General features: G+C 41.3%; 14 protein-coding genes and 1 long non-coding RNA gene across 22 annotated transcripts; 9 read left to right on the top strand and 6 right to left on the bottom strand.

Annotated features, from left to right (window-relative positions):
- Positions 1 to 22,882: 22,882 nt before the first annotated feature.
- LOC135607454 (uncharacterized) lies at positions 22,883 to 32,831 on the top strand. Its single transcript, XM_065099279.1, has 6 exons — positions 22,883 to 23,181; positions 23,305 to 23,517; positions 25,432 to 25,515; positions 25,595 to 25,723; positions 26,290 to 27,553; positions 32,254 to 32,831. The coding sequence occupies exons 1-5, from the start codon at positions 23,014 to 23,016 to the stop codon at positions 26,335 to 26,337; spliced, it is 642 nt and encodes a 213-aa protein (XP_064955351.1). The 5' UTR covers positions 22,883 to 23,013; the 3' UTR covers positions 26,338 to 27,553; positions 32,254 to 32,831.
- LOC135583485 (tobamovirus multiplication protein 3-like) lies at positions 28,017 to 33,634 on the bottom strand. 2 transcript variants are annotated; one of them, XM_009393942.3, is made up of 12 exons: positions 33,552 to 33,634; positions 33,275 to 33,459; positions 32,983 to 33,073; positions 32,828 to 32,877; positions 32,652 to 32,744; positions 32,496 to 32,567; positions 30,834 to 30,906; positions 30,683 to 30,728; positions 29,574 to 29,637; positions 29,442 to 29,495; positions 29,280 to 29,357; positions 28,017 to 28,489 (listed from the first exon to the last, which is right to left on the bottom strand). In XM_009393942.3, the coding sequence occupies exons 2-12, from the start codon at positions 33,410 to 33,412 to the stop codon at positions 28,397 to 28,399; spliced, it is 852 nt and encodes a 283-aa protein (XP_009392217.2). In that variant the 5' UTR covers positions 33,413 to 33,459; positions 33,552 to 33,634; the 3' UTR covers positions 28,017 to 28,396. The 2 variants fall into 2 exon arrangements, with proteins under 2 accessions (XP_009392217.2, XP_064955350.1); XM_065099278.1 differs by lacking the exon at positions 33,552 to 33,634 and having other exon boundaries at positions 33,275 to 33,501.
- Positions 33,635 to 34,837: 1,203 nt separating this feature from the next.
- On the bottom strand, positions 34,838 to 37,933 carry LOC135607453 (putative 4-hydroxy-4-methyl-2-oxoglutarate aldolase 2). Of its 2 annotated transcripts, none has more exons than XM_065099275.1 (2): positions 37,779 to 37,933; positions 34,838 to 35,586 (listed from the first exon to the last, which is right to left on the bottom strand). In XM_065099275.1, exon 2 carries the CDS (start codon positions 35,564 to 35,566, stop codon positions 35,060 to 35,062), a length of 507 nt encoding a protein of 168 aa, XP_064955347.1. In that variant the 5' UTR covers positions 35,567 to 35,586; positions 37,779 to 37,933; the 3' UTR covers positions 34,838 to 35,059. The 2 variants fall into 2 exon arrangements, with proteins under 2 accessions (XP_064955347.1, XP_064955348.1); XM_065099276.1 differs by lacking the exon at positions 37,779 to 37,933 and adding an exon at positions 37,655 to 37,762.
- A 4,214-nt stretch (positions 37,934 to 42,147) lies between these two features.
- Positions 42,148 to 45,947, top strand: LOC135607452 (inactive leucine-rich repeat receptor-like serine/threonine-protein kinase At1g60630). The gene is made up of 2 exons (XM_065099274.1): positions 42,148 to 43,945; positions 45,081 to 45,947. The coding sequence occupies exons 1-2, from the start codon at positions 42,529 to 42,531 to the stop codon at positions 45,791 to 45,793; spliced, it is 2,130 nt and encodes a 709-aa protein (XP_064955346.1). The 5' UTR covers positions 42,148 to 42,528; the 3' UTR covers positions 45,794 to 45,947.
- Positions 45,948 to 46,144: 197 nt separating this feature from the next.
- Positions 46,145 to 50,712, bottom strand: LOC135607451 (uncharacterized). Its single transcript, XM_065099273.1, has 5 exons — positions 50,325 to 50,712; positions 49,735 to 49,857; positions 48,408 to 48,507; positions 47,869 to 47,981; positions 46,145 to 46,707 (listed from the first exon to the last, which is right to left on the bottom strand). The coding sequence occupies exons 1-5, from the start codon at positions 50,643 to 50,645 to the stop codon at positions 46,486 to 46,488; spliced, it is 879 nt and encodes a 292-aa protein (XP_064955345.1). The 5' UTR covers positions 50,646 to 50,712; the 3' UTR covers positions 46,145 to 46,485.
- A 1,199-nt stretch (positions 50,713 to 51,911) lies between these two features.
- On the top strand, positions 51,912 to 56,519 carry LOC135583496 (uncharacterized protein At2g24330-like). 2 transcript variants are annotated; one of them, XM_065099271.1, is made up of 6 exons: positions 51,912 to 52,065; positions 52,232 to 52,482; positions 53,585 to 53,729; positions 55,171 to 55,280; positions 55,511 to 55,925; positions 55,997 to 56,519. In XM_065099271.1, the coding sequence occupies exons 2-6, from the start codon at positions 52,234 to 52,236 to the stop codon at positions 56,335 to 56,337; spliced, it is 1,260 nt and encodes a 419-aa protein (XP_064955343.1). In that variant the 5' UTR covers positions 51,912 to 52,065; positions 52,232 to 52,233; the 3' UTR covers positions 56,338 to 56,519. The 2 variants fall into 2 exon arrangements, with proteins under 2 accessions (XP_064955343.1, XP_064955344.1); XM_065099272.1 differs by lacking the exon at positions 51,912 to 52,065 and having other exon boundaries at positions 52,085 to 52,482.
- Positions 56,520 to 57,408: 889 nt separating this feature from the next.
- On the top strand, positions 57,409 to 58,614 carry LOC135607450 (ATP-dependent Clp protease adapter protein CLPS2, chloroplastic-like). The gene is made up of 4 exons (XM_065099270.1): positions 57,409 to 57,772; positions 57,850 to 57,948; positions 58,123 to 58,232; positions 58,317 to 58,614. The coding sequence occupies exons 1-4, from the start codon at positions 57,538 to 57,540 to the stop codon at positions 58,398 to 58,400; spliced, it is 528 nt and encodes a 175-aa protein (XP_064955342.1). The 5' UTR covers positions 57,409 to 57,537; the 3' UTR covers positions 58,401 to 58,614.
- Positions 58,615 to 58,623: 9 nt separating this feature from the next.
- LOC135607448 (uracil-DNA glycosylase, mitochondrial-like) lies at positions 58,624 to 63,490 on the bottom strand. 2 transcript variants are annotated; one of them, XR_010485184.1, is made up of 9 exons: positions 63,105 to 63,490; positions 62,531 to 62,933; positions 62,231 to 62,451; positions 61,205 to 61,363; positions 60,421 to 60,451; positions 59,510 to 59,645; positions 59,199 to 59,282; positions 58,870 to 59,009; positions 58,624 to 58,738 (listed from the first exon to the last, which is right to left on the bottom strand). XR_010485184.1 is itself a non-coding variant. In XM_065099268.1 (8 exons), exons 2-8 carry the CDS (start codon positions 62,829 to 62,831, stop codon positions 58,943 to 58,945), a joined length of 999 nt encoding a protein of 332 aa, XP_064955340.1. In that variant the 5' UTR covers positions 62,832 to 62,933; positions 63,105 to 63,490; the 3' UTR covers positions 58,799 to 58,942. The 2 variants fall into 2 exon arrangements, 1 of the variants encoding a protein (XP_064955340.1); XM_065099268.1 differs by lacking the exon at positions 58,624 to 58,738 and having other exon boundaries at positions 58,799 to 59,009.
- Positions 63,491 to 81,064: 17,574 nt separating this feature from the next.
- Positions 81,065 to 82,157, bottom strand: LOC135606484 (uncharacterized). The gene is made up of 2 exons (XM_065097515.1): positions 81,454 to 82,157; positions 81,065 to 81,355 (listed from the first exon to the last, which is right to left on the bottom strand). Exons 1-2 carry the CDS (start codon positions 82,141 to 82,143, stop codon positions 81,263 to 81,265), a joined length of 783 nt encoding a protein of 260 aa, XP_064953587.1. The 5' UTR covers positions 82,144 to 82,157; the 3' UTR covers positions 81,065 to 81,262.
- A 13,692-nt stretch (positions 82,158 to 95,849) lies between these two features.
- Positions 95,850 to 100,660, top strand: LOC103978235 (uncharacterized). Of its 3 annotated transcripts, XM_065099267.1 has the most exons (7): positions 95,851 to 96,148; positions 96,517 to 96,578; positions 97,745 to 98,020; positions 98,195 to 98,329; positions 98,844 to 98,900; positions 99,043 to 99,177; positions 100,300 to 100,660. In XM_065099267.1, the coding sequence occupies exons 3-7, from the start codon at positions 97,748 to 97,750 to the stop codon at positions 100,363 to 100,365; spliced, it is 666 nt and encodes a 221-aa protein (XP_064955339.1). In that variant the 5' UTR covers positions 95,851 to 96,148; positions 96,517 to 96,578; positions 97,745 to 97,747; the 3' UTR covers positions 100,366 to 100,660. The 3 variants fall into 3 exon arrangements, with proteins under 3 accessions (XP_009392228.2, XP_064955339.1, XP_009392227.2); XM_009393953.3 differs by lacking the exon at positions 96,517 to 96,578 and having other exon boundaries at positions 95,850 to 96,148; positions 97,734 to 98,020; XM_009393952.3 differs by lacking the exon at positions 96,517 to 96,578 and having other exon boundaries at positions 95,856 to 96,148.
- A 2,164-nt stretch (positions 100,661 to 102,824) lies between these two features.
- LOC135607447 (uncharacterized) lies at positions 102,825 to 104,494 on the bottom strand. Its single transcript, XR_010485183.1, has 2 exons — positions 104,358 to 104,494; positions 102,825 to 104,258 (listed from the first exon to the last, which is right to left on the bottom strand). It is a non-coding gene; the product is annotated as an uncharacterized LOC135607447 (long non-coding RNA).
- Positions 103,093 to 105,501, top strand: LOC135607446 (BTB/POZ domain-containing protein At3g19850-like). The gene is made up of 3 exons (XM_065099266.1): positions 103,093 to 103,223; positions 103,308 to 104,483; positions 104,957 to 105,501. Exons 1-3 carry the CDS (start codon positions 103,161 to 103,163, stop codon positions 105,326 to 105,328), a joined length of 1,611 nt encoding a protein of 536 aa, XP_064955338.1. The 5' UTR covers positions 103,093 to 103,160; the 3' UTR covers positions 105,329 to 105,501.
- A 14,159-nt stretch (positions 105,502 to 119,660) lies between these two features.
- Positions 119,661 to 126,341, top strand: LOC103978238 (calcium-dependent lipid-binding protein). Of its 2 annotated transcripts, none has more exons than XM_009393958.3 (9): positions 119,661 to 120,731; positions 121,636 to 121,877; positions 122,808 to 122,826; positions 124,014 to 124,219; positions 124,563 to 124,672; positions 124,772 to 124,870; positions 125,240 to 125,690; positions 125,767 to 125,878; positions 126,087 to 126,341. In XM_009393958.3, the coding sequence occupies exons 1-8, from the start codon at positions 119,926 to 119,928 to the stop codon at positions 125,853 to 125,855; spliced, it is 2,022 nt and encodes a 673-aa protein (XP_009392233.2). In that variant the 5' UTR covers positions 119,661 to 119,925; the 3' UTR covers positions 125,856 to 125,878; positions 126,087 to 126,341. The 2 variants fall into 2 exon arrangements, with proteins under 2 accessions (XP_009392233.2, XP_009392232.2); XM_009393957.3 differs by having other exon boundaries at positions 119,662 to 120,731; positions 125,767 to 125,865.
- Positions 126,342 to 126,470: 129 nt separating this feature from the next.
- On the top strand, positions 126,471 to 128,046 carry LOC103978271 (UDP-glycosyltransferase 73D1-like). Its single transcript, XM_018824098.2, has one exon. It carries the CDS (start codon positions 126,476 to 126,478, stop codon positions 128,033 to 128,035), a length of 1,560 nt encoding a protein of 519 aa, XP_018679643.2. The 5' UTR covers positions 126,471 to 126,475; the 3' UTR covers positions 128,036 to 128,046.
- Positions 128,047 to 129,668: 1,622 nt separating this feature from the next.
- On the top strand, positions 129,669 to 131,081 carry LOC135607543 (uncharacterized). Its single transcript, XM_065099482.1, has one exon. It carries the CDS (start codon positions 129,669 to 129,671, stop codon positions 131,079 to 131,081), a length of 1,413 nt encoding a protein of 470 aa, XP_064955554.1.
- The last annotated feature ends 2,608 nt before the right edge of the window (positions 131,082 to 133,689 follow it).

Raw genomic sequence — 133,689 nt, 5'->3', positions numbered from 1 at the left:
CAGAGAACAAAGGAAGGTCAAAGTCTAGAAGCAGTTCACGTATGGGTAGGAGCAAGTCAAGATCAAGAAAAGATATTGTTTGCTATAACTGTAGTGAGAAAGGATATTACAAGAACCAATGTAAGCAACCTAAGAAGAACAAGAAAAAGGGAAAAGAAGTGGAGTCTACAGAGTCAAAGGATAATACTACAGCTACGGTGCAGGGTGGTGATTATTTGATTTTGTCTCCTTCTGATGATATTTTTTCTTGTGTGTGTCAGGATCTTGAGTGGGTGATTGACACAGGTGCTTCTTATCATGCTACACCACGGAGAGAGTTTTTTGCTACATACAGGTCTGGAAACTTTGGTGTTGTCAAGATGGGCAATTATGGCACAGCAGACATCATTGGCATGGGTGATATCCATTTAAAGACCAACCTTGGCTGCAAGTTGGTGCTTAAGGATGTGAGGCATGTGATTAACTTGAGGCTGAATTTAATTTCAGTTGGAAGACTAGATGATGAAGACTATGAAAGTAGATTTCACAGAGGACAATGGAAGCTCAGTAAGGGTTCTCTTGTTATAGCTAGTGGAAAGAAATGTCATACTTTGTACAGGTTGCAGGCTAAAGCTTATGGTGAGCAGTTAAATGCTACAGAGAAAGACTTCAGTATGGAGTTGTGGCATAGGCAATTGGGACACATGAGCGAGAAGGGGCTGCAAGCTCTTTCCAAGAGAGAGGTATTGCCAGATCTCAGATGTATATATCTGAACCCTTGTATTGATTGTTTGGCTGGTAAACAACATAGAGTTTCATTTGCTAGTGCTGCTTTGTCTAGAAAAATGCATGTCTTAGACCGTGTTTATACAGATGTATGTGGTCCTTTGAGGACAAAAACTCTTGGTGGATCTGTTGATGTTCTTGGTATAAGTGGTGCACTTTATTTTATCACTTTATAGATGATTTTTCCAGGAAAGTTTGAGCCTATGCTTTGAAGACCAAAGATTAGGTTATTAAGGTCTTCAAAGAGTTTCATGCCAGGGTTGAAAGGGAGACAGAAAGAAAATTGAAATGCATAAGATCAGATAATGGTGGTGAGTATATAGGATTGTTTAATGACTATTGCAGGTCACATGGGATCCAACATGAGATGACAGTTCCTGGTACACCTCAGCATAATGCAATTGCAGAGAGGATGAACCGCACCATCATGGAAAAAATTAGATGCATGCTTTCATAGGCCAAGCTACCCAAAAGGTTTTGGGATGAGGCTTTGAGGACTGCAGTTGATTGATCAACTTATCACCATGTACAACCCTAGATGGTGATGTTGCAGAGCATGTATGGTCAGAGAAAGATGTTTCCTACAGGCATTTGAGAGTATTTGGTTGTCGCGCATTTGCACATATTCCAGACAATGAGAGGTCCAAGCTGGATGGTAAGTCTAAAGAATGTATTTTTCTTGGTTACTCACATGATCATTTTGGTTACAGGCTTTGGGATCCAGAAAAGCAGAAGGTATTCAGAAGCAGAGATGTAGTCTTCTTTGATGATCAAACCTTTAAAGATTTGAAGAAGAAGACACAAGCCAAGACTTCTGTAGAAGGATTAGCAGATTGTGACCCAGTTATTCCTCCAGTATATCATGGTGATGGGGGGGATGTGCAGGAAGATAGTGTAAAGCCTGATGTTGATCTACCTGTAGGACATGTTGAGCAAGAAGAAGTAGGAGAGCAAGTTCCAACAGAATCTCAGTTGAGAAGATCTTCTAGACAACGTCAACCTTCCAGAAGATACTCTACAGATGAGTATGTGATGCTTACTGATGCAAGTGAACCAGAGTGTTACCAGGAAGCAGTTGAAAGTGAGCAGAAAGAGAAGTGGTTAGTTGCTATGCAGGAAGAGATGGATGCTCTTCAGAAGAACCACACTTATAATTTGGTGCTGCTACCAAATGGAATGAAGGCCTTGAAGAACAAGTGGGTTTTTAGGTTGAAGACTCAATAATATTGTTCTCAACCAAAGTATAAAGCTAGATTGGTTGTGAAAGGCTTTGGTCAAAAGAAATGTATTGACTTTGAAGAGATTTTCTCTCCTGTTGTTAAAATGTCTTCTATTCGTGTTGCTCTTGGTATTACTACTAGCCAGGACTTGGAGGTTGAGCAGTTAGATGTGAAGACAACTTTCCTTCATGGTGATTTGGAGGAGGAAATTTATATGGAGCAACCAGAAGGCTTCAAAGTCAAAGGTAAAGATAATTTTGTTTGCAAGTTGAAGAAGAGTTGTATGGGCTAAAGCAAGCTCCAAGATAGTGGTACAGAAAGTTTAATTCATTTATGATAGAAAATGGATACAAAAGAACGACTTCAGATCATTATGTGTACATCAAATGGTTTGGTGAGGATTTTATTATTCTCTTACTTTATGTTGATGACATGCTTATTCTTGGGAAAGATATGTCTAAAATTGACAGGTTGAAGAAGGAACTGAGTGAGTCTTTTGCAATAAAGGACATGGGGCCAGCAAAGCAAATACTAGGCATGCAGATTTCCCGTGACAGAAAAACAAAAAGATTTAGTTGTCACGGGAGAAATACATCGAGAAGGTATTGGAAAGATTCAGTATGAGCAACGCAAAACCAGTTGGTTCTCCTCTTGCAGGTCACTTCAAGTTGTGCTCAGAATAGAGTCCGTCAAGTGATGAGGAGAATGAGAAAATGCAAAAGGTTCCTTATGCTTCAGCAGTTGGAAGTTTAATATATGCAATGGTATGTACGAGGCCGGACATCGCATATGCAGTGGGTGTTACTAGTAGATTTCTTGCAAATCCAAGCAAAGAGCAATGGGCAGCAGTGAAGTGAATTTTTAGATATCTCAAAGGGAGCTCTAAGGTTTGTTTAAGCTTTGGAGGTGGACCACATGTCTTGACAGGTTACACAGATGCAGATATGGCAAGAGATATAGATACGAGAAAGTCTACTTCAGGTTATGTACTTACTTTTGCAGGGGGAGCTGTGTCATGGCAATCCAGGTTGCAAAGGCGTATTGCTCTCTCTACCACAGAAGCAGAATATATTGCTGCTACAGAGGTATGCAAAGAAATGTTATGGATGAAAGAATTCTTACAAGAATTGGGGCTGAAATAGGAAAATTATGTGTGCATTGTGACAGCCAGAGTGCCATCCATTTGTGTAAGAACCCAATGTTTCATTCCAAATCAAAGCATATAGATGTCAGATACCACTGGATTCGAAATGTATTTGAAGAGAAGCAGTTGCAGCTTCAGAAAATTCATACAGATGACAACAGAGCAGACATGTTGACGAAGACCTTACCAAAAGAAAGACAGGAGATATACCGACAGCTGGTCGGCATAGCTTCACATTGAGGAGTCATGGGACAACCTCCCTTATGGGCTGAAGGGGGAGGTTGTTGGGCTGATAGCCCATATTCAGCCCATGTGGGCTAGGGCAGCCCACAGCCCACACCCCATCTTAACCTAACCCTAATTAAGATTAGGGGGGTGTGGTGGCTGCGTTTTAGAAGCAGAAAAAGGCTATAAAAAGGCAACAATGAGGCAGATCTTGAGAGCCACGAGATTCCAAAGAGAAGAAGGAGAACAAGGCAGAAAAGAAAGGGAAGAAGACAATGACAATGCAGAGAGACTGTTCTCAATCATCTAGTAGTGTTCTCATCTCATGTTAGATCAAATCTACAATAGACTCTTGTTGTGATTACTTGGGGAGGTTTTAGATATTGTGGGCAGTGACGTGATCCTTGTATCCCAGTTATTCTCTTGTGGTTGTTGCTAGGGTTCAAGGCAAGAGATTGAGATTTGTATATTCATTATTCTCATAGTGGATTATCTCTAGTTTGCCCCGTGGTTTTTACCCTTCACATTGAAGGGGTTTTCCACGTATATCTTGGTGTTCTGTTTGATTGTGTTTCTATTTAATTCCGCTGCGTATTATGGTCTTCTAGTATTTGTTCATATACAAAGGTTATTCCTCTTTATATCCCCATCAGTGGTTTTATTTTAAAATTGGAAAGGACCTTTTATGTACCAAGTTTCATACGAAACATAATTTCTGTTTCGAGACTCATACCATTTGAGTATTCCTTTAATTTTAAAGACACATCATTTTGTTTATTATATAAATCTGATTGTGTTGGGAATGGTATTTTGTCTGATGGTCTTTACCATATTTTTATTACAAAATGATAATACTCAAAGTCCAATGCATGTTCACGTTGACATTAAGAGGTGTAATATTAATGAGGACTCCTCTATATTATTGTATCGGAGATTAGGACATATCTCCATAGAGAGAATTAAAAGATTAGTTAAAGATGGGATACTTAGTACTCTTGATTTTACTAATTTTAAGACTTGTGTGGACTGTATTAAGGGAAAACAAACCAATAAGTCCAAAAAGGGTGCTAATAGGAGTTCAGACTTATTAGAGATAATTTATACTGATATATGTTGTCCAGACATGGACATACATAGTCAGAAATACTTCATCTCCTTTATAGATGATTACTCACGATATACGTATATATATTTGCTTCATAACAAAATTGAAGCATTGGATGCCTTCAAAGTCTTTAAGGCTGAAGTTGAGAACCAATGTGGTAAGTAAATTAAAATTATGAGATCAGATAGGGGTGGAGAATATTATGGTAGATATACTGAAAATCGAAGTACCTAGTCCTTTTGCTAAGTTTCTTCAAGAACATGGGATTGTTGCCCAATACACTATGTCTAGTTCTCCAGACCAGAATGGTGTTGCAGAAAGAAGAAACCGAACATTATTAGACATGGTGCGGAGTATGCTTAGCAACTCCAATCTTCCTAAGTTCTTGTGGACTGAAACACTAAAGACGACTATGTATATATTAAACCGAGTTCCAACCAAAGCTATCCAAAAGACATAATTTGAATTATAAAAAGGTTGAAAACCGAGTTTGCGACATATGTGCATTTAGGGATGTCCGTCTGAAGTCAGGATATATAATCCATAAGAGAATAAACTGGATCCGAGGACTATTAGTGGGTATTTCATTACATATGCTGAAAAGTCCAAAGGTTATATGTTTTATTGTCCATCTCACACAACTAGGATTATGGAATCAAGAAACGCTAAATTTCTTGATGATGATATGATTAGTGGGAGCGATCATTTCAAGAACATAGTTTTCGCATATGATCATATAGAATCTCAACCTTCCATATCAAATGATAGATTGATTATAGTTCATAGCACTCCTCAAGTACAAATGAATAACCAATCATTGAAATTCCATAAGTTGTTGATAGTATTCTAATAGATCAAGCAGTTCAGGAATTACAACAAACTCATGAACAACTAGTTGAACCACAAGTTCCATAGGGAAACATTGGTACAACATTAAGAAGATCTACTAGAAATAAAAAATCAACAATTCCTAGTGATTATGTTGTATATCTACTGCTAGTCATAAGTGCCCAGCAAGCCAATCACGTGAGTGATGGCACGTGTGACTTGATACAGAATCTTTTTGCTTATTATATTTTGGCGTATATCACTTTATAACTATTGCATAAATGCATATGTATTGTGATGTCCTTGGATTTGTGCAATGGGAATCGGATCGTGATGAGATCACGATAATGAGATCGATTCACCTTTAAACACATATCCTAAATAATCCCGGTCATAGGTTACTCGAGAGGGACATCGTGATAACCGGATAGACTGGTGTGCTGTATACCCGTCCATATGATGGATGCAGCTGGTCTCATAGCTGCTCGTGTAGGGACACTAGGGATACAGTACAGGTGCTCATTGGAGAATGAGTTCACTGATTGATCCGCTTACGGAATGCTGGATGGTTGATGATGCCTTATTGTCAGACAACAATTCCGTAGTCCTAGTGGTGTATCTGGTTCTTAGACTTGAGACACCAAGGATGTCCTGTATGAGTGCTCCACTCTTTGATACCAGACTTATAGGTTTGGCTGTTCCCAGATCTAGTACAGCTGGTCATTGGGAGTGGTAGTCGACCTTACGAGGGCTATTGAGTGTCGATAGAGGATCATCCACTCTCGGTATCATGAGAGGAATATCCCATGTGTTCTTGCTCAGACAAATCCCTGGCCAGGGTCATTCGGGTTGAGAGAGAAAGAGTTCTCCGGGAGAATCCGATTAGAGCGAGACTCGAGTAGAAACCGTATGGGTCTGACAGCACCATGCTCGATATACGGTCTCTGGGATATTAGATGGATGAGGGACTATAGGTACATGGTAACTGAGGACAGACAGGTCCAATGGATTGGATTCCCCTGTATCGTCTGGGGACTACGGCGTAGTGGCCTAGTACTTCCGTAGTCGATGAGTCGAGTGAATTATTACAGAGATAATAATTCACTTAGTTAGAAGGAGTTCTGACAGGTATGACTCACGGCCAGCTCGATATTGGGCCTAGAGGGTCACACACATATGGTAGGCATTGCGATGAGTAGAGGTTCGGATATGAGATATCCGACGGAGCCCTTGTCTTATTGGATGCAGATCCAATACCCACTAGGGAAAGGACCCATTAGGGTTTTGACACGGGATCTCTATAAATAGGAGGGATTCACAGCCACATAGGCTAGAGTCTTTGCTTGCCCTTCCTATTCTCCTCTCCCTCTCCACCTCAGAGTAGGCCTGGAGTTTTGAGGAGCGTCGTCGCAACCCTGCTGTGTGGATCACCGCTAGAGAGGAGGACGCTTGACCTCCTTCACCCTCTCCTAAGGATTTGCAAGGAAACAGGGATATACGATCTCCCTAGGTAACACAATCTCTATATGCAGTTTTGTGTTTTTGCGGATTTTGCGCACCAATCTTCGCACGACGATGAACATCATTTTGGGAATCGGGGATTTTTGTTTTCTTGTTCTTCCGCTGCGCATATGATGTCGCCCCCCCCCTATGATTTCCCAACAGTGGTATCAGAGCCAGGTTGTTCGTGCGAATGATTGGTTTTTGAACTGCGTGTGTTGTGTTTAGGAAGAATATTGACGTCAAAATCGTTGACGCAAAAGCAAGGAAGGGCAGCAACAGTTGCTGCCCTCGATCTGCATGCCTGCAGCCAGCCGCAGCTGCAACCAGGCAGCACAGCGCCGGCGCATGCGCAAGCGCTGTGCCTGCAGCAGCCGGCCGGCGGTCTGCTTGCAGCAGGCTTGCGGCCGGCGGGGCTGGGAGCCCGCTCGGTAGAAGCGCCTGCGGCCACTGAGCCCGCGGGCAGAGGCGCCGCGGGGCAACAGCGCGGGCTGAGGCACCGCAGGGCAGCGGCGCCTGTGGCCGCTGCTCCCACGGGCAAAAACCCCGCAGGGGCGGCCGCCAGCGAGACAGCACCACCTGCGGGCGCTGACTCGCGGGCAGAACCGCCCGCGAAGGCGGCGGCGCCCGCGGGGGCGCCCACCTGCAGCGGCAGCGACCCCAGCGGGCGTGCCACCTGCAGGCGAGGGCAGTGCCCTCGCCCTCGCCGCACAGGCCGCCGCCAGCAGGGTGGCGGCGGTGGCGGCGCAGCAGCGAAAAGGGGAAAGGGTATTAGGGTTTTCTACGCAAAAGACAGTTTTGCCCCTCGGAATTTGAGAAATTCCAGTTTCTGTTTTTTGTCCAAATTACGAAAATACCCTTAGGAATTGAGAAATTCCCTATATATCCCTGATTTCAGAAAATATTAATTAATTAAAAGGTTTAGTTGATTATTATTTTTATTATTATCTAGTAGTCCTACATGATGATGATTATTTATACATGTGATGTATGATGAGTGGACGGATGATCATGGACCGTGTGATGTGTGTACTTGTGATTATTATTATTGAGGTCTGCGAATCTCCATTATATTTCTCGTTTATTGTCGGGCCTGCGTGCCTATGATTAAGTTGTAATCACATGAGGAGGCGCAGCGGGAGCGTGGAAGCCATAGCGGGACCCACGAGACGGACGATCGTGATGCATGAAGATGTATCAAGATGTCGACGGAACCAACGAGGACGAGATGGACGATCACAAGGCATGGAGATGCACCGTTGCACACATAGATCTTGATGTGAGTGATTAGGCCTACTGGCTCGGGCCTAATCATATTAGGTTGTGGTCCATGATCATCTGGTGTGATTGCTTATACACATACTAGATATGTATATATATTTGCATGCGATGTAGATATATATTAAATATGTATATGTGTGACATGTCATATTAGGAGACCAAATCATAGAAACATCTCTCGATAATATTAAGTCGGTAAACGTGAGGCAATTAGATTGACCCACGTGGCCTTCCATCGTTATGAGTAGGAACCGAATCCCGGTGTAGGTTGAGTTGGTCGAGTCCCTCGAGACTCACCTATATCGCGATTCGCTATCTTGCTTACGACATAGAGATGTCACCGGTGACCTGAGGGCATGATATGCTTGGTCGAGTCCCTCGAGGGTATATCATCAAATCAGACTCATCTTATAACGAAGGTGTTGACTTAACCGAGCATCATGGTTGGTCGAGTCCCTCGAGGCCATGGTGATTCGGAGGCCGAACAGGACGGGAATCACAAGGAGTTGTGATCGGCAAGAGTTGTCTACCTTCTAGGCTTAGTGTGATTGGTCGAGTCCCTCGAGGTTACACTAAGACGCTGATTGGATCCTGATCCCCACTAGAAGTCTGCCGGAGACTTCCGTTTCACGTGCTGAGGGTGTCGCGTGACTCGTTAGTAAAATAGTGGGAGCATATTAAGATAGAAGTCCATATCTTGATAGTTTATTTCTTGCAAAATCTGCATGTTATTCATTTTTGCTACATCTTTATTTTCAGAAAATGTCGCTTTCAAATCCCTTACGTGGCATACTTGATGTCAACCGCCTCACTGGTCCAAATTATACGGATTGGCTCCGTAACTTGAGAATTGTTCTCACAGCGGAGAAAATCGTGTACGTCCTTGATACAGTGATGCCTACGCCCGAAGAAGGGGCAAGCGAGGATGAGATCGCTCGCTACGTGAAGTACATTGATGACTCCACTCTTGCTCAGTGCTATATGTTGGGCTCTATGACTCCAGAGTTACAGAGACAACATGAAAAGATGGATGCCAGATCCATTCTCCTACATGTCCGTAAATTGTTTGAGGAACAGGGAAGGACTCAACGATATGAGATATCCAAGAGCCTTTTCCGCGCTAGGATGACTGAGGGGACACCGGTTCAGAACCATGTCCTAAAGATGATTGAGTGGATAGAGAAACTCACAGGTCTAGGAATGGTCCTAGAGGATAACTTGTGTGTGGACATTGTGCTTCAGTCCCTACCAGATTCCTTTTCACAGTTCATAATGAACTTTAATATGAACAAGCTTGAGGTGACTCTCCCAAAGCTCCTCAATATGTTGAGGGAGGCAGAGAGTACTATTAAGAAAGAGAAGCCAGTTCTCTACACTGGTGAGACCAGAAAGAAAAGGAAAGCAGAAAGGTCCCTTAAGAAGGGAAAGGGCAAGGGCAAACAAGGTAAAGCAAAGGTTGCTAAGAAAGACCCAACAAAGGACAAAGGCCAGTGCTTCCACTGTGGTAAAGATGGGCACTGGAAGAGAAACTGCAAAGAGTACCTTGCAGAAAGGGCGAAACAAAAGCTTGATGAAGCTTCAGGTACATTCATGATCAGTCTCCATTTGTCAGACTCTTATGATAACACATGGGTATTAGATACCGGTAGTGCTTATCATATATGTAATTCGTTGCAGGTTCTGGCAAGTCCTAGGAGACTAGAGAGAGGCGAGATGGACCTCAAGATGGGTAATGGAGCAAAAGTTGCTGTATTAGCTGTTGGCGAGGTCGCCCTACATCTGCCTAGTGGAGCTTTTATTGCATTAGATGCATGTTATTTTGTTCCTTCTATTATCAAAAACATTATCTCCATTTCATGTTTAACAGTTAGTGGATATAAATTTGTTTTTGAGAACAATGGTTGTTCAATATTATTAGATGATAAGATCATCACGAAAGGAACATTGCATAATGGTTTATTTATGTTAGACACCACTCCACATATCATGAATATAAATGTGTCCAAAAGGAAACGAGATGAGTTGAACAGTGCATACCTGTGGCATTGTAGGCTAGGTCACATCCATGAAAGAAGGATTCAAAAGTTGCTAAATGATGGATATCTAGATCCATTCGACTATATGTCATATGCAACTTGTGAGCCTTGCATTTGTGGAAAACTGACCAAATCTCCATTTAGTGGAACTGGAGAGAGAGCCACTGAGTTGTTGGAACTCATACATAGTGATGTATGTGGACCCATGTCAACTCATGCCATTGGAGGTTACTCCTACTTCATTACATTTACTGATGATTTCTCAAGGTATGGATATGTGTACTTAATGAAGTACAAGTCCGAGGCCTTTGAGAAATTCAGAGAGTATAAGAATGAGGTGGAGAACCAGACTGGAAAGAGTATCAAATCTCTTCGATCAGATCGAGGATGTGAGTACTTAAGTATAGAGTTTACTCAGTTCCTCAAGGACCATGGGATATTATCCCAATGGACACCTCCTTATACACCACAGCTCAATGGTGTCTCTGAAAGGAGAAATCGTACATTATTAGATATGGTACGGTCCATGATGAGTTTCGCTGACCTACCCATCTCATTCTGGGGATATGCCCTAGAAACCGCAGCTTACCTTCTGAACAGAGTTCCAACTAAGTCGGTGGTGTCTACACCATATGAGATATAGAAAGGGAAGAAGCCTGATCTTAAAGTAGTTAAGATTTGGGGCTGCTCTGCCCATGTTAAAAGACACAACCCCGATAAGTTAGAATCAAGGACAGGGCGATGTAAATTTGTGGGATACCCCAAGGAAACTTGTGGGTATTACTTCTATCATCTCGAGGACCAAAAGGTCTTTGTAGCTAAGAGAGCAGTGTTCCTTGAGAAGGAACACATTCTTGACGGAGACAGTGGGAGAATGATAGAATTGAGCGAGGTTGGAGAACCAAGCTCAAGCACCACTCTACAGCCCGAGTCTGTTCAGGTATCTAATACATAAGTTTCAACTTTACGCAGGTCTGATAGAGTATCCCATCCTCCTGAGAGATATGTGGGACATATTAGAGCAGAGGATGTAGAGGATATTGATCCTCAGACCTACGAGGAGGCTATTATGAGTATAGACTCCGGGAAGTGGAAAGAAGCCATGAATTCTGAGATGGATTCTATGTACTCCAATAAGGTTTGGAACCTAGTTGATGCACCCGAAGGTATTGTACCCATCGGTTGCAAGTGGATCTTTAAGAAAAAGATCGGAGTAGATGGAAAGGTAGAGACCTATAAAGCAAGGCTAGTGGCTAAGGGGTATCGTCAAAGGCAAGGTGTTGACTACGACGAAACTTTCTCACCCGTAGCAATGCTAAAATCCATCAGAATTCTATTGGCTATTGCGGCACACTATGATTATGAGATCTGGCAGATGGATGTGAAAACCGCATTCCTCAATGGGAACCTGGAGGAGGAGGTGTATATGATGCAACCTGAGGGATTCGTGTCCAAGAACTGCCCAGATAAGGTGTGTAGGTTGCTTAGATCCATTTATGGACTAAAGCAAGCTTCCCGAAGTTGGAACATAAGATTTGATGAGGCAATCAGATCTTATGACTTCGTTAAGAACAAAGATGAGCCTTGTGTATACAGAAAGGTAAGTGGGAGCGCTATTAGCTTTTTGGTATTATATGTGGATGACATCCTCATCATTGGGAATGACATAGGAATGCTATCCACAATAAAGGCTTGGTTATCTAGACACTTCTCCATGAAGGACTTAGGAGAAGCATCTTATATCTTGGGGATTAGAATCTATAGAGATAGATCCAAAAGGATGCTTGGCTTGTCCCAGTCCAGGTACACAGAAACTATTGTCAAAAGGTTTGGCATGGAAAATTCCAAAAGAGGTCTCATACCGAAGAGACATGGGATATCGCTTTCTACGAGTATGTCCCCAAAGACTCCAGAAGAAAGGGCGAACATGGATATGATACCTTATGCCTCAGCAATAGGGTCTATTATGTATGTCATGCTATGTACTAGGCCTGATATAGCGCATGCTCTGAGTGTCACGAGCAGGTATCAGGCGGATCCAGGCTTGGAGCACTGGAAAGCAGTAAAGTGTATCCTTAAGTACTTGAGAAGGACTAAGGATCTTTTACTAGTATATGGAGGTAATAGCCTTAAGGTTGAAGGCTACACTGACTCAAGTTTTCAGTCTGATGTCGATGATAGCAAGTCGAATTCAGGGTATGTGTACACCTTGAATGGAGGAGCAGTGTGCTGGAAGAGTTCCAAGCAATATACCACTGCTGACTCGACCACAGAGGCGGAGTACATTGCTGCATCAGATGCAGCAAAGGAGGGAGTCTGGTTGAAGAAGTTCATCACAGATTTGGGAGTCGTGCCGGATAGTGAGGAGCCGATTTCCCTATATTGCGACAACAACGGGGCAATTGCTCAAGCGAAGGAACCTAGGTCTCATCAGAAATCTAAGCATGTTCTGAGGAGGTTCCACCTTATCAGAGAGATCGTGACCCGAGGAGATGTAGCAGTGGAAAGAGTTCCATCCGAAGATAACATTGCAGATCCACTAATAAAGCCATTGTCTCAGATTGTCTTTGAGCGTCACAGGGGTCTGATGGGGATCAGACACATAGGTGATTGGCTTTAGGTCAAGTGGGAGATTGCTAGTCATAAGTGCCCAGCAAGCCAATCACGTGAGTGATGGCACGTGTGACTTGATACAGAATCTTTTTGCTTATTATATTTTGGCGTATATCACTTTATAACTATTGCATAAATGCATATATATTGTGATGTCCTTGGATTTGTGCAATGGGAATCGGATCGTGATGAGATCACGATAATGAGATCGATTCACCTTTAAACACATATCCTAAATAATCCCGGTCATAGGTTACTCGAGAGGGACATCGTGATAACCGGATAGACTGGTGTGCTATATACCCGTCCATATGATGGATGCAGCTGGTCTCATAGCTGCTCGTGTAGGGACACTAGGGATACAGTACAGGTGCTCATTGGAGAATGAGTTCACTGATTGATCCGCTTACGGAATGCTGGATGGTTGATGATGCCTTATTGTCAGACAACAATTCCGTAGTCCTAGTGGTGTATCTGGTTCTTAGACTTGAGACACCAAGGATGTCCTGTATGAGTGCTCCACTCTTTGATACCAGACTTATAGGTTTGGCTGTTCCCAGATCTAGTACAGCTGGTCATTGGGAGTGGTAGTCGACCTTACGAGGGCTATTGAGTGTCGATAGAGGATCATCCACTCTTGGTATCATGAGAGGAATATCCCATGTGTTCTTGCTCAGACAAATCCCTGGCCAGGGTCATTCGGGTTGAGAGAGAAAGAGTTCTCCGGGAGAATCCGATTAGAGCGAGACTCGAGAAGAAACCGTATGGGTCTGACAGCACCATGCTCGATATACGGTCTCTGGGATATTAGATGGATGAGGGACTATAGGTACATGGTAACTGAGGACAGACAGGTCCAATGGATTGGATTCCCCTGTATCGTCTGGGGACTACGGCGTAGTGGCCTAGTACTTCCGTAGTCGATGAGTCGAGTGAATTATTACAGAGATAATAATTCACTTAGTTAGAAGGAGTTCTGACAGGTATGACTCACGGCCAGCTCGATATTGGGCCTAGAGGGTCACACACATATGGTAGGCATTGCGATGAGTAGAGGTTCGGATATGAGATATCCGACGGAGCCCTTGTCTTATTGGATGCAGATCCAATACCCACTAGGGAAAGGACCCATTAGGGTTTTGACACGGGATCTCTATAAATAGGAGGGATTCACAGCCTCATAGGCTAGAGTCTTTGCTTGCCCTTCCTATTCTCCTCTCCCTCTCCACCTCAGAGTAGGCCTGGAGTTTTGAGGAGCGTCGTCGCAACCCTGCTGTGTGGATCACCGCTAGAGAGGAGGACGCTTGACCTCCTTCACCCTCTCCTAAGGATCTGCAAGGAAACAGGGATATACGATCTCCCTAGGTAACACAATCTCTATACGCAGTTTTGTGTTTTTGCGGATTTTGCGCACCAATCTTCGCACGACGATGAACATCTTTTTGGGAATCGGGGATTTTTGTTTTCTTGTTCTTCCGCTGCGCATATGATGTCGCCCCCCCCCTATGATTTCCCAACACATTGTGCTTCAGTCCCTACCAGATTCCTTTTCACAGTTCATAATGAACTTTAATATGAACAAGCTTGAGGTGACTCTCCCAGAGCTCCTCAATATGTTGAGGGAGGCAGAGAGTACTATTAAGAAAGAGAAGCCAGTTCTCTACACTGGTGAGACCAGAAAGAAAAGGAAAGCAGAAAGGTCCCTTAAGAAGGGAAAGGGCAAGGGCAAACAAGGTAAAGCAAAGGTTGCTAAGAAAGACCCAACAAAGGACAAAGGCCAGTGCTTCCACTGTGGTAAAGATGGGCACTGGAAGAGAAACTGCAAAGAGTACCTTGCAGAAAGGGCGAAACAAAAGCTTGATGAAGCTTCAGGTACATTCATGATCAGTCTCCATTTGTCAGACTCTTATGATAACACATGGGTATTAGATACCGGTAGTGCTTATCATATATGTAATTCGTTGCAGGTTCTGGCAAGGCCTAGGAGACTAGAGAGAGGCGAGATGGACCTCAAGATGGGTAATGGAGCAAAAGTTGCTGTATTAGTTGTTGGCGAGGTCGCCCTACATCTGCCTAGTGGAGCTTTTATTGCATTAGATGCATGTTATTTTGTTCCTTCTATTATCAAAAACATTATCTCCATTTCATGTTTAACAGTTAGTGGATATAAATTTGTTTTTGAGAACAATGGTTGTTCGATATTATTAGATGATAAGATCATCACGAAAGGAACATTGCATAATGGTTTATTTATGTTAGACACCACTCCACATATCATGAATATAAATGTGTCCAAAAGGAAACGAGATTAGTTGAACAGTGCATACCTGTGGCATTGTAGGCTAGGTCACATCCATGAAAGAAGGATTCAAAAGTTGCTAAATGATGGATATCTAGATCCATTCGACTATATGTCATATGCAACTTGTGAGCCTTGCATTCGTGGAAAACTGACCAACTCTCCATTTAGTGGAACTGGAGAGAGAGCCACTGAGTTGTTGGAACTCATACATAGTGATGTATGTGGACCCATGTCAACTCATGCCATTGGAGGTTACTCCTACTTCATTACATTTACTGATGATTTCTCAAGGTATGGATATGTATACTTAATGAAGTACAAGTCCGAGGCCTTTGAGAAATTCAGAGAGTATAAGAATGAGGTGGAGAACCAGACTGGAAAGAGTATCAAAACTCTTCGATCAGATCGAGGAGGTGAGTACTTAAGTACAGAGTTTACTCACTTCCTCAAGGACCATGGGATATTATCCCAATGGACACCTCCTTATACACCTCAGCTCAATGGTGTCTCTGAAAGGAGAAATCGTACATTATTAGATATGGTACGGTCCATGATGAGTTTCGCTGACCTACCCATCTCATTCTGGGGATATGCCCTAGAAACCGCAGCTTACCTTCTGAACAGAGTTCCAACTAAGTCGGTGGTGTCTACACCATATGAGATATGGAAAGGGAAGAAGCCTGATCTTAAAGTAGTTAAGATTTGGGGCTGCTCTGCCCATGTTAAAAGACACAACCCCGATAAGTTAGAATCAAGGACAGGGCGATGTAAATTTGTGGGATACCCCAAGGAAACTTGTGGGTATTATTTCTATCATCTCGAGGACCAAAAGGTCTTTGTAGCTAAGAGAGCAGTGTTCCTTGAGAAGGAACACATTCTTGGCGGAGACAGTGGGAGAATGATAGAGTTGAGCGAAGTTAGGGAACCAAGCTCAAGCACCACTCTACAGCCCGAGTCTGTTCAGGTATCTAATACACAAGTTTAAACTTTACGCAGGTCTGATAGAGTATCCCATCCTCCTGAGAGATATGTGGGACATATTAGAGCAGAGGATGTAGAGGATATTGATCCTCAGACCTACGAGGAGGCTATTATGAGTATAGACTCCGGGAAGTGGAAAGAAGCCATGAATTCTGAAATGGATTCTATGTACTCCAATAAGGTTTGGAACCTAGTTGATGCACCCGAAGGTATTGTACCCATCGGTTGCAAGTGGATCTTTAAGAAAAAGATCGGAGTAGATGGAAAGGTAGAGACCTATAAAGCAAGGCTAGTGGCTAAGGGGTATCGTCAAAGGCAAGGTGTTGACTACGACGAAACTTTCTCACCCGTAGCAATGCTAAAATCCATCAGAATTCTATTGGCTATTGCAGCACACTATGATTATGAGATCTGGCAGATGGATGTGAAAACCGCATTCCTCAACGGGAACCTGGAGGAGGAGGTGTATATGATGCAACCTGAGGGATTCGTGTCCAAGAACTGCCCAGATAAGGTGTGTAGGTTGCTTAGATCCATTTATGGACTAAAGCAAGCTTCCCGAAGTTGGAACATAAGATTTGATGAGGCAATCAGATCTTATGACTTCGTTAAGAACGAAGATGAGCCTTGTGTATACAGGAAGGTAAGTGGGAGCGCTATCACCTTTTTGGTGTTATATGTGGATGACATTCTCATCATTGGGAATGATGTAGGAATGCAATCCACAGTAAAGGCTTGGTTATCTAGACATTTCTCCATGAAGGACTTAGGGGAAGCATCCTATATCTTGGGGATTAGAATATATAGAGATAGATCCAAGAGGATGCTTGGCTTGTCCCAGTCCAGGTACATAGAAACCATTGTCAAAAGGTTTGACATCAAAAATTCCAAAGGGCAAACATGGATATGATACCTTATGCCTCAGCAATAGGGTCTATCATGTATGCCATGCTATGTACTAGGCCTGATATAGCGCATGCTCTGAGTGTCACGAGCAGGTATCAGGCGGATCCAGGCTTGGAGCACTGGAAAGCAGTAAAGTGTATCCTTAAGTACTTGAGAAGGACTAAGGATCTTTTACTAGTATATGGAGGTAATAGCCTTAAGGTTGAAGGCTACACTGACTCAAGTTTTCAGTCTGATGTCGATGATAGCAAGTCGAATTCAGGGTATGTGTACACCTTGAATGGAGGAGCAGTGTGCTGGAAGAGTTCCAAGCAAGATACCACTGCTGACTCGACCACAAAGGCGGAGTACATTGCTGCATCAGATGCAGCAAAGGAGGGAGTCTGGTTGAAGAAGTTCATCACAGATTTAGGAGTCGTGCCGGATAGTGAGGAGCCGATTTCCCTATATTGCGACAACAACGGGGCAATTGCTCAAGCGAAGGAACCTAGGTCTCATCAGAAATCTAAGCATGTTCTGAGGAGGTTCCACCTTATCAGAGAGATCGTGACCCGAGGAGATGTAGCAGTGGAAAGAGCTCCATCCGAAGATAACATTGCAGATCCACTAACAAAGCCATTGTCTCAGATTGTCTTTGAGCGTCACAGGGGTCTGATGGGGATCAGACACATAGGTGATTGGCTTTAGGTCAAGTGGGAGATTGCTAGTCATAAGTGCCTAGCAAGCCAATCACGTGAGTGATGGCACGTGTGACTTGATACAGAATCTTTTTGCTTATTATATTTTGGCGTATATCACTTTATAACTATTGCATAAATGCATATGTATTGTGATGTCCTTGGATTTGTGCAATGGGAATCGGATCGTGATGAGATCACGATAATGAGATCGATTCACCTTTAAACACATATCCTAAATAATCCCGGTCATAGGTTACTCGAGAGGGATATCGTGATAACCGGATAGACTGGTGTGCTGTATACCCGTCCATATGATGGATGCAGCTGGTCTCATAGCTGCTCGTGTAGGGACACTAGGGATACAGTACAAGTGCTCATTGGAGAATGAGTTCACTGATTGATCCGCTTACGGAATGCTGGATGGTTGATGATGCCTTATTGTCAGACAACAATTCCGTAGTCCTAGTGGTGTATCTGGTTCTTAGACTTGAGACACCAAGGATGTCCTGTATGAGTGCTCCACTCTTTGATACCAGACTTATAGGTTTGGCTGTTCCCAGATCTAGTACAGCTGGTCATTGGGAGTGGTAGTCGACCTTACGAGGGCTATTGAGTGTCGATAGAGGATCATCCACTCTCGGTATCATGAGAGGAATATCCCATGTGTTCTTGCTCAGACAAATCCCTGGCCAGGGTCATTCGGGTTGAGAGAGAAAGAGTTCTCCGGGAGAATCCGATTAGAGCGAGACTCGAGTAGAAACCGTATGGGTCTGACAGCACCATGCTCGATATACGGTCTCTGGGATATTAGATGGATGAGGGACTATAGGTACATGGTAACTGAGGACAGACAGGTCCAATGGATTGGATTCCCCTGTATCGTCTGGGGACTACGGCGTAGTGGCCTAGTACTTCCGTAGTCGATGAGTCGAGTGAATTATTACAGAGATAATAATTCACTTAGTTAGAAGGAGTTCTGACAGGTATGACTCACGGCCAGCTCGATATTGGGCCTAGAGGGTCACACACATATGGTAGGCATTGCGATGAGTAGAGGTTCGGATATGAGATATCCGACGGAGCCCTTGTCTTATTGGATGCAGATCCAATACCCACTAGGGAAAGGACCCATTAGGGTTTTGACACGGGATCTCTATAAATAGGAGGGATTCACAGCCTCATAGGCTAGAGTCTTTGCTTGCCCTTCCTATTCTCCTCTCCCTCTCCACCTCAGAGTAGGCCTGGAGTTTTGAGGAGCGTCGTCGCAACCCTGCTGTGTGGATCACCGCTAGAGAGGAGGACGCTTGACCTCCTTCACCCTCTCCTAAGGATCTGCAAGGAAACAGGGATATACGATCTCCCTAGGTAACACAATCTCTATACGCAGTTTTGTGTTTTTGCGGATTTTGCGCACCAATCTTCGCACGACGATGAACATCTTTTTGGGAATCGGGGATTTTTGTTTTCTTGTTCTTCCGCTGCGCATATGATGTCGCCCCCCCCTATGATTTCCCAACATCTACAAGAATCTGATTATAATATTGGAGTAAAAAATGATCATGAGACATTTTCACAAGTCATGAGTTGCAAAGAATCTAATTTGTGGCATGATGCTATGAAAGAAGAGATGAATTCCATGATGAGCAATGGAGTCTGGGATCTTATAGAGTTGCCTAATGAAGCAAAAGCTATTAGTTGCAAATGAGTTTTTAAAACTAAGAAAAATTCATTAGGCAACATTGAGAGATACAAGGCAAGACTTGTTGCAAAGAGATTTACTCAAAAAGAGGGAATCGATTATACGAAGATGTTTTCTCCTGTATTTAAGAAAGATTCTCTATGTATTATTTTAGCATTAGTTGCTCATTTTGACCTTGAGTTGTAACAAATGGATGTGAAAACGGTATTTCTTAATGGAGATCTAGAGGAAGAGGTTTATATGAAACAATCTGAAGGTTTCTCCTCTAGTGTTGGTGAACACTTGGTTTGTAAGCTTAGAAAATCTATATACGGCTTAAAACAAGCCTCCCACCAATGATATTTTAAATTCTATGAAGTGATTTCTTCATTTGGATTTGTTGAAAATCCCATGGATCAATGCATATACTAGAAGGTTAGTGGGAGTAAAATATGTTTTCTTATTTTATACGTAGATGATATTTTGCTTACAACCAATGATAAGGGTTTGCTGCTTGAGGTGAAATAATTTCTTTCTAAAAATTTTGACATGAAGGATATGGGTGAAGCATCTTATGTCATTGGCATTAAGATCCGTAGAGATATACCTCGAGGCATTTTAGGTCTATCACAAAAAACCTATATCGATAAACTTTTAGAAAGATTTCGGATTAAGGATTGTTCACCAAGTATTGCTCCCATTATGAAAGGTGATAGGTTCAATTTGAATTAATGCCCAAAGAATAACTTTGAAAGGAAATCAATGAAAAATATCTCATATGCTTCTGCCATATAAAGCCTTGTGTATGCTCAGGTATGTACTAGATCTGATATTACATTTATTGTGGGGATGTTAGGTTGATATCAGAGTAATCCAAGTATGGACAACTGGAGAGCTGCAAAGAAAGTGATGAGGTATCTACAAAGAACTAAAGATTACATGCTTATGTATAGATATACGGACAATCTGGATGTGATTGATTACTCAAATTCAGACTTCGTCAGTTGTGTTGATTCTCGTAAATCAACATTAGGATATATTTTTATGATGGCTGGTGGAGCTATTTCTTAGAGAAGCACTAAGCAGACCTTGATTGCTACTTTTACCATGGAAGTTGAGTTTGTCTCTTGTTTTGAGGCTACTTCACATGGTGTATAGCTTAAGAGTTTTATTTATGGGCTTAGAATCATGGATTCTATTTCTAGGCCATTAAGAATTTTATGTGATAATTCAGTTGTTGCCTTTATGGCTAAAAACAATAAAAGTAAAAGTCGAACTAAACACATCGACATTAAATATTTAGCCATAAGAGAACATGTAAAAGAAAAGAAAATGGTCATTGAGCATATTAGCACTGAATTGATGATTGCTGATCCTTTGACTAAAGGCACGCCACCTCTGAAATTCAAGGATCATGTAGAGAAAATGAGACTTAGTTCCACTTTGTAATGATATTAAAACTCTTATATATCGTGATATTTTCTCATTCATGTACATATTATTTTGAGAAAATATATTATTGCTAGATCAAGAATAAATATAAGGTTTATTCGTTAATATTACTACATTAAGATTAAGAAACTAAATACATCGTGATACATAGATGATAATACTCGCTCTTAGAGGACTTATCGCTATGATTCATGTATTTATTTCTTAAGAAAGTTGTTCGAGAAAGATTAATTTAAATTATTAAGATAAACGTATGTACCAAGTGAGAGAATGTAACCGTTATTATTAAATATCTTATTTAATAATAATATAATCATTCTCATTAAGATTCATAATTTATTATTATAAATTTCTTTATTTATTATGGTTTAAATGATTTTAATTTTTTTATTCATTATATATAAAATCGTTATTATTAAATTAAATATTTAATATCATTAAAGTTCTTCATTATGATCGAAACGTTACAAATTTGAATTAATTCTTGAACGTTATGAGTTGGTGATGATAAATGTTCTTGATGGGAGAACATATATATATATATATATATATATATATATATATATATATATATATATATATATATATATATATATATATATATATATATATATATATATATATATATATATATATATATATATGAGGATTTTGGTCCTTAGGCTCAATCATCTATTTGAAGCAAAAATGTTTCCTACAGTATCTAAAGCGAGAGTTCTGAGCCGAGAAGTGCCAAAATTCAAGAAGAAACATTTACAGAAATTCTTATACAACAATGATTGGAGATACGCTATTTTGTTTCCGCGTTAGTTTTATTATGTTTTTATTATAATAATTTAGAAACATAAATAGGATAAATGATTACTTACAATAACAATACTAATCGTAATATCTAATGATTCAATCTCGTCTTCACTAACTATTATCGCGAATTAATTCTTACTTGCTAAAGTTCACTATAAAAAGATGTCAAATATGCTACTTTACTACTAAGAAGAGATAACCTCGAACTATTCGAATCCCTTAAATATCTGTGACTCATGAATCTCTGAGGAGGCATCTTTGTTGAACACCTCCTCCATGAGGTTTCTTTTGTAAGACGACTCGATCAATTTTTGACACCAAACTTATATTCCAAAATTGAAGTAGACACCTTAATGTAATCAATCGTACATTAGATAACCTCGATTTACGTGACATGATGACGACAACATGTCAACGAAGGAAACATCACATCTAATCTTCCCAATGGGTCTTTTGTTCCAAAACATTATTTATGATAAGAGGGGAGTGGCTCACATAATGTCCAATCAAACATGCTACCTACTCCATCTATCGTCCGAGCTATGGACCCTCGGATCACATCAACATCGGTCCAGCAAAGAAAAGTATGAAGTGGTTGTGCTGTCTCCGTTGTGTGTTGTATTTCTACTAGTTTGTGTCCTCGGAAGCTTTCAGTAAAACAATGGCTAAATCATACAATCTTGTCCTGCACATAAATAATAATAATAATTACATATATATTAATTTTGATTTGTTCATAAGGTTGGATTCGATGATGATTTATAAATGATTTAAAGCAGGTGTAGTGGGAGGAGGTTAACTTGAAAACCAGGAGGAGTCAATTGAAATGTCAAACGTTATGGATGATGAATCGTTACGATTAACTAACGGGTAACATGATTGATATTAGGGAGCAGCACATGATAAACTTCTCTCATATCAAAACATGTTGTTGATTTGTATTTATTGTTTTCTCCCCGTTATTTATTGTTTTCTCCTTATAATAATGGCTTGATTTGTATTTTTCTTCTTTTTTTCTTCTTTTTAATGATTATGTAAGCTACAACCTAATCAAACAGTGGGCTCAAATCCGACCCGAAATCTCCAATGTGGGTTATCATTTCTTGGATCCATAAGCTTATTGGATGTACGTCCGTATTGGTTTCAACCCGATAACGCCTTCCATCGGGACCAAGTGTTCGATACGCCACGTGTACGTCTCTCGCTCCTTTCCCGTTGTTGAGAGCGCCACCTGCGACGGCTAACCGCCCCTTTTCGATTTGAATCCCGTCGTTGCCGTCCCTTCCCGCCCCCTTCTCCTTCACGTTCCCCCGACAAGTCTTTCAGTCTCTCCTCTCTTCACCGCTCGATCGATCGACGGGATTCTGTTCTCCGCCTTCTCCTCTTTGGGGGTTCCTGTTCTTGATCGGTTCTCCGGCCCCAAGTGACCGCTCGCCGGTGTTCCTAGGGTTTGGCGTTCCCTGGGTTTCCTTCCGCTCATTCCGTGGAACACCATGGATCTTTCGCCGGGCACCGAGGTCTCGTTGGGCCTCCCGGTGTCCGTCGAGAGCCTGAGCCCGAAGCTCCTTGTCTCCGAGGACACCCGCCGCCGTCTTCAAGATCAGATCTTTGTTTTGGAGGACCGCCTCAAGGAGTCCAGCAAGAGATTAGAGCAGTCCAGGGTTCGTTACCTACTCTCATCGCGGTCTCTCTCTCTCTCTCTCTCTCTCTCTCTATCTCTCTCTTCGGCTTTTGGTGGCTTTTCCTTTTATCTGATTCATGATGGAAAAGATTGTGATTGATAGGCCGAGTCGAATATGAACGCCCAGGGAGTGAGGAGGTGCGTGGAGGAGAAGGAGGTGATTGTATCGCAGTACGCTGATCTGGTGAATCACTGCCGCAAGTTGGAGGAGGAGTGCTCTCTGTACGAGCGCGACTTGGAGAGGATATTGGAATCTTGTGATGAGTTAGCGAAGGAGAACGAGGAGTTGCGGGCACAGCTGCAGCACATTTCTAGCGTAAGAACCCTAACCCTAATTCGTTTAATTTGTTATTTCCCTTCCCTCTCCACCGTCCTTCCCATCAATATATCAACTAGTATTAGTCTAACTCATACAAGTAAATTTTTATTTTTATTTTCCCTTCTGGATATGAATATTTAGAGCTCAGAATTGACTAAAAGTTATTAATTTGAAATCATATTTGATTGTAAGTTGGCATCTACAATTAAATTAACAGTGCAATACTCAAAAGGAAAAAACCTTCGCCACTAGCAATATCTTTTGTATGTCGCTCTTTTGCTATAAGTAATTTGAGAGATAAATCATGTCTCTCGAGTGCAATATTAATGGTCTTGATGTATGCTTAATTTGCTGGTAGCATTGTCTGATTGGCTGAACAAACTTACAGAGAAATATTCTTACATCCTAGAATATTATGATTATGTTGCCGTTTTAGAAGCACAGCGACAGAAGAAGACTTAAAAGTCAACAAGTTTCAATTCATTAATTTTAGATTTGAATTAAAACTTAAAACTTGAGTTCAAGTAAGTTATGTATATGGAAAAAGAGGATTCTTGAATTGAATATAGTAGAATCATTAGGTGGATAGTAACCTTTAGGATATTCTGCCTCTTAAAGGAATTGTTGGATAGCTACTTGGGATTATGAGTGATTAACCCCATTTCTATTGTTGATCTCTAATTTTGAGCTCTGCACAGTTTTTTTTAATTATTTTTTCAGTATCCTCATCATTTTGCTTGTAGAGTTTCATGTCACTCTTATCCTATAAAGGTGTGACCTGATATTTCCTTTTTTTTATTTTCTTGGTTACACAATATTTATCTGAACATCTTTCATCTCTGCTTCAATTGTTTGATTACCCTCTTTTATGTGGATCATTGCTTTAATTTTGACTTTTTTTTCTCTTCTTTACCTCTCTGAAGTTGCTGTTGTGCATCATCAACCATTTACCTTTTCTCTCATAATTTTGCTAAGAAAAAGTTGCAGCGTTTGGCATTGAAACGAAAACAAATTCATCTTTCTCCTTTTTCCTTTTAAATGCATTTTTGTCTCTCCTGTATTTTGGAGAAAGCTGCAGTTTGTGTCTGTCTTTTTTATAGAATAGTTTGTTTATCCATTCAGCCAGTAGACACCATATGACATGAATTTTTTTTTAAAGGAAAATTTGATTAAATCAAATGATGTACGAGAGATGCTCACACATAAACTCGAATCTAAGATATATCATTTGTGCAACACTGGCACTAACTGCTGGGATGTCTCTACTAAGATATCATATAAATTTTTTTATAATAGTTTTGCTGTTGTAATGACCATAAACTTTTGCCACTCTGTCGTATGAGGTCCTACACCATATAAAATTTAGTGAAACATGTTGGTTTATGAAATCCATGCTTATAAGTTAAATATCCAACCAAATTTCACTCAACGTTGGAGCATATATGGGGTGTCCTTTTAAGATATTTAAAACTGATTTTTTTTTTGAAAAACAATTGTTCATATTTCAATCTAATATGAATATTTCCTTAATTTTATGCTTAATTTCAGCCTACATCTTTGTTATCTATCATCTCTAAAGAATGGTCAGTTTCCTTCAGTCGCTTATACTTTGAATTTTCAACTCTAGAAGTTCACGAGATCATTGTGTTGAGTCAATCCTAATGACTCATTCATAGTCCTTGTCCATGTCTGGCTATTTAGGGTCTGGCAGAGTAGGTTCTATAATATATTATCTCTTTTAGTCTAAAATTTATTGCCTTTTCTCTTTAAGATTTAATGATGTTATTTTCGATTTTTATGCATTTCATATATATATATATATATATATATAGACTGCTGATTTATAGCCCAGTTGTGTGCTTAATCTTTTATGCTGACCTTTTATTGACTTTGTTGAATATTATATTTTAGCTAGAATCATTGGCTGCTGAAGCTGAATCCTTGAAGAAGGACAAGGAACATTTGAGGACAAATCTCCACAGAGCTGAAGAGGAGGTATTCAATCTGATTCAGTTTCTTTTTCCCCTCTTTGTATCATGATAAGGAGTCTTTTGTGCTTTAAAATGCATTCAAGGTCAAGGTTTTCTTTGAAGAAAACAAAATTCTGGATGAAGAGAACAAGAAACTGCTGGAATTACTAAGAAAAGAAAGGCGTCGTCAAGGATCCGACAGCCACCCAGGCTCTGCCACACCTTCTGCTAAGGTGACCAAAACCTAAAACTTAATTCTCAATCTAAACTAAGGATTATCAATCATTTTACGAATTATTAGTACTATCGATGACTCGAGGAGGAGGAAGAAGAAGAGGAAAGGGTGGTGGGAGAAGAAAAGGATGAAGAAGATTGGAGGAAAGAAGAGGGAAGAGGTGATGAAAGTGTATCGGATGATGGTGCATGACGGGGCAACGGACGGTTGCATAAGATAAAATGGAAAAAGGCTCGCGTTCGGGACGAAGAGGACTCACGGCAGCCCCAAAGGTTTGATTATTAAAGTTTTTATTTTTTATGATTCAGATCAAACTGTCTAAAACAGAAGCGGATCGGTTCTCAAATCGATATATGCTGCCCATTTCGTATAGGTTCATGCGAAAACGTCAAACATCGATCTAAAGTCTAAACCATGAACAGTTGTCGGTTCTCATTGCAACACGTTAAGTTGTACTGCGCTTACTTTGGTCGCAACACGATTTGCATGTAAATGTGTGTTTTTTTCTTTTCCCCTCTTTTAACTATTGAGTTCTCTAAACCGAATATTTTGTTTATTTTGCAGGGAAAACGTAAGTCGAGTGGCAAAGATTGTACTAATCCCCGGGGCTGATGATCCATCTTGGTGCAGCTGTTGTCATCTCTTCATCAGAACTCTCCTGATTCTAGATTGCACAAGTAAGTTAAAAAAAAAAAATGCCGAGTAGCCAGCCATTCCTCCCATCCTCGAGCTATGCTACTGCAACCAGCTGCACACAATCCAACAGCTCTCGTTGTTGTATGAAGCTTTTGAACTTGGGATACCGGTTCGAATTGCCCCTTTCTGTTTCTTTCTAATTAGGCCATCTTTTTGCTGACCCTTCAAATTTCTCACATCAACTTCAAACCAGCTTCATATTACAATGACCATTCATCAAATGGTTCTGTTTGTTTCATCCAGTGAAGCTCTTCCTAATATTCCAACCTATATATCATCAACATTCGGCTGTAACCAGACACGAATAAAGGTTCATACTCTGTTTTCGGTGTCTATAATAATACAACCTAGTGATCGGCGTTTTAAGTCACAGAAGTCTCTTCTTTTTATTTATTAGATCAAGAGGAGAAAATTGAGAATGAAGGTGGAAAGACGGCTCTCCGTCTCATTACTCACAAAATTGCCACCACTCTTCGTACCCCACTCGCCCCGCTGCGGCTCCATCGAGTACCACCACAAGAGGAAGCGAGACGGGTCGCCTCCGATTGATCCCCTTCTCCGCCTCGTCGACCTGTCTCTCCGGAGGCGGTGGAGAAGTCGGCCTAGAATGGCAGCGTGGATGTGTGCTCGACCTCCGCGGCACCTCCACACCGTCAAGGCGACATCCGCAGCGGCTGCCGCTCGCATCGCGTGGATCGAGCACCGTGGCGGTCGCAGGAACAGGCTGTGGGGATCTCTTTAAAATTTACGGGAAAGCCACTCTCGTCGTGAGGGAGTGGCATTCCTCAGCCTAACGGGAGATGGGTTACATTGCGGATCCGGATCACAAAATGTGTAACCCGAGTCCGAATGGGCCTGGTCCAGAGTCGGAGGTAATGATTTGGAAACTTGGGTTCGGGGACTCTAGTGGGTAGAGACTGAAACTTTTTAATGGCCCTTTCATCCACCAACCAACCCACCATTCAACTCCAGAAAAGACCGTCGGTTTTTTCTGGAGATGTAGAAGAACCGTCCTGCTAGCTCGACATGAAACATGCGTTCAACCACAGAGGCAACGATGCTCCGCAACTCCAAGGCCGAGCTGTGGGACCGGAGTCCAAACATCTGCAGCAGCAGCAGCAGCAGCAGCAAGGTATGTAAATAGACTATTTAACTTTTCTTCACGTCTTGTGTGTTTTCAAGGATGAATTTGCAGAAACATGAGTTATGTGAAATACTAATTCATCCCCTGATTTGATAAGCCTAAATTATTTTGAGGCATCCATTGAACCAAACATATAATAGAAGAGAAGATAAGAGGGTGGTCTGTGGAACCTGGTCTAACAATCTTTTAGACTGATAAAAAAAAAAAAAAAAGAACAATTCGAAATGCTTAATATCTAATCATAATTTCAAGGCGACAAAATCATGCTGCTGCAAATAACTGCTGAAAGCTAGAATTTGGCTAAACCAACTCAAATAAAGTTATAAAGTGAAAGATAGCATAACTGCATAAACAACTGCATATAACTGATGAAAGCTAGAATTTGGCTAAACCAACCCAAATAAAGATATCAAGTGAAAGACAGTATTAAAGATCACAAACAAATTACATATGTAATTGAAATAATGGCTTATATGATCTAAGCAATAAATACTTAGATTGTGTGTGTATCAAATAAACATCAGCTATACGGACCTTAAAACTATCAAATAAATGTCAAATTAAATATCACCAACAAATTACAGATGCCAGAGTAGAATTACTAAGCAGGATAAACCAAAGAATATTGCTAGCATCTATACGAACCTCAAAACAAATGATTAAATTCCTACAAACTACATAAAAGCAAATCTAATTCTTTGAACAGTTGTACCGCCACCAGAGGATGCCACTTCTGTTGATTTGTTCCCAGAAAACTTCAGCATGAAATGGATATGTAGGCAATTGGTTTATTGTGGGTTCTTTGAAAACAAAAGTCAAATGAGTCCCCATCTAGTGGATTGGATGGTACTGAGTGATCCCACGTTTAGGCGGTAATTTCCTTAAGATGAAGAGTACTAAAGATGAAGGCAGAATTTCTACAAGCTGCAAAAATAAAATCAATGAATAATTGCCACAACCATATCGACAAATGACAAAGAAATAATGACTAAATATTGGTTCAACTGTCAACTGTTGACATTAAAGAGTAAACTGACCTGGCCATCGAAGATTACTAACAGGTAACCAACCCGTAAAGGACCAAAAAATACACATGTAGGTACAAAGCTAATCATACCAATAATAACCAGTTTAAAACCAGACAAAGAATTCTTTGAGAAAAAAGACATTGTAGTGGACTTGCAGCAGCTTCTTCTTGATGCTTAAAGACCATAACAAGCTAAGACTAGAAATGAAAAGTAGCTTGCAGATAACTGACTTGAGAAAGGACATTGCTTATTCTAAAATGATTTTTTTTTATTAGTGAGGCATGGTTACTAAGAAGGTGTAATTTTTTATCCATATAAGCAAATTGCAAACAATAAACTTCACCAAATTATGTTAGATGAATCGGAGAATAACTATACTAGCAGAATATAGAAGAAGTTCAAACTTATTCTACATATTAATCAATTTTTGCTTCTGGGGCTCAGCAATCATATTGCAGAAAAAACACTATTCCAGCCTTCAAAACTAGATTAACGCTTAAACTAATCATCATTCCATCAAGAGATTAAGAGGTCAAGTACAATAAGGCTAGCAGCATTTTCTACTAATATAATCAGATATCAATAGAAGATACCAGATTGTGTACACCGATATAAATATTATCAAGCTTCCTGCACAGAGAAACTGCAGAGGACATGTTGAAGAAGATATAGAATATGGACAGTACCAGGTAGTATAAAAGGTTCAGAATTGGATGGTCCAGTACATCAAGGTCTGCAGCTTTGTCAAAAGCATTGAAGCACACCTGTCAAGCAACGATTAAAATATAGGAGTTAAGAAATCAAGTATTTAGCAAAATAATAAATTTAACCTAACTTCCTATGCTTACCATAATGCATCTCAACAAGAAACATAGGAAACATATAGTGGTAACATAACCAACCTGTACAAGTGAGGAAAATAAAGTAATTAATATAGGCAAACATGCTGACAAGTAAACAGTGCAACTACTCTTAAATACCTCCTGTAACTTCTTGCGTCGCCCTTTTGATTCAACAGGAAAACGTTTCAACATTAAGAAAAGCCTATGAATTACAAAAAATCGCTTAACACACACAAGTAGAGAGAGAGAGAGAGAGGGGGGGGGAGAGAGAGAGAGAGAATTTGACAAGTAACTTATACATTTGTCAAGAATCATGAAGAATTTGAAGAATTTAAAGCTATTAAAATTATTTCGACATTAAACACAATCCATTCATAAGCTTTCCTGATTAAAATAATCTCCTGTAAATTTACCTACAGAGGCAACATCAAGTATGATAATCCACACATGATCCTTATGTTAACAAAACAGAAAAGGACTAGTGAGGCCATCAGGTTTAAGTTTCTTGAGTAGCACATTGTTTGTCTCTAAATATCATGTACAGCAGGCGCCTACAGGTACGGGAGCAATGTGTCAGTCTTCTTTTGTGTCAGGTCAAGCTGTATATACCAGGTAGAACTAGCAACCAAACACAACCAATTCAACATTTTTTTAATATTTTAGGCCCCAACCCTCCAATCATGTAAAATTTGTCATATTGGCAGATCGTGACAATTGTTAAGAAAAGCCACCTTTATGTCCAAAAATAAATGCAAACAAATTTCCGAGCCAAAAGAATGAAGTATTGTGTATTCATCTCAGAAGTTATATACTGTATGAGATAAATTTACTTTCCCAACAAGGAAACAAAGCCAAGGCTTAAGGGTACCGAGAATTATTTTATGAACTGATTGTTTGGCTCTAAACCATATTCAAACTTGCTCTTTCTGTCAGTTTCTTATATTTGGCCACAAACTAGGAACTGGACGAAGACCAAAATGGTAATCTAACTAATAAACAATTAGGTTTTGTCAGGCCGCAAATGCTCAGGTATAAAATCTATCACTTGAGAGGCAATATAACTTCAGAAATATAGATGCAAGGCACCCACCTCTCCTCCTTTTTACTTTTGTTTTTTCCCCTTCTCCTTCCACTCTCCTCTTCCCGTCTCTTTTCATTTTTCAACATGTGATGGCATGGTGTCCAAAAGCATATGAAATGACATGAACTATTCTAGAGGATACATGAGTGCACTAGAGATAACTCACCTCCCTCCATACAGAAGAAAACCAAGGGCAGCAAAGAATGAGACACCTGCCAGAAAATATCTTTGAGGGTTGAAGATTTCCAAATAAATAAAAAATATTATTTCATCTGTGTACGATCATGGAAAATAGATTGCATTATCAGTAACCAAACCTGCAAAGAATATCTTGGATATGATGATCATTGCTTGGATTGGCTTCCACCACAAGACCAACCAAAGAGCAATCTGCAAACGATTAAACATGATACAACCAAAGTAAAAGTAATTAAATCTGATGTGATATTTTACTTAACTTTGTACAGTGTCTGCCAGAACTTATGGACAGAAGGTAACTCATAGTCACACACAAACTTTCTGTTATTTTTCTCTTTTTTGGATATAACCAAAACTTCTATTAGCTAATATCAATACAAACTGTGAAGCAACAGGGTCTGCTGCATGCCAAAAATATGAAAAACTGTGAACTCTACCAAAACTAGCTAGCTTGTGGGCTACATGGTTGGCTTCCCTGGGTATGTGCCAAAAATTTACAGGTATTAACTTCTCCTGTAAGTATCTGGTATTGATCCATCTTGGGAAACAGATAAATTAAAGGCCAGATTAAAATGGCATTAGTATCAAAATAGTTAGTACGGCACTTGGTCTGCCACTCGCTAAAACAAAATACAATGCAAGACACAGCTCCCACCATATGCAGTGTCTTTCTATTAGGATCTAATCCAAATCCATAGATGTCTTTGCATCGCCTCTTCCCTCTTTTTGTACCCCGTGCTCCTTAATATATTATCTTGACTGTTTTCACATCAAACAATAACTTTATTGCATACTGTTGTTGGCTGCAAATGTTTGAATGGTAAAAGTTTGATGTCTTCCTGATCCCTTCTATTCTACAAGGTTGAAATTTGCTTATTGTTTGACTAACAACATATACATTTTTCTAGGCTCAGATAATTAAATTAGATTACTACTTCAGTTTTAGTTTATTACTCACTGGCCTCCCAAGATTGTTCGAACAAATATTGCAAGATGTATGTGCAGAAGATAATTAAGTTAGTGACCAAGGTATGTTACCTATGGTCTTTTCCTCCAAACCATGACCCTCTTCTCCCCCATCTTCTGATAATTATCATCGAAATTTGGTCTTTTTATTTACCCAAATTGAGCAAGGTTTGCAAATGGTAACTCAAAATCACATGGATAGAGTATCTGGACCTTCAATTTGTGTGAAGCAGAAGTCTGTTGGTGATGTCTTAATGGATATAGCCAGAGTGAGGAACAACAGGAACCATGATTACCTTACACCTAGAACTTGTTCAAGTTTTTCGTGCAACAAAAACTACGGAAATTATTGGCAAAGTCAAAAGTGCTCCATAGGAAGGTAGAAACTTATAGCTTTTCTACACAAATTAGCCACAAGTTATGACATCACGTTAACCATTGAATTACTAGAAAGATTTTATGCTTGGGAGACTAAACACTCCTAGTTTGTTGGTTTTTCATCATGTACTTGTTGAACATTTTAAGTTATCCATAAGTTGCAACAAAACTGCTGACTACATGCATTTGGTGCAGCTATAAAAAAACATACAATCCACAATGTATTTGCAGAAGAGACGACTCAACAGAGACCATCAATTCTGCAAGCTTTCAATTTTCAATCAGGCAGGATACCCACAAATTAAAGAGTGTGGACTTGGCCACCAACATGTCTTCGTACAGAAAGACCTAAATTGAACCTTTTCTAGCACCACAAAAGGCAGATAAACCACAGAGAATTACACTGCTCATTGTGGAAAAATACTAACTGCCATTACCTGAATTACATAGGTCACTGCATTAATTGTATAGAACGTTGGTCTAAGCCCATCAGTAGATACAGAACGTGCCTGCAAAATACCATTAAGAAAAAGAAATGAGCACAATTCCCCAACTGGCATTTTGTAAACAAGTCAAATATTTAGATTACCAACCTGATAGTATATTTCCGCCCAAAATAAAACCAGTAGAGCATAGGTAGTGAAGAATGCAAGACCAGGCAAATCCAGAAGAATATGTCGAATTATCTGAAACCCCATCAAATGCCATTAGAATAGTTTAAGAACCATCAAGTATTCTGAAGAACAATAGGATAAATGAAGCACATTACAGGGTTCATTTTCTGGACGCCCCGACGGAATACAAACACCAGTGACCGAACTGCCATTAGCAAGAGACATATTGTCACAGAGCAGCAGATATCAATGAGTGCAACACCGCAAATCCTACTCGAATAACAAAGACGAGCAAAGACAGATCACGGACCGCCATTCACAAGGAAGTTCAAGAGGTGGAAGACCTTCTGCGTCGTCCATCCAAATTCTGGTACTCTACATTCGATCCTAATTAACTGAATCTGCAATTTTATGTACGTGAAATGATGAGTGACAACAATGACGAACGATCATGCATTGTAGAAAACGGGACGAGCTTGTCTAATCCCTTGAATTCGTTAAATCTCTCCATCAGGAAGTCGAAACCCTAACGCCGAAAATCCAATGCAACGATCAAGAGGGATCAACAGAATGGAATAAAAAGATATGGACAAGAAGATTACAAGGGCGACGGCGGAGATGAGTCCGAAGAGAAGGGAGAGGGCGTGGAAGATGCGATCCTGCCACAAACTGGAATCGTTCACCTCATCCCACCAAGCAGAGGCGGTCCGGAGGGCGAGAACAGCCGACGATGAGTCCATCAGGCGGAGACCCTGGCGGGGCAAAAAGTAACCGGCGATCGGACCTTCTTCGCGGCGATCGAGGGGAGACGAGAAACGGTTAGATTAAAAGGCGAAATATATTAGAAGAAAAGAATAGGAAGAGGAGGAAGAGGCTAACACGACTGTTGGCGGTGGATCTGACGGTTGCGGAGATCGCAACGCGTCGCATCACGTCGCATCGCGGGTCGACAGGTCGATATGCGGTCGGCAAAAGTGAGCTGGGGATTCCTTGCGTTCAATATAAGCACTCGATCGATCATAATAATCATTTTTATTTATTTATTTATTTTTGTTTTAATGTATGTTTTGAAGTGACGTTACTTTTAATTTGAAATTTCTAATGCTCCTTTATTTTTTTTAATATTTCTAATAGTCCTTTTTCCAATCAAGATGGCAGGCAATTTAATTATTTAATTATTATTTCTTATGCTCCAACAGGACGATGTAACCCCCGATAGATCTACCGAATAGAATGGTGGAAGCAGATCACATTGGATCCCTGGCAACACGGGGTCGATTAGGATGCGAATTCTATATGTCCTCCGATAAGGACTAAAATATGATCCGATCTGATTCACATTGGATCCGAGCGTATTAATTTACATCAAGCTCAATAATGCTACACCACATTACATTCTGTGGTTGAAGATGTCGTATCTCTTTTCTTTCTTTTTTGAAATTTTATGATAGGATGTTATCTGGAATTGATTGCCACGAGCTGTAGGATCTCACTCCCTATGCCAACATCATGATAAGACAAATGATAAAACTCTTGACGTTGATTGAAGAGGAGGAGGAGGAGCTAAATAAATCAACATGGCTAAAAGTCGTGCGACATGCTTTTTGAGGTCCACCATAAAGGGGGGCAAAACCATACGATGGATAATTCCTTGGAGGAGGAGGAGGAGGAGCCAACGCATTGATTGGTAAATACGTTTAAAAGGAATTAAGGTTTCATAAATGTTCAAGAATTATTATTACATATAGCTTCTACCAGACCATCATTGGCCAAGACACGGTAGTATCTGTGCAAAACATTGTAGCACAACAAAAGGGTAGGTAGTTGGCATGCAAAGTCATATATAAATAATAATAATAATACTATCTATATTCTATGAGTCTCCTTGTAAAAAGTTCAATGCAAGCAGCCATTATTAGCACACAATAATGAGAAAGGCTTCAGCTCCTCATGCACAAGAAAACTATAATCTGCTACTGAGTTTGGCAATAGATTTAAAATTGCCTAGGGCATCCATCATCTAACTAACACTTGTCAATATTTCAAAGAGAATAAAAGAACATTAAATCATGGAACAAAATTTGTCATGTTAAACTGAAATATCCACTTTGCCTGACAAAATAAATATTCCAAACATGTCACTCACTCCATCACACAAAACAAAATTAATCAATCATATGATATCATTACGGGCAGAGAAAACAACAAAAAGAAGCTCACAGTAGTTGATTTTAATGCCAACTAAAACGACGGAACGAGCGTACTAACTACTACAAGTCTTAGCTCTTCGATGCAGGTATTACAGGACTTAGCAAGGTCTTAAGAAAGAAAGGTATATGCTGATACAACAAAGACAAGACTTCATAGTCGTGGTCAGCCCAAGGATTTCAAACCGATATTTCTGTCCTGGAAATTAAAATGCCATCACTATCTGCATAGAGCCACTCACCATCACAAATCCTAGTCCCTGCGATATTCACCGGTACGTGCTTCTCTCCATATCCTTTCTTGTTTGCCTTCATCGGATGAGAACCCAAAGCTCTTACACCGATATCACATCCATTGATCTCATCAACATCCCTAATGCAACCATTAACGATGATACCAGCCCACCCATTGTTTTGAGCCTGTTGAACTGGGTTACCACCCAAAATTGCACAACGCATGCTTCCGCCACCATCGACAACCAAAACTCTACCGTTACCTTTCTCCTCAAGGAACTCACGAACAAGAACATTGTCCTCAAAGACCTTAAGAGTGACAATGGGGCCAGAGAAGACCTGCCTTCGGCCATAAATTTGAAATATTGGTTGAAGTGCACGAAGCTCACCATTAAGGATTAGATGTGGATTCGCATCACATGCTTCAGCAGTTGCTAATGGTAAACCAGCCATTGTTGTTTAATCAAAAGTACCTAGAAGAAAAGGCAACTCATATCAAGAAAAGAACACCTACGGGATGGTTTGTCTCCATAAATAAAATGGCTGAAAGAACCTGCTAAACATTGGAAATATAATAGCCATAAGATCAATCTAATTGGGTATTACAAGTGATCGAGTGCAATGCTGCATTGTTGACTCTCAGCTTTTCTCTGTTGAAACAGAAGCTAATATGTTCATAGCTGAAATTTAAGATTAGGCAATAAAGACAGAAATAAGATTTAATTTAGACCCTGAACAACATGCATTTTGCAATATCCTACTCGCACTTGTTTAAACTGAACCTATTAATCAATTTCCTTGCTGATGGAATTTCTGGAAGAAAAACAACTGTCCTAACACTAACTAGAATTAGCATTGTCTATGCTTGCCCAGGTTTTCCTACCATTGAACTTATTTTTAACAAGATATTGATTATCAGGATCCACGTAAGCCTCGACTCGCATTAGCAGATATATGCTTGCATTTGTATTCCACCAAGTTATGTCAACTTGCATTTCCTGGCATAATGATTTATTATTAAATACAGCAATCATCAGTATCTAAATAAGTATCAAGCTGGAATCAACCGTATTAAGCTTCCTAACGAGCTCATATTTAGAGTCATCTTTTGTTGCTTCTGGTACATAAAATATTTAAGACTGATTTTACTCTAGATTAAAGATCTTCAATTTTAAGTTCAGGCAAAGAAACCATGTTCTTTACAGAACATTAGTGAAAATCCCGACACATTGACACAAGACGTTAAATGTTAACTGTGTCTAAAAATCATGAACACCAATAATATTCAGAAGTAATCTCAGTTTCATGCAGCATAGCGCAGCAATACCTGAATCCTCATTTAAAGTCATCTAAAAGATAGTTTCACCTCCTAGGTAGTAGGTAGCTACCTAAACTAAAGAAGAATTTGTGATATGTCTCCTGAACTGATTGCAACCTAAAAATTACTGCATTTATGTGCTGTCCTCTGTGATAGGACCCCGTTAGCCCACCCTCCCACTGTAGCACATGTCAAATTGATCGTGCATCATTACAGTGTACAAGTTAATTGGTCTTCATGTCCAAGAATTCAACTTCCGATTTGTGAGCTACACTAGGCAGGTTATGCTTCGGTGACTAGCAAAGAATCATAACCATTTTGCATTCATAAATTTAGTTCTATTTAACAATTTAAACGAATTAAATAAACTGTTCAAGTCATTATATGGCAATTTTCAAAAGTAAAGCACCAAAATCGACATAAGGCATATATCAATTGAGTGACAACCTCAAAAGCAACTCGGATCCCACGTGTGAAAAGGATATCATCGTGAGCAAGTTCAATCACTTCTTGATTTCTAGTTAAAGAATCACCGAATTATATATCCATTCAAATTCCATCTTAAATGAGAAACTTAAGATTTTATTTCACAGACAATCCCTGTTAAATATTCGGGAGAAAACTGAGCTGTAATGAGTGTCTTTGAAGCTATTTCAAATGCAGTAACAACATACAAAGTACAAAATCATGCTGCCAGCATGATCCAAGCGGCTTTGACATTATCACTTCTAAAGTTCTTTTTCTTTTCCAAAAATACCACCAAAAGTAAAAGTAATGAGGAAAATCCGTGTAGAAAATCGCCCTAAGAACCTTGATCTAATAAGGACAAGTAAAACTGCCACATGCTTCAAGTTTCTTCAGGTGTGCAGTCAAAATTCACTAAAAAAGGAAATATATTAAGGCCGCCTCTATTATGTTTGTGCACTCCAACTACTAATTAGAATTGCTATACAATTCGAAGCCCCTATCATGCATCAAAAGAATATAATGCGTTTACGCCTCACCATAACACCATACCAACTAACAATAGCGATACGGTGTATTACACGAGCTCAATAAGGCTGATTTCATTAAACCAGATCCAGCAACGAAGCTGCTCATTACCAAGAATATCTGATACTTGTACGATCGTAGTTGATTCCATACGAATCCACGGAAACCCATTGAGCCAACACAAAACCGCGAGAAATTACAAGAGTCAAGAAGAATCTCGCAAAACAAACCCTAATCAGGCAGCGAGAAGGCAAATAATTCCGGATTCGCCGCAAAGATCGTGGGACGGCTAGAAGAAAAGCAATCTGACGGCAAGAACGGCGAGATAAAGGGAGGGATCGTGGTGCTTCTTACCTCTGCGAGATCGACGGTGAAGGGGGTCAGCTCGAAGGATGGGGGAACACGGCGTGAGGTGAGGGATGGGGAATCCGGAGGAGGAGAAGATGACGGGAGTCGTTAAGGCATCCGCCTCCGCTACCCACGTCGTCCGTTAGATTTGGAGTCCGGACTCCAGTACTTTTATTCGCCGAATCGAGATGGCTTTGTGGAGTCCAACGCGTCCACCGGATTCCGTCAAACTGTCAAAGTCGACGTCCGGGCGCCCGCAACGACTCTCTCTCTCTCTCTCATGTTTCGTTGTTGAGTTGCCCCAGAAAAGTTTGCAGGATGATGTGGCCTCCACATCAGATCTGGGAAAGGTCGCATCAGCCTGTAAACTTTCCTTGGGTGATTCAATCGGAAAATAAAAGGTATGAGTTTTTTTTTATTCTTATAAAAATAAGTAACGAATATAACATTCGGAGTTGTGAATTTTGTGATAAGCTGTTCAAATTTTATCAACCAATTCGAGCCGTGGAGTATGTTTTCGTTTTGATGTCTATAAATTCATTTATTTATGTGTATTTATATTTTTTGAAATTTATAATATGGCTAATGATCATAATATTAAATTAGATGACAATAAGAGGAGCAAAATTTATGGGACTGATAATTTCCTCTTTTTTAAAAAAGTGTTTTATGATGATTATTAACTTTGTATACTCTTCATTTTTCATGTTCTATGGTCACATTAATATGAATAATAGATATATTTTGATGCCTAAAATATTATTTTTATAATAATATGATTCGATTAGAAAATAATATTAATTTGTATACCATCGTATTTATGTAAGGATCCGAAACAAAGACATTATTAGCATGGTGATAGTATCAATTATTTTAGTTAATAAAATCTTGATGATTGACATGCTCTTATTATTAAAAATATTATAAGAGTTTTGAAGCCTATGCATTGAGTTAGGCCTCATAATTATATTTCATAATTATTAGGGTTCAATTTTGAAACATATTAGTTTTAATAAGGATGTCAAACCCTAAAATAGGAGAGATTATAATTCATATAAAATTAACTTATAAAATATCATATGGATATATTACTATTAACTTAAAGCTCAAAATGAATAATTCAGATTCAATAAAATTAATAGATCAGTTATCATAAACCGCTAGAAATTAGATTCGATTAAGCCATCAAGTCATCCTACTTCACAGCGTTCACATAACACAGCAGCTCAGCAGATTGGCATCTCCCAGGGGAGCACGCACACACCTTTACTCTCTTCCTTGCAGCAAACGAGTCATCCTTTTGTGGCCAGCAAAAGCAAGCATCTAAAATAGCTGTCAAATGTTACGGAAAGTAAACAAGATTAAACCCACTGACTGACCAGTAGCAAGTAGATGAAGAGTGATCGAGGTCTAGCAGATGCTGAGCAGATTAAGAAATGACACTGCCTTCTGGCTGTAATAAACGAGTGCCGCAAAGAAATCCAAGGCATGCTACTGCTTCCAACAAGCAATTAAAAGCTTTTAGAGCTGAGTTCAGTGGGTAGATCGAATACCAGCAATCACTCGCTACAGTGTTTGCACGCTGCTCAGATGCAGGAGGGAGAGATGGGCACAGGATTATTAAGTTTCATGTGCAAGCAGTGAATTGATGTACGTGATGTGATGTGTTGCGTTTGCTCCTCCACCCAACTCAACCTTCAGAGAAGGCAGATGCATTGGCCAGATGGTGGAGTACCGGAAGTGGTTCCTTATGATTATGATTCTGTACTGCTTTCTTGCAGTACTTGTTTCAAAACATTTTAAATATGTACTTTTTTCATATTGCCTCATCTAATGGAGTTCGGAAGTGATTTCATGCTCTCTAATTGATTCATTAATTTATGAGTTATGTTCTTACATCTTATTATGATCCGATTTAACTCAATAATACAGAAAAATGTGTGTGAAATAGAGAGGAGAGGGAGAGTTCAAATGTTTGCCAACTCCGAGAACGAGGAGACAAGAAAGGAGAGTAACTTTTTTTACATGCATTATCGTCTCTTCCTTCACCGAATCACACCGTAAATCGAGTCCTGGAACACCGTGCAAGACTCCACGGATATCGAAGCACTCGCACATCTCCGAATCTTTCAGAGATCGCTTCGGTCTCTCACTGTCATCATCACATTTCTCCTTCCTTTTCCCCTCGAAATAAATCATACAGAAGAGGTCGGAATCTCGATGCCTGTTCCGGGCACTGAACTGCGAGACGCACTCGAGGAATATAAATCCACGCGCATCTTTTCTCGAGAAGAGAAGCTGAGATGAGCCAGTCTGCGATTCGCACGGCCTGTGCCGGTGTCTCTCGCAGTGCTCGAGCACATGGAGTGGATGATGGAGTTCGAAGCCTCGCAAACATCGTCTCTTGTATACTACAAGAAGATTTGCACCTCATGACGTGACAGCAATGAGGAGTTTGTCCTTTGGCGAAGGGAATGTTAAGGTCTTTGCCCGGGCCTGATCCTTGCGGGGTGGAGAGCACGGCATGCGGTAGGCTTCGAAGTCGAGGGCAGGTGATCTCAAAGCAGTCGCTGATGCATCAAGTAGTTTTGTCGACACATCAACTCTCAATCTTGTGCAGTACTTGGACGACTCTACTGTTAGACCGGGCTCGAGTTCTCTGTGCAGATCCCGGTTTGCCGTCTTCTTCTTCTCTAAGAACTCGAACTGCACCGATCTTGGCTGGCACACGGACTCGGTCCGGTACGTTGGGGAACACCTGAGAAATAACGTGGGTGGGATGATGACCCAAGGAGGATGCTTCCATTGATGACGGCACGGCTCTCTCATCTCGCGCATGTCGGACTGGGACGTGCGCGTGAGAGAGAGAGAGAGAGAGAGAGAGAGAGAGAGTACATCTTGGTGGAGAAGATGGAGATTACCTCCGTGAATGGTACATCTTCTTCATGAAATAGCAGATGAGAGCCTCAAAGTTGCATTGGGATTGATGTTTTCTTACTACTGATTAATGGGATTTTGGTCGACACGTAAAAGGAAGATTTGGGAAGAGAACATAAACAAGAAAACTACAAACAACATGTTGAAGCAAATTAATCAGATTTATCGAGATAAGCATAAAAGAAATCAGAACCATTCTTGGCGATGCAGATCCGAGATTGACAGCTCTCCGGACCAGCGGTTCCGCAGCTAGTCACATCAAACAGCTCGATATGACCCTCAAAAGTTGGAACACACGCGCCCGGTTGGGGCATAGCCTGAGTTGGTTCGGCTAACATACGGATGTGACTCGGCAATCTGATTGCGATCGGGTGGGTCTACTTGCAGCTGGCCCCACCCCTCGTGAAACTTTAACATCTCAAACATTTCGAGTACATACGCCGCGTACGTATACAGTCACGGAATCGGCGTGGACAGGTGGCTGTGGTCGTGTAGTCGTGCGTGTCTCTCTCGCGTACGGGATGCGCCTTTTTTCGGCTAACCGGACAGATGTGTCACGTTGACAGCTCCGTTAGACGATGGGCGAAGCGACCAAGGGGTTTAGGGACCCGTCAAAGGCTGGGAACCCTTTCGCTCAGGTGCGTGGCGCGGGTACAGGTGGGCCGGACAGACATCTCGGTACCGATCGACACCGGACAACTGATCGGCCATGATACTTTCAGGGGTGATGGGGCGGCCACATCATTCTCTGAACGATAGTCTCCTGGGGGGACTACCGCGGCCTGATGGGGCCGAGCACGAACTCTTCCGCGCAACCTCTGCTGTGCGGCTCGCGGCAGCGTTCGGGGGAGCCGCACTCTCACCGTGACGTGCATCATGCTCACTCTCTGGTGGGGACCCACCGGATCCCTGAACCCTGCTGTGCCCAGTTCGGGACACGGGAGTCGCAGCGATTGAGAAAAGGCGAGTTTGTGGTGCCGACGCGTGCCAAGTAGGATTGGCCTTTACCGGAGGTAAAATTTTGGGGGTATAATAGGTTTCGTGTTCTCCAAAAAAGCCGGTGTTATGTTCAGATACACTAAAAGCGACTTTATTCTGGCCGGAAGGGAAGGCAGCTGCCAGTCGAGAGCTCTAACTTCTCTCACTCGTTTCATGAGATGAAACTGAAATGTACTCTCCCTCCCTCTCTCTCCTTTCGAGCTCTTCCCAATCTAACTCGCTTACTGCGGGACTTTATCAGCGTTCGGGAATGTTACGGTGAAGGCATCACTCGTTGCCTTGTTCTTCTCTTCTCCAGCGGTCAACACTGTTGGCCTTTCATTCAGGCTTAGAAGTGCATCCGTCGGTCTTACAATCTTCGAGGAGTGTGGGGGAAGGTCCACCGGATCCCATGCCACTGGGGAATACAGAGAGAGAGAGAGAGAGAGAGAGAGGTAGAGAGATAAATAGAGGTTTTAAGAGGCCCGAGGCCGAGAGTACAAGAGATATAGTAATTATATTGGAGAGCAGCAGTAAAACCAGAGGAAAGCATCCATCCCTCTCCTTTCCTTTGCGCCTCTTCGCCGCCCCTGACTGGCTCACGTGAAGCCACTCCCGTGCTCAGAGTTCGACGGATTCGCTCGCTTCAGCCACCCACCAAGACTCATGCCCTCCTTCTCGAAATCGAAGTCGAGAGACCCGAGCTTTCCTTTTCCAGCGGGAGCAATGTCACTTGCACCTGACTTCCTCCTCCTCTTCCTCGTTCCCGTGGTGGCAGCAGCCTTCGGACGACCGCATTGAACCACCATTTGCACTCCCCAGCCCCTTCTGCTATGCTCTTATGCTACTTTCTCTCTCGATGGAATCGCAGCCCGTTTCTCCAAGGTGCGATTTTTATCTCTCCTTCCTCCTCCTCTGTTTGTCGTTCTCTTTCCTTCGCGCTTCCGCCGCCGGCGACTTTGATGCGCTTCTGGCCTTAAAGTCCTCGATAGATCCTCACGGCTCCCTGCCGTGGCGGCGAGAGTCCGCCTCTGGGCTCTGCGGCGGGTGGAAGGGGGTGAAGGAGTGCTCCCCTGATGGCAGAGTAACCAAGCTGGTGCTCGAATTCCTCAACCTCACCGGGTCATTGAACCGGGAACTCCTCGCTCCTCTCGACCAGCTTCGCGTCCTCAGCTTCAAGTCCAACTCGCTCTCCGGCAACATTCCCGACCTATCCCCGCTTGTCAACCTCAAATCTCTCTTCCTCAACGACAACCAGTTCTCCGGCCGGATCCCCGAAACCGTCGCCGCGCTCCACCGCCTAAAAGTGATCGTACTTTCCGACAACCTTCTCTCCGGCCCCATCCCGACGTCCCTCGCCGGACTCCCACGGCTTTACGCGCTCCTGCTACAAGACAACCGCCTAACGGGGAAGATCCCGGCCTTCAACCAACCCAGTCTCAGCTACCTCAACTTCTCGGGCAACAACCTCTCGGGTGAGATCCCGGCCACCCGCGCCCTCGTCCGCTTTAACCTTTCCTCCTTCCTCGGCAATTCCCACCTCTGCGGAGCTCAAATTGGAGCCCCCTGCACCCAGAAGTTGATCTTTCCGCCGCCGTCCCTCAGCCCAGAGTCGTCCTTTGGCCACGTAAATGCCTTTCCTCCCTTTCTCCCTCCCACCCACAATAAAAGCAGCAGGCGAAGGATCATAGGTATCGTCGCCGGCTCGGTCGCCGGGGCGGTGTTCCTATCGATATGCTTGGCTCTCGCGTTGCTATTGGCATGCAAGAGGAAGCTTAGAAGAGTGGTCGAGAGCCGATCGATCGGAGTCGGATTGGGTGGCCGCAGCAAGCCCGCGGAGGAAGACGGTGGCAGAAGAGGAGAAGGCGGCGGAGAAGGAGGAGGAGGAGCAGGAGGCGAAGGAGCGAAAGGCGGGTTCTCATGGGAGGCGGAGGGGATCGGGAAGCTGGTGTTCTGCGGCGGCGTGGGTGAGATGTACAGCCTGGAGGAGCTACTGCGTGCGTCCGCGGAGACGCTGGGGCGTGGGACGGTGGGGAGCACGTACAAGGCGGTGATGGAGTCCGGGTTCATCGTGACGGTGAAGCGGCTCAAAGAGGCGTCCCGCCCGCCCGCGGACGAATTCCGTCGCCGGATAGAGGACCTCGGCCGGCTTCGTCACCCCAATCTGGTGCCCCTCCGCGCCTACTTCCACGCCAAGGAGGAACGCCTCCTCGTCTACGACTACTTCCCCAATGGCAGCCTCTTCTCCCTCATCCACGGTCAGTTCCCGGTTCTCTGTGTCTTCTGTCTCTCTGCTAATTTGACGTTTAAGTCCCTCGACATATCTTTTATTATACATATCACCACATAGTAACAGTGTCGACAACTCATATAATATGCGTAAGGGTACGCCACGTAAATATGGTACCTTTGGATTGCACATGAGATGGTGAAGACGAAGCATAGGGATACATGATGAGTCAATATGGGAACACAACCAGCATTCAATGCTGGATCAAGTTGGCATCGATCAGATGAATTGACGCATCTACTTAACTGGACCGGTTGGTGGTTGGCTCACTTTATTTTGAGCAGTGCTAGTGCCACTTCGCTGTGACCACCCCATTAAATGGCCACCGATTGGGCGGAGCAAGTGTTGCTCGATCTCCGTTCTCGGTGAAAGCTCTACTTGTACTGCTTTCATGTATGAGAGAGATTCGTGTGCAGAGCAATTTGGAGAATCACAAATGGAATGCTACCGAGAACGGATTTGTGTGCTGCTTTCGACCCAACAAGGGTTGCCCGATTCAAAGTAAAACCTGTGTCAGGAGAGGCGGACGTCCGTGATCTGTGGCGGTGGATCCGCTGGCTGCCGGTGTGAGCTGTGGTAGCTTGGCACCGCTCTACCTCGTGTCTTTATGTCAGTACTTGTCTACCTTGTAGCCTTCCCGTTCAAATTTTAGATCGCGGTCAAAACAGTCTCTGTCCTTGTTCCTGACGACTGTTGTTGCTGCAGCTCTCTCTCATTCCTTGGGGCGGGTGGGGGGGGGGGGAACATTAAATGGCCTGCTCGCATCGAAACAGAGGGTGGTGGGATTTCAACCATGATTTAGGTTGGCCCAGGTGGCCAAGCTTTACGTCTCACTTTTTGTGATTCCTCCTCTTCTTTTCTTTGCCGTGTTTCTCTCTCGATCATGCAGAGCTTGACCTCTCCACCACCGCCCCGCCCCCCCCCCCCTGTACTTGCGGACTCGTGGTGTGTGGTGTGGGGCAGCAAGAGATGGTCACGTGGAGATCTTGTCGCATCTGTTTCGCGGTAGTTAGCACCGCTAGGGTAGTAGGGTACATAAAAAAAGCAAGAATGCTATGATTTGTGTTACCGTGTTAAGGTGCATGGTGGCATCGGTTCTGCAGGGTCGCGTCCATCCGGGAGCGGGAAGCCGCTGCACTGGACGTCGTGCTTGAAGATAGCGGAGGACGTGGCCACCGGCCTCCTGTACCTCCACCAGAGCAACCCGCCGGCCGTGCACGCCAACCTCAAGCCCTCCAACGTCCTGCTTGGCCCAGACTTCGAGTCCTGCCTCGCCGACTATGCTCTAATCCCGTCCCTCCTCCTCCTTCCCCCGGCCTCACCCCACGACCTCGCCGCCCCCTCCTCCTCCGCCGCATCCTCCTCCCTCTTCTACCGCGCGCCCGAGTCCCGCCTTCCCAAGCCGTCCTTCACCCCCCTCTGCGACGTCTACAGCTTCGGCGTCCTCCTCCTGGAGCTCCTCACCGGGAAGACCCCGTTCCAGGACCTGGTGGAGGAGCACGGCGCCGACATCCCCCGGTGGGTCCGCTCCGTGCGGGAGGAGGAGCGGAACGACTCCGGCGAGGACCCCGGGTCGTCCGGGAACGAGGCATCCGAGGAGAAGCTGACGGCGCTGCTGAACATCGCTGTGGCGTGCGTAGCGGTCGAGGCGGAAAAGCGGCCGCCGATGCGGGAGGTGCTGCGGATGATCAGGGAGGCGCGGGCGGAGGTGATGGTCTCGTCCAACAGCAGCGACCACTCGCCGGGGAGGTGGTCGGACACGGTGCAGAGCTTGCCGAGGGAGCATGGATCGGAGGGCTTCGCGGAGAGGGATTAATGACGACGAAGGGAATAATTTGTGTGGGTGCGCGAGCGATTTCCTCGAGGATGGAAGTTGTAGAGCGCTGTAGCGCGAGTGTACCAAAGAATGTGACTATTGTTTTCCCCCGAGACTTGAAAGAAACTACTGGTTTTTGTTCTGGTCTTCTGTTCCACTAGTTTTCCCATCTTTTTGTATCTTTCATTTCAAGTTCATGATGTATTGTTTTCTTTAAACTTTGAAGGGATAAAAATAATGTTTCGTGTTTTATCTACAGCTTATTCCAAAGCAGAAATTTGAGATATATGTCAAAAATAAAATAGAAAACTTATGAGAGATGCTTATTAGATTTCATGAGCACAACCCAAATTGAGGTTTACAAGGGAAAACTTCATATTCCAAAAAACCAGTTCTGAAATGATCTCAATTACATGGAGGCATCCTTCATTTTAAGCCAAAATTCTTGATTAACAAGAAGCATGAACTACAACATCAAATCTGAGAACCATGAATTTACAGGATCTGCACTGAAGAAACTAAAGAGCATCAAACTGCAGCCATCGAACATTTTTTTTTTTTTGCACATATATGATTTCAAATCAAGACTTCACAGCCTCTTGATGTAGGTTGTTTCTGGACCCACAATCATGGTGGAATGATCATTGTGGTTCTCAACTGAGAGATTTGGATTTATTAAAAGGATGAAATATTCAAGATGCTGCTGAACGAGCCCGAGCTGCAGCTCTTTCCAGTGCTCTCAAGCGGTTCGCTTCCATTCGTGCCCTTTGCTCTTCTGTAATCCGACTTTTGCTTGGCGTGGAGACACAACTAGCTGCTTCTTGATTTTGTGACACTGGTTCCTTTGTCGAACATAGCTGACGGTTTACTTCTGAGGCATGCGTCTGTTCCTGCTGCAAGGACTCACATGGTTCCTGCAGTTGCAATTGTAGTTTTGAAGCACAGGTTAACATCTAGGGTGATAAAACCAACAAAACTTTGTTTCCTATTAGACAGTTTCAAAGCATAAACTTTGTTTTAGCATCTAAGTTTTAACCATAGAATTTCGACTAGTGAAAGTTGAGCTGAATGAAAGGTTTGTGTACAACTAAACATGTATGAAGCTGCTGGATGAAAGGTATTAGCATGTAAAGTAAGCTCAAAACTACCAGTACAACGGAGGAAATTATTGTCTAAAGAACTTCCAAACAGTTGACATTGCCACATGCAGACTTGAAACAAAGCTTAAACATCTCTCACGGATCCAATTCTAAAAAGTTATTCATATTAACAAACCATTGATTGCCCCAGAAGTTCTTTACTGCAAATCCTATTTAAGACATTACATGGTTGTGCTTGATCTCTCATTTCCTGCCGCCGGGACATGAACGTAGTATGCAAATGCTCTTGTTAACTTCACCTAATTCCAGAAACAGAAAATGATCCTAAATTCTGCAATCTATCATACAGTTTTAGATCAGCATTTACCATTTGCTTCATAACATTCAAACTAAAGATCAGGGATGGCTTATGTTGGTCAGCTGTGTGTCAAGTTAATACATAAAATGAACATGAAACTCTCATCTGAAGCCTGGCCTTTAATTATTCTCTCAAAATTCTAAAACCAAGTTGACCCGACATGCAAACTCGGTTGTTGGTTCACTAAACTTGATTGCTGTATTTTGGGGTGCCCCTGTGGGTTTCGCAACCCAGAATCAGTTGATGCACGCTCATAACAAGGTGCTAAACCAACGCTCATACCATGTTCTAAATAACAATCATTAAGAAAGAAATAAGAGTGTGCACTCAAAATTGAAAAACATGAATATATTATGATATCAACAGCATTGCTTATTACTCAATGGTCTTGAGGGCAGCTAATGTGAGATGAACCATCAGCGTTCTCAAGCAGTTAAACATCAATTCAAAAGGTTCAGGAAACAAAAATGAAATAGAAGATGACTATGCAGGAAAAATCTTAAATAGTGATTACAACGAAAATTGAGAAAAAAGCCTAACGTAAGTAAAAAGATTCTTGGAAAGAAAATTAGATGGTTAAATGAATTTTCCACAGAAGAAAAGGCAAAATGTGTTACTTCAGTAGCCTTGTGGAAAATCTCATCAAACATCTCTTGAATGTGATCGGCTTCATGACTCTCTAAAAATGGATCTACTGCATCAGCAACTGGATCTTCAACGACAGTATCATCTGCAATGATCAAAGGTAAAAAAGATCAAATGAGATACTCAAAGTCATGCTACAAAAACATTGTCTTTGTCTTCTTTCCATGAAATTTCCTACATATATAAAAGCCATAAATGACATGTGCTGACATCATATAGGTGTAACTTAGCATCAGAATGCTAGATCTGCCTGTGGTTTACTAAAGAGGTATAAAATGATGGATCAACTCATAAATGGGAGCTGATTTCTTACCACAGAAACAAGTTTTTATCATTCCTTTATTTTAGGTGTATTTCGGTCTATACAGGCCAATTAGCCTCTGGTTTGCCTCCTTTTGAGGATGCATGGCAGTTGCAAAAAAAATTGCAAGCATAAACTAAGTTTAAAAGAAATGAGATTGTAAGACAGTTTATGCAACTCAGATGGAAAGTCCAAGCAGGTATCATGTACCTTGTTCTGTTTCTGGAGCAACTTGTTCAACAGGGGGTTCATGCAGCTTTGTGGGGTCTCCTCCTCTGGCAACTCTCTCATTCAATTCTGAGATGCATCTCTTGCGGAAAAAAAACGAGGAATAAAAAGAAACTCAGACATGTATTCACTAGTGAGCTTCAGTTGAGCAATAATATCTTGGAACAATTAGCTAATTATTCTGATATGATCAGAATATTCATCCTGAATGGTTTTCTTTGAACTTAGTTTTTGTGATCAATACAAACAGTAATATTTTCCTAATATTATAGAGAAAGCAATTATCAAGACCTTGTTCATGAGAGGAAGCAGAAGAGAACATTTTAACATCATCATGTGAGACATCTCTGAACTTAAAAATAGAAGTTATGTGTGAGATTTGCTGATGCATCTAGCACAACATAGATGGCCATATTGAAAACCAATCAAATTAAGCAACTGAAAGGATAAAGCTATAATGTTTTGATAGGAGTTTCATAACATGAGCACAAAGCAAGAACAGAAGTTTCAAGTGCACCAAAAGATCATTCCTCTTAAAATACTTCAAAAAAAAGTCACCAATTTCAACATCTTTAGCCCTAGACTCCAGAATCATTGTGAACAGGACATCCAACCACAACATAAGAAACAGATTACAGCATATTTACTCCAGGTAACATCCTCATCGCTAGTAATGCATCAACTTGAGCTTGTTCAAAGGTACAAAATGTGCTTGGTTGACAAATAATTTTTCCATGCTAACAACAGCTCCAGAGTGACTCAAATAAGATCATATGAAGTTAAACTTAGTTAATACTTAATATGCTATTTAAATGAAAACCTGGTCCCTTGGACTATCCCTGCATAATCAATGACAAGGTCTGCACCCTTTGTAAATGAAAAGAAAATGCATAATGGCCGTGGTGCAGAGTTTAAACATGAAATGAAATATCAACCTAAGGTAACAGTTGGAAGTCCTCATATTCGAAACAAAATGGGAACCAAGATCAACATAGAAAGAGGTAATTAAGATCTAGTGTCAACTTCTATCATTACAGAAGGTTACAACCATGTGTATGAAAAGTTAGAAGTTAGATCCCTCTTTTTTACTGTATTCTCATATTCTGGAATAAGTACATGATGCAAAACTAAATCATCCTGTGTTTCTCTTAACTATACAATTCAGACGCCATGTACCTGTATGTAGCTTCCAACAACAAAGGTAAGAGAAACATCAGTGACAGTTTACTCATAGATAAATCAGACAAACAATCTACAGAGATTATTCATTTTTTTATTAAAAACTTTGGATTTGGGAAAATCAGCTTACCCTGACTCGCTTGCTGGCACCAACTTGCTCGACCTTGTGTACAAACTGATCAAAGGAGTAGTAAGGGATCAAATGCGAGTGCCATTGTGCATACAGACCAATCAAGTTACCAAGATCAGCCACCTGGAAGCAAAACACCAATACTAACTGAGGAATCTGATCAAAAGCCAACAACAGCACTTCTGAACTCTTCTTTAGGGAAAAAGCTCCAAACAATTTTCAATCATCGACCGGAATCAAATATTTGCGACAAAGCAACCTTATAATTCCGATTACCAACAGCTGCATAAGGAGGATAAGTAAGCGGATAAAAAACCCTAGAAATTACGACAGGGTCAAATGATCAATATATAGAAAGATTAATGGTTGCCATGGGAACTCTCCAAAAGTGAAGGAAAAGATGCATTATTCAGCATTGAACGGTTAGGATACACTAACGAGATCGGATATGATAGAGAAACTCGAAACCAACAGCAAATGCTACTAATTGGGATGGAAAATCGAGTAGAAAGGGGCTTGCAGGCACAATCGATCTGAAAAAGCACCTAGAGAATACGTGTTGATCTGTACCAAGACAAGAAGAGGATTACCTCATGGCCGCGCCCATGGTACTTGAAGGCACGAGGGAAATGGCGGAGGACGTAGCCGAGGCCATCGTCCGAGAGCAAGAGATCCGGAGTTAGCTTGGGCCTCGTCCTCGGGGCCTTCTTGGCGCTGGTCGCTGCAGCGGCAGAGGGCTTCTGGGGAGGCGGCTGCTGAGAGGATCTGGAGGAGAAGGCAGTAGCCTTGTTGAGGCCAGAGCTAGGGTTAGGGTTCCCCGAGGAGGAAGGGCAGTCGCGAGACCAGTGCCCCGGCCTCCCGCACTTGAAGCACCCGGTCGGCGCCGTCCCTCCCTTCCGGTTCCTCTCCATCCGTCTCTGTCTCTCTCTCTCTCTCTCTCTCCCCCGCTCCAACTCTTCGAAGGTCTCCTTTTCTACTGAGCTCCTTTGGAGGGCGAAAAAGTGGCGGGAAAAAAAAGCGCTGGTTCTTAATGTATTCCGCCTTCTCGCAAGCACGAAATCTAACCTCAAGTCGTAAGAAAGAACCCACGCCGATTAGGTAACGACTCAGGACACCCCTCCTGAATCTGCGCAGCTACCCAAAAGCCACACAAACCCGGAGCTCTCTCTCACACACTTGGTTAATTAACCCAAGGAGGCCCCAGCGGCTCGTGGCTACCTCAAGTGGGTAACTCCGACGTCTCCATCTTTCGGTGAATATGAAACAACCACAAATCCTCGATTTTGAAGCTTCCTATTTACCGTCCACTTTTTATTATTGACCATTTTTGGAAAAAGAAATATTTTATTATTATTATTATTATTATTCACAATTTCAGTATTACCGATTTTATCTTTTATTTTTTTCATCTTCACATCCTCTTATTTTATTCTCGCTGTTGCGATGTTACTCGTTACACCCTCCAATGCCTTTATACTAATGTCATCTACGCTCGTGCTACAACCCCTCGATGCTCGTCAAGATGAGGGAAGAAGAATTGAGAGAAAACGGAACAAGGAAGAAAAATATATTTATATTTATTTTTTTTAAAAAAAATATATATAATGATTTAAAAAATATGATTATAAATTGTAAAAAGATCACAACTAATAATCTACAATGAATTTACGAGAAAAACCTTCCGTTTTAAAAATTTTCATAAAAGATGTCGCTCCTTTATCGATTTCAAAATAACATAACGATCATTTATAAAATACCAAAAAAATTATAGTTCTATTTTTTTAAAAAATATTATAATTGACATAAAGTAATATTTTAATATTTTTATTTCAAACTAATAAAAAGTATATTTATTTTTTAAAAAAATTATAATTATATTAAAAATAATATTTGATCTATTAAAAAATAATAGATCAAATACAAAGGGTGAGTTTTTTTGTTTGTTTGTTTGACTTGTTTAGTTAATCACATTTTGCGATACAAAGAAAGTGGGATAGTAATGGAGAAAGTTAAAAATGAAATATATATATATTTTTTAATTCACCTAATAATAATAATAATATTGTTGTTGTTGTGATCGTTATTGTTATCTGCCCGATTTCGAGGTCAACCATTCAATTAATTTTGACCAGCTTCTCAACTGCCACGACCACCCTCGGCTAACTGCGCTCCTCTTACGCGTGGTCCGTCTCCTTTCCTTGGCCACTAGGAACACGGTTCGCTTTCTTCTCTCCATCCGGACGGTGGCGATACTTTCTTATCGGAACCCCATCGAAAGAAACGAACAAGAAAAGTTCTCTTTTTTCCAATCCAATCAGAGAAGAATCATCGGTGAGTCCTTCGATCTGATCGCGATCGCGATCGCGATTGCCTCTTCTCCTCTTCCTCTTGGATCCTTCAACTCGATATATAATTTTTCGTCTCCCTTTCCGTTCAATTCCATCGGATCCCCTCTTCTCCTCCTCTCCCCCTCCCCCCCGGTCCCCTTCTCTTCTAGAAATGGTGGTGGAAGAAGCTGCTACGGCCGCCGTGGTCGATCCCGCAAACTCGTCCAAGGGAGGAAAGCCGCCACGCAGGGGGGTTGTCTCCCGGCTGTGGAGAGGGATTTTTGGGGCCGACGATGACTTCCAGAAGAAGTTGGAGCACCTCTCCAAGGAGGAGGCATCGGTCCATGCGAGGTTGAAGAGAAGGGCTAAGTCGTCGCGGAAGATGACCAGGAATATCATAGTATCCTCCGTGATTCTCGAGGTGAAATATTGCTCTTTTTTCTTGCCAACTCCTTCGATTGGAATGGATTGATGTGTTTAAAATCAGATTTTTCCTCTCTTTTTCATTGTTCATTGTCTAGTGGCTTTGATAAATTTGGGGGGGGGGGGCAAAAAAAGTCCTGGAGGTTATGTTTAAAACAAGGAAGAAAGTTCTATTCTCTGACGAATTGGAGAATAAGTTTAGAAGAGATGCATTGATTAACTTTGCAACGTGCACAAGTAGCCTAGTTATTAATTATTAAGTGAAATAAATTAGAAAACAAAACCCAAAAAAATTCATAATAATATGGAAGATTTAGTTCCAATTGGAGGGTAATCTTATACATTGTTGAACTTCTTAGTATAACCATCAACTCCAATTTTCTTATACTCGGTCTTAATTCGGTTTGTTGTGGTTGTTGGTTTCCTGACTATGATGTTTCCCTACTTAGGTCACTTTCCCCTCCAATTTTCATGATTAATAAATAGCCATCTTTGGTTGCTGACTAGCTGGTCTCATCAATATATTTCCAAAGTTTCCAGCCTTGTTAATTGCCTGTGTCAACTTTGTGGACAATTTTCTGCAGTATCTGCCTGCTATGCTATGGCATTCATTCTTGATGCAATTCAAAAGTTCCTTTCTCTTATATTTTTCAACCTAAAATTACTTTCTTTTTCATATTTTCGCTCGACATCATATAGAAGATTACCACAGTTTTCTATCTTGATCTTTCACCTTAGGATGTTCCTGTCTGGAGTGACAACACAATCTGCTCCTGTAAACCAGCAACTATTTCTTAGGCAGTAGACTGCTTTACAAACTTATCACATGTTGTCTTGTGGAATAATACAAAGTCAACTCTCATAGTCTGAGAATTTTCATGTTTGACTTGCTGTTGCATTGGGTTATATATACGTTGGAATTTGTTGATGATACATATTGGATTTATTTGTTGATTTAGTTTGGTGCAGGGAATTCCTGTCAACATTGGTAACTCTTGGCATGTATTTTTCTTTTTGACTTAACGAATTACTTGGCTACTGACTTAAGAAAAAAAATTCAAGTCTGATCTTGGTTTCTGAAAGCAGCTACTTCTTACCAGGTGGTAGCCGTGACTTGTGCTATAGTCACTACAAGATCAGTGGACTTGGATTGGAAGATGAGGGCTATTCGTGTATTGCCCATGTTTGTATTACCTGGCTTGTCAACTATTATCTACTCCGCACTTGTAAGCTTCACAAGAATGCGTAAATATCAAACTCTTCACCAGCTATTATTAATTTAATAGTTTATTCCATTTGCTCCATACTTTTGTATGAGTCGCCCGATATTAGATAATCTTATAGTATAATATTTCATTTCTCCATCTTTATGGTTTACATATGTGTTAGTTAGTCCATTCTGTAAAAGTATCTTGGTTTATGCTTTCTAAAATTGTGGGTAATTGATCTCGTTTCCCTTTCAATTATCTTAGTATACAGATATTGCAAATAGTTTGAGTGAACTACTTGCACAAGGAGACTATCTTTTATGAGTAGAATATATTTCCATATGAGACAATCGATTAAAGCTCATTGGCCAAAAAGATATCCATGCAGTCAGCCCCAAGCTGTTGAGACATTATGGTTGTTGTAGTAGTTGTTGGGACACTATGGCTATTGTAGTAATTTCTGTTGTACAATTGATTGAAGCCAAAAGTTGTAGCTATAAGCATCACTCGGTTCCCCATGGAAAAAAGCAATTTAATCTATTCTAAATGATATCATACAGTATGGTTTTTACCAATTATGTTTCATTCACAGTGTCTTGTTTATTTTGAATAGCTTTGTTGCTTAATAATCTCATTCAGAATGGGCCCCACATGTCCATCCTGAAATTCTATTTTTCATAAGACTGGTTAAAATAGTCTACATATGGTTAGCCATTTAGTCCCTGAACAGAAGAGATGATGCACAAATTTTGTACTCTGAGAGTAAGTTGGATATTAAGGGATAGATAACTATTATTTTCTAGGTCATTGTAATAGAGTTTGAATGTCATCATAAGAATAGATTTCCTTGGCAAAAAAAGCAATATGTAACAGTGATTGTAGCTTCTAAATGTTTGAAGCCTTGTGATTGTTTTATGATGTAATTGGTCAGGTCAAGTAAATTAAAAATATTTTATATTCGCATATTAAAATGAGATGTATGGCATTGATTTTCGGAATTTTCATCTGAATTAGTTGATGTGCTGCAAAGTTCATGTGAATTTCTTTTATATGACCTCCTTAGTTTGTACGTAAGGGGAGTTCTGCTTTTTCTTGTGTGGTCTGTCATTACATTTGGAAGGAAGCAGAGTTTGGGTGCTTCATTAACATTTTTTTAGTTTCTGTTTGTAACGGTGGTTGCTAGATTAGTTTAGCATCACAAGTTTGTCTCATTGCTCTGGTTTTCTTCTCTTCAATTTTCATTATCTTCCTTTTCTTTAACAAATTTGCAGGATTGTTACTCCACTCCTACCTAAAAAGGTGTAATATAATTCATGTTGCAGTTGTGGCACCGTCATGCCCAATATCAATTTGCTACTGTCCATGCTTGTGGATGCCTGTTATTACACATTGCTGTTTGTTGAACTGAGTGCAAATATGTAGTAGATTTCTGTTTTTAGATATTTGTGCATCAGGACATTATACTTTCTTTTCTACAGTTGATGATAAGGACCAGAAAACCCTCGAAAGGCTTCGTGCTGAGAGGCAAGCAAAAATTGATGAGCTCAAGGAGAAAACAAATTATTACAACACACAACAACTTATTCAGGTTTGTTCTTGATATCTCTGTTACCCTTGCACGCTTGCTTTCACTCTCTTATATTGCTTGCCTGCTGTCGTGTTAAACATGTTTTGGGGTAAAATCATGGCCCTCTTTTTATGGTGTACTTTGTTCATTTTATCGAACTTATACTCCATGTGTTCCTTAATTGTGCTGCTTGCTGGCATTTGTTAACGGTTGTTTAAGTGTGTATATCACTGACTGAACTTTTGAACCAGAGGTATGATCTTGATCCTGCTGCAAAGGCGGCGGCGGCAACTGTTCTGGCATCTAAGCTTGGGGCAGATTCTGGCTTGAAAGTCCATGTGGGCGATGAATCTACTTCAAGCACACTCGGTAAAAGCAATGATGTTGAGCTGGTGCAGTCTTCTGGGCTGCATAACAGGAAACCGATGCATAGGAGAGGTCATAGCACCGGGAGCAGCACAACATCTCAGATCATCGACAAAACACTTAATGAGTATGTTGCCGATACCCAAGAAAATGGTTCTCCTAATCAGAGGGTTGTTGAACACTTCAGAGGTTCAGCCTTGGACGACGGAGGTTGGCTTGCTCGGGTAGCAGCCCTGCTCGTGGGAGAGGATCCAACTCAGTGCTACGCACTGATATGTGCCCACTGCCATATGCATAACGGTGGGTAGAGCGATGCCCATTACTTTTCCTAACTGGTTTTCTCAAAACTTACGGATGGAGTATATATGCAGGACTAGCTAAAAAAGAGGATTTCGCATACATAACATATTACTGTCCGCACTGCCATGCTTTGAATGGAGGGTCAAGACACTCAGAGGAAGAATTGGGATCCAGTTCAGGGAAGGACACACCTACCTCTTCACTAGATGGTGATGCTATAAGTCGTAGCAAGAACAATGCAAACTCGATTACCAGAAATGCTGTTGTGAGCAGCTTAGCAACTGTAGAAGAGATTCCTGGTGGAGGAACTGATGAGAACGTGCTCGATAAGCATGGTAGTGGCAGTCCTGTTTCAGCACAAGAGATTCCTGAGGAGGTTGATGAGAAGGAGCTTGGTAAACATTCTAGTTGAAGCTTAGGATCGCTGTTCGAATCGGTTGCTGTGTGATGACAAAGTGTAGTCGGCTTTCTTTCATGTGTATATGATTAAGACAGGTGTTTTCACCTGTTAGTAGATGCGTGTACTGTAATAAGACCGATTTGTTGATGCCTATTTGATGAAATTATAATGTTTCATTAACTTTTGGAAACTAATTATCTGTTTCCAATTTTTTTCATCCATATAAAAAAATGCAAATTCTCAAAAACAATCCTAAGTTTTTTTTTTTTTTTTTTTTTTTCTTGTAGAGTGATCCCTATTTAATTTATTTCTACATAGGTTTTTTATTTTTCTAAATGACAAGATTATTCTTGGCTTTCGTCTTATCAGTCTTTGTCTTGTTGTGGTTGTTTTTGTTTCTCATACGTTGTTGTGACATCCTCCTCCATCGCCAAGGCTCTTGTTTGTCGTTGCTCTCACATTTCCTGTGTGTTTGACACAACCTACGTTTTCGTTACAGTGAACCACACAGAGGAGAAGGGAAGAGAAGCCCCAGCCGCCCCACTGTCATCGGTATGATGAAAGGTGATGAGACGAAAGACGACAAAGAACCTGATAATTGACGATAAAGGTAATAAAGACGATACCATGATTATCTTATTGCCCACAATCTTAATATTGTTGGACAACGATAAGATAAAAGATAACGATTGATATGGTAGGTATAAGATGTAATTTATCTTTTAGAAAAAAAAAAGTTTTATCAAAATAAAATGAAAAGATGCTGTGCGGAAAACAAAAAAAACTAAGAAATTTTTTAAATGAATTTATCCTAAAAAAAAAATTGAAGAAGTAGCCAACTTTTGTTTCTCTAGCCTTCCATGGATGCTGCTGATTATAAGGTTGACTCGTACCACTTTCACAGATCAGGAGAAACATATCTGTAGCAGGCAAACGAGCCACGGCCCTCAGACGACGAATAAAAGAGAAACGAACACACGCCCACCATAAAAAAATATTTACACATAATTTAATTTAATTTTCTAACGCATTTTTAGTGGGCTCCTCCTCCCTAAACCCTTCATCAATCCCGGGGGCACTCTCTGTTCTGTTCCGGTCCGTTCTCACGAGTTGCTTATCCTCTTGCGAAAGCCCTCTTCTTCGAACCATCCATATCAGGTCTTCGTCTACGGCGGGCATCTTCTTCTTCTTCTTCTTCTCCTTCTCCTTTTCATGGCTCTTAGCGGCAGAGTTGGAGCATCATGGCCTGCTCTCAACTTCTGCAACCCGGTCCCTTCGGCTCCCCCCGTTTCTACCCTGCCCATGCCGTCTAAGTCGAGGGATGTGATGGCGTTGGTCGCCGCTTCGACCGGCGGCGGGTTGGGGTCGTCGAGAGGAGGAGCCGGGCTGTTGGAGCGCCCCACCTTCGACCAGTCCCAGTTCGACACCCTCCCCGAAGCCCAAGAAGGTAAACTAACTTTCCTCGTCGATTAAACCATTCACTGGGTCTATCTGCCCTAAAACACTGTTCTTTTGTGTCCGCAGGTGGAGACATAGGCAGGCTTGCGTCGAGGAAAGGCCTGGGAAGCGGAGACAGCTACAAAGTTCTGCTCATTGATGATCCACGCCACACGGAGAAGCTAGGTATGCGTACCATCATCTATATCTGGATGCCACTTCTTCCTCTCAAGGGCTAAGACGCCGGGGTGAGACGTTGAGTTGCGCCCAAAATATGATTTTTGACATTGATCTGTAGCCCCAAATTGCCTCCGTTTTGGTTCCTCGAATTCTGAAGCTTCTTCCTCGACAATTTTGCAGTGGAAAATGTTCTGCCACAAGTCGTGCCATCCGTTACAGCCGACGGTGCGAGACAACTATTTCGCGAGTCTCGGCAACTGGGTGTCGCAGTGGTTATTGTTACTGTTAAGGTATCCATCCTTACGTTAAGCATTAAGGAAGAAAGAGATCTTTGCCTTGTGATTCTGACATGCTGATGCCATGTGATGGAGCAGGAGCACGCGGAGTTCTACGCGCAGATGATGGTACGCCGTGGGTTGCGTTCCGCGATAGAACCCGATTCCAACCTGGAAGCATGAGGAACAATAACGCATCTTCGCTGGAGTTCTGTCGAGCATAAGGCGTTCAATTTTGTCAGAGCGGAGTCATTTAATCACTTTATTATTTTTTTACTAGTTTTTGATGCATGACAAACTTCTTTATCGTTGAAATCCGAGAATGCATGTTATGTAATGCTTGAATGGAAGGAGTGGTTCATCCAATAATCGACCTGAAGCACCCTTTTAAGTGCAATCGTCACTGTAGCATCTCTCTCTTAGCTTTGTCGATCGGAGATAACTGATGCGTATGAGAAGACTCGAGCACCTGCTGGTTCTCTCCAGATAAATATCAACACCTAAAACTTGAAGCGTCCATCCTGTTCGATAGGGAACCGTCAACATCACAAGACTGCCGCTAGCTATACACTGCTGTGATATGTTCATGGTTCATAGATTTCCAAATAGTGCTATAATACACTGCTAAGTTAGTTCAAAAGTTGGCCAGAACCTATAACCCAGACGATAACTGGTGGTGATTGAGATCTTGAGCTGAAAACACACATGGAAGCGTTGCATGTGATCTACAGTTTCCAATCGATGGGAGAAAGGCCGAGTTTCTCCAGTGCCCGATTTGTCTCAGAAAAATGCCTGTAACATGAAGAACTTACCATCAGAGAAGAAAATTCAAGTTGTATACCGAGCAGCTACCAACTAAATTCATCCCATATGCATATTAACAGGATAGCCTGAGCTATAATGCTCACACCCGAGACAAGTATCTTTTACTGTATGCATAAAGGAACTTCGTTAACATCGGTCATTAACCTAGGAAACAACCTGCATCCGAAGAACCCTCTGTTAGCAGAAAGGCCAGAAGGATGAGCAGCCCTCAAGATGCGATGTTTTGACCCATCAATCAGTCTGCAACAAGCAACGTAATAACCATAATTCAAATGGAAGTGCAGCATCAACAGCTAATTTTTGCATGTCATATCCAATAATCCAAGACTGTTTCTTTGTTGTTGTTTGGCAATGTTGTCCAATTTTTAATCGTTTTAACCAGAAGGCATAAACCAGGTCAAACCACACTAGACCAAGCAAAATATATACGTATACAAGCCCAGCAAATTGGAATAAAAAGAATATACCTTGATTTTTCTTGAGCAGAATTTCCCCACAGAAGGAAAACAACTCCTGATTTCTTCTGTGATATTGTTCGAATGATAGCATCAGTAAATGGCTCCCACCCCTTTTTGGCATGTGAATTAGCTTGATGATCCCTAACTGATAAGGGAAATATGTTAAATTAATATATACATATATATATATATATACATATATATATATATACACATATATATATATATATACACGTATATATATATATACACGTATATATATATATACACGTATATATATATATACACGTATATATATATATACACATATATATATATATACACACATATATATATATATATATATATATATATAGTTGGACAAGCTAAAGCAACCTCCAAGCATTTTTGTTGGACTAAATAGTACCATTTGCCTAGTTATCAGTAATCTAATAAACTACGGTTCGCTAGTAATGAAATTGAAGCCAAGGATTAGGAAAAAAAAACATAAATGCCTTTTATGGTAACATTTCATTATTGCCTATTAGGAGTCACTGAGTTGCGACCAGTCCAAATTCTTCTACCAACAAACCCTTCGCTTAAAACAGAAAGGCAAAGAGCAGAACCAAAATTGCACTATTAAGCATACTCCAGAACAGCTATTGTTGACATGGTTGAGTTAACCTTTATCCAATCCAACAATTAGCTTATATATATCACAGATAACCTCACCAAAGCAAGTTAATTTCTTTAACCATTTAGGAAGAGATGCTGGATATTTAATAGCCACAACCAGTACCAAATTGCAAGAAGATAATAACTCCATAAAATTTCTACTTCACGTCATCCGTCGCTAGATTAATGTAACATATTCCACAAACTAGCAGCACAGAAAAACAATAAATAATCAGTCAAGATGCTAACAGAGGAAGATAACATACCAGTGAGGACAGCATTGAGCAAAAGAACACCCTACATTAATATCCAACATCAGTTCAAAAGACAAAAACAAGCAAATAAGCAGAATCAGTTAATTTTGGATATCCAATATCAATCATGAAACACGAGATTTCAGATACTAGAATGTTATAATTCAATATTGTGAAAATTAAAATTTTTATGTCAAAAGAAATCACTTGTTACTATTATTTCATGAAACATCAGTTAAGAAAGTTGTTAATCAACAAAATAAATTCCAAAATGATGATAATAATATACTTTTTATACAGAAATTATTGGAAAAAAATTCTTCAGATGATATAATCAGTAGTCCAACTATATTATCAACTCTTTTTCCAACAATACTAGAGGAGATTGAATAAAATTTACAAAAAAGATAGAGAAATATAAGAAAAAGGCAACATAAACCTCTTTAGAGGTACTGAGCGATGCACGTTAAGTTAGTCATGCCATAAAAGATGGTTTATCTTGTCCCTCGAGGCTAGATCTGCATTTAATATCTCCCATCTAACAAAAGCATGATTGGTGATAACTTGGTTGATACCATTAAAAATTATCAATTCAGCATGAGTAAAAAAGACTTAAAAGAAGAAGATTGCTCTGAGTCCTTGAGATGTGTTATTTATGATTCACACTTAAGAAGCAACAGATCATTGACTTAAAATATATTCACATGTGCAAAATGCCTTTCTCAAAATATGAGAACAGCATATTATGCAACAAATGGCATGATATATGTCGAAACAATTCTGTGATATTGTCTACCTGTACAGCCCATCTTTCCAGATTTCCGTGCAATGGCACAGAATGCCCCAGATCTTCTTTAAGTTCCTTAAAAATGTTGACTAGGCTGGAAGGAATCTTGACCCCACCTGGTACCGAGAAAGCAAGACCCATGGCTTGACCATGTCCATGATATGGATCCTGTACGATAAGTATCTATTGTCTTCAATTCGAAAGATATGAAGAAAATGGCAAGATAGATTCATGAATTACCAGATTATATGCATCACAGAAGAGAAATTTTAGATAAGTGGGAAGAGGAATTCAAAGTAACTATGGGATAGACATACTGACATCAAATATGCAGAAGGTAGCATTCAAGTTTATGCTTGGATAAAAGAAAGTATTCTCAATATAGGAGTTGATAAATTTCCTTCATTATTCTTCGCAACTAAAGTCTTGCTGAATTTTGTTATCTGTCAAGCAGGCTTTGAAATCCATTTTTTTCTGCTTGCCCCTGTCCATCTAATATTGGCACAATAATGAGCTAAATTAACATGAGATTTGAGATATCCTGGGATATTTATGGTATTCAGCATGTCTTACTGTAACCATGACAGAAACCGAAAGAGCTTAAGTATAATCTAGTGTTCTATCATTATTCTTATTAAATGGAGATGGCATGGAATGTCCAATCTAGAACACTAGATATATCCAAAAATGTGGCTTCAAGTAGAAAATTAGAAATTACAAGTAAAAGAACAAGATCTAAGTTACACTTTCTAAAAGTGATTGTCTGGAATAGATAAAGAGAAGTTATCATGCAGGAGAATGTAAAGGACTGTAATGTATGGCGAAAGCTTGCACCTAGAAAATCCTAATACCTTTCTCTAGAGCAAACTATGTAAAAATTCTATGACAACAGGACACACTGACATTTCTGAACTAACAAAATGCATCATCGAACCGGCTCCCTTCTCCAAAGGAGCGCACAAAAAACATCCTTTTTAAAGAAAAGTGAGAGAGTCATTGCAAATACCAATGGCGAGATGCAAAGGGGAAATATACCTGTCCGATGATCACAACCTTCACTTGATCAAAGGGTGTCAAATGGAGAGCATTAAATACAAGGTATGGCGGAGGGTAGATCGGAACACTCCCTCGCGTCTCCCGCTCCACAAACCTACAAAGATTTTTAGCGTACGGTTTCTGAAGCTCCCCTGGGAGAGCCTCCAACCAGCTTTCCTCCACCAAAAGTTCCTCCAGCTTCACATAATCCATCCCTTCGGCTGCCAGTGCCCATACAATCAGCCACCACTCGTGGAACAAACCAAAAGGAGCTGTAAACCCTAACAAAGTTCCGAGTACCTTTGGCCTTCTCGACTCTTTCTCTGCAGATCCGGAGGTTTCGCTTCGACCGCGCAAGGGCCTTGTTGATCTCGATCCGCTGCTTCTGCTCTGGGGTGAGGGCGGGGGCAGCAGCGGACTCCGGCGCGGGGTCGCGGCGGGCGGGGGAGGCCTTACGGAGTGGGGAGACAGGGGAATGGGGGATTAGGGCGTCGGGGGGTTCGGATGGAGAGAGAGGGCGGAGCCGCTTCGCGGGATGGAAGAGCTCGTCAAGGTTTTTGGCGGACGAAGCCATTTTTTGCCCTTCTCCATTGTCTCCCATTCTTTCTTTTGGTTGGGTGCGTCGGCGCGGCCAATTATAGACGACGATGCCCGGCGGACGTCGTTTTGGCGGGAGGTGGGCAACGTTGCCTCCCGTGCCGTTCTAGGGATTTGAATTGGAAGTATATATTAATTATAAATCAACTCGATCATTCGCGGAAAATGTAAATCGAGCTCGAGTCCAGATTGAGCGACATTTAATCCACCTCTATATATATATATATATATATATATATATATATATATATATATATATATATATATCACGCTTTACCTGGAACGGCCGCGCTCGAGTTGCCGCTGCCTGCTGCCGTGTTCGTCCCCATGGTCGCGCCGGCAGGCTCGATTCGAGCCTCCTCCTCTAAGATTTCTCGTTTCTCCTTCAAGGTCGTCCGCGAGCTATCGAAGGAAACTTGGATGGTTGTTCTTCTTTTTTCCCCCTTAGACGGAAATTATAGGGTTTCGAGCGATCCGGTAAAGCCGCCGGAGAGAATTGTGGATCGATTGCAGGTGGTCTGGGAGTCTTCAATCAACTGAAGTCCTTCAAGCATTCGCCAGTCCTGCAATCTGTTATCGTGGCTGTCCAGGTTCGATTCATTTGTTTCTTTCGTAGAATGTCGTCGTTCCCTATGTGGCTAGTGTTACCATCGATTGAATTGTCTTGATTTACATGACGAGGAAAGTTGCTATATATTCATCAGGCATGTTATAATGCCCTACTCTCATCTTGTGAAAACTTATTTAGCAAGATTCTCCCTTTTATGTCAGAGGTTGATGTTGAAATTTTTGTTTGAACAGCCACAGAAAGTGAAGTTTCAGCTGAGATTGGGACAAAGTGAGCCCATATATGATGCAATCAAGATTGTTCAAAATTCTTCATCATGGCCAATCATCCTTTATCGTGCCTGTAAACGTACAGTAGAAGGTAATATGTCACATTTGATTACCAAATATAGATTTTTTGAAGTTCTTTCTTGTTCTTTCACGTATGACTTGCATAGGCGTGCTATGTCTTTTATGTTACTTTGCACAGTGAGACAAACTTTGATTCTCCTAAGATGAAAGGAATTGTTTCCTTGAAATCTCATATTCTTATGATATAATCAGTTAGTTAAATTATTTGTTGTTTGTTATATAAGTGCATGGATGCATCAAATTCCATTTCTTTTTAATGAAGTGTTCGTTGTCTTTATTCGTTTAGTTGATTTTGCTGATTTGATGGCGATCTATAAGGATTTTCAAGTTAGACAAATATAGTTTCCAACAGGTTGCTTTTCTTTTTTTATTTTTTCAAGCATTTCTTTTCCTTTTGCGGTTCAGATCATGAATATTGTTCTTATATTATAAGTCAATTCTTAATGATCAATCAGGCCATTGTGTCTAGGATCTTAGAATCCAATGGTATTGATCTTGGGATCTGAATCAAAGTTACCCAAACAATGCCGGGGCACATTGTTGGAATAATACCAGGGTAGCTTCTATAGACCAATGAAATGCGACATTCCCTACATGATAAAACTCCATCCTATCTGTGCCCTGCATGTGGTTCAATTAATATTTTGGGATTTCGTATATTAGAATCACATATCTGTTGCTGATTAACGCTTGTGCACAAAAGCAATCTCTGTTTTTCTGTGGGATCTTTGAGAGTAAAAAAATTTTGGCTTCTGAAGTTGAGTAGATTAACACTTTGGTGAGAAAATTTATATACTGCCGGAACAATAGTTGTACGTGGATTTTGAGATTTAGTCCTTTATTACTGTCCTAGGACATCACTTTTTTTTTACTTCCGTTCATACTTATATTCTTCGTTTGTATCTTCGATATTTGATATTTGTTTATAATATGATGTGATGGGCCAATGAACCGATAGGTTAACTTTCTTGTGTCAGGCCATTGAGGAAACTGGTGACAGGTTACAAGAAATCATTCTCGTACTTAGAGGTGGCATATCTCTGTTCGTGTTGTCATGCACTTAGTTAATTTTGTCTAAACCGTACGACACCCTTGTATGTCTATCCGTAAAAGTTAATCTTCCCGAAACCTCATATGGTCCCTTAGGACCTACAAAAGAGAAAATGGGTTAAAGAAAACGTCTCATTCGGGATCCACAAGCAATCATTTTAGTAAATATTTTATAGCCAATGCAAATTACAAACAAACTTCACAATCTCTGAATGGTCGCACAATAAAGGGTCCAAAATGGTCCACTACAGATCAAGATCTCCTACAAGTATCCACATTGTTAGGAACAAGTCGACATTAAGAGGGGGGGTGAATTAGTGCAGCGATAAAAATTACGTCGATTCGAAATCTCTCATTTGACTAAAATCGATTTCGAAAAGTTACTTAAAATTAAAAGCGTACTGAAGAGCATAGTGGATGTAAAGCAAATACGTTTGTAGTAAAGGTAAATTGTACAAATAGAAATGCAAATCAAGTTTATAGTGGTTCGGTCGTCGTGACCTACATCCACTCCGTCGATTCCTCTTCTGTCGAGGCCACCGGCATCCACTATCGATCTTCCTTCAATAGGCGAAGACCAACCACCTTTTACAGCTTTTTTTCCTTTTACCGGGTTTAGGAGATAGCTCTTACACCCCCACTTACTCATCTCTTAAACTATTCTAACACTTAGATTGTTGAGAGGAGTTCACACAAGATTACAGTAGTGTTTCTTTCTTTTTTGACTCTTAATTCTTGTGTATGTTAACCAAAGATGAGATGGTATTTATAGGCCTCAAGTTGATTCAAACTTGGAGCCTAAAAATGTCTCATCCCGGGTTTCTCGGGTCCTGGTGGTACCACCGCTTGGGAGGTTGTGTTTGGGTAGTACCATCGCCTAGACTGGCGGTACCACATGTTGGGTCACTGTTTGGGTTTTTCATTGGACCCAACATAGTCCATATATAGGCCCAATTGGCCCCTAATTGGGTTGGCCTAATTTCAATCCCAATTATGTACTAATTATAAAATTTAAGACATTTACTAAGCTAAACAAATCCGTAAGTCTAGGTTTCTTCCGGCGAGCTTCTGATGATCTTCCGGCGGACTTCCGACGATCTCTTGGCAATGTTCCAACAGACTTCTAGTAAGCTCCTGGACTTCACGATGATCTTCTTGGCGAGTTCCGACAAGCTTCTTTGGCAAGCTCCTGGACTTTTCGATCAATTCCGATAGAACTTCCGACGAACTCTTGAACCCCAACAAAATCGTGTTTTTGACTCCTGAACTTTATTTTGCTTTATGCCTTGCTATCATAGTTAATCATGCACACATAAAATCTATTTCGATATAGATAATTATTACAAAGCAAATCAAGTGTTGTTTAGCATGTCATTGGTTTATCAGCACTTTGTACGAATCTTCGGCGCATCGTCCTCTCTTGCGGCCTATTGCCCAATCAACCAGTTGACCTCCGCAACTCCGATTTACTTAGCGTAATTTTCACTCTTCTTGGCCCGATACCCGAACTCATGGCTCGAAGCCTTCTGTCGATATGTCGACCGATCCTTTGGCTTGACGTCTAATCTTCTGACATGTTTTTCTCCGACCCAACATGATTCTTCCTGCTTTAATTATCTCTCCCTGATCGAAGCATCCCGCATCACTCAAAACGCAGATCAAATCATAAACACTATCAATTGGTTTTATCATCAAAATCTAATATTTAATAATCTCCTCCTTTTTTATGATGATAACTAATTGATGATGGAGTTTAAACAAACTCCTATCAATATGTCATATTGATAGAACTTTTGGATTAAAAATCCAAATAACATGTTATCATAAAATTATGCATAACATCATACTTCTCTCCCTTTGTCATCAACAAAAAGGAGAAGTGCAACTTTCTAAGTGTTTGATATATAAGTTTTACAACATTGCATAATAATCATAATCTCAAGTTTTATCATCATTACTTGTAAGTTAGCAAATTTAGCAAGTGCTATATCATATTAAAACATGCAAGCTAGCATATTTTATATCACTTTACAACATGTATAACCACCAAATCATCATTAACTTTAAAGATGTGTAAGATTGTAAATTTTGCAAGCTTACATTTTTGCTTCTCTTTTGAGGTGAGCAAGCTAGCAAGTTTTGCTCTCTTTACAATGTGCAAGCTAACAAGTTTTAGCTTCTTCTTCCATATATCATCATGCAAGCTAGCAGATTTTATCTCCCCCTTTGTCATTGTCAAAAAGAAAGGAAGAATACAATTTGTAATTCTTTTTCCCTTTATATCTAATTCTTATGCATGATACTAAGACATTAAATTTTTTAAATATTAATCACTTATTTTCTCTCCCTTTCCATCAATTTTCAAATCATCACATAAAGAATAAAAAAAAATTTAATTTGGGGATGAGTTATACTTCATCGAAAGAAGGGAGTATCAAAATATGGAAGAAAAATCAATTTGTGTATACAATGTTCCAAACATCAAAGCGCATCATCTCAAGTTGTGAGAAAAAAATAATCAAGGAAACATTATGATTTATTTGGACAAATATTTTCTTTAATAAAATGTAAGAAATCATTCGAGAATAAAAAATGAGTGATCTTGATTCACATAAGGAAAATATCAAGTTTTGATCTCGAGAATTCAAGATCATGATTTCAATAATGCTTCCGTTTAATATATAGCAAGTAGAATCATAGGAGATCAAATAGTAAAAGATATTCAAAAAAAAATTTATGTCATGAATTTCATAAGAGATGTTCTCTTTATTAAATGACAAAAAGAGACGTAAGAGATCAAATGATATAATATCTTGATTCATGCAAAAGAAATCTCAAGTTATAATTCTTAAAAAAATGAAGATAAAAGCTCATTCAAATTCAAATTGTCAACGTAAAATCACTTTTAAGAGATTCAAAAAATAACAAACATACATTCATTGATATCTTTTTTTGAAGATCGATAAAGTAGGGATTGAGAAATTCTTTAAGAAAAATATTTTCCTTCCCCCTTTTTTTATTTGATTTATTTCACACAAGAATGCCCAAGTTTTTTGTGTCGAGTCAAAGCATGCATCATCGTTTAAGATCTAAAAATAAATTTTATCATCATGACAAAAAATATAACACATTAAACATAAGGCTTCTTTAAACAAACGATTTGGTTTATCATTTTGTTTCCAATGATTATATATATATATATATATATATATATATATATATATATATATATTTTATGTGTTTCATTTTATGTGATTGATTTCATATTAGGATGTTCAATTTTTTCATATGAAAACCATATATCATAATTTAAAATCGAAAGAGCAAATCTCATCATGAAAATCATCAAGATCAATAAGCCATAAATTATCCAAAAATCATTAATACTTCAAATCATCATGCATAATTAAATATAAAATCGTCAAGTATGATACTTATATTATTTCATATAAGCATGCCTTTTTCATTTATGCCAAATCAAAATATGCATCATTTTTAAAACCAAAAAAATAACTTTCATTATGGTAAAAATCGAGAAGCCATAAATTACAAGAATCATCATGCATAATTTCGAAATATAAACTCATTAAATATGATCATTATGCATTATTAAATCATTAAGCATGATTTCATTAAACATGAAGCATTTTTAATCACAATAAGAAATCATCAATTTAGATACACATTCATGCTTCTTAAATACATACATAAGGTTAATCTTATTAGGTCTACAAGCATTAGATTAATATTTTATTCATTTATCATAAAACATATAATTTTTATGATCATTTTTCTCAAAATAAAATGAAGCATGATATAATCTTTTTATAATTTGTAATTTTTATTTTTTACTAACTAATTTAAAAATAACTCATGAAAAAGATCAAGTAATTTCGAAATAAGGCAAAGGGGTTTTGGTTACCTCATTGACGAAAGCCGTTAAGGCATAGTTTGCCACATCGCCTTTGTTGATTTTCTCCTCGTCTTCGGATGAGCTTGATTCGTCCCAAAGTGCTTCCTTCTTCTTGCATTCATAGCAAGTAGTTGCGTTCTTTTTAAGTTTATTTTTGTTCTTTAATTCTTGTTTCATGAACTTTTAAATTTCATAGTGAGGAGTTCAAGTTCACCATCACTTGAGCTTATGCTCGAGTGGTCTTCAATTGTTCTAAGTCTAAAATCCTTCCTATTCTTTAGAAAGTTATTCTCAAGTTTATTTTGTGCCACATTGATCATTTCGTAGGTCATCAAAGACCCGATAAGTTCTTCGATCGAAAAAGTATTTAAATCTTTGGCCTCATGAATGGCCGTTACTTTAGGATCCCAAGTTTTAGAAAGAGATTGTAAAATTTTGTTCATAAGTTCAAGGTTTGAAAAACTTTTATCAAGAGCTTTTAAACTATTGATGACATCCGTAAAACGAGTGTACATGTCTCCAATAGTCTCGCTTGGTTCCATTCGAAACAACTCAAAATCATGCATCAAAATATTAATCTTCGAATCTTTAACTCTACTAGTGCCTTCGTGTGTGATTTCAAGAGTGTGCCAAATATCGAAAGTCGTTTCGCAAGTAGAAACCCAATTGAATTTATTTTTATCTAAGGCACAAAATAAGACATTAATAGCCTTTGCATTTAAAGAGAAAGTCTTCTTCTCCAACTCATTCCAATCGTTCATCGGAAGAGAAGACTTTTGAAAACCAAATTCGACTATATTCCATAAATCGAGATTCAACGAAAGCAAGAAAACTCTCATTCGAGTTTTCCAATATATGTATTTCATCCCACTGAACATGGGAGGATGAATGAGAGAGTGACCCTCTTGAAAGGCGAAAAGAGCCATTTATCTTGGGTGTTAAACCAAATGAGAAAAACGTGGCTCTGATATCAACGTGGCTCTGAGAGCCATTTACCGACGTTGTAACTCTTCGCCTTTATTGAGTCTTTAATCTTCTGCTCCAGTTGTAATGTGCCTCTTGGCTCTTAGCTGCTATTGTTGAGTAGTCGAACTTTTAATCCGTCATGCTGCTTCAAATCACCAATGATTTTGACTTTGGTGTGAGGTTGGATGAGTTGTGTTGATCATTGTTGTGGTTCCTACGGATCCTTCAAATAAAGGAAAAGACCATCCTTAGTATGTGCCAGTCTCTCAAATACCTCATGCCACTTGAACTGGATGGATGCATGTTGGAGCTTTAATGAGCATCGCCTCGTAAACTTTTTAAGTTTTTGGGTCCTTCATCCACAAAATTTGCCCATCGACTATTCTTTCACTTAGTTATCACTTCCAAATAGGTTCGCATTACTTCCGCTTTCGATTGATATTCTGTTGGAAAATGAAGCAGATAATATACTCTCAGTAGCACTGATCACCATTGGTGAGGATTTGATAAATATTATCTTCCAATAGGTTTTTTCGAAGGGTCTTTGAACTTATATAAAGCTCATCTATTGGATAGATAAGAGAATTGAGGTACTCGATTTTGTCCATTCTCTTAAGAGTTGAGAAGACAAAGGTTACTTGACTTCGCCTGCCTTCTTGAGAGTTGTACTTCATGCATCAAGCTGGTTACTAGTCTTTACTTACTCTTTGCTCACACTTTTGAAGCACTCGAAGTGTTTACACTCTATACTTTAGTTAGCTACTGTGATTCACCTTCTCAATATTATCGAACTTCTAGAATGTAGGAAGTTTTCACCTTAACTTGGAGCAAGTCTCTAGTAGTTTTGGTCATCTCTGGGATTATACTATCTTCTCTATCATCTTTGTCGCCTACTCCTCCGAGTCGCACAGGAACAGCACCGTACTGCCTACTTCGTTCCATAGTTGAGCACTCTTGCATCAACCCGAAGTCCTATACTTTTTGTTGAATCTCATATTTTGATGATGAAACTAATTGATTGTGTTTACAAATAAAAATATGATTGGAAATGAATCAGAAAGTGATAACAATAGGGTCAAGACATTTCGATTTGAAAAGGAAAGTCACCACAAAAGACTCAATCATGTATGAATTACAAGTTAAATTATGAAACAAATTTATGTTTATGGGTGATTAGAGTCTATTTTGTTTATGGAAAGTTGGATCATAAAATAAAAGACTGGCCATTGAATAAGAAGAAAGAGTCACTGGCTCCTAAATCATCAACCCATGTCAGAGTGTATGTTATCATTAAATATGATTCTAAAACTTCTAAATTAGTGGTTGAAGGTATTATTCATGTTTATGAAAGAATGTAAATATTTGTTTGACCATGGGTCCCATCTACGATTTGATTCGTAATATTTTGCTTATCACTTGGGTATTCAACCTAGACCACTGCATTAAGTGCTATATGTAAATATGATCATTGGAAATTCTTTGATAACGAACTTGAATCTGGTCCTCTTGTCTGATTTTTATTGGAGAACTTGAACTTTTTGCTGATTTAGTTCTCCTAGAGATTTGGAGTTTTGATATTATACTTGGTATGGATTGGCTATCTTCCTATCATACCAATATGGATTGGTATATAACAAATGATTACTTTTTGCATATTTGATCAGCCCATCTTTTATTTTGAAAGTATTGGACATGATTTATCTCCTTGTCTAATGTATCCCAGGATGATTTGCCCGAATTACCTCCAAAACGTGACTTTGCTTTTGATTTGGTCTTTGGGACAATCCCAATATCTAAGCCTCTCTACAGAATGACATCATTTGAGTAAGTGGAATTAGAAAAGCAACTACAAGGATTATTAAATAAGGATTTTATTTGGCTTAATATTTCATCATGGGGTGCTTCGGTGTTAGTTAAAAAGATGGATGGAACATTGAGGTTTTGTATTGATTATAGACTGTTGAATCAGGTGACCATCAAAAACAAGTATCCCATACCCAGAATTGATGATTTGTTTGATCAACTATAGGGTGCACAAGTATTCCTAAGATTGACCTGAGGTCAGGTTACTATCAGTTGAAGATCAAGGAGGAGGATATTCTAAAAACAGCTTTCAGAACTCGATATGGTCACTATGAATTTTTGGTGATGCATTTTGGTTTGACTAATGCCCCTGCAGCTTTTATGGAACTAATAAATAGGATATTTCAACCGCTCTTGGATGGCTATGTAATTATATTTATTGATGACATATTGGTGTATTCAAAGAGTAATCAGGAGCTTGAGGAACACTTGAGAAATGTATTGTCTATACTAAGAGAAAAGAAGTTGTATGCAAAGTTCAGCAAATGTGAATTGTGGTTGAATGAAATTGCTTTCTTAGGCCATGTGATTTCAGGGAAGGGTATATATGTTGATCCAAAGAAAATAGAAGCTGTAGTTGAATGGGAAGTACCAACAAATGTAATAGAAATTAGAAGCTTCTTGGGCATGGCAGGTTATTACAGGAGATTTGTGGAGGGATTTTCTCGAATCGCTCAACCTCTCACCAAACTCACTAAAAAGAATGTGAAATTTGTATGGGGTGATGATTGTGAGCAAAGTTTTCAAGAGTTAAAAAGAAGATTGACTAGTGCTCCTATTCTCACTATTCCAAGTGGTAGTGAGGGATTTGTAGTTTATACTGATGCTTCAAGAAAGGGCCTCGGATGTGTTTTAATGCAGGAAGGGAGAGTGATTGCTTATGCTTCTAGACAACTAAAAGATTATGAACTGAATTATCCAACTCATGATTTGGAATTGGCAGCAATTGTTTTTGCTCTAAAGATTTGGAGACATTATTTGTATGGTCGGCAATTTGAAATTTTGACTGATCACAAGAGTTTGAAATATATTTTCACTCAGAAAGACTTAAACATGAGGCAGCGAAGATGGATAGAACTTCTAAAGGATTATGATTGTGCCATCCATTATCACCCGGACAAAGCCAATGTGGTAGCTGATGCTCTTAGTATAAAATCTACATGTTTTATGGCTAGTCTGGTCGTGAAGCAATGAAAGTTATTAGAAGAAAATTTTGATTTGAATGCTATGAGGAAAGAGCAAGACTCAATGATATTGATGGCCTCCATTCAGGTGCAATCTGATCTTATTCAACAAATTAAGGAAGGACAATTACGAGATCCACGTTTAGTCTACTTGAGGAATGAAGTAGAAAAGGAATTGAAGCCAAATTTTCAAGTTTCAAAGGATGGCCTATTGAGATTTGGAGATAGAGTATGTGTACCTAATGAACCAGATATCAAGAACCAAATCCTAAAGGAAAGTTAAGCCCAAGATTGGGTTGGTTCTGTCGCTTACAAGATTGCCTTACCACCATCGTTGTGCCTTATCCATAATATATTTCATGTTTCGATGATTAGAGAGTATATATCTGATCCTTCTCATATCATTAAGTATGAGCTGATGGAGATCGATAAAGATTTATCTTATGTGGAAGAGCCCACTCATATTGTTGATAAGAAAGAAAAGATCCTAAGGAATCGAGTCATCCCTCTAGTTCAAGTAATTTGGAGACATCATTCTGGAGAGGAAACAACCTGGGAGCTAGAGGTATGATAAATTTAGAGGACTAAATTTTTCTTTTAAGGGGGGGAGAGTGTAACATCCCTCATTTCTAAATTTTCGTATAAGTTTCTAGTTGTAATGTAAGTATCTATTTTAAATTTGATAAAAGAGCCAAAGTACGAATCTGAGAACTTATTCATAAGATTTGGGAGATTGTTAAAAAAAAAAAAAAACTGAGGACCTATATGTAAACCCTGAGGACCTAATCGTAAATATAATAATATAAGGACTAAACTGTAAAATACATAAAATTACAAATTCTACCATTTAAGCCTCTCTGCCTTCGTTCATAAGGAACCAGAGAAGGCAGCTGCGTGGAAGAATAGGAGAAAGAAAGAAAGAAGAAGAGAAGAAAAAGGGGGAAGAAGGAGAAGAAAAAAATTTGGGGCTTTGAGGTTTCTTGCTCAAATATTCTCATTTAGGGCCATAATTCTCAAAGACAAGTGTTCTAATCCCATCCTACAGAATTATTAGTCTTTGATCTCATATTTATTCTGAATTATTCGAAAGATTTCAGCCAAAAACCTGATATTTCTCTTGTTAGATACAAAAATCATGGATCTGAAATTTTTCGGTAAACTGACCCCTATATATTGTTTCAGCCATAATTTTTAGCACCAAATATGGATTTAGGCAGGACCTTATTTATTTGAAAGTAGACTCTTATACCTTCCTTTTGACACTGATTTTGAAAATTTTGGACTCCGAATACTTACCCAAGCGTTTGTTTCAATTGAGCCTATGGATGCTGCAAAACAGGGATCAAAATTTCTGACCTTTTGATACTAAAATGCCTATAAGTCCCTGTTGGAAATTCTGATTTGTACCAAACTGATTTCATTTGAAATTAGACTTGTAAACCTTTCTTTTGATATATAGATTGAAATTTTTGAAATTCAAATGCCTATTCTGCTATCTATTGATTCCGCCCTATGGATTCTGCAAAATAGTGATTTAGTTTTTGACCTTCGGTCACTAAATCAATGGTAACTCCTTGTTGGAAACCTTGATTCGTATGAAACTTATTTCATCAGAAAATAGATTGATTTATCTTTCGACAGTAGCTTTCTTAAGGGTATTGGAGCATAATTGATAATCTGAAGTATTTGTTCAATGTGCCTCTTAAATCCTGACAGAAATCGAGCTTTGGTTGATTTCGCGTATTCTGTTTCATTCATTTGGAAATAGATTCCATTCAGTCCCCTTCGCTCAATTGAGGCTTATGTTAGTGCTTGAATTCTGGTTTGCTCTTGCCTATAAATTATTTACATTCTTGAAACATTTTTGTGTAACTATTATGCTATATCGCATTGACACATATAGGCACATGTATATCCCATTGTTCCGTATTTGCTTTCGATATGTGCCTATTCTAGTTTCATTCCTTTGGATATTGAATTCATCTAACCTTCTATTTGAATTGAGCTACATATGATTGCTTGGAATCCTGGTATACTCTTGCTTTCATTTTATTCCAAATCTGAATACATTTGTGAGAGATTGTTGCTTGCATCGTATTGACTCGTAAAGGCACATGTACGTTTTGTTGTTCCGCGTGTGCTTCCGATATATGCTATTCATTGTTCATACTGCCCTTTTGTACTCTGGTGTTGTGGGATAATGTGAACCTTTGCCAGAAATGGTAAAGGGAGTTATGCATAGAGCCTGTGATGCTCTGCCGGCCCCCTCTGACTTCACCCAGACGTGGGTGGATGGAGCTCCCAGACGTGGGAGACTTCTGTCTGGTGGTCATTCAGAAATGGATGAATCACATTCTGTCTGTGGTCCCACTACACCCTCTGTATGTTGATATGATATCCAGAGCTTTGGTTATGTGTTTCTGTACATGCTTTGGATAAGAATGATATGAATGCAACGTCAAAGACGACGTTTGAGCTTCTGTTTGGTATTTGTTACTGATATGCTCCGAAATGTTCCATACACCGTTGAAATGCTCCGGAACATTTCATACGCCACTGATAAGCTCCGACACATTTCATTTGTTATTTATATGCTCCGAAATGTTTCATTCATCGTTGATATACTTCGAAATGTTCCATACGCCGTTGATATGCTCCGGAACATTTCATACGCCATTGATAAGCTCCGAAATGTTTCATTCATTGTTGATATGCTTCGAAATGTTCCATATGCCGTTGATATGCTCCGGAACATTTCATACGCCATTGATAAGCTCCGAAATGTTTCATTCATTGTTGATATGCTTCGAAATGTTCCATACGCCGTTGATATGCTCCGGAACATTTCATACGTCATTGATATGCTCCGGAACATTTCATACGTCATTGATATGCTCCGAAATGTTCCATACACCGTTGATATGCTCCGGAACATTTCATACGCCACTGATAGGCTCCGAAATATTTTATTTGTTATTTATATGCTCCGAAATGTTTCATTCATTGTTGATATGCTTCGAAATGTTCCATACGCCGTTGATATGCTCCGGAACATTTCATATGCCATTGATAAGCTTCGAAATATTTCATTTATTATTGATATGCTCCAAAACGTTTCGTTCGTTGCTGATATGCTCCAATTACTCTATGCCCCATCTGTTATGAACCAAATATATATGATTGAAATGACAATTGTGATTCTGCACCTAATGATATTACGTCTATGGATTCTTATATTCTGCCTTGCATTTTGAAACTTTATCTCTTTGGAAATTATCCTTTTTTGACATGGATATGTTAGTCACTTGTTGAGCTTTATATGCTCACCCCGTTGTTGTATAAATTTTTCAGGATAGCTTGTCGCTTGCTTAAATGTTAAGATTGGGTTGAGGCAGTGGAGAGCTATTCAGAATTATGGGCAAGTCTTGTTGGTTATTATGTTATTGTTGTATAAGCATATTTTGTATGTAATGAAATGTTGTCGATGAATCGAAATGGATATATTGTGTAAAAGTATTAGAAGATCTCTCTTATTTGGAATTTCGGAATGTTAAGTCTAGTTTATGATGATATGAACTTGTGGTAAATGGTTGGAGTTATGATTGTATAAATTACATAGCTTGTGGATTTATAATTGTTGTTCATGTTTGTTAAATTGGCTTGGGTTGCCATAAATGTGAATTATTGAGTGATGTGATATATGATTATAAACTGCATAGGTGTGAATTATTGAGTGATGTGATATATGATTATAAACTGCATAGGTTTTATGTGAATTTGATAGAATGTTTTTCAGTGTCCTCGAATGTGTGTTTGGATCCTGGATAGATTTGTAATGAAAATTATAATATGATGGTTATTTTTTGAGGGGGCGTGACAAGATCGGAGTAGAGTTTTAGCTTGTGTGTGCAGGATTAACTACGATAACGACGAAGACATAAAGCAAAACAAAGTGTCGGAGTCCAGCACGAAGGATTCATTGCGAGTTCGAGAGTTCGACAGAAGTCCGAAGGTTCGTCGGGAATGTTGCTGGAACTAGCCGAGAATGAGTAGGGAGCTTGCCGAAGGGTTTTTCGGAAGCTCGCCGGAAGGTTTGTTGGAAGTTCGCGGAGCTCGCCGAGAAAGATCGGAGCTTGCCGAAGAAGCTCGTTGGAACTCGTCAAGATCAAATCGTGAAGTCTAGGAGCTTGCCGGTAGTCCGCATAATGGTTTTCGAGAGTTTATCGGAAAACCGTCGGAAGTTCGTCGGAAGCTCGTCGGAAGATGTCTTGACTTACGGACTTTGTAATAGCTTAGAAAATATCTTTAAATTCGTAGTTAGCACGTTACTTAGGGTTAGGATTTGGTGTTAATCCTATAAACCAAGTAGGGGCCAATTGAGCTCTAGTTCGGACTGGTTTGGGCCAATTTTGGAGCCCAACTAGTGAGCTGAAATAGTGTAGGCGGTGGCACCGCCAGATTTGGCGGTGGCACCGCCTAGCACCCGAGAGCCAGGCGGTGGCACCGCCCAGCACCCGAGAGTTGGGCGGTGGCACCGCCAACATCGGGAACCAAAGAGAATTCAAATTTTGGAGTCCAAATTTGAATCCTCTTGAGGCCTATAAATATCCCTCAAATTTCAACTGAGATTACAACCTTTTGAAAAGCAATAGTTTGAGTTAAGAGCCTTAGAATAGTCTTTGCAAGCCTTGTTTTTCATATTGCTTAAGTGTTCACCACCTCCCATCTTGTTGAAAAGAATTGTAAGAGTGTGAACCACTTGTGAAGGTTGTAAGAGGGGTATTAGTCCTTCCCCTACAAGAAATTTGCTAGTGGAAGTTGGAAGCCTCTTTGAAGAAGGCTTTGCAAGTGGATGTAGGTCATTTTGACCGAACCACTTTAAAAACTACTGCGTTATCTGGTTTGCATCCTACTCTTGCCATTTACATACTGCAAACTTCTCTACTTAGTTACTACGCTTCCATACGTTTCTAAGTTATCAAGCTTCTAAAATCGGTTACCATTGATATTGCTTTTCATCGTACGAAAGATTTATCAAAACCGAAGTTTTAATCCGCTGCACTAATTCACCCCCCCCCCCCCCCCCTCTTAGTGCTGCTCCGATCCTAACACTTTTTGCTATCTTGATGAGAAGCTCGTTGACACCGGTCTTACGAAGTTCCCTGGCCTCTACCCTTTAGCTATGTCTCAATGCTTAGAGTTTGTCTCTGTATTCTCCACATCCTCGGCCCCTTTCATGACCAAGCGCTCTCCCTTTATGAGAGCAAGGGGTCGATGACTTCGCGGAAGTCCCGCCTCTACGGTACCATAACGTTGTCATGCCTATGACCCTACTATTTGTCGCCTCGTATTTGCGTCCCATTCTTCGCGATCGGTAGATTTACCTCTATGATCACCGGATCGACTGCAGCGGATCCGATGGCGAGCTTCGCTGCGCCATCTAGAGCTTATGCGACATGGATCTTTTTTTTTTTTTTTGATCGGATTGCCTTGAAGTGGATTTTCATATTGTATGTTGGAATATTGATGGATGTGGATCGGAAAATGTTTAACAGGGTGGGCATCGAGGAGGCTTCTACTGATATATGTGGCGTTGAGCAGATCAGGTGGAGGAAGAGGTTGGTGTTCTCTTGATCCTGATTCTGATGCAACTGCTCTGACAAAAAGCTCGGTAATCGAATCAATTCATCGATCATTGACATTACCTCTCTGTTTTGCGGGTTGGGATGGATTATGTGCAGTTCAAATTTATGATTCCTATTTATTGTTTGATTTGTCTCCTTGCAACTGAAGTTGGAGGTTTCTAGGAATTCGTGGTTAATAGAATAAAAAGGAGAAAATCTTGAATAAAATTTTCTTGTCTAATGACGACATGTTGTGTTGACATGAAAAGAAAATTTGGGTAGAAAATTGAGGTTCAATTGAAATAGCTATTAATGTAGAATTAGTGGATCACATGGAAAGCTGGACTGGAGTTTTAGGTGTTGGATCATTAAATATTTTGTTTTTCTACAGTTCCTATTAGCATACATATCTGAAGAACTTGAGGAATTTTCCATCACCAACATGTTTGTTTCAACTTTGTTGGCTGACCCACATACTTGTTTGAGTCATGTTTACCTTAAGAATTAACTAGGAGTTAAGTGGATTGACTATATATATATATATATATATATATATATATATATAGAGAGAGAGAGAGAGAGAGAGAGAGAGAGAGAGAGAGAGAGTTAGGCCTTCTGTTGCGTTCAATTTTCATAGAAATCAAGATCATTTTGCTAACTAAGAGTCCATTGCATAATGCTAGAAAGTCGATAGAATATTAACATAGTTTGATAAATCTTATTTATATAAAAGATATTTTCACTTAAGTATGATTTTTAGATCATTTTACATAAATTTAAAAGAATTTATATCTTTTTCTCTCATGTTTTATAGAAATCGTATAGAGTATCTTCTCTAGACACTCTAGAGAGAAACTTAGAAACATAAAAAAATATTTATCATATTTTGCTTTTTCCCCGCTAAGATCCCAAATATATATGAGATATATATAGAAAAATCAAATCATAATCAAAGAGAACTCATTTTTTTACTAGAATTCCTTATCACACTAAGATATTCACTCCAAGAATTTCAGTTAATCTCAACAATCGCTCTCTATTAAATGAGAGGGAAGAGAAGATTTTCAAAACTAAAACAAATCATAAAAATAAACAATTAAATGATATATTAAAAAGTTGATATAAGATTAACGTAGCACAATAAATTCTACTTATTAAATTCTTCATAATGTCAAATAAATTCTCCTCAGTCAACACTTAGAAATATATGAGATATTTATAGAAAAATTAAACTATAATTATTAAGATTTTTTTCTTCATGAAAAATTATATGTTGTATAGAATTTTTTATCCCGATCGATTAAAATACTTGACAATCTCAATAAATTTAAAAGGTAAAGATGTTTTATTATTAAGATGTTGATAGTACGAGCCAAATATTATCCACAACGTCGACAAAAAAACACATCATGTGCATCTTCTTCTCTTCTTTTTTCTTTCTCCTCCTGGAGATATTGATAGGACGAGCCAAATATTATCCACCACCTCGTCAAACACACATCATGTTTCTGTGCATCTTCTTTTTTTTACTGTTGTCAAGCTCTCTAATTTAGGCTTCCATTCTTGTCAACAGATAACAACATGATGTTTCTGATACAGTAATATGACGATATAATGTAAGCATACATTACATGTATAAGCACCTTCTTATGTATCGTAGATTCTTTGATATTTGCTTTAGAAAATTCCTTATATTCTCATGATCGTTTTTTTTTTTTAAGATTTCTCAATAATAGGATTTAAATCTTTGAGAAAAATGTAAGGATGAGTATTATGAATGTTCATTGATATCATTTGTGTAAAAATGACTCCCAAGATCAAATCATGGTTTATGGCTTAGCAAAGGAAATGATCTACCTCAACAAACAGTTATTATAACCTTAGATTTTGAGTTGGTTTGCAGAAAGTTTACCAAGTTATACTCAAATATAATTAAGTTATGATCAATCCTAGAATCTATTAAAAAAAATCTTTAATTTTGATAATTAATTATCATAAAAATATTTGTTTATAAAAAAAAATTATTATTATTATTATTTTAAAATTATTTTCTAATGATTGTATGAAAATTTGGATTGGCTTAGTGGAAGTTTACAAAGTTATACTCGAAATTGAACTAAGTTACTATTAGAATTTATTAAAAAAATTTAATTTTAATAATTAATCATTATAAAATTTTATAAAAATAATATTAATCGTCTTAGAATCATGATTATGTAGTTTAGTAGAAGTTTAAGTTGGCTTAGTAGAAGTTGACTAAGTTACACTCGAAATCGAAACGAGATATACTTGATTAGAGAATATATTAAAAAAAAATCTAATTTTGATAATTACTTATCATAAATTTTTTATTTAAAAATAGTGATAATCATCTTAGAATCATGCCTTAGTGGTTTTCTAGAAGTATGAGTTGGTTTAGTATAATTCGATAAAGTTACACTTGATCACATTATCGATTCAAAAAATTTTAAATTTTGATAATAATCATCATAAATTATTAAAAATAAAAATTTTTAATCAATCTAGGATTTATGTTCTAGTTATTTTATTAAAATTTGGATTAGTTTAGTGTCAGTTTCACTCGAAATTAAACTAAGTTATACTTAAGTTATGCTTAATCATAAAACCTCATTGATTTTCTCAATATCAATTGAGTTGGTTCACAAATTTTTTTATTATTTATAAGAAAACATGTAAAAATAAATATGCGGGGTGCAAACCAGTAAAAAGTTAATAGTAATTTTTTTTCCAGTAAAATATCTTTATATATATATAAATATATATATATATATATATATATATATATATATCTAATTACATACATATAGAACTAAAAATATGTGATTGGTGTGTGAGAGATCTAAAAATATGCTTTTGTCGGGAACAGTCTTTGAGCGGCATGCAAGCTTCTGTTGTTTCACTCCACCAAAACCCCTCTCTTCCATTTCCTCACAAACACATCCGTGAGAACAGTCTTCGACCGCAACGACGCCTTCAGCAGCTCCGAACCCTATCCATGTCGGGATCAGCATGTAGTAAGTGATTGGTGTGTGAGAGATCAGTACGTATAGCATGGCGGAGCAAATGATGGATCGATGGATTGTTTACCTCTTTCTTCCCCACCTCTACCTTCCACTCGCTCAGGGACTTGAGGTCCGTAACGTGGAACCTGTTGAGGAGAGTGACGGCGGAGATGGTGGACATGGGCATGACGGCCAAGTTGTCCATCACCATGTACGTGAGCACCCCCTTGACGTAACCCCCACCCGCAGCTTCCATGGCCGCCACCTGCTTGCCCTTCACGTCCCTCCTGCCCGGCACGAACCTCATCTCGGTCGTCATCTCCTTCTCGCACGACGGACATGGCGTCCCGTAGACGTCGGTCACGTGGCCGTAGTTCCCGTAGCAGCTGTTGTAGTTGTCGAAGTAGTAGTGGCTGGTGTCCGCGCCGGAGCAGCGGTAGTAGATCTTGGCGGTCTGGGGCGGGGAGGGGCTGCTGCTGCGCAGGATGTCGAAGGCGGGCGAGGAGGCGTCGGGGACGAAGACGGCGTCGCGGTCGTCGGCGGGGTGCACGAAGTAGCCGTCCTCGAGCTCGTGGAAGCTCTTGCAGAGCGTGGGGAGGCAGCCGGCCATGTGGTCCTCCGTGAGCAGGCGGGCGGCGTGGCCGAGGGGCACGCCGAGCAACCCGAAGAGGAAGTCGACGAAGTCCTTGCCGGCCTCGGCGTAGAGGACTTGGCCGGAGTTCTGGTGGACCAGGAGCTTCAGCTGAAGTAGCTTTTTGGGCGTCTGCAACGCCATGCCGCTGCTGATGATTGCAGAAGACCCAACTGAGGGTTTCTACTTATAAAGAAAGCATTGCCATGGCTGTTTCCATCGTATAAACAAACATTACAAGGAGTTGGTACCCTACCGCGTAGTAGCATATCCGAAAGACGCAGAAGGAAGAATGCGTACGTATGTTATTAGAATATCTGAAAGACTTGAGCGAAGTCAAGTCTCTAAATAATATTCAACGTAGACGATGACGATCACCGCCTCACCATCATCGTTTCTTTCATCCATAGTGGTGCTAATTATTATTTAAAGGCAATAATAAATATGTGGAATCCGAAGCTCGATCGATATCATTGCGAGTAGATTGTTGTGGGTGTGGACGTGATGGAAAATGACTGGGTTTAGTCAATCTGGTGTTTCTCGTGTAAGGTGAGCACTTGTGCAGCTCGCTCGTTCGCTCGTTCGCTCGCTCGCTCGCTCGCTCTTATTTTCGATGTGATGTAAAACAATGCTTGGTCTGGAAGTAAATATGAAGATTATATCTTTCACACACTATGCGAGAAAGAGGAATGTGGATAATTTATAGGTGCTCCATCGACTTGGGAAGGATTATGTCAGGTTAACACCGTTTTCTTTGTTGGGCCATAGTTGACTAATAAAAATATTTGGAGGTTAATTTTCTATCAACACTTGTTGATGTTCTTTGACTCGATAGCTTGTAAGAGAAAAAAAAGCCAAAAAATATTCAAAGTCGGGTAGGCAAAGAGAGAGAGAGAGAGAGTTTAGGCCTTGTATTGCTGTTGCATAAAATATTCAAAGAAACCAAGATCATTTTGCCAACTAATAGTCTCATTGCATAATGCTAGAACTAAATAGAAATTTCGTTTGCTTGCTTGGGTAATTGAGATTCTTGAACTCTAATTTTACAGGGCTGGAGATGAATGAACCCAAGTCAAAAGCCTGCCTTGATAAATAAAATACCGCGGGATAGGTGAAATGACTGATAGGTACTCTTTTCCTACAATTCTAATCCCTCGGTAATAAATGAGTAGCTCAAACGTTTTGCATGATTTGATTTTATTTGGTAGATTCGGTTTATTTATTGGATAAAATATATATAATATAATTAATTAGATTTTGATGACATATATTAATCAATAGAAAAAAAAGTATACTTAAAGTATGATTTCTTAGAAGATATTCTTGATGGGAGAAATTCTCTTAATTACTTATCCTAGACTTTCTGCTCTCGCCTATAAATAGATAGGACCTCTAGGGACTAAAGAAGAGGAGCGTGAAAGGATAGAAAGAGAAGAGAAGGATCTAATTTCTCTTTAAAGATTGATAACGATCTTGGATTTAAAGATGATGCCCTTGTAGATCAAATAGAGATATCTTTTCAAGCGGTATATTATAGATTTTATGCTAACAATTGGTATCAGAGCCTAAGTTCTTGAGATCAAACATATTTAATTCCCTATTCTCCAACGATCGTGAACCAGTAATGCCCATCGTCGACCTTGCTGCGTACAGCCAGCAAATTCTGCTGCACTAGGCTACGTGTGCGCCACAGCGACAGCACCACACCCATACGGTGGTCTCAGGATGTCACGGACAAACTTCTAAATATGATGTTTGATGTAATGCATATATATCCGTATCTTTTGGTATGTTTATGCTTTGTACAACATATAGAGGGACGACCGAAGACTTAATAGTCTCATTTTAGTTAGGTTGGTGATCGCTTTAGGCTTGTAAATAAAGGTTGTATCATGAGGACATGTGTGAAAGATTTTCGGTCTATAATGGACCATTTTGACCCTTTGTTGTGCAACTGTTCAGAGCTTGTAAAGTCTGTTTGTAATTTGCATTGTCTATGAAGTGTTTTCGGAGATGTTTGCTTGTGGATCCCGAATAAGGCGTTTTCTCTAACCCATTCTCTCTTTTGTGGGTCCTAAAGGACATGGGAGGCTTCGGGAACGCTGACCTTTGCGGACGGACATGCAAGGGTGCCGCAGACTTAGGTAAAACCAGCTAAGTCCGTGACAGATAGTATCAGAGCGAGACAAGCACTCATAGAAACACTTAGCATGCAAACATGGGGGACCTAGCGAGGCTGCGTTGAAGGCAGTCAGCACACGCGCGACCGTTTAGGGGAAAATGAGCATGGAGATGTAGGGAAAAGGAGTTGCTCGGAGGAGCGGGCATCTGACATTGGCATTCAGAGGAATGGCCAACCCTTCGCGCAAGAGGCACCACGAGAACAAGCAAGCTTGGAAGAATGCGGAGCGCACAAAGGTTGGGATGACTGAGTTTGAGCTACGGCTCAACGTTGACGACTATACTTGATGGTGCTCAAGACAAGTGAGGCGCTTGGTAAAGGATGAGACCATGTAAGGTGGAATGTGTTGTTCAGCGACCAAAAGAGTTGTGCAAAGCTCATAGAGGTGAGGGGAATTGCTAACTCAAAGAATTTAGTACTCATGCATGGGCTTATATGCGGACGATGGAATGTTCACGGCCATCCCAAGGCGACTGAAACTCGGCGCCATGGAGCATTGAAACTTTCTCTTCGGCATGTGAAGGATACGTCCGTAGGAGGCTGAAGAATGCAACGAGTTCAGCATGCTGCTAGGCCTTGAGTGGTGCAGCGGGGGCTGTATTGACGTGGAGTCGCAATCTAGCAAGTGCGTTTGCAGGAGGCAGAACAATGCATAGTTTGTTCAGCAGATCGGAGTAGTCCAAGGGGATGGTGGTCTCCGAAACGAAGAGAGATGTTGCTCCAATGGGATAGTTATCCAGGAGGGATAAGTCCCGACTTTCCAAAGGGAGAATCATGTGGGACGGACCTCACATGTTGAGGAGGAGTACCTCAACAAACAACAACTCCACGGAGCTCAATGGACCGAGCAAGCGGCGAGGAGTCGTTGCATGATATCGCTCGAGAGAATGCATTGGTGGATGCATTGCGAGATCAAGTGGTGGAGTGACCCAAAGCAACTCAAATGAAGGCACACTTGGAGTCGATATGGAGATCAGACTTAAGGGAGGGATGACCCTTGGAATGGTGGGCGTGAGGGCACCATCGACTCAATGCAAAAACGAGGAGCGGAGCAACTTGGGTGTAACTTGGCGAAGTACCTAAGCCACATGAAGGGAGCCAGCATAGAGGTTGAAACATAGAGCAAAGGCACAATGCTTTCCTTAAACAAAGGTCATGGACATGAACTCTTGTAGAGGCAAGAGTAGGATCATGTTGTTTCATGGGTCCTTCATTCTGATGGAGCGGACTCATCTTGCATGGTGTCAAAGACGAAGGGAGCTTCTGGGCACATGCACCTTATCTCGGAAAAGCATTTGATGGAGGATCTAAGGCGACTCAATTTGCGGAGGCGAAGTTGGGTTCAGAAGGCCTTAGCACGGGGCAAGAGGACGCAGAGGCGGGTACTCTTAAAGAATATGCCACAGTGTTATAAATCATGTTGCTAGGCAGGAAGTGGTGCACAGCGGAGATTATGCTGGTAGGGGCAGAGGCCTAGGATCCAGACAATGGGGCACTAATTGCAGCGAAGTCAGGGGACTTCGGGAGCTATTAGGCGACGAACTGTCCTAGAGTGGTGCTTCATCTAGGTGTGACCCAAGAGTGGGTGGATGAAGGTCGATTGCCAAAGGAGCGAACAAAATTGAAGGTGGAAGAGACCCTGCGATGTATTGGCAGAGGCCACACATGAAGGGTTCACAATTCGAGTTCATCCCACAAGGATCACAATGCAATAGAGATGTCACCAGAAGGCGACGTGGTGGAACAGTTCATGGCAATGCGATACACACGACAAAGTCCCGTGAGGGACTAGATCATATGGAGGTATGATCGGGAGCTACTGGAAGCTCCACTTCGTTGAACAACACGATGGTAAGAAGGGCTATGGATTTAAGGAGTGAAGGCCATGATACCGTAAAGGCGGGTCTTCCGTGCATGTATCGAATTTTGCATCGGATGAAAGCCTTGGTCATCAACATATGGGGGCCGTGTTCCACCAAGGGAAAAGTTTGAATGCAAGTACTAGTGAGTCCCATGGGAGGGACTTGATCATACAGAGGTATGATCGAAGCAGTTGGATAGTTGGACTGCTCTAGAGCCCGTATTCGCTTAAGGGAGCCCGATAAGTTAGAGGATAAGGTCGAGTAAGCGAACGTTGTTACCAAGGAAGCTAAGGAGAACAGAATCAGTGCAAATCCTATAATGTGATGGCAGAGGCCATGCATAGGAGTTGCAGTTTGTCTTTCCATCGACCAAAGAGAGCTGCTTGGATAACACAGATGTGTTGAAGCAAGGGGTCGAAAGGGGCGAAGAAGCGACGACGAGTCCAGAGAGACTTAGTTACCCAAAATCAAGCATCGGTTAGAATGGAGGTGGACTCAAAGGAGTGCCACAGAGACATATCTACTGATCGTGAAGAAAAGGGATACAGATGCGGGGCGACGGATAGTAGGGCCATGGGCATAGCAGCGTCATGGTACCACAAAGGCAGGACTTTCGTGAAAGTCATTGATCCCTTGCTCTCATGAAGGGAGAGCGCTTGGTCGTGAAGGGGGCCGAGGAGGTGGAGCATGCAGAGGCAAACTCCAAGTACCGAGACAAGGCTGAAGGGCAGAGGCCGAGGAACTTCGTAAGACCGATGTCAACGAGCTTCTCATCAAGATAGCTGAAAGTGAAGGACTTCGGGTCATGCAAGAGTGCACGACCAAGGAACGAAGCAAGCAGTATACGGTGTTGTACCTTTGCTACTCAGGGGAGTAGGCGGCAGGGTTGATGGAGAAGACGGTACAATCCCAGAGGCGACCAAATCTATTAGAGAATTACTCCAAGTTGGGGTGAAAACTTGCATTCCAGAAGTTCGATGACATTGAGAAGGTGAATCACAGTAGCTAACTCAACACAAGGAGAGCAAACATTTCAAGTGCTTCAGAAGTGTGAGCAAAGAGCAGGCGAAGGCCAGTAACCAGCTCAATGCATGGAGTACAACCTCGAGGAGGCAGGCGAAATCAAGTAACCTTTGCCTTCTCAACTCTTAAGAGACTGGGCAAAACCGAGTACCCTAATTCTCTTATCTATCCAGTAGAGGAGCTCTGTACATGTTCAAAGACCCTTCGAAGATAATGGATGACAATAGTTGTCAAATCCTCACCAACGGTGATCAGTGCTACTGAGAGTAGATTGTCCTCTTCATTTCCCAACGAACTGACAATCGAAAACGGAAGTGAAGCGAACCTACTTGGAAGTGACAACTAAGTGAAAGAAGAGTCAATGGGCAAATTTTGTAGAGGAAGGACCCAAAAACTTCAGAAGTTTGCGAGCCAATGCTTGTTAAAGCTCCAACAAGCATCCACCTAGTTCAAGCAGCATGAGCATTTGAGAGACTGGCGCATAGTAAGGATTGTCTTTTCCTTCATTTGGAGGATCTGCAGGAACCAACAAGGATCAACACAACTCAGCCAACCCCACACTAGAGTCAGAGCCATTGGCGAGTTGAAGTAGCATGGTGGATTAAAGGTTCAACTACTCAAAAACAGCAACGGAGAGTAGCTGGGAGCCAAGAGGCGCATTGCAGCTGGAGGAGAAGATTGAAGACTCAGCAAAGGCGAGGAGTTGTAGTGTCGACAAAGGCTTTGACGAGGACATCGAAGGAATAAGTAGGGGAGAATGTTACGGACAAACTTCGAAATAGGATGTTTGATGTAATACTTATGTATGTCCGTGTCTTTTGGTATGTTCATGCTTTGTACAGTATGAAGAGGGACAGCCGAAGGCTTAATAGTCTCATTTTAGTTAGGTTGGTGGCCGCTTTAGGCTTGTAAATAAAGGTTGTGTTATGAGGACACGTGTGAGAGATTTTTGATCTGTAATGGATCATTTTGACCCTTTGTTATGCAACTGTTCAAAGCTTGTAAAGTCTGTTTGTAATTTACATTGTCTATGAAGTGTTTTCGGAGATGTTTGCTTGTGGATCCCGAATGAGGCGTTTTCTCTAACTCGTTCTCTCTTTTGTGGGTCCTAAGGGACGAGAGGCTTCGGAGAGGCTGACCTTTGCGGACGGACATGCAAGGGTGCCGCACGACTTAGGCAAAACCAGCTAAGTCTGTGACAAGGAGGGCAGACAACCGCATCAGGTGGCGGCCGCGCCCAGGCGGCAACCACGCATGAGTAGGAACTGCCGCATCGACCGTGCGCGAGCAGAGGCAGCCCCGTGGCGGCAACGACCGCGTGCGGGCAAAGGCAGCCCCACGACGACAATGGCAGCGCCGCACACGCAGGCGGCGGCGGTTGCCCATAGTAAGGTTTTGGCAAAAATTATAATTTTACCCTAGGGTTTCCCTTTGGTCAAATTGCAATTTTACTCTTTTGTATTTATTAATATCCTTTAATTCTTTGATGGTTCTGCCCTTTACAAATCTCATAATTTCAGTTTATATCCTATCAAATATGTATAGCTTTACCCTTATGAAATTGAGAATTTTAAATTTATATTCTTAATTATAAAATTGATAAATATGATTTATTATGATTGAATTTAATCATGATTATATTTTGAATATTTGATTAGATTTAATTTTAATTAAAAAAAAATAAATTATGGTTTACTTTTATAGTTTTCTTATATGAATTATTGATTATATTTTTATATATGATAAATAAAATCCAATTATTGTTCTTGGATATTCATTTGGTTATTCACATATATATTTGAAATTATTAAATAATGTTCATCTTTCACATAATGGCATGATTTATATATTATCATGATTATCATATAAGTTTTTTTTTACTGATTAATGTTCAAGAATTATTATGGTTGTTATTCTATTATTGAATTGCTTAGCATAAGTTAAATTAAAAAAATTTGATAAATATTATTTGTAACTTATCTCCCTAAGTTTTATCTAACTTGTAGCTGCCAAAGTGATTTAGGATGATAGGCTTTTATGATGTGAATTATAATAAAAATTTATAGAATATTTTTAAATTATATTTTATATTTTTGTATTGGTCCTACAACCACTAAAGTGACCTAGACCAATAATTTATAAAATATATTATGAAATTAATCCTAAATAATATTAAATAAAATAATATTCACAATGACAACATGAATCAAGGTAAAAAAATTTAGTGAATATTATTTATAATTTATCTTCCTAAGTTTTATCTAACCGGTAGCTACCAAAGTAGCTTGAGATAATAGGCTTATGGGATATGAATTACAATAAAGTTCTTATCGTTCATGAGATGTTTTAGATTGTATTTTATTTTTTTGTATTGGTCATGTAGCAATTAAAGTGACCTGGACCAATAATCTATAAAATATATTATGGAATCGATCCTATATAACATTAAATAAAATAATATTCATGATGACATATATACTTAGGAGATTTAAATAATCTCAAAGGAGAATCTATTTTAAATAGTTATGTGATGGGGTACGATGATACTGTTTTGGATATCCTTGTAGTTTAGGGTTGTATACCCAAAGGTAACAATACTATTCCAAAAGGATGATATCAGTTCTCCGTAAATGATCTTGAGTGAATATTAAATATGTCAATATTTCACCCAAAGGTGAAATATAGATGATATCAATAGTTCATCATATTTTGAAAACTCAAAACATTAATGTTATATTATTATAGTGGTACTTCATTCATTGTATTTTTGTAAATGTCCATATACATTTTATAAAAAATGGTTTAAGCATATGCAAGTTGTATTGAGTAAGTGAGACCTTGATCAGATTAATTGAACAGAATATAAACTTAATTACTGAAAGATCTGTGGAATAAATAATTGAGGTGATTGATCAAGAAATGTATGAAAGATTCAATTTTATGATACTTAGACTTTAGTATAGTTTACAACTAATGCATGAGAATATCTAAGGATCAATTTAAATTTTCTGATAAGTCATTAGTTAACACCTTAAAATGATAGAATTTGAGGAATTCAAAATTATGTCATCAATATAAATGATAAAATTGTAAGCTCAAGACTCATAATATTTTGAGTACTACTCAAGGAGTAAGTAACACTAAAATAAGAATGAAGCATTAGTCACCTGAGTTTTTAATTATTATATAAACTCATAAAAGAATATCTTCACAATAAAATGTTATTTCTATAGCAAAAAAAGTTATGTAAAAAAAAACTATAAGATTTGATTTGAAATGAAATGGTATAAATATAACCTTTATATGGTTCAAATCAAATATTACAGAAATTATTTTTCTAATATTTGATGGATTAATTTGATGCTTCAACATAGGTTACCAATAATAAATATTCATTAAAATAAAAAAAAAATGAAGGGAGGTAAAACCGAATGAGATATTCATTATAGGGAATCATCTTAAAGTGAAAGCGATATTAGTTTGTATTCATCGCTTATATTTAAAGATGATTCAATTTGATAAATCTTGAGGATCCATATTTTGTTCTTATAATTATAAGAATTTGGGTTCATTACCTAGAATTGTTAGAATATTATTTTTCTTTTGGTGGTTGTAAACTTATTGTGATTCAATAAAATTAACCTTTGAATTCTATATAATAGTCTATATAGAATTAATATGAATCTTAAGTTTACAATGGTCCTATAAGTAAATATTAAAATAAAATATAGTTTTATAAACTCCTTGAGATTATGCTTATATCTATAGGTCACTTTATGCTTTTGTCTCATTAAAGAGAGATATTTTATTACCGTATAAATAACCTATTGATGTATGATTATATATATCTAATTCATGTAAAGTCTATAATCGTTCACACTCTTGAAGTGTACATAAATGAAGTCGATAGACAATTAGATAGAAAAGTCAAGATCATCATATCTGACAAGGGTGATGAATTTTATGATACTTATGATGAACCTAATTATAATTCTAATTTTTTTTCTAAATTCTTGAAAAAATAAGGTATATGATTTACTAGATGTGTTATAACAGAATATGATTGCTGAAAAATATAATCGTACCTTTATAGATATGGTTAGGAGCATGATAGGTTATTTTTTTTTATCAAAATCAATGTGAGAAGAAGCTCCAAGGATAACTATGTATATCTTGAATGATGTTCCTAGTAAGTAAATTACATGACTTCTTTTAAGTTATGAAATGACAGGAAACCTAAGTTAAGATATTTACATATTTGAGATTATCCTATAGAGATAAAGATCTTCAACCCATATACAAGAAAATTAGATTTAATAACTATTTTCAAATATTTTATTATCTATTCAGAAAAGTTTAAAAGGGTAGATATTGCTCTAATCATAGTATTAGGATAATTAAATATGGTAATATAAGATTCTTATAAAATAGCAAATAAGTGGGAATGAAAATCTCAAAATTCAAATTTTGATATTGAGGAGATATAAGTTGATACTCCTTTATTATTCGAGAGATTATTATTACTCAAATCATTAAGTGATTTGATAAAAGTAAATAATAAAATAATATTACTAAACTCCCACGTTATATTGATATCATTGTGATTGGTCGTGTAGAACAACTATAATTGACAACTTTGAGAATATCTCAAAGGGAAAGGAATCCTATCATTTATGGTTATTATGTGGCATATCTATAAGAATTATATTATAATATAGGAATTAGAATGAATCCCTTATTGTTTTCAGATGTCATGAAAAGTAATGATTCTAAAAAATAATATGATACAATAAAAGAAGAGTTAAAATCATTAACCAGAATGGTGTCTGATAAATTTATCGAATTGTCCAATAATTGTAAAAGAGTCTATTATACAAATGTGACTCAAAAGATAATGTCGAAAGATATAATGGTCAAACTTATGGTTAAAAATTTTACTTATAAAAAATGTATCGACCATAACGAGATATTTAGTTTTAATAAACTCGTTAAGAATTGTCATGAAATTAGTGACTTGGTATGAGTTTGAGTTATATCATAATGATATGAAAATAATTTTTTTTAAGGATCTAACTTTATATGGGTTACTCTAAACGATTTACAAAGAAAATGAAAGAAATATAAAATTTGGTGGAATTTTATATTACCATATTTTATATTATAAAGAAAATGAAAGAAATATAAAGACAACTATACTTGATGGTGCTCAAGGCAAGCGAGGTGCTTGGTAAAGGATGAGACCATGCAAGGTGGAATGAGTTGCTCAGCGAACGAAAGAGTTGTGCAAAGCTCATAGAGGTGAGGGGAATTGCTAACTCGAAGAATTCAGTACTTATACAAGAGCCTGTATGCGGATGATGGAATGTTCGCGGCCATCCCAAGGCGACCGAAACTCAACGCCATGGAGCATTGAAACGTTCTCTTCGGCATGTGAAGGATACGTTCGTAGGAGGCTGAAGTGTGCAGTGAGTTCAGCATATTGCTAGGCCTTGAGTAGTGCAGTGAGAGCTGCATTGACATGGAGTCACAATCTAATAAGTACGTTTGCAGGAGGCAGAACAATACACAATTTGTTCAGTAAATCAGAGTAGTCCAAGGGGATGGTGGTCTCCGAAACTTTCAGAGAGAAAGAAGCGTAGAGAGATGTTGCTCCAACGGGACATTTATCTAGGAGGGATAGATCCCAGTTCTCCAGAGGGAGAATCATGTGCAACAGACCGCACATGTTGAGGAGGAGTACCTCAAAAATAATAACTCCACGAAGCTCAATGGATCGCGCGAGCGGCGAGGAGTCGTCGCATGATCTCGTTTGAGAGAATGCATTGGTGGATGCATTGTAAGATCAAGTGGGGGAGTGACCCAAAGTAACACAAATAAAGGCACACTTGGAGTTGATATGGAGATCAGACTCAAGGGAGGGCTGACCCGTGGAATGGTGGGTGTGAGGGCCACCGTCAACTCAATGCAAAACGAGGAGCGGAGCAACTTGGCGAAGTACCCAAGCCGCATGAAGGGAGCCGACATAGAAGATGGAAAATGGAGCAGAGGCAAAAAGCTTTCCTTAGATAAAGGTCAAGGACATGAACTCTTGCAGAGGCAAGAGCAGGATCATGTTATTCTATGGTGTCATGGCCTTAGCTGGAATTGCCTAAGGCGTGAGGCACCCTTGCGGCCAAGATGCGAACTTAGCTTACGTTGCCTAAGTTGCAAGGCACTCTTACGACAAAGACATGAACTTAACTTACCTTGCCTAAGTCGCACTTCGCCCTTGCGATATTGCTCCGCAAAGATCAGCCCACTTGCAACCTCTCGCAGGTCCCGAAGGACCTGTAAAAGAGAAAGTTGATTAGTTCGAAAGAATGAGCGACGGACAAGTTCCGACATCTCACGAAAGGGGGAAGCTTTACAAGCAATTCAGCGAGCACCTTGCGTGTACAAGAGAAAAAAGAGAGAGGGGGAAAACAAGGACTTTAGAGGGTTGAATGAATAGCTGTAAGTCCACAAATAACTGCTCACCGGGTGCTGAGCACGACAATAAGTTCCCGTCAAGGGAACGTGTGAACTTACGAAAGGTTGTTCAACGCCCAACACTATATCGAAACCCCATCCAACCTTGTGCCACCTAGGGGTTCCAAGGGGCTGAGATGACTGACGTTTTGGTGAGCGAAAGCGGACTGCAGAAAATAGCCCGTGGCACACGAAAACGGAGCTGTTTTGCTCGGTTTGGTGAGCGATCACTTTGTAGTGCTACAACTTGTTCGAACTTACATTTTTACAAGCAAAATGACTCAAAATCAAGGCAAAATATGCTACCAAGCTGCTGTACATGTAGATGAGAGTAACAAACGGTTCGTTAAACAGAGTTATTATGGGTGCGTGATGACCGTTCGTGACACCCTAGCAAACACCTTTGGCCTCCTTATGCATAACAGACACTAACTTTTGGCCGACACCTTCAAACATTATTTTTGCAGTGATGCTGGATTTTAATATCTCTGTCATCTCATATGAAATTATGCAAGTAATCCTTGTGATATGGTCATTTGTGCTATAGGCAAAGGAGATGCTGACATTATAATCCATTACGTGGACCTGCGAGTTAGATGTGAGGTTAATTACATCCCTTTCTTCTGAACTATTAAGTACTGCTGCTTGAGCTTGGCAGCTCTGGCCACTTGTTCTATTTTCTATGTGGTAACGGTTTTGATTAGGTAATGCCCTGTTGTTGCCTTGCTTTTTTTTGTTTTACTTTGAAGAAAACATGATTGTTGATTTGCTATCTTGAAACATCAGTTGAAGCTCGGTTAAAAGCATGAACACAATAATTTTATGGATGTTTAAACATAGTGGCCAGCATGGTGGTGAGCATAATAGCTTGTTAACTTTAAGTTAGCAATTGGGAGGGCTAATTATAAATTCCTTCGAGTCGTTAGATCTCTTTCCCATCCTAGTTTTTAGATTAAAAAATTTATGTTGAAATCATTAAAGTTATTAAAAAAAAGAAACATTTAGATCCATTTAACTTAATATTATTAATTTTATCTATAGAAACTAAAAATAACGAAAAATAATAATTTTCATGTTTCAATTTACGGTGATGAACGATGTCGGTGATGGTGGACGGCGATACCGTCAGGGGTCGTGGTTGGTTTTTATGGATGAAGAGAGCTAGGGGAGAGATGAGGGTCGCTTTGTATTTACGTTGATATCAATACAGTTGTTAAGCGACTCTTTCGTCGCTCTGCATCTACGTTGACATCGATGCAATTGTCGAGCAGGGAAAGAGCCGTTGATGCAAACGTCAAGCGACCCTTTTGTCGCTCAGTAACTACATCGATGTCGACACAAATGCAGAGCAGCAAAAGGGTCGCTCACTGTGTCAACATAGATACAGAGTGACAAAAGGGTCGCTCATTGTGTTGACATTGTTGCCAAGTGACGAAAGGGTTACATAGCATCTACATCAACGATGACATAGATGTAGAGTGGCATCGCTCTGCATTTGTGTTGGCGTTGATGCAGATGTCGAACGACCATTTCATCATTCGATAAATGTATTGACGTCGACGCAATGAGCAGCTCTTTTGTCACTTTACATATGCATCGGTATCGACATAGTTGATGAGCAACGACGATAAGGCCGCTTGGTAATTGCGTCGACACCAACGCATGCAGAGTGACTCTCATCTCTCGTTATTGCTCTCCTCATCTATAGTAGCCACCCGTGGCCCTTAGCGGTGTCATCGTCCACTAATACCGATACCATCCATCATCATCAATCGGAATATTGAAATTATTTGTTTACCTATTATTTTTATGTTTTCATCAATAAAACTAATAACGTTAGAGTAAATAGACTTATAAGTTTCATTTTTATAATTATATAAATTTTAATATAATTTTTTTTAAACCTATAGATCAGGATGGTAACGAGATCTAATTACATAGGTTAATTTATAATTAGCCCGCGATGGGGAGTCACACAAATATTTTAATATATATAGCTTCTACGGTGGATTGCCTTATCGTTCTTAGCTAATCTCTAGAAATGGGTTTCGTTGGCCTGGATTGAGACTCAGCGTGTGAGTGTGTGCGCTCGAGGCAACTCAATTGAATCATATGATAACTCGGATTTTGTTTGGGTCACATTTAGTTGATGTATCAGCACCATCACGCCCGCTTCCTTGGCCGAGTACGTATCAGCCTTGCGATACGTTGCCGCCACGAAACACTTTGCAGTTAGGTCACGACACAAGGCGTCGATTTGTTCGTCTTTTCCGCAGGGACCGTCGTCGATTGGAGATGCTCGCGCCACTGCTTCGTCTCCGCTGGTTGGCTCCGTCCTTCTCTGTCTCTTTTTCTGAGCCATTCGTTTCGACACATTTTTCCGCACCGCCCATCACTAATTCCCCATGAGAAACGACATGAGGCTCTCCATCTCTTTCTTATCCCATCCGACCTCGGCTAGCCTAATCCATCGTCCTCCCCCATCTCCACTCGCGATCTGCTGATCGTTTGGGTTTCTTGGGGCCGCCGCAGTATTGTGCATCGGATTGATTCTCTATCATATGCCCACCGCGAGGTCCGTGGTTCTCCCCCTTAACTCCCTTGCTTTCCGGTTCTTGATTTTTTTTTTTCTGGATAAAGAAGGTAGACGTTCCATTTACTCTCTGCTCAAAAACCTTTGTAGAATTTTCATGATTAAACGATAGAGGGTTATTAGTTGTTTAAGATGGTGAATGTTAGGCGATATTGGAGGATTTAATGCTTCTGTGTTACTTTTTTCTATATCTTGGTTCTATAACCTCTCAAGAATCTTTAAAGAACTTTGTCCTAATAATTCTTTCTTCAGTTCAATTTTATTGGCGTTTATGTATGCGATCAGTCACCTTGTTTGTTTGATCTCTCAAGAATGTTTCAAGAACCTTGTCCTGATAGTTCTTTCTGCAGATCTTTTGTATCGGCGTTTGTGTATGTAACGAGTCAACATATTCGTAAAATGGTTGAATGAGGTACTCATCAAATCAGTCATGCAATTTTGAATCCAATTTTTCATTCTTTATTTGCCGAGCTCTTCTGAGATTCACCTCTTTGTTCAGAAGTTAGCTTTGTGCTTTGGGCTGTGTCTTCCTTTTTCTTCTTTTTGTTCCTTTTTTTGGGTAAATAATGCACTATTGTGTTTATTTTGGTTATAACCTCCTCTTTTGTCTTTTCTTCATGGACCATCCTATTCTCACCTTGTTGTGTTCTTTATTCTGAATCTAAGGTTTTTTAGTCTTCTTTTGATGTTTTCTTGTACTGGAAATGGTTGTACGAGTTAATTATCTCTGCTTGTGTGGGATTTCAAAGGCAATGCCCGCACAGCCTTTTGTCACTATTGATCCACTAGCGCTAACTAACTGGGGTTGGTTAGTAGTAATTCAAGCAAGTGCCATGCACGACTGGGTTTTGCATCGAGCATATCTCAATTGATCTGTTACACATACATGAAGGCATGGGTTCATCGAGATGACCTACTGGATTCACCTATTAGATCGAGCAATTCTTTATCTTTTACAAGGGGAAGCTAGTCTATATTATTCACGGCAAAATATTAGTACTTAATAAATATAAAAAGCATCATTATTATTTACTTCTTCTTTGTGCTAGTTTCATTCATGGATCTTGACATATTGATTCTTTTCTTGACTATTATATTGAGAGCTCTGTTTCTAGCAAAAAACATTCTAAGAAACCATATTTGATCTTCCATGCTTGTATTGAACTATTTCTTAATATATATTTATGTAGTTCCATTACAATCTTTCTATCACAATGCTAGATGTTTGGGGTGCTAGTTAGTGGCTCATGGACATTTCTCTTTTTGTGAAAGTTGTCTCTAGCAATATCTAAGAACATCTTGATTGACATGTCACACGATGAGTGTCCTCCTATGCATTAGAATTTTTCGCTCTTGATTATCACATCAATGGTGTTTACTAATTTAATAGTTCACTAAAGACCTCCTTTCTCTTTCTCATGTGCATGGGTCTCCAATAATTGCTATATGTTCTCTTGAAAACAATCCGTTTAATGTTCTTTCTGTAGAACTTCCATTTTGTTCATATTGTTGATTCGTTGTTCATATTTCTAAATAGATTCACCTTCATTAGTTAAATATCATGTAGTTTGGTTTCAGGATATGATGAGTGTCATCTCGAGCCATCCTCAAAATTTACCACTTCGAGTCTTTGACAGTTCCATAAAGAGCAGACTAAGTAAAATACAATGTTTGGGATATTCAGCCACAGAGTTGCCTCCTGGAGGGATGCCAAGTGCTAAACATCAACAACTCATTAGTGTCCATGGAAGAACACGATGTTCTAGGCTGTTTATTGTAAGAGCAGTCAGCGATGAAGCAGAATCAAACAGCTCTGATGATGATGAGAAGGACCCGGAAACTAAAAAGGAAGAGGTATTTCTGTCAAATGTCTTTGTTCAATTCTTTTATTTGTCAGGGTTTATTCTGGATATTCAAATAAAAAATTAGCATCTATAATCCGTCTTTATCATCAATTTCATGTAATATATTGACATATGTGATTCATTTCAGACAAATTTTAACTCCACTATGGGATTATCCTTGTAGGTTAATGGTGGGTTATCCCGTGATTATTTGGAGCGAATAATTGGAATAGATGATTCAACTTTTAGTGGAACGGATCTTGCAACTCTAATCAGGAAAAAGTATGGTAGATCATATGATGTCCTACTAATTAAGAAGGTATTTTCTTACCTTGGGATTGAGCTTAACCGTGGAGAAATATATGGTGCAAAATTTATACGGCTTGGATTCTAATTATTGTTTGTGCAACAGCGTGTGTAACATCAATGGAATAATGTCCTTTAAGCATGAACAGATATGTAACATGCCATCATTGTTAAATGCTCAAGCTTGTACTTAGCAAAAAGAATATGGCCTTAGTTAAATTTCTCCCAGGTGTTCTATTATGTGTAATGAAGTTGTCACTCATGTGACTACGCTGGTACTTTGTTGATATAAGTTGTGCAGGGATGTCATCGTACATGGTTCAATTTGTTGATATAAGGTGATCACTTGTGTCTTGCTGGAAATATCATATCTGAATCCCATGAAACAAATAAATCTGATCTCCCATGTGTTAATGTGCACTTGTGCAATCCATGAGTCTGAGCTAATAAAACTTTTTACAATACTGTTACTCTTTTAAGAAACTTCCCTCCCTTGTTGTAGTATGAATGTTTTCCATTTTGTACAGGAATTTATGGGACGAAACTTGCTGGCAATGAATGTCATGTGGAAATACATGGAGCAGGTATACTAAATATTTGCCATTCTTACTTATCTGAGCATTGCCTTCAACAGACTTCAAAATTAACGATGCAAGTTCCAATTTTGGTGGCTTCTTTCAGTATGCACATCTTATTTTTAATGTTAGTTTTTTGTTCTTTCTGTAGAGATCCTTTCCCTTGACTGAAGAGGAGTATATATTGAGGCTTGATGACATAGCAAATACGTTGAAGTGTTGGGGAGCTGTCTCACATATTCGGAATAGCCTTGCTAAATCGAAGGAACGTCCTCGAATAGGAAAAGTATATCTTTGACCGACTTTGCATGGTTGAATTAACGAATAGTTTTGTTTATTTTCAAATTATATGTTAGCTCATAAATATGATTCCAATTACTGTATGATATTTCCTATGTACTGTCTTTTCATCTCATATATAGGAGATGATTATTTGTTGTACTCTCATGAAAAGTCTTCCTGCATACTTCATTTATTTTTCTCAGACTTGTAAGCTTATATACTTAACGTTGCCATATTTAAGTGCCTCCCTTCGGCGAAATAGGCACCTTTTGTTTCTAGTTTGTATTATATAACTGCGACCAAAAAGTTTTAAGGCAGATCTATGAATATTTGTTCATAAAATAAAGCATTTTGGACCTTTCAAGATAATTATGAATGGTTTATTGTTTTAGCCATGACGACACTAGCATATTCTTTCTTCTCAAAAATTAGCCACAGGAAAATTGATCCATATGCTAGAATGACTTGTTTCATCCAATTAGCATTGACATCCTTATCACCTAGGTGGTCTTACACGTGAGTCAACTGTCATTGATTAAGTTTTGATTCTGTGAAGACTTGTTTGCCTCGTGTGCCACTTCGAATTGCTCATAATGACTGGTAAAATCTTTGCTTTGTGTATGACTTGTACATCAGGCTGCTACTATGTTATTTTTAGTTTGTATCTGAATTGGTAAAAAAAGAGAAGTAAAGATATCTGGTTAAGTTCTATATTCCTACAACATGTCCTTCACTTAAACCTGATAAATTAGTCCCGATGAAGATGATGCTCTGATCAACTGATTGTCTTTTGCCTGGCAAGCACAACAGAAAATGGCATGATTGAATGGTAAAGTAAAAGGAAAGCTCTAGCCTTTGTTACAGTCAGTGCTAGCAATATCATAGTTTGATTTTTGCCTGGATACTGAGTTGCCAACTTCATTGAACTGTTAGTTAGACAATCTACAATCTTTACATTTTTACAACATTATTCTTGATTTTTCTGTGTGTAACCTGCTGCAAGATTCACACACGTTTCCTCGTGAAAGTGCAGGGAAGTTGTTGGATTAAGTTTAGCTGTATGATATATTATGGGTCTTATGCATTTTGCTTGTGCTCTCACAATACTTAACTTTTCCCATCTTAGGCAGTCAGCATCTTCATAGACATGGATGAAACTGGGGGCCGTTCTAGCGAGTGGATCTACAAGTGATTGGCAGGCAAATCATGCATTTTTTGTGCATTTTAACGAGACACTTGGATCACTTTGCTGAATTCAACATCTTTGGTGAATCAATATTGAAATTATCTCAATTGATGTGCCTTTGATCCTTGTGGTCACATGATGTCCCCAAAGTAACCTGAATGGAGTCAAGATGTTCATAATCTTTAAAGTTTCACGTATCAAAATATAATCTTACATGGTAAATGATCGATGTCTGTGTACAAAGTTTTATCAGTATCAGGTTGTCACTGATTACAGTCTCAATGATATCCGATGTTCTTCACATGTGAAGTCATCATACACATTTTTGAACATTTTGCTGATCTTGCTGTTTCCATTTTCCGTCATTAATTAAAAACAAGTGGATTTGTTCGATAACTTTGTTCTCTCAAAACTGTTTTCCGTAGCATATTTGGTAAAAATCTATACTTGTTTTCATCATTCCGTAAAAAGGGAGAGCGCTACCTGGTGTTTCTGTCACTTAAGTATCATCTTTCGTGTAGTTAAAAGAAGATATTAAGGATATAAATAAATAAAATAAAATACTAACAATTGATAACAGTGGAGTTTGTTTCTCTTTTACCTACTTGATTAATGATAGAACTTCAAATCTTTTCTTACGTTTACTTCCTGCATACCAAAGATCAAAAAACATATAATATTTGACCTACTTGAATGATTGGTCTTGTATGATTTGATGATTGAAAGAACCTATCATGCTTCACTGGGACCAAGAGCATTATATATATATATATATATATATATATATATAATCTTTATCGCATACAATACAGTTCTACACCATTTTAAGTCTACCATGAAGGACCTCATGTGCCTATGCCTTAATTGAGAGACGTGCCATATTGATTTTGTGGGGGTAAGTATGCATTTATATCGCCTAAGTTTTCTCAGAGCAACACTGCAACATGTTTCACAATTGATGATACAAGGACTTCAGAAATGGCTTCTTTGTCTAAGGAAATATGGACAAACAAGCCATCACTCTCGAACTCTTTTCCCCGACTGAGGGAGAGACCTTTGCCCCTCTGAGCAAGGCAGTGGATTCCTTTTGTTGCCTCGCTAAAGCAAGAGCCAATAATTTTGAGAGAGGGAGTTGAGACCGACTCCCCTTGCCGTCTGCTTCTTCTCCTTCTAAGCTTTACTCTGCTATCCATTCTCACCTACAAAAAGATGTAAACCGATCATATCATGTCACCATTACTTCTACTCATCAAGCTCTGGAAGATGAGAGGAAGGACAGACAAAGAGTCCCATTCCATTTGTCATGTTGATACCTCACGATCATTCATACAGATCATCATAGCTTTCTGGTCCCGAATATTCACATAATATATGTCCAGGCTTGTGATCTCCATCCAACACGTGGACAAATCTCCGGGGAGGCTTAAAAGACAGACAGATTACGAGAGAAAAAAAAGATGCAGCAGGACGTGGTTCCATTCGTCGTCATGAACTCTTTTTTGATGCACTTGCGTTTGGACTTGTTACCCGAAGCTTTTATGTCCTCATCCAACGAACAAAGAATGCAAACACTCGTCTGCTACAGTCTTTGCTGTGAAGTTGCTGTACGATCCACCACGCCTTGTTGTCATCTTCCCAGTGGTTCTTCTCGATCGAGGTTTCCGATGATTTAGTGTCCGTGAACAGCATCCAACTGGAGCTCAATCGAAGAGCAAGCGTTGCCCACCTGCGGCACTTGAGCCATGGCGAGCAGTGATAAGATGACCTGCGAAAGCCAACAAAGACCAGAGAGGAATTTGAGTGACGCCCGTGAGCGGAAGAGAACATTCCTCTGACCGCCCTCCGGACCCCCTTAATTTGCGCTCGCTGGTAGGAGTCCCGTCTCGTGAGCTGTGGACTGCATGCAGCATCAATCACCGGCAATTAGCAAAGAGACATATTGAATGACTGGAAGAAAGATGTAGGCGAGTGGGTTGTGTCTTGATGTGGAAAATATGCAGCCTATGCAATGGCAAGTAAAAGCTAGCAGTCAATGGGATTCCAATGGATGGACAACGGATAACAAAACGACCAATGCTTACTTATGCTTTTTTTTGTTTGTTAATCTCTTTTGTAATGGTGGATAGAGAGCTGCTGCCTCTGTCATCTTCTAGAGCTGAGGATTGTTCCTACTGAGAAGATTTGTGCTGATGGCATTTAGATGTACAAAGACCGGGGACTAAATCAACTTGCTGGATTTGAGCTGTTGTTTTCATGCCAAGAGGAGCTGTAAACAAACCCCATCATCTGTAGAATCAAGAATATCGACAGAGGAGGAGGAAGCTGGTTGTGTGTGTCAAAAGTTGTCCACATGATGACCCCTCTTCCTCCTCCTAATGAATGACATGGATTTTGGCTTTCCAACTCCCACATGTTCTACCCACCCATACGCTTGTCTAAAAGCCTAAAGATGACAAAGCCATTCAGGACTACGATTGCAGAAGCATGCTTGACTTCCAGTGCCCGTCACCAGCACCAGACAAAATCCATACAATTTTCTACCACAAATACAACAGCAGCAGCAGCATAATCAAACACACAACCCTCACACTGAAGAAGTGGTTTGGCTTACTGAGTCACTCAGGTGACTAAACCACCTCTTTCTACATCTATATACACATACGCGACAGCCATAGCCATCAACCCACTGTAATGTCAGCAAGCATCAAAATCTCTTCCTCCCAAGAATTGACAGCCTTTTGGTCCCTTATATCTATCCCCAGCTCTTCCTTTGCATCATTCAATTCGGGCTCCCACCAGCAATGCAGGAACTCTGTGATCTCAAGGTTCATGTCAATGAGCAGCACACCTTCCTCCTGCATCAGGTACTCATTCCTCAACCCACACATCATGTGGTGTCATCCAGCTTTCTCTCCTTCACTTCCGGCAATCTAAGTCTTCTATTGCAGAGAGTCCTCTGTTCCTTCTCGGGCAAGCTGAAGGAGATGGTGAGCCAAGAGAGGCAGAGAAGCCAGCCAAAGAGCTCAGGAGTTGGGATAATGGAGTTTCCAGGAGGAGCATGTGGTTTTGAGCTGGTGTCCAGATTCTGCTACAACAATGGGAGCATCGCCATGACGCCATCCAACATCTGCCTCCTCCACTGCTCCGCCATTCTTCTTGAGATGACTGAAGATGTCTCCTCCTGCAATCTTTTGAGCCAGACGGAGACCTTCTTGAATGGAGTGTTCCACTGGACATGGAATGACATCCTAACAGCTTTGAAGAGCTGTGAGCCCTTCTTCCCAACTGCCGACTCCTGTGGCCTACTCCAGAAGCTCGTCTCATCCCTCCTGGCAAAGATAGCGGCCAATTCAGAGATGATGCCACTCCTGTCGGCAACGCCATTTCCGTCATCTTCATCTTCTTCCTCCTCGCCTGATACCTCTGGTTTCAGGTGCTCCTCATCTACCAAGACCCCCGAGCCGATGAAGCCTTGTTCCAACAGGGAATGGTGGTTCGATGACCTCACCATCTTGGCACCCAGCACCATAGAAAAGATCATGAAGACCCTCGGAGCTTATGGTACTGACAACAAGAACCTCGTCCTGACCAGGTTTCTCTTGCATTACCTCAAGACGGTGGTCCAGAGGCCATGCTCTGGCGTCGGATGCGGGAACCTTGGTCACTGTAAGGAAGAGTACGGTGGTCTTGCCGACACTGCAGTCCATGGAGTGGCGCTGATGGGAAGAACAGCCTTCTCCTGCAGAGGACTGTTCTGGGTGCTGAGGGTGGTCTCAGGCCTGGGCCTCAGCAAGGAATGCAGGCAGAAGCTGGAGAGGCTGATGGGACTCGTGCTCGACCAGGCCACACTGGATGATCTCTTGGTGTCAGGGCACGATGGAGGTGTCTATGATGTCAACCTGGTGCTGAGGTTGGTTAGAATATTCGTGACCACCGAGGAGGGTGGTGGCGCCTCCTCGCAGAGGCTGAAGAAGGTAGGGAGGTTGACCGACAAGTACCTGGGGGAGATCTCTCCTGACCAGAGCTTGAAGGTGTCCAAGTTTCTCGAGGTGGCTGTGAGCCTCCCGGATTCAGCTCGAGACTGCTTTGATGGAGTCTACAGAGCTTTGGACATCTACCTCGAGGTAAGAACATGGCACCGCTGGCTTTCGCTTGCATGATTGATTTCTCTGCAATTCCTGATTGAAGAACTCATGCAACTGCAAATCTTTTCCCATAAACAGTTCATAATTCAGGCATGTCCTCAATTAGATTTGTCGTCTGCTATATTTCTGCTCTCTGCCACTGGATCTCGAATGAGTCTAGAGCAAGTTTCACGTGGGCATGATTGGTGGGTGGAAAAGGGTTCTTCAGCTCCCCAATCAGCTTCTTCCTCCCCCTTTTTTTGGAATTGACAGGCCATCTGTGCCTGCCTTTTTGTGATGCTTTTTCCTGTAGCCATGATCGTTGGGTGGCTGGCTACATGGTCCATAAACAGTGAAGAAGATGCCATTCCAGTGCTACACTTGCAGATTCGAAGAACATGTTCTGAGAGTTAGATTCCTGTTGTGTTTTACTGTGATCTAGCATCTGAATCATGGAGCTCGTGTTGTGGCAGTCACACCCAACGCTCTCCACCGAGGAGCGGACAAGGCTGTGCGGATGCCTCAACTACGAGAAGCTCACACTCGAGGCCTGCAAGGACCTGGCAAAGAACCCACGGGTGCCGCCGGGAGTCGCCGTCCAAGCGCTGGTCTCGCAGCACTCCAAGTTGCACATCGGAACCGACGTGGCCGACCCGTCGCGGACGCCGGCCGCCTCCCCGGAGTCGCCGCATGAGAAGCAGCAGCTCAAGCTCAGCCTTCAAAGGATGCAGTGCAGGGTGAAGGAACTGGAGAAGGCGTGCAGGAACATGAAGGGCCAGATGTCCAAGATGGTGAAGACCAAGTCCATGAACCACAGCAACAGAGGAATGCCAAGGCTCTGTTGACATGGATACACCACAATGTAGAGTTGTGTTTTTTTGTGAGAGATTGTAAATTTGTAGGGATGAGGTTTTTGATTTGGGTTTCAGCTACCATGTCACATTGGAACATCTGTCGAACACCATCAGAGGAATCTGTAAAGCTTATATGATGTTCTTACTGTGAATTCTTATCATCATCTGATGCATGTGCAGGTCTGTTGAAACATCATCATCAGGAAACATTCCTAGCTGAATTGAAGGATGGCTCATCATACAGACATCTCTGGACAGAACTTTGTTTGATAGATCACATGATGAAAGGAAGGAAAGAGTCGAGAGATATGTCAATGCCACATAGTACAAGGTTTGTGTGTCTTCATGGGGCCATCAACCTGCATTCATCTTTAATTTAAAGCTTTGCATAGGTACATCTGTACTTACCAAGCATTCAGCTCGTTCTTTATTCATCCATCAAATCTGATCTCCCACAAAACCTTGTGCCATCCTGCACCAAACCATCATCTGGTTTCTCTACTGCAGCAAAAACCACCATACATCCTTGACAACAGCTGAAAACAATCAATTGTGGGCTACTGGTCTCCGTTCTCGGGAGCTCCAATTAGCAAACAGTAATGCTACTTTATATTTGTTTAAGTGCTACACAAATGCCAATGTGGGTTGCTGGTAGTGACAGTAGCCCTTGTTTGATGCCTCTGCAAGAGCAAAGCTGTCTTTGAGGCTTTTTCCACAGGCTTTGAACCCTAAAAACTTGTGATCATAAAGATGGACAAAAAACCAACAGAACTATAATGTATTCTACTAATCCAACAGAGAGTAACCCATAACATGGATCGACTATAAACAACATTAAGAGGTCTGATGCCTAAAGCTTTGTTTTCTGTAGCTCTTCTGGATATATCCGAGCAACAAAATCAACAGCAGCAACTTGCAGGTGCATACAGATGCCTAACCTAACTTGGATTGGTCCATCATGTGCTAGATTAGATTCTTCGGTGGGGGTAACAAAGAAAGAAACAGAAGAGATGCCACTGCAAATTAGCTTATATTATGGATATAGATGATTGGAAAGTTTCACGAGTAAGAAAATGGATGTGTCCGATGAAGCCAAAATCTTCATAAACAAACAGATAGATAGATAGATAGATAGAAGAGCTTATGAATGCTGCTAAAGAAGAAGATGGAAACCATATGCACGTGTAGAAGCCTGCAACTTGGCACCATGCTGGTTGTATTGGTCGATCTAACTACAGTTGCAAAGATCACACTGAGCCATTATTAATGGGCCAACAATGAGAGATCAAAGGAGGAGAAGAAGAGATCCAACATCAGCTCATGAGGAAAGAAAAGAGGGAGGGATAAGAGAATAGCAGTGTCATTATGCAAGAACAACACAGTTGCCTATCTTCAATGCACATAAAAGATGTATACGAAGAAGTATTTTGAGGATATATGATATGATAGCATGCGACCGTAACATATTTTGAGAACAGTTGAAGAAACCTTACATAGGCGATTCGATAAAGTCAAGCTCGTACTCCTCCGATTAATGCTCTTGCACTCCAATTTTCGATCCAAAATTGACTCCGCGAGTCCCGCAAATGGTGCTTTTGGTTACAGAATCAAGATGGCATGTTTCATTGTTACTATATAAATTGTATATCGCTATAGAAAATAACCTACTCGGATAGTAATGAGCGGGCGAAGACACACTCTTCGAATCTTATTAAGAACTCTCTTTCTCTCTTAGCTTATGTAACTCTTACTCTTTTGCGAAACTTCATCTGAATTGAGCGGGCGAAGACACACTCTAATCTTTCTCTCTTTCTCGCTTATTTTCATGCTCTTAAAATTACCAATAATCTTTCTGGTGAACTGATGTTTCGTGATTGATGAGTCAGCACGGTCTGATCCATGGGTCGTTGTCGAGAGTCAATGATTGGCTGAATGGGTCGCCGAGATTGATCGACCACAGGTTGGGATGTCGGATCCGTCTGGAGGAAGGCACATCTCGATCGGGATGGTCGTGCCTCGAGGGGTGGTCACTGTTCTGCACAGAAGGCCCTCGTCGGGTGGTTACCGACTTTAGCCTCTCAACGAGTAAGTTAGTGCTTGGTTCTCGTTTTTTTTAGCCTCCTCTGGCCAGATGCCAGCCAGAGGTTTTTATACTATTATATGAGGTTCGGTCGTACGTGGGTTTGGCATGACAACAGAGTCTTGAAGGGTGAGGAGGTGCCTTTGTGCGGTCGTCATCCTGGAACGCGCGGAACGGCACTGTCCCAAGCTTTCCGGGATGGGATGTACCGAGGAATACCTTGGTACGGATCTTGGCTCGACGCGTGGGAGTACTCCTCTTGCTGACCTAGCGATGGCGTGGTGCGACATTGGTCGTGACATGGCCAGGGCCCAAAATATACCTTATCACTTCTCCCCCCCCACCGAGGCGTGTCGTGGGGTCCTTGCGAGAGGGCGAGGGGTACGCCTAGGTCGGAGTGTCGCGTGTGTATTGCCTGCTCATGAGGGGAAGTCGGGTTGGTTTGTCGTGGGGCTGCTCAGCGGGTTATGCCCCTTACTTCGGGAAGGGTTGGAACGGTTAGCCGGGTGGCCGGGCCCAAGTAGGATGGTACTGGCGAGTCATTAGTCAAGGGATTGAGCTGCACGACTCGGGCAAAGACCGGACCTATTGGACGAGTGACTGATCTCGGGCACATGTTTAGGACTGGCGAGTCACAAGTCAGGGGATCGAGCTACGCGACTCATGCAAAGACTGGACTTGTTGGTCGAGTGACTGATCTCGGGCTCAGGTTTAGGACTGGCGAGTCGCAAGTTAGGGGACCGAGCTGTGCGACTCGGGCAAAGACTAGACCTATTAGCCGAGCGACTGATCACGGGCTCAGGTTTAGAACTGGCAAGCTGCAAGTCGGGGAATCGAGCTGTGCGAGTCAGGCAAATACTAGACCTATTGGCCGAGTGACTGATCTCAGGCACAGGTTTAGGACTGGTGAGTCACAAGTCGGGGGACCGAGCTACCCGACTCGGGTAAAGACTGGACCTATTGGCCGAGTGATTGATCTCGAGCTCAGGTTTAGGACGAGCGAGTCACAAGTCGAGGAACCGAGCTATGCGACTCGGGCAAAGACTAGACCTGTCGGTCGAGTGACTAATCTCGGGCTTAGGTTTAGGATTGGCGAGCCCCAAGTCGGAGGACCGTGCTGTGCGACCCGGGCAAAGACTAGACCTGTTGGTTGAGTTACTGATCTCGGGCTTAGGTTTATGACTGGCGAGCCGCAAGTTGGGGAACCAAACTGCACGACTCGGGCAAAGACTGGACCTATTGGCTATGTGACTGATCTCGGGCACAGGTTTAGGATTGGCGAGCCATAAGTTAGTGGACCGAGCTACGTGACTCAGGCAAAGACTAAACCTATTGGCCAAGTGACTGATCTCGGGCTCAGGTTTAGGACTAGCAAGCCAAAAGTCGGGGAACCGAGCTACGCGACTCGGGCAAAGACTGGACCTGTTGGCCGAGTGAATGATCTCGAGCACAGGTTTAGGATTGGCGAGTCATAAGTCAGGGGACCGAGCTACGCGACTCAGGCAAATACTGGACCTGTTGGCCGAGTGACTGATCTTGGGCTCAGGTTTAGGACTACAAGTCGCAAGTCCGGGGACCGAGCTGCACGACTCGAGCAAAGACTGGACCTGTTGGCCAAGTGACTGATCTCGGGCTTAGGTTTAGGATTGGCAAGTCGAGGAATCAGGCTGCACAACTCGGGCAAAGACTGGACCTGTTGGCCGAGTAATTGATCTCGGGCGTAGGTTTAGGACTGGCGAGTAGCAAGTTGGGGGACCGAGTTGCACGACTCGGGCAAAGACTAGACCTGTTGGCCAAGTGACTGATCTCAGGCTCAGGTTTAGGACTATCGAGTCGCAAGTTAGGGAACCGAGCTATGCGACTCGGGCAAAGACTGGACCTGTTGGCCGAGTGATTGATCTCAGGCTCAGGTTTAGGACTGGCGAGCCGCAAGTCGGGGAACCAAGATGCGCGACTCAGGCAAAGACTGGACATGTTGGCCGAGTGAGAAATCTCGGGTTCAGGTTTAGGACTGGCAAGCCACAAGTCAGGGAACTGAGCTGCGTGACTCAAGCAAAGATTGGACCTATTGGCCAAGTGATTGATCTCGAGCATAGGTTTAGGACTGGCGAGTCGCAAGTCGGGAGACCAAGCTACACGACTCAAGAAAAGACTAGACCCGTTGGCCGAGTGAGTGATCTCGGGCTTAGGTTTAGGATTGGTGAGTCACAAATTGGGGGACCGAGCTATGCGACTCAAGCAAAGACTGGACCTGTTGGCCGAGTGACTGATCTCAGGCTCAGGTTTAGGACTGGCGAGCCACAAGTCGGGGAACTAAGCTACGTGACTTGGGCAAAGACTGGACTTATTGGCCGAGTAATTGATCTCGGGCTCAGGTTTAAGACTAGCAAGTCACAAGTCAGGGGACCGAGCTGCGTGACTCGGGCAAAGATTGGACCTGTTGGTTGAGTGACTGATCTCGGGCTCAGGTTTAGGATTAGTGAGATGCAAGTCGAGGAACTGAGCTGCGTGACTCGGGCAAAGACTAAACCCGTTGGCCGACTGACTGATCTCGGGCTTAGGTTTAGGACTGGTGAGCCGTAAGTCGGGGAACCAAGCTATGCGACTCGGGTAAAGACTGGACCTGTTGGCTGAGTGACTTATCTCGAGCTCAACTTTAGGACTGGCAGGGCAATAGGTGGCGCGTTGGGGCGCACGCGCATGCTATCGTGCCACATGGCATGCCAAGTGGAGCAACATAGGTTCTGGTGAGAAATCTCTCATCACGAGTGGCTTTTGGCAGGAAACCTCTTGTCACGAGCGGTTTTTGGCGGGAGATCTCTCATCATGAGCGGCTTCTGGCGGGAGACCTCTTGTCACGAGCGGTTTCTGGCGGGAGACTTCTTGTTACGAGCGGTTTCTAGCGGGAGATCTCTTGTCACGAGCGGCTACTAGCGGGAGACCTTGTCATGAGTGGTCTTTCGGCGGGAGCTCCGAGACTGGAGAATCTGGGGGAATCCAAGGAGTTATGATGGGTTTTAAATGCTGTGATAATCTCTTCCCTCGGGAAGCCCAAACGTCGCTTCGTGGTCGATTTGCCTCCCTTTTATAATCTCCTCCTAGAGCAATTGCTGCTACATTGCCGAGCCTTCCATTCCACGCCTCGACTCTTTCCTCCTAACCTCAAGGTCGGGATGTCTCCATCTTTCTCATCTTCTTCCTCTTCGTCTCCTTATTCTAGTTGGTCGGTTGCCGGGGAGCGAGAGTCATCCTCTTGGGGCCCGGGGGCAGAGTTTATTAGTTCATCTTCGGATGGCGCACCCTTGGAGGCCGCAGAGGACTCTACCGCACTTGAAACCATCAAGTCATGGCATAATGTAGACTCGGTGGTGATCGAGGAACTTTTGGGGACTATTCGGGATCGCTACTGTATCTCGAAGCGTTATGGGATTTATGCCCCTCGGCCCAATTAGCGACCATATGATCCATTTCCCGACAGATTTGGGCTGACTATGGGTGCCTTCTGTTGGAAAATCTTGGGGGCGACATTACATGCGCAGCGGAAGAACAAGAAAACAAAATCCCCAATTCCCAAAGAGATGTTCGTCGTCGTGCGAAGATTGGTGCGCAAAATCTGCGAAACTTAAAACTGCGTATAGAGTATATTGTGTTACCTAGGGAGATCGTATATCCCTGTTTCCTTACAGATCTTTAGGAGAGGGTGAAGGAGGTCAAGCGTCCTCCTCTCTAGCAGTGATCCACACAGCACGCTCCTCAAAACAAATTTTGAAAAAGATATTCAAATAAAATTTTAAGTCATGAATTTTGAAAAAAGATATTCTCTTTAGTAAATCACAAAGGAAACATAGGAGAAAAAGATTTCAATTCATGTGATTTATTTTATTTATGCCAAATAAAAATATGCATCAATGTTTAAAACCTGAAAAAGCCACTTTCATTATCGTAAAAATCGATAATCCATAAATCTCAAGAATCATCATGCATAAATTCAAAACATAAACTTATTAAGCATGATGTCAAATTATTACTTCAAATCAAATATGATTTCATTAATTATAGAGTAGAGAAACAATATAATTCATCTTGTTAGGTGTACAAACATTAGATTTATATCTAACATTCTATTGCATTATCAAAACATCAAGCATGATTTCATAAGGTATTTTTAATTAAAATAATTTTATTTATTTATCATAAAATATGTAATTTTCATGATTACTTTTAAAATCACTAGAAAGGTAAGCATGATCCAATTTTATTTTTGCATTTTCATTAAACATGCAATTCAAAAAAAATATAATTTTTTTAAACTAATTTAAGAATAACTCATGAAAAGCATTATGTAATTTCGAAATAAATTAAAGGAGTTTCGTTTGAGTTGTTTACCTCATTGTCGAATGTCGTTAAGCCGTAGTTTGCCACCTTGCCTTTGTTGATTTTCTTCTTGTCTTCGGATGAGCTCAATTCGTCCAAAGTTGCCTTCTTCTTCTTTTTAAGTTCATATTTAATTTTTGATTCTTGTTTTAAAATTTTCATGAGGAGTTCAAGTTCACCATGAGCTTAAGCTCGAGTGGTCTTCAATTGTTCTAAGTCTGAAATCCTTCCTATTCTTTGGAAGGTGGTTCTCAAGTTCTTTATATGCATTGCACGTTATTTCATAGGTCATCAAAGACCCTATAAGTTCTTCAATTGAAAAATGGTTCAAGTTCTTTGATTCTAGTATTACTGTTATTTTCGAATCCCAATTTTTAGAAAGCGATTGTAAAATCTTGTTAACGAGTTCAAAATCTGAAAAACTTCTACCAAGTGCTTTTAAATCATTAACGACATCCGTAAAACGAGTATATATGTCTCCAATAGTTTCACTTGGTTTTATATGAAATAGTTCAAAATCATACATTAAAAGATTGACTTTAGAATATTTTACTCTGCTCGTGCCTTCGTGTGTAATTTCGAGAGTGTGCCATATTTCAAAAGCCGTTTCGCAAGTAGAAACCCAATTAAACTCAATTTTATCTAAGGCACAAAATAGGGCATTCATAGCTTTTGTATTTAGATAAAAAGTTTTCTTCTCCAAATCATTCCAATTCTTCATTGGAAGAGAAGACCTTCGAAAACCATTTACAATAATATTCTATAAATTTAAATCTAAGGAAAGCAAGAAAACTCTCATTCGAGTTTTCCAATATGTGTAGTCTATCCCATTGAACAAGGGAGGATGAATGAGAGAGTCACCCTCTTGAAAGCAGAAAAGAGTCATTTCTATTTGGGTGTTAAACCAAATATGAAAAATGAGGCTCTGATACCAACTGTTAGGAAAAGAGTCGACACTAAGAGGGGGGGGTGAATTAGTGCACCGGTAAAAATTACGTTTCTGAAAATTCTTCATACGTTGAAAACTGATTCCGGAAATATGCTTAGATTGAAAGCACATGGAAGAGCGTAGCAAGTAATAAGAAGGCAGTTTGTAGTTTAAAGTAAATTGCTCAAAGTAAAGACAAACCAGATTTTTATAGTGGTTCGGTCGTCGTGACCTACATCCACTCTACTGATTTCTCTTCTGTCAAGGCCACCGGCATCTACTATCAGTCTTCCTTTAATAGGCGAAGACCAACTATCTTTTACAACTCGATTCTCCTTTTACCGGGTTTAGGAGATAACCCTTACACCCCCACTTACTCCTCTCTCAACATATTCTAACACTTAGAACTTTAAGAGGAGTTTCACATATAATTATAACAAAGTTTTCCTTCCTTTTTGCTCTAGGTTATGTGTAATACCAAGGGTGAGAGGGGTATTTATAGGCCTCAAGTTGATTCAAACTTGGAGCCTAAAAATTTTTCATCTCGGGTTTCCTGGGTTCGGGCGGTACCACCGCTAGTGTCAGTCTGACATTGACACTGCACTGGGCGGTACCACCGCCCAAACAGTCTCGGAGACTGAGTCTGGGTGGTACCATCGCCCAGACTAGTAGTACCACCGCCTACAGCCTCTCGGAGGCTGTGTCTTGGCGGTACCACCGCCTAGACCGACGATACCATCGCTTGACATAGTCTTGGAGACTGTGCCACCTCTTGGGTCACTGTTTGGGCCTTTCATTGGGCCTAATACAGTCCTTACATGGGCCCAACTAGCCCCTAATTGGGTTGACCCAAATTCAATCCCAATTATGTGCTAACTACGAAATCTAAGATATTTACTAAGCTAAACAAGTCTTATGAGTCAAGTTTTCTTCCGGCGATCTTCCAGCAAACTTTCGACGAGCTTCTCTAGCAAGCTCCGAGACTTCTTAATTGGTTCCTACAGAACTTCCGACGAATTATCATGGACTTAGCTGGTTTTTCCTAAGTCGTGTGGTACCCTTGCGTGTCCGTCCGCAAGGGTCAACCTCCCCGAAGCCTCCCATGGTCCCTTAGGACCCATAAAAGAGAAAACGGGTTAGAGAAAACGCCTCACTCGGGATCCACAAGCAAACATTTCCGAAAATACTTCGTAGATAATGCAAATTACAAACAGACTTTATAAACTCTGAACAGTTGCACAATAAAGGAACAAAATGGTCCACTACAGACCGAAAATCTTTCACAAGTGTCCATATGACACAACCTTTATTTACAAGCCTAAAGCGGCCACCAAACCCAACTAAAATGGGACTATTAAGCCTTCGGTCGTCTCTCTATATGTTGTGCAAAGCATGAACATACCAAAAGACATGGACATACATAAGCATTACATCAAATATCCTGTTTAGAAGTTTGTCCATGACATTCTCCCCCACTTATTCCTTCGACATCCTCGTAGAAGCCTTTGCTGACACTGTAACTCCTCACCTTTGCTAAATCTTCAATCTTCTGCTCTAGCTGCAATGCACCTCTTGGCTCCCAATTGCTCTCCATTGTTGTTTTTGAGTAGTCGAACCTTTGATCCGCCATGCTGCTTCAACTCACCAATGACTTTAACTCTAGTGTGGGGTTGGTTGAGTTGTGTTGATCCCTGTTGGTTCCTGCGGATCCTCCAGATGAAGGAAAAGACTATCCTTACTATGCGTCAGTCTCTCAAATGCCTTATGCTGCTTGAACTAGGTAGATGTTTGTTGGAGCTTTAACGAGCATCGCCTCATAAACTTCTAAAGTTTTGGGTCCTTCCTCCATAAAATTTGCCCATTGACTATTCTTTCACTTAGTTGTCACTTCTAAGTAGATTCACATCACTTCCGCTTTCGATTGGCATTCTGTTGGGAAATGAAGCGGATGATCTACTCTTAGTAGCACCGATCACCATTGGTGAGGATTTAACAACTATTATCTTTTATTATCTTCGAAGGGTCTTTGAACCTATGCAGAGCTCCTCTGCTGGATAGATAAGAGAATTGAGGTACTCGGTTTGACCCATTCTCTTAAGAGTTGAGAAGGCAAAGGTTACTTGACTTCGCTCACCTCCTCGAGGTTGTACTCCATGATCGAGCTGGTTACTGGTTTTCGCCTGCTCTTTGCTCACACTTCTGAAGCACTTGAAGTGTTTGCATTCCTTGCATTAAGTTAACTACTGTGATTCACCTTCTCAATGCCATCGAACTTCTGGAATGCAAGAAGTTTTCACCCCAACTTGGAGTAAGTCTCTAATAGTTTTGGTCGCCTTTGGGATTGTACTATCTTCTCCATCAACCTGGCCGCCTACTCCACTGAGTAGCAAAGGTATAACACCATGTATTGCCTACTTTGTTCCTTGGTCATGCACTCTTGCATGACCCGAAGTCCTTCACTTTCGGCTATCTTGATGAGAAGCTAGTTAACACCGGTCTTATGAAGTTCCTTGGCCTCTACCCTTCAGCCTTATCTTAGTACTTAGAGTTTGCCTCTACATACTCCACCTCCTCAGCCCCTTTCACAACTAAGCGCTCTTCCTCCATGAGAGCAAGGGATCAATGACTTTCACGAAAGTCTCGTCTCTACAGTACCATGGCACTGTCATGCCCATGGCTTTACTATCCGTCACCTCGTATCTGCATCCCTTTTCTTCACGATCAGTAAATATGTCTCTGTGGCACTCTTCGGAGTCTACCTCCATTCTAACTGATGCTTGATTTTGGGTAGCTAAGTCACTTTAGACTCGTTGTCGCTTCCTTGTCCCTTTTGACCCCTTGCTTCAACACCTTTATATTCTCCAAGCAGCTCCCTTTGGCCGATGGAAAGACAGACTGCAACTCCCATGCATGGCCTCTGCCATCATGTTATAAGATTTGCATCGATTCTGTTCTCCTTAGCTTCCTTGGTAGCAACGTTCGTTTACTCGACCTTGTCCTCTAACTTGCCGGGCTCCCTTAAGCGAATATGGGCTTTGGAGCAGTCTAACTCTCCAGCTACTTCGATCATACTTTTGCATGATCAAGTCCCTCCCATGGGACTCACTAGTACTTGTATTCGAACTTTTCCCTCGGTAGAACATAGCCCATATACTGATAACCAAGGCTTTCATCTGATGCAAGATTCGATGCACACACGAAAGACCCGCCTCTGCGGTACCATAGCCTTCAATCCTTGAATACATAGCCCTTCTTGTCATCGTGTTGTTCACCGAAGTGGAGCTTCTAGTAGCTCTCGATCATACCTCCGTATGATCTAGTCCCTCACGGGACTATGTCATATGTATCGCATTGCCGCGAATTATTCTACCATGATCCGCTGCACCATGTTGCCTCCTGGTGACATCTCCATTTCATTCTGATCCTTATGGGATGAACTCGAATTGTGATCCCTCCATGTGTGGCCTCTGTCAATACATCACATGGTCTCTTCCACCTTCGATTTTGTTCGTTCCTTTGGCAATCGACCTTCATCCACCTACTCTTGAGTCACACCTAGATGAAGTACCACTCTAGGATAGTTCGTCGCCTAATAGCTCCCGAAGTCCACCGACTTCACTGAAAATGGTGCACCATTGTCTGGATCCTAGGCCTCTGCCCCTACCAACACAATCTCCGCTGTGCACTGCTTCCTTCATGGCAACTTGAATAGCAACACTGTGGCATATTCTTGAAGAGTACCCACCTTCGCGTCCTCTTGCCCTGTGCTAAGGCCTTTTGAACCCAACTTCGCCTCCGCAAGTTGAGTTGCCTTAGTTCCTCCATCAAATGCTTCTCCAAGATAAGGTGCATATGCCCAAAAGCTCCCTTCGTCTTTGGCACCATGCAAGATGAGTCCGCTTCGTCAGAATGAAGAACCTATGGAACAACATGATCCTGCTCTTGCCTCTGCAAGAGTTCATGTCCTTGACCTCTGTCCAAGAAAAGCACTGTGCCTCCGCTCCATATTCCATCTTCTATGGTGGCTCCCTTCATGCGGCTTGAGTACTTCGTCAAGTTACACCCAAGTTGCTCCGCTCCTCGTTTTTGCATTAAGTTGATGGTGGCCCTCGTGCCCACCATTCCACGGGTCAGCCCTCCCTTGAGTTGGATCTCCATATCGACTCCAAGTGTGTCTTCATTTGTGTTACTTTGGGTCGCTCTCCCACTTGATCTCGCAATGCATCTACCAATGCATTCTCTCAAGCAAGATCATGCGATGACTCCTCGTCGCTCGCTCGGTCCATTGAGCTTCGTGGAGTTGTTGTTTGTTGAGGTACTCCTCCTCAACATGTGTGGTCTGTTGCACATGATTCTCCCTCTAGAGAAATCAGGATCTATCCCTCCTGGATAACTGTTTCGTTGAAGCAACATCAATACAGCCCCCGCTACACTACTTAAGGCCTAGCAATATGCTGAACTCGCTACACACTTTAGCCTCCTACGGACGTATCCTTCATATGCCGAAGAGAAATTTTTAATGCTCTATGGCACCGGGTTTCGGTCGCCTTGGGATGGCCGCGAACATTCCATTGTCCACATACAAGCCCATACATGAGTACTAAATTCTTCGAGTTAGCAATTCCCCTCACCTCTCTGAGCTTTGCACAACTCTTTCGGTAGCTAGGCAACTCATTCTACCTTGCATGGTCTCATCCTTTACTAAGCTCCTCGCTTGCCTTGAGCACCATCAAGTATAGTTGTCAACGTCAAGCCGTAGCTCGAACTCAGCCATCCCAACCTTTGTGCGCTCCGTAATCTTCCAAGCTTGCTTGTTCTTGTGGTGCCTATTGCACGAAGGGTTGGTCATTCATTTGAATGTCAATCTCAGATGCCTGCTCCTCTGAGCGACTCATTTTCCCTACATCTCCATGCTCATTTTCCCCCAAACGATCGCGCGTGTGCTGACTACCCTCAACGCAACCCCGCTAGGTCCCCCACGTTTACATGCCAAGTATTTCTATGAGTGCTTATCCCGCTCTGATACTATCTGTCACGGACTTAGCTAGTTTTGCCTAAGTCGTGCGGTACCCTTATGTGTCCATCCGTAAGGGTCAGCCTCCCCGAAGCCTCCCATGGTCCCTTAGGACCTATAAAAGAGAAAACGGGTTAAAGAAAACTCCTCACTCGAGATCCACAAGCAAACATTTCTGAAAACACTTCATAGACAATGCAAATTACAAACATACTTTACAAGTTCTAAACAGTTGTACAATAAAGGGTCAAAATGGTTCACTATAGATCGAAAATCTCTCACAAGTGTCCACATGATACAACCTTTATTTACAAGCCTAAAGCGACCACCAAACCCAACTAAAATGGGACTATTAAGCCTTCGGTCGTCCCTCTACATGTTGTGCAAAGCATGAACATACCAAAAGACACAAACATACATAAGCATTATATCAAATATCCTGTTTAGAAGTTTGTCTATGACAGAACGTCCGGACTTCCGACGAACTTTCGAACTCTCGAACTCCAAATGAAATCGTATTTTTGATTCCAGGACTCCATTTTGCTTTATGCCTTGCTATCGTAGTTAATCCTACACATGTAAAAATATACTTTGATCTAAACAATTAATACTAAGCATGAATCATGTTGTCTAGCATGTCATTGGTCCATCGATGCTTCGTCCGATTCTTCGGCGTATCGTCCTCTCTTGCGGCCTATTGCCCAATCGGTCAATTGACTCCACAACTCCGATATCCTTGGCGCAATATCTGCTCTTCTTGGCCTGATGCCCGAATCCATGGCCCGAAGCCTTCTATCGATACGTCGATCGATCCTCCGGCTCGACGTCCAATCTTCTGACATGTTCCACCGGCCAACATAATTCTTCCTGCTTTAATTGTCTCATCTTGATCGAAACATCCTGCGTCACTAAAAACACAAATCAAATCATAAACACTTATAAATTGGTTTCATCATCAAAATACGAGATTCAACTATATATATATATATATATATATATATATATATATATATATATATATATATATATATATATATATATATATATATATATATATAAGTCCATTTGCCAACAGTAAATAATAGTTTATTTGATACTACCGACCACATATCAACAACAAATAAAAGCATTAAACTCAATAGTGAATTTTTAAAAAAATCTATAATTTTAAAAATTTCTTATAGAGCACCTCTAGTTCTATGAAGAGATTGTTTTACCTCTATCTTTGTTCTACATCGTCGCTTCCTCTTCTTGGCATTGTCATCTTTGTTGCTTTCACCATCACCCTTGCACCTTTGTCGAGCCTTAGTAATTACTTTATCTACCATTTTCTCATATCAAACACATCGCCTACAATCCTCGCACGAGGAAAGAAGGGGCATTAGGGTTGTCATCAACTTTGCTAATCTCCTCGGCCTTGCCCTTGCACACCTCACATGTAACCCTTGCACGAGGATCATCGTCGCCTCCTTCCTCATGTAAAAGCTATTAGTAGTGAGACAAAGGCGAGGAGAGGCATTTACTAGGATTCGGCAAGAGTGACATTTGGTCATCTATACCACAAGTGATAGAAAATTATTCGAGGTTGAGGCAACCAAGAGAAGATGATGGCCGATAGTGATATAATGTTAAAACGTTATTCAAGAATTTGAGCTATCTGAAAAAATTCTTAAAATTAAGTTTTTGTTTCGAGAATTCCCCCTAAATTCCGATCCGCATTGTTCTTTTTTGACATGCTGGGTTTCTTTCACACGTGTGCGTTAAACGTGTCTCGCGTTGATGGGTGCGGCCGCGTGCTTCATAACCGACCTTTCCTGAGTCCGCATCCGTAAATTGACCCACTCATCTATCAACCCACGCTAAAGTCCAAATCGGTCCCCAAATAAAATCCACCCGTTGGCCACAAGTCCCTTCCCGGAGATTTCCTTTACCCCGTCGGCCCCACATTTGCGATATGCGTCCTTGCCATCGCCAATCCCCCGTGGCCGTCTCCCTCGCCCCTTGCCGACCTCCTCATCCCCATCAACCAATCTCTTCCCGGCTTCGAGCTCTTCACCTCGATTCTTGTGCGGCTTCGCGCTCTGGATGGTTCGCGCTGGCGATTTGGTTGCTGGGATCTATGTCTAGCTCTGCCTCTGATGTGAGTCGCGCTGCCTCTCATCGGGTTGCGTCCGGCGTGGGTGGTCCTTGGAATGTTGGCGCCGCGGGATTCGCTGGGATTGGTTCTTCCGCAGGTTTGTTGCGGAGCTAGGCTCGGGTGCCCTTGTAAGGTAGGAGATGCAGGCAGAGGTCGGCGTAAAAGATTGTTTCTTAGAATTCTTTCGGATGAGATTCGGGCGAGGAGATGGAGGTGTGGCGCGTCCATGCCCCCGGTCGGAAACAATAGGCCTAGCTTGAACGCTGATTTCTTGAGCTCCGCCAAGGGAAGCGTCAAGGCTCAGAAGATATTGGTCTCAGGGCAGCTAGCGGACGAGTTGGTAGGCGAGGAATCGGCGTCTCGGACGGTGCAATTGGCGTCTAGATTCACTAGCTACCAAGAAGATCCTTTGGTTGATAAGCTGAGGACGCAGCTGGGGGTGATTCATCCCATACCTTCTCCGCCGATTAATAGGAACATCATCGGCTTCTTCGTGTTCTTTTTCTTCATCGGGGTCGCCTTCGACAAGGTTTGGACATCGAGGAAGAAGAACAAGTCGCAACGTGATGTTAAGAATGGCACATGGCCTCAGGTGCCGACTAGCTTCTCTATTTTCTTTGAGAAGGACCTTCAGAGGAAAGAGTCTGTCGAATGGGTGAACATGGTTTTAGGAAAGTTATGGAAAGTTTATAGGTCTGGCATTGAGAATTGGATTATTGGGTTGTTACAGCCAGTAATAGATAATCTTAAGAAGCCTAGTTATGTGCAAAGAGTTGAAATTAAGCAGTTCTCACTTGGTGATGAACCACTATCTGTCAGGAATGTTGAGAGGAGAACATCCCGTCGTGTTAATGACTTGCAGTAAGCTTTTCCTTGTTATCTTTAGAAAAGGTTATTCTTGTTGTTTTAGTTGCTGGATTTGATTTAACTAACTCATGAATAGTATATAGTTTTTATTCTGTAGCTTAATTTAAATAACTTTGATGTATGGTAGACATGGATGGAAGTAGAGATTTTATGTGAAGGGACTGGTTTGTCAATTTTGGGACATGAAAACAGTATCAAGTGAAAGTGATGGTGGCTTGTTTTCTTATATGAATTTATTAATTTCCTTGTTTCTAGTTAACTATTACTTTGTTTTGGCATGAGGAATGAATTTCTGAATATTGCATTGTGGTAAATGTTCGGATCATGAAACATAAATATGGTCGGTGTAAACTTCATTAGCTATTATTTATTAAAAGTTTGACATTTAATACATGTGATAGGTATATGTGCCCATCCACATGAAACTAACAACTTGTTCTCCTGCCCAACATGGCTATGGCTTCACAAAGTATTGTAATATATTTTAACTCTTTATTCCAACACTAACAAACATTTTCTGATATCTTGCACATCTTCTTTATAGTAATTGATTACATGCAGTTGATTTTCCCCGAAGTTATAATTGTTGTCTAGAATCAGATCTCTTTGATCTAGCATTGATCATAATGGGGAATGGTTACTATGGTTTGACTGGCTCTTGCCATTATTTTATGTATGCATCTATCATGCTGTCTTACCACACAGCTCGGTGTGGTCTGTATCATTTTACCAGTTTCTTAAGAGTCAATTTTTGAAGTTCATCATGTTCTAAGTTATGCCACAATATTATTGTTGAATGTTATGTAATATCCTTATTTTGTATTTTGTGTAGCAGTATCTCAAAAAAGAACATTGTTTTATACTTTTATCTGAGAATATATACACTTTTCAATCTCAGGTATCAGATTGGACTTCGTTATACAGGTGGTGCTAGGATGTTGTTGTTGCTGTCCTTGAAGTTTGGGATCATTCCCATTGTCGTACCTGTTGGCATTCGTGATTTTGATATTGATGGAGAGCTTTGGGTTAAGTTACGGTTGATACCAACTGAACCTTGGATAGGAGCTGTATCATGGGCTTTTGTTTCCCTTCCCAAGATTAAGTTTGAGCTCTCCCCATTCCGTTTGTTCAATCTTATGGGTGTGTTCTGCTTTTCTTTTCCATATATGCTTGTATTTTTGGTTTGATCAGCTGCTAGTTTACGTTTTTGGTTTAATTATCCACCTCTGAAATATATAAAATACGGAATTTGACTGCAAGATCTATTATGTCTTCAGTTTTTTATCCTTATGCATGGAGTAGAATCAGGTTATAGATTAAAACTTTATGCTTGCATGACTGACATGTTTATCTTATCTTTGCCTGTAAGCAATGCCAGAGACTTGACATTTAAGAAAGGTTAAGGTTTTTGACTGGTTTGAATCAATTATCTTGAACTCGGTAATGGAACTCTGAAATTACTACAGGATCTATTATCTGAAAATGCTTTCTAGTATGGCCCCTTCGGTCCTTCAAATTTGTTGTCACGGATTCTGCAAGATTATTCTCTTCAGAACTTGCTTTGCTCTGAAGTACTGTGCCTTTTCATATAATTCTTTAGATTTGTTCTTATCTAGTATCCGGAGATCCTTTCTTTTGTTTAAGCATTGGATGTAATTTATGTACATTTGGAAGATGATCTTCTAAAATAATCATTCTTTTAATTGGGACATAACTTTCTTCCCTGATCAGTAACCTTGAGATCAGGATTAGTGACATGGTATTTCTGATCCTACAACTTCATTCATGTGTAGTTTGTCTGACTAATTATTCTTGTTCTGTAGTTAGATTGGCATGTCAAACCATTTTTTATGCTGTCTTGGAGTAAAAGTGCTTCGTTTCAAAACCTCTTCATGTGCTCTTAATTAAAAAAATTACTGTACCTTCTTAACTTTTCATGTTGTTTTACACGTCAATCTAAATTTAGTTGTCACCTACATCAAAGTTATATCAATATTTAGAAAATTATATCTGCTTTGCTAATTTTGACTCAAATGTCTTTTGCATGTGTTCACCAATCATTGCATCCAGCGATTCCTGTTCTCTCTCTGTAAGTATATTCATCCTTCATTAATATTCGTGTAATATTTGAATGCCAATATATGTGAATTTGCTCTTCCTTTCATTTTAGGGATGCATTTCATGGCAAGTATTGCTATTTCTGTGAATATCATGCACCAGGAGGCATCTTAGAATCCTGTTCCAAGTAAACTGTTCACCGTCAAAATTAGTTGTTTTTAATATAATATTATTATATTATGTAAAATTCGAAGAGGTTTTTATGTTATTATTTTTTTGGAAACAACTTTCAGGAATTTAATATAAGGATAGAGTGGTTGTTTCAGGATATCTGTACTCTTGCATCTTGAACTGGTAAGCCTTGTTTAGGATTTAGTCTGTTCAAGGATGACTTCTTAGTTATATTCACTGTTGTACCAGGCTTGTGCTAGATTTTATCTTTTTTTTCTTCGTTTTATATCTGAAGTCAAAATTCTTTCTGTGGACAAAGTTGGGAGAAAACCTGTCCTAGATTTATAGCTCATTTCATGCAATTAGCTGATGAGGACTTCTGCATGGAGAATAACCAGTATCTAGGGATGTTCATGTCTCATAGTTCGCAAATTAAGGGCAATTACTCCTTCAAAAAGTTTGATCTCGTCTCCTAGCAAATGCAGCAGTAATCCTCAAGAGTATTCTGTAGCTTTGCACTTATTCAAGATATTAAAACTAGAGTACCCCTTATTTGAATTGCACTAATAATATTTAATATATGGATTATGGCCTCTCCATACTTAGTCTTGCCCAATTACCATAGTAAAGCTCCTTAGATTTGAGTTATTTAAAACCTTGCACAAGATTGACTGTGAAGCATACTGAATTATGATGAATATCTGCAGAATGAAAATTCGTTATGATGAATTAGTTACTATACCTCCGTTTTTTGTTCTTCAGTTTTGTGTCTTTCATCCTGTGCATATTGTTTCTTTCCTCATTATTGACACCTTATGCTGTTTAATGTGCACCCAAGGTAGTTTTGTATAGTGCATATTGTTTTCTTTTCCCCAGTGCCTACACCTTGTGTTGTTTAATGTGCATTCAGATTTGTACTAGCAAATAGAAGTACATCAGATTGGACTCTTCTTTCAGGATAATTTATTAGTTATATATTTGTTTGATTCTGCTTGTACTCGTTGCAAATATAATGCCTCCAAGTATTAAAACGTGGCTTCTGACTAGGTTCCTGACAAAGCTTCTTACTGAAGATCTGCCTCGCCTTTTTGTGCGCCCTAAAAAGATTGTTCTCGACTTCCAGAAGGGGAAAGCACTTGGTCCTGTTCCAGTCAATGTTAAAACAGAAGAAATTCAGGAAGGAAATAAAGATTCTGTAGGGGAGCTGTCAGTGACCTTAGTCGATGCTCGTAAACTTGCTTATGCTATATTTGGTATTTAGCTTTTTACCTCTTAATTTGCTTCTAATAATCTTCATTATATTGAGAAAGTTGAAAAATTGAACTTGGTTATAAATAAAAAATTTAAAATTACATTTATATTGGCTATTATATATATATATATATATATATATATATATATATATATATATATGCACACACACACACACACACACACACACACATATATATATATATATATATATATATATATATATATATATGTCTTGCCTGAAGTTTCTCAATATTTTGTTATGATCATATTTTATCTAAGATTTTTTCATGATTTAAATGTTATTAATCTTATGTGAATTGAAAATATGTTATGCATGGACAGGGAAGACAGATCCATATGTTGTTTTAAGTCTCGGTGATCAAGTAATTCAAAGTAAGAAAAATAGCCAGACAACAGTAATTGGGCCTCCCGGTGAGCCAATTTGGAATCAGGTGAGTCATGGTTATCCTTCTCAGTGACTTTTTGCATTAATGGAACATAATGTGCTGTCATTATGAATACAAGTGATGGATATATTGGCATGTCAACAGGATTTTCATCTTCTTGTTGCAAATCCTAGAAAGCAAAAATTGTATATCCAAGTAAAGGACTCTTTTGGTTTCACAGATATCACTATTGGCACAGGGGAGGTAAAGTCCTTAATAACTTATCTGTATGATGCATAGCAAATTGTCCATATTTCAACAAGGATAAGATTATATTCTAATTATCTAGGCATGCTTTTTATACTGAGTATTTCTTAAGATTTTGGTAGGTTATTTGTATTTTAACTATTTAATGTTAGTTTCTGTCAATTAGCAAGAAATACATCATGAGTCATGTTATGCTTATTGTAGGCATATATTTTATTCAAGCGAGCATGCTTAGTCTACTGGTATTTTACAGTCATCTGAATTTAGATTTTTTGTAACTTTTTTTCAAGTTCCTGTAGTTAATTGTTGTTCTCTTAGTATACTTATCTATTTTGTCTAACAACTGTGATGTTCATTGACAACTAGATTGAGCTTAGTTCGCTACAAGATACAGTACCAACGGACAAAATTGTAGCTTTGCGAGGTGGTTGGAATTTGCTCAGGAAGCAATTATCCGGGGAATTGTTGCTACGTCTCACGTATAAAGCTTATGTTGAGGATGAAGAAGATGCGATAGAAAAGGAGCTTATAGATACTGATGCATCAGATGATGAGAGCTCAGAGTATGAACAGGCAGATGAATTATATGAACAGAGTTTTAGTGGTTATCTTAGTGGAGGAGAAACAGAGTCCTTTATGGATGTCCTAGCAGCCTTGCTCGTCAGTGAGGAATTTCGAGGTATAGTGTCTTCAGAAACAGCAACTTCCAAAGTTTCTGGGCAGTCTGCTTATCCAGAATCTCCGGTATCAAGAACACGTGGTCGTGCTGCGGAGATTTCAGCTCTTGACGCTGATAGTGCTTCAGGTGGCTTCAAAGGTACTCCTTCCTCTCCAAATTCTAGTTTGTGAACTTCAAACTATCATTATTCCAACTAGAAATTCTTTTTGTGCAGAGTCAACACTAGTATGGCTAGCTGCGGTAACGAGTATTGCAGTGCTGATTGCTATTAATGTGGGGGGTTCAAATTTTTTCAATCCTTAGCATCATTGAGGTACCTGTGGCAAGTAATTTTTAATAATTCTATGCAATATTCTTCCACTGTTTTATATCTTCTGTATCACTGCATTCCTTTACATGCATCGGTAGAGCGAGTATAAAAGCTGTTTCTGTCAAATAGTATTCTTGTACACTAAATGCACTTTAGTTAATTGTTATGATGACCATTATTCACCGTTCTTTAAGTTGAATGACTTAACAGTCTTCTACTTGCAGGCTTCAATATACATCTCCATTGGAAGACGGAGTGAAAACTGAACTATACACATTTTGATTGATTTTTTTTTTCCTTTTTATAATGTAAATTCTTACTAGAGAAGTGCTTCCACGGCCATTTACCTTAAAATTCTTTTGCTCTTGATGCTGATGATGCTCTCTTATTGTGTGCACCTACACTTTCACCCCATTATACTTGTATATTGACAATCTTCTAACTGGCAAAATTCAAGAGCTTGACTAGATTGTTCTTTATGTTCTTGATGTAATCGCTTTGTAAGTTTCTGAGCTTTCTGCCTTATCTGCTTCTTGTTTGGCATGCAAGAAAAGTTATCCTTCATGCTTTGAATAGTGTCTTAAAGAATCGTTCTTCCATTCGAGGATCATACATGGTAGTCAACAAAGGAGGCGATCACTCCCATCTCTCTTCTTCTTCCTCCTCTCGAGCTCAAGTCATGGGGACCACATCTAACACCGACCGCCTCCACTTCGTTCTCATCCCATGGCTCGCCCCGGGCCACATGCTCCCCATGATCGACATCGCCTGTTTGCTCGCCGAGCATGGCACGACCGTCACCGTCGTCACCACCCCTGCCAACGCGTCTCGCATCGGTCCGACCATCGATCGCGTCGCTGATTCCGGCCTCCCGGTCTGCTTCGTCTCCCTCCGTTTCCCGGCCGTCGAAGCAGGCCTGCCGGAGGGCTGCGAGAGCGTCGACGCCATCCCTTCCAGCGACTTGATGATCAACTTCTTCAATGCTGGCAAACTCCTGAAGCATCCCCTTACAGATCATCTCCGCGGCTGCCGTCCTGCTCCGAGCTGCGTGATCACGGGCACGCACCATGCTTGGGCCGACGATGTCGCTCTCGAGTTCGGAGTTCCCTGCCTCGTCTTCCGAGGCTACAGCTGCTTCTCCCTCCTCAGCGTCGAGAACCTGCACCTGTACAAGACCCACGAGCTCGTTCCTTCAGCGACGGAGCCTTTTGTGCTGCCGGGCTTGCCGCATCGTGTGGAGATCAAAAGGTGTCAGCTGCCGAGGCACATCGAGAGAGCACATCGCTTCGCGGAGATGTTCAAGGAGATCAGGAATGCCGAATCGTCGTCGGACGGCATCGTCGTCAACAGTTTCGACGAGTTGGAGGTTGGATATGGTGAGCGTCTGGCAAAGGCGACAGGGAAGAAGGTGTGGAACATCGGGCCGGTTTCGCTGGTCTGCAACCAAGGGAGGCAAGACATTGCCCGAAGGGAAGACAAGGCCTCGGTCGACGAGGCGCAATGCTCGCGTTGGCTCGACTCTTGGTCGCCGGAATCAGTTATCTACGTGAGCTTCGGCAGCATGGGCAGCTTTGCGCCGTCGCAGCTGATAGAGCTGGGCTCGGGCTTGCTCGCCTCGGGCAGGCCTTTTGTATGGGTGATCAAGGTGGGGAGGACATGGACAGAGGAGACGCAGACGTGGATGTCGGAGAGAGTCGAGGGGAACTCCAAGTGCCTGTTGATCAAGGGATGGGCACCGCAGGTGAGGATCCTGTCCCACCCAGCGGTCGGCGGGTTCGTGACGCACTGCGGGTGGAACTCGACGCTCGAAGGGGTCTGCGCCGGAGTTCCAATGATAACGTGGCCCCTTTTCGCGGAGCAGTTCCTTAACGAGAAGCTGATCGTAGAGGTCTTGGCGATCGGAGTCTCTATCGGCGTCGAGAAGCCGACCGAGTGGGGAAAACTAGTGGAGGAAGATGTAGTGGTGGTGACGAAAGGAGAACTGGCGAAGGCTGTGGAGATATTAATGGATAAAGGAGAACAGGGCGAGGAGAGGCGGAAGAGAGCGAAAGCTCTGAAGGAGAAAGCAATGAGGGCCATGGAGGATGCTGGATCTTCTCACCTGAACATGGAACGGTTGATCCAATACGTAGCAGAGCAACTTGGTGAGCATGCCATGGATTTGTGTTCTTGATGAGTCTTGTCGTAACTTGATAGGGGAATCACCATAAAGTCAATGGGGATGCAGACCATGACGCCGGCCACCCCGTGGTGTGACAACCAAAGGTACTCCCCTAAGGGAGAAATGACAACGCGACATGCCACGGCGCCAGTTGAGTGAACGGGCATTAACGTCGACCTGACATCGCCAACGTCACTCCTTCACAGCGAGCGACTTCTTCACCCATACCCTGCACGTCTACCCAAACGCAGGGGGCAACGATCGAGGCCACCCACATCCTGCGATAGGATGGTCCGCCACGCGACCTTAATGGCAATGTCAAATCCCGCCAGAGACACGACCTTGCTCTGACAGACAGGAACATCAGGTAATATCAGACCCAAGCTATAAAGAGTCGAGGGTCCGGAGAACAGGAGGGGGGCTCGGCACAGAAATCCCCTTCTCGTCCTAACTAGACCGTCGGAGGGGTCGGGCCGAAGAAACGGTCCGACCTTTGTGCAGGTACACGGCGACCGCATTACCAGGGGACTGCAGCTAGCCGTTTACTAAAGACCAACCTCGGATCGGGTTGCCGCAAGCGCTCACCCTAAAGACGTCAAGAGGCCCTACCCGGGATCTTCGGTATCCGGACCCCTGAACCGAGCCGTATCGACCCGAGATCACGGCTTAAGCAGGTGCAGACCGCATCAGATTGGCGCTAGAAGGAGGGCGCCGGATGCCGAACGATCCTCACGCCGACCCCGTCGGACCCGTCACCCACGGAGAAGGAGAAATGCCGACATCAACGCCAGATCGTTATTGGCGCCTGTTCAACGACCTAGGGATGCCACCCCCATTACCCGCGGTCGACCCCCTGGCCGTACCACCCGAAGCGTTCTTCGCCCTCGCTAAACAAGTACAGGGAATGGTCGAGATAATGCAGGCCGTGGTCCCACTTATTCCCGAAATCAGGCGACTGACGGACGCCTCAGCCGACCCAGCTCAACCAGGGCCGAACACGGGATAGGATGCAACCGGTGAAATCCGAGATGGGGTCGCCCACCACGAGGGTTCGCCCGCACGTGTTTCCCCAGCACCCTCCCGAGCCGCTCGACGTCGCCCCGAGCCTGACATCGTATCGTCCGACTCGGAGGACAGCTTCATTAAGGTACAATTCTCCCAGGTCAATCGCCGCCTGGACGAGTTTCGGCGTGAGCTCCAAAAGTCGCGGGACGAATCAAACGAAGGCACCTCGGGGGGATCCCCTTTCGTTCAGGAAATACAAGAAAAACCTGTCCCCCTCAACTTTAGGGATCCAGCCCTAGAAACATACGACGGTGGCTCTGACCCGGCGGAGCATGTCGTCGCGTTCAGAACTCAGATGGCCCTTTACGGCACGTCCGATGCGCTAATGTGCCGTACATTCTCGACCACCTTCAGAGGACCAGCACGCGCATGGTTCAGCCAGCTGCGCCAATCCTCAATCGTATCTTTTGACCAGCTCGCCAAGGAGTTCGAACAAAACTTCCTTACCAGCGCGCGGCCTCGGCCTTCCATAGCCGCGCTGCTGGCACTGTCACAGCACGAAGAAGAAATGCTCGCGTAGTTTGTAACACGCTTCGCCGCGGAGATCCGCGGGTATTCGGACACTCACCCCTCTTTGATCATGCAGGCGTTCCTGACGGGGCTGAAACCCTCGAGGTTCTTCTGGTCACTAATTGAGAAGCCGCCCGCCACTGTCCCTGAGATGCTCCACCGTGCCAACCAATACGTCGTCGGTGAAGCGTTGGCAGCAGGAAGACGCACGGTCGGGAAGAAATCACGGACCAAGCAACCCCGAGCCGCCACCTCGTCGGTCGACCCGCAACCCCGTCGGAGGCTCGACCATCCCGAGCAGCGGCTCCCGAGGCCTCCGCCCCTCCCGCTCAACACACCTCGTACCGAGATCTTCCTCCAGATCAGGGAGAAAGGTCTTTTGCGGCCCCCCAATCCCATGAGAACAACTTACAAAAATCGGTCGAAACACTGCAGGTTCCACCGAGACTATGGCCATGACACGGAGGACTGCCACGACCTCCAGAACCAGATCGAGGAGCTGATCAGAAGGGGGTACCTCGGCCGCTATCTCAAGGAACCCCGAGAAGCGACCCCGCGTCCCCGGATGCCCGTCGAAAGGCAGGTTGATGTCATCATCGGGGGACCGGCGGCAGGTGGCAGCAGCTCGAGCGCAAGGAAATCCTATGCCCGGAGCACGATCGAGAAACGCCCTCGACCCGAGCTAGAACCCGAAATCTCGTTTGGGGCTGAGGAGGGGGAACAGTCCCATCATGACGACGCCCTGGTGATCTCCATCCAGATCGCCAACGCTTGGGTAAAGAGAGTGATGGTCGACACTGGGAGCTCCGCCGACGTCTTATACCTCGACGCCTTCAAAAAGCTCGACTTGCCCACCGAGGACCTCACTCCCATGAGCTCGACACTCACGGGATTCACCGGAGACTCAATCTCCCCGCTCGGCACCACCACACTCCCTGTCACCATTGGGGAGGAGCCAAGGACCAAGACAATAATGACTACGTTCATGGTGGTCAACCTCCCTTCGGCCTACAACGTCATCCTCGGACGCCCAACGCTCAACAAGCTAAAAGCGGTGGTCTCAACCTACCACCGAGCCATCAAGTTTCCCACCTCGGCGGGGGTCGGAGAATCGCGAAGCGACCCAGGTGAGTCGAGAAGGTGCTACCTCACCGCGGTCTCCCTCCCGAAGAGGGCATGCCCCCATATCCCAGACCCTCGAGAAGAGGCCGCCACATCAACACACCTTGAACCACCCGAGCAGCTTACCGAGGTGCCGATAAAGGGAGACCGGCCCGGTCAGACTGTGAAAATCGGTGCAGCCCAGCCCGAAGAAAACAAGCTCTGGCTCGTCAAGTTCCTGAAGGCGAGCGCCGATGTGTTCGCATGGTCGCCCAAGGAAATGCCAGGGATCGATCGGACGGTAGCCGAACACCAGCTTAACATCAATCCCGAGGCCAGGCCAGTGAAGCAAAGACCACGCAGGTTCGCCCCCGACCGGTAGAGGGCAATCAGCGAAGAAGTCGACCGATTGATGGAGGCCGGATTCATTTCCGAAGTGAAGTACCCCCAGTGGCTGTCAAATGTAGTCCTCGTTAAGAAACCTAATGGAAGCTGGCGGATGTGCGTTGACTACACCAATCTCAACCGGGCATGTCCCAAAGACTACTACTCGCTCCCGAGAATAGATCAGCTAGTCGACGCCACCTCGGGTTACGAACTCCTTACCTTCTTGGACGCATACTCGGGCTACAACCAAATCAGCATGGCACCAGCGGACCAAGAGAATACCGCCTTCATCACCGACATAGGAATATATTGCTACAAGGTGATGTCGTTCGGCTTAAAGAACGCTGGGGCAACCTACCAGAGGATGGTCGACAAGCTGTTCAGACGCCAGATCGGCAGGAACATGGAAATATATGTGGACGACATGATCGTAAAAAGCAAAACCGCGGAGGCGCACCTGGCCGACTTGGCGGAAACTTTTCAGACCCTCAGGCGATTCCATATGCGTTTGAACCCCGCGAAGTGCGTCTTCGGGGTTAGCTCGGGAAGATTCCTCGGCTTCGTCATCCACCAAAGGGGAATAGACGCCAACCCGGAAAAGGTACGGGCCATAACCCGGATGCACTCACCCCGCTCCGTCAAAGAAGTACAGTGCCTCACGGGAAAACTGGCGGCGCTCAGTAGATTCATATCCAGGTCGGGCGACAGATGCCTGCCTTTCTTCCAGGTCCTGCAACAAGTAAACAACTTCACCTGGACACCCGAGTGCGAGGAAGCTTTTGAAGACCTAAAGGCGTACCTTACCCGCCTGCCCCGACTCGCTTCCCCCGAGCCAGGGGAAACCCTGGGCCTTTACTTGGCGGCGTCAGCACGGGCAGTTAGCTCGGTGCTGGTCCGAGAAGCACCGCCGAAGCAGCAGCCCATCTATTACGTCAGCCACGTCCTCGCCGGGGCCGAGGCGCAGTACCCCCCTATCGAAAGGCTGGCTCTGGCGTTGGTGGGGACAGCGCGAAAGCTGCGCCCATACTTCCAGTCCCACACAATCAAAGTCATCACCGACCAGCCGCTGCAGAAAATCCTATCCAAGTTTGACGTGTCGGGTCGAATGTTACGATGGTCGGTCGAGCTCAGCGAGTTCGACATCCAATACTCTCCTCGGAACGCCATCAAAGCCCAGGTACTGGCCGATTTCATCTCTGAACTAACGCCCGAGGATTGTGCAGAGGGGCGGAAGGATACCGACCGTACGTGGACCCTGCATGTTGACGGCTCCGCCATCACCGGTGCGGCCGGAGTTGGCCTCGTCCTTAAAAGCCCTACTGGAGAAACCTACGAAAGGTCAATCCGACTGCAATACCAAGCCACCAACAACGAAGCCGAGTACGAGGCGCTACTACATGGCCTACGCCTCGCCTTGGAGATGCAGGTAGACAACCTCGAGGTATTCAACGACTCTCAGCTGGTGACGGGACACGTAAATTGGAGCTACGAGGCCCGGGACCCCTCAATGGCATCATACCTGGCGGAAACACAGCGGCTCGCCCGCCTCTTCAGTCGGTTCTCAATCACACAAGTGCCCCGGGCCCAAAACGCATCCGCCGACGCTCTGGCAAAAGCAGCCTCCGCACGGGGTTTAGAAAAAGCCTCCGTGACCGAGCCCATAACAACGCCGACCATACCATCCTGCGGCGTCGTCGAGACCCGAACCCCGCCGAACTGGATGGAGGAGATACTCCGCTTCAAGACAGATGGGACGGAGCCCGATGACCCAGTCATTTCGAGTCGTTCCAGTTCAGGTTCCGACCTGCGACTCGACGATCCAGTCATTTCGAGTCGTTCCAGTTCAGGTTCCGACCTGCGACTCGACGATCCAGTCATTTCGAGTCGTTCCAGTTCAGGTTCCGACCTGCAACTCGACGATCCAGTCATTTCGAGTCGTTCCAGTTCAGGTTCCGACTCGACGATCCAGTCATTTCGAGTCATTCCAGTTCAGGTTCCGACCTGCGACTCAACGATCCAGTCATTTCGAGTCGTTCCAGTTCAGGTTCCGACCTGCGACTCGACGATCCAGTCATTTCGAGTCGTTCCAGTTCAGGTTCCGACCTGCGACTTGACGATCCAGTCATTTCGAGTCGTTCCAGTTCAGGTTCCGACCTGCGACTCGACGATCCAGTCATTTTGAGTCGTTCCAGTTCAGGTTCCGACTCGACGATCCAGTCATTTCGAGTCGTTCCAGTTCAGGTTCCGACCTGCGACTCGACGATCCAGTCATTTCGAGTCGTTCCAGTTCAGGTTCCGACCTGCGACCCGACGATCCAGTCATTTCGAGTTGTTCCAGTTCAGGTTCCGACCTGCGACTCGACGATCCCGTCGTCCCGAGTCATTCCAGTTCAGGTTCCGACCTGCGACTCAACGATCCCGTCGTCCCGAGTCGTTCCAGTTCAGTTGCCGACCTGCGACTCGACGATCCCGTCGTCCCGAGTCGTTCCAGTTCAAGTTCCGACCTGCGACTCGATGATCCCGTCATCCCGAGTCGTTCCAGTTTAGTTTCCGACCTGCGACTCGATGATCCGGTCATTTCGAGTCATTCCCGAGTCGTCTTA

This window comes from Musa acuminata, chromosome BXJ2-3 (assembly GCF_036884655.1).
Source record: "Musa acuminata AAA Group cultivar baxijiao chromosome BXJ2-3, Cavendish_Baxijiao_AAA, whole genome shotgun sequence".
In the NCBI taxonomy this organism is placed as follows: domain Eukaryota; kingdom Viridiplantae; phylum Streptophyta; class Magnoliopsida; order Zingiberales; family Musaceae; genus Musa; species Musa acuminata.
The sequence above is the reverse complement of the archived record's forward strand: the minus strand, read 5'-3'. Positions and strand labels throughout refer to the sequence as shown.

Bases quoted from the DNA above. Each gene is read 5' to 3' on its own strand.
- LOC135607454 (XM_065099279.1), top strand. From the start codon at position 23,014: ATGGATCTTTCGCCGGGCACCGAGGTCTCGTTGGGCCTCCCGGTGTCC. The intron at 23,182-23,304 runs GTTCGTTACCTA...TGTGATTGATAG, and splicing joins AGAGATTAGAGCAGTCCAGG to GCCGAGTCGAATATGAACGC. The intron at 25,724-26,289 runs GTGACCAAAACC...TTTATTTTGCAG, and splicing joins CTGCCACACCTTCTGCTAAG to GGAAAACGTAAGTCGAGTGG.
- LOC135583485 (XM_009393942.3), bottom strand. From the start codon at position 33,412: ATGGACTCATCGTCGGCTGTTCTCGCCCTCCGGACCGCCTCTGCTTGG. The intron at 32,878-32,982 runs GTCCGTGATCTG...TGCTAATGGCAG, and splicing joins GAACTTCCTTGTGAATGGCG to TTCGGTCACTGGTGTTTGTA. The intron at 29,358-29,441 runs GTAAGCATAGGA...GTTGCTTGACAG, and splicing joins TCTTGTTGAGATGCATTATG to GTGTGCTTCAATGCTTTTGA.
- LOC135607453 (XM_065099275.1), bottom strand. From the start codon at position 35,566: ATGGCTGGTTTACCATTAGCAACTGCTGAAGCATGTGATGCGAATCCA.
- LOC135607452 (XM_065099274.1), top strand. From the start codon at position 42,529: ATGCTACTTTCTCTCTCGATGGAATCGCAGCCCGTTTCTCCAAGGTGC. The intron at 43,946-45,080 runs GTCAGTTCCCGG...TCGGTTCTGCAG, and splicing joins CCTCTTCTCCCTCATCCACG to GGTCGCGTCCATCCGGGAGC.
- LOC135607451 (XM_065099273.1), bottom strand. From the start codon at position 50,645: ATGGAGAGGAACCGGAAGGGAGGGACGGCGCCGACCGGGTGCTTCAAG. The intron at 49,858-50,324 runs GTAATCCTCTTC...TTTTGCTTCCAG, and splicing joins ACCATGGGCGCGGCCATGAG to GTGGCTGATCTTGGTAACTT. The intron at 47,982-48,407 runs GTACATGATACC...TGATCATTGCAG, and splicing joins TGCTCCAGAAACAGAACAAG to ATGATACTGTCGTTGAAGAT.
- LOC135583496 (XM_065099271.1), top strand. From the start codon at position 52,234: ATGGTGGTGGAAGAAGCTGCTACGGCCGCCGTGGTCGATCCCGCAAAC. The intron at 52,483-53,584 runs GTGAAATATTGC...ACTTCTTACCAG, and splicing joins TATCCTCCGTGATTCTCGAG to GTGGTAGCCGTGACTTGTGC. The intron at 55,926-55,996 runs GTGGGTAGAGCG...GTATATATGCAG, and splicing joins CCACTGCCATATGCATAACG to GACTAGCTAAAAAAGAGGAT.
- LOC135607450 (XM_065099270.1), top strand. From the start codon at position 57,538: ATGGCTCTTAGCGGCAGAGTTGGAGCATCATGGCCTGCTCTCAACTTC. The intron at 57,773-57,849 runs GTAAACTAACTT...TTGTGTCCGCAG, and splicing joins CCTCCCCGAAGCCCAAGAAG to GTGGAGACATAGGCAGGCTT. The intron at 58,233-58,316 runs GTATCCATCCTT...GTGATGGAGCAG, and splicing joins TGGTTATTGTTACTGTTAAG to GAGCACGCGGAGTTCTACGC.
- LOC135607448 (XM_065099268.1), bottom strand. From the start codon at position 62,831: ATGGGAGACAATGGAGAAGGGCAAAAAATGGCTTCGTCCGCCAAAAAC. The intron at 62,452-62,530 runs GTACTCGGAACT...GGGCACTGGCAG, and splicing joins AAGAGTCGAGAAGGCCAAAG to CCGAAGGGATGGATTATGTG. The intron at 61,364-62,230 runs GTATATTTCCCC...CTTATCGTACAG, and splicing joins AGGTTGTGATCATCGGACAG to GATCCATATCATGGACATGG.
- LOC135606484 (XM_065097515.1), bottom strand. From the start codon at position 82,143: ATGGCGTTGCAGACGCCCAAAAAGCTACTTCAGCTGAAGCTCCTGGTC. The intron at 81,356-81,453 runs GTAAACAATCCA...CGACATGGATAG, and splicing joins TAGAGGTGGGGAAGAAAGAG to GGTTCGGAGCTGCTGAAGGC.
- LOC103978235 (XM_009393953.3), top strand. From the start codon at position 97,748: ATGATGAGTGTCATCTCGAGCCATCCTCAAAATTTACCACTTCGAGTC. The intron at 98,330-98,843 runs GTATTTTCTTAC...CATTTTGTACAG, and splicing joins ATGTCCTACTAATTAAGAAG to GAATTTATGGGACGAAACTT. The intron at 99,178-100,299 runs GTATATCTTTGA...TTCCCATCTTAG, and splicing joins AACGTCCTCGAATAGGAAAA to GCAGTCAGCATCTTCATAGA.
- LOC135607446 (XM_065099266.1), top strand. From the start codon at position 103,161: ATGCAGGAACTCTGTGATCTCAAGGTTCATGTCAATGAGCAGCACACC. The intron at 103,224-103,307 runs GTACTCATTCCT...CTTCTATTGCAG, and splicing joins ACACCTTCCTCCTGCATCAG to AGAGTCCTCTGTTCCTTCTC. The intron at 104,484-104,956 runs GTAAGAACATGG...GTGTTGTGGCAG, and splicing joins CTTTGGACATCTACCTCGAG to TCACACCCAACGCTCTCCAC.
- LOC103978238 (XM_009393958.3), top strand. From the start codon at position 119,926: ATGTTGGCGCCGCGGGATTCGCTGGGATTGGTTCTTCCGCAGGTTTGT. The intron at 124,673-124,771 runs GTGAGTCATGGT...GCATGTCAACAG, and splicing joins GTGAGCCAATTTGGAATCAG to GATTTTCATCTTCTTGTTGC. The intron at 124,871-125,239 runs GTAAAGTCCTTA...ATTGACAACTAG, and splicing joins TCACTATTGGCACAGGGGAG to ATTGAGCTTAGTTCGCTACA.
- LOC103978271 (XM_018824098.2), top strand. From the start codon at position 126,476: ATGGTAGTCAACAAAGGAGGCGATCACTCCCATCTCTCTTCTTCTTCC.
- LOC135607543 (XM_065099482.1), top strand. From the start codon at position 129,669: ATGCAGGCGTTCCTGACGGGGCTGAAACCCTCGAGGTTCTTCTGGTCA.